Genomic DNA, 109,028 nt, shown 5'->3' on the forward strand with positions numbered 1-109,028 from the left:
TTTTATTCGATAAGTCTCTATATGTGACTTTGTGTAGGTGTGAAGAGGCACGTTTGCCTTCGCCATGTCAATGACAGCAGTCGCCAACCGTTGGGAACGGTTGGCGGCAAAAATAGAAATAATTCTATTTTTTACAACAACAACAAGCGACGGTCGACCGCTGTGCTCTGATTGGCCGAAAAGGAACGGAGCGGTAGCGGTCAACCGCTACAACGGTTAGTCTGATACAGGCTTAAGGTAGGTCGACTTTTAGCCTAGACAACAACCAATCCACGCGAACCGGTTGATCCTTTGCCGTGAGCAAAGAATTCCTCTCAAGACCACTCAAAGCGGTAATCTGATCCAGCCAATTAGAAGGCGACACATGTTGGCGCAGGATATCGCCGAAGAACTCGGCGGTCAATATAGATCAATCAGAGAGACACCAGGTCATTCGCAGATCGACCTCCAAGTTAGACAGACGAAATTTAGTTGGCGTACAAAGTGATTACAAGTAAAGCTAACAAGAGAAGATTATAAGTACAAGGTGCAATTAGTGGAGAAAAGTTTAAGATAATTTAACGATTATAAGTAAGTGGCCTCAGAGGCAAGCGAAAAGTGCCACCATATTGGCGGGTGTAGTGTAATTCACCCAGAGCAATAAGGTAAAAGTGCTATTCACAAAACCGGCATGGCCTAATGCCAATCATTATCGTTCGAAGACCAAAGCCTTCGAACGAAGGTTTTTATTCCGGACAGGTCGTAGCAGCATCTTCAACGTGGCGTGACAACATCAGCGATGCGATAAACTGCCAGTCCGACACACAGATTCATTCTGCGACCTTCTGGGGTTTTCGTAGACCACGTGCATCGGTTCCTGATTACTTTTGGCGCCATCTCGCTAGCTCCCACTGCGATCGGCTCGAACACGCAGTGCGGCGAGCGGTTACTTAGAGCCAAATCCGTCCATAACGCCACGTGGCCAACCGGCTTGTTGGTCCGTCGATAACATCTATTGCTTAGCGGTCCTGACGAAGGACAGGTTTGTCGAACGCGTTTTCAACACCTTTGGCGTTCACGTTGTGTAATCGGCTTAGTTCGATACACGTGCAACCAGCATCGACAGTCGGCCATCCGGACGAATTCGGGCCCGGTAGTGAACTATTGGCCATTGCAGCGTCAGCGTCAACGCACCTTAAACAACATGCGCCAGCGTCTCCTGTCGTCGATTTCGTCGAAACAAGCAACTGATGTTGCGAGTTAAAGTCAGAAAAGAACTATTGGAATTAATTCACACCCTATGTATCCTACACTCTACTAACCTAACTAAACATCAAACAACCGAATAAGAAGATGATCAATACAAGTCGATGTTTCGTTTTTAAATTACACGTGTCGTGTTAGATAATTAGTTAGTAGATTTTGAGTCCTCTTTTGGTAACGTCAGATTTATCGTTCGAGTCTTTTTAGGATTGGTACCGCGTTCGATAGACCCGCCCTGAGTGAGTCAGCCGGGCAGGCCTCATAACACGCGATTCCGCATCACGCTGTAAGGCGTGTTGGCGCTTAAGCGGATTTGTAACCTTTTACTTAGGGTATTGGTCGAGGTTGTTTAGGTCAGAAGGGCGGTCTCTTAGTTCCCGTTGAGTTCCGTTTTGATTTAGTATTTGGGACTGTTTCCCCTTCTGTTACCGATTCACGGTGTACAGGATACTTCCGGCCCAAACATCATAGAAGGCAACGCGGTTTCAGTATCGTATTGTAAGTTTCGCGTTATTCTCGGGCTTGCAGCCGGGATTAATCTGTTACAAAGAGTGCACCGTATCAACGAAATTCTTCGAAGCAAGACGGTAAGAAACCGAAGACATTATGTTGCCAATGCGGTCAAATGCATTTTGTGAAGGATTGCTTTTTCAACAACCACCTTTGCAAAGACTGCAACCGCATTGGCTACAAAGAAGGATACTGTTCCTGTTCGAAGAAAACTAATCAAACGATGCAGATATCCTGAAAGCCTTGCTGCTAAAGATCCACCTGCTGATCATGAAGAAGTTCAAGAACTTCCTTCGCCACCATTATAAGCTCCACCACAACTCATGGCTGAAGAACAACAACCCCTCGATACTGCTGAACAGCTACTAGATAATTAATAAAATGTTCCTGAGCAGTCAAGCGATGAAGAGCCAGAAACCCTGGATCGCATTTCGCTGCCTTTTAGATTCCAAGGGTACTGGCTTTTTAAGGGGGGATATGTTACATCAAGGCAACCAGTGAAAAGTTGTCCTTGACATCAGAGTAAAAAATTTGATTATTCTTTGCCCAATCTCAAATAGAAATAGACGTACTTCAGTAAAAACTCTTAAGTTCATTTAAACCTTTGGACATATCAGTGATCAACACTAAATTTCATTTTTTTAACAACACTTAACTAAATTAAACTGTAATTTAATTTACACTAAACCTACCGTAGAAAGATAACAATAACAATGTAGTTAATTAAAAACCATCTTCCTTTTATCCTCCGCAAATCGCTCCAGCGCTAATCCAGTGGATTTTTCACGATTGTTGTTAACCGTCCGCCGATGAACACTTAGCAAGCCGAGAGCACTCAACCACTCACTGTTCAACCATTGTTGACCTCAGCCAGGTTTTCACCAGACGTATTGTGCTGAACGAGCATTCAATCGTGCATGTTGCACATGGTAGAGCAATTATGATTGCTTTCTCAGTCGGAGGGAAAAAAGAACGGGCTTCAGCTAGCAGATCTATTAGAACCAGCTCTTCCAAGGTTTTACTGCTCTCATGCTGCTACAATGTTGATACCAGACTTCCACCCCCACAACAAAATTGTCAACTTCATGAAAAATGACGAAAGCTTCGGTTTTGCGCTTAAACTCTTCCAACGACATGCGTATTACGTTAGCGGGATGCAGCAAGGATAACGCGTAGCCAGGTACACTGTCTTCACCGAACCGTGTTTCTGGTGAGGTTACAAGAGAATCAAGGTGAGGAATTGTCACAGCTCGGTTCCAATACTCCAAGCTAGTTGATGCAGGCGGATGTGTCCGGCACTTTTGCCGCTGCAATGTCCTTGGTGGATCAATTGTAAAACCTGTGCAATTCCACGCAACATAGGGTAAGCATTTCAAACAATTATTTCAAATCTGGCTGATAATTTACACAGATGTTTCTATGGGCTAAAGAGGTCGTTTTGTGCTATAACTAAAGCAGGAGAAAATATCATTATAATATCACAACCAGATATTGGAAATACACCTCATTTTGATTTTGATGGGATTTACATAGTAGGTAAATAACAAAAACTAATACCAAAATATTGTTCCTCCAAGAGTATACGAATAACAAAGCTTGATTTTTCAATAATAAACCAATAACTTGCATTAAAAATTACGAAAATGACCGATTCAGATATTTTCAATTTATTGAACACTGAATGCATAACTGAATATATTATAAATAATCAATAACAAACAATTTTCACTCAAAAACTTACTTTTGATGAGATACTTCAATATTAACTCAAATATCTTATTGAAGGCATAGCGAGATATGATACCAAATTTTATGATATTTTCATATGCATGTTTGAAACGTGAAAATCTTTCGAATAACACGAGAGTCCTCATAGCTATGTATGTTATTGATGACTTATGATTTTGTTATGCTCTCCTGCCCGGGAAGGGAGAGAAAACAAAATTCTGCACCAATGTCAAAAACCGGGGGGGAAACACCCTCCCCTGCCCTCCCCGGGTACGCCTACGCAGTAAGTATATATGGGTTGGGAAAAACCACCTTGAAGACACTGGAAGGCGATTATCAACATATACGAGATATTACAAAAGTCCGATACAGATAACATAAAAAAGTCAAAACAAATAATACACTGTAACTAACTATACCAGACATTAACATTATCGTTGAGTTGATTATAAATAAGGGCCATCAGACAAACATGTTCGTGCTGGTTATAGTTCACGCGGTGTCAAGATAGCAGGTCAGTCATAGCAGCCAGTGAGGATTTTGTGAACTGTCCCTGCGACGCACAGTGCAACGTTCCATATACAAAAATTTAAAAAGTGGATTTCTTGTAAAAATTAAAACGTGTTTCTTGTGATACCAAATCTATAGGCTGATATATTTTATACATGTTAGAAACACACTGTATTGATAATACTAACCTCGTAAGTTCACCTATACGATTATGAAACGAATCTACTGTAAGGTGGTTTGAACTATTCAAGTGAAACGTAATTTTGAAAAAAATTTCTTAGTTTTCAAATTATTTTTTTAATATACTCTATATCTTTTCAAGTTAAAACCAAAATAGCTACGGTAGAGGTATGTAACTACTACATTGCAAATAATACTATTGAGACATATGCATGTGGAAGGTAAAGGCTTCTTTATGCTTGGAGAAAAAAGATATTTTTGATTTAAAATCGATTGTCAAAACAAGTACCCAAAAGTACCTCTTAGAATTTCACTTTTTCCTCTTATTTGGAATATCCTTCAAACTTTGGAAGCGATTGCCATTGCTCAAGTTTGCTCTTTTAACCGGGATTCGTGTTTTCTAAAGATACCTCTGGAACCAAGAGTGAGCAATTTATCGTACATCTGAACCTTATTTTTATGTTTAACACGTAATTTATGTGTAAAACACATAAAAGATGCCTGGAATTCTGATTTTTTTTATTATTATTTTAAAGAGATTTTAAAGGAATTATGATGCCTAAATATTTTGCAACAGTAAACCGTATATAAACATAATTGAAAGGGAATTAAATAAAAATAATAATAAAAACTAATTGTTATGGCGTTAAGGTCAGTTTTTCATCGCCTAGAAATTATTTGAATATGCTTTTCAAGCCTTTTATCTCTAAATGGATAATATTTGTGGAAAATTATCATTTGATGCCTCTATACAAAAAATGGCGTTTGAGACATATTTGCAATTACATATTTGACATTCGTCAATTATGCAAACAGTAGCTGAGTCGTAGCTACTCCGTTTTGCGTGGTGGGTCACAGAAATTTCACTGACGTTTTCTTGTTAAAGAAGTATTACTTCTAAATTAAATTTAAAAGTACATTTAGCTTAAATATACAACAGCTAATCTAGAATATGTGAATAGTTAGAGTATTTGCTTTATTTAAATGAATAAGAAAAAATTCGCTAGGGGCAATAAAAACGCGTGGGGGAGCAAGACCCCCCCCCTGGCCCATTAGGTAGCTACGGGCCTGGTGGCGAGACGTGCTATGGGGTATGAAATCTGCATAAGTAAAAATTTGTAATGACTTAACTGGACTGGGGGCTAGCTGGCTCCCAGGATCCCTCGGAGGTTGAGCAACTAGTTCAGAAGAATCAGATGAGAACTTGTTACAGGCTGCGAAACTACGGTTCAGGGAAATTTCGTTGCTTTTGGTTTCCAAAAATTCGATGACGAATTGTGTTTCTCGAACTGCCGAAAATAGATCCCTTTCGGCCAGTTATTAGCATCAAAGGCAGCATCTTTCAACTGTAAGTCAATGCCGACTTTATAGGAAACAAAAGCGAGGGATTTAACAACAGCATCTTTCCTAACAAGCTTTTAAACGACAGGTTACGCATGTAGCCTATTAAGGACCATGATAACTTTATTTTGCGGTTATTGAACTTAAATTTGTCAAAGAAAAATGAGAAAACTAAAAAATATGAATAAAAAAACGTTTGTTCTGGCACATGTGCCAAAATTGTACTGTGCCAAAAACGAAACGTGCCAAAATCGAACGGGGTCTGTAACATATAAAAGCAGAAAATAGTCAAGTATGAGATAAAAGTCAACAGACTGTGTTTTTGGTATAATAAATCAATCAGTGTCATTATTTCTCAGATGCAAAAAAGAATTATTTGAAAAAGTTTATTATATTGTCGATTGCAAGAAAAAATAATATAATTGGAAATAAAACACCACAGTGTTAGATGATATTTTTATTTGATTGGTATTATCTTAAATGCTCTAACAGTTTTATTTTCTAGCAAAAATAAAAGCATATTTCCAAAATAACACTATATTTAGCAATCTAAATAATGTATATAATAGGTATACAGGAGTGAGCATATATTAGACAAATGTGTTTTCAAATTGACTTCCCAGCAACACATTCACAATATCCAGAGGTTTAAACCATTTATTGTGGTTTTTAGAGGTCCAGAAGTCAAGGTACTGTTACTGATAAGCTTTTATGAAATATGGTATATTTTTCCATATCTAAGCGATTGCCAAGAAGTAATAAAATTGACACCTTAGGTGTACTAGGCCTCTTCTTGTGATTTTTTTTTTGTGTTCTTCTGTATGTTTATATTTTTTGTGTTCATCTGTGTGTTTATCTTGATATATTTAGTATGTTTTCAATTACCGTCAATTTTGCACATGGTTAGAGGAATTAACAAATCAGGTAATACCATTTATGTATCCTAGTGTCTCAAATATCGAATATTGTCTTTCTATATGACTAAATCGGGTAGTATATGCATATAATGTCCCGTATGGAGTCTTTATAATCATTATCGATCGGTAATTTTCTACTTAAAAATTAAGTTCAGTTATAATTTTAAAAATCACACACAAGAAACTCATAAACAAAAAAAAAAAAATTTATTGTAATCACGGATGATTACGAATTAAAAAAAGATATTACCAACAATACACGAAACATTCCTTGCGAAATTCTTTTTATGGGCTCATTTCTAAAAAGAAGTTTGCACAACGGTTTCATGACATTTCTTTTGCAAAAACAAAGCATGTAATGAGCTCGGCATGTTTTACTCAGTCGTTACAAATTTTCAAATAAAACTAGAAATAGGACACCCAGAATATATGCTTCTTTAATTATCTACCGAATATGCATATTGGTCTTCCTATTAAGTAAGTTGTCTTTCGTAAATACATATATGTATCATCATAGATTTGCATGAATACAGTTTGAGCTTTTCGGTTGTATCGTCTGGGAACGTTCTTCGAAACATATAAAAACTATTAATCATATACAACGATAATGCTAGTTACTGAACTATAATTTGAGATACTGAAGTTATGGTACAATATTATTATCTTTTTTATTGTGCCGACCAAATTTATGTTTGACTGAATATCCTTGACAACCAGAGAAAGCATTGAAAAAATACTTACAAATTGAACAAATACTTTACTGTTTACAGGAAAATCACTTTGAAAAAGAGTTGAAACTGTATTTCTACGAAATCCTTGTCCATTATCTGTTCTACGCGAAAATCTACAAACAAGTAAGAAAGTTTAGTTTTAGAAAATGTTAGCCTATGTATTCGATCTACATTACTATGCATGCATATGATGCAGATCGACTCTATTTTCCACAGTACTTATTTCACTCAATCAGGGAAGTAAGCACCGTTATTGTCGAACAATTTAACTCATTGTATGTTGTTTCATAAACAAATATTTATGTGGTAATTTTTCATTACGCTACGATGTGATGCATGTTTAAAAATACCTTATGTGATATGGAGGCGCTAGACATTTTTGTCTATTTTCGCAAATGCTTTAAATGCAATAATTGAATATCATCGAACTTTAAACAGCTATCATTGTCACCGTTATCCTTTTGACGATACTAAAAACTATTTACATTTGAAGCAAGGTTGTTAATACGATAAATTATCGTCGATAATCGTCATCGCCGATATCGATAACGTCTGATATCGTTATTGACGATGGCGATAGCGTCTTCAAACATTACGTCATCGGCGATGACGATAGTCACCAAACGTTATCAGCTCGCTAACGTCTTTTGTATGTTTTGTCTGCTGTGGTTGCAATTGGATCAAAAAGTAGGCACTGGGTGAGGAAGCGTTTTGTCCCTTCGAGGGGTGGAGACGAAGCATCACTAGGCAACAGGAAAAAACTTTTCCTCGTTTGTTTATGTTTCGTTTCTCATCATGATAAGGAATGTCTCAGTTTTAATTTTTTCAAATTGTGAGACGCTTTTTGAAGCACGAATATGAATAGCAAGGTATGTGGCATTGTCAGATTTATGATTCAATTCCATCTGAATGATATATCTGATGATGCGAAAATTAGTATGGCAGTGGTTGTTCATAAACAAACGTTATCGATTCGATACCGTCCAGTAGCTATCGTCCTTGGCAATGACGATAATGTCTGAAGACGTTAGCGTCATCGTCGATAACGATAACAGACGGTATCGTCATCGGCGTTTACGATAACTTATCGATTAACAACCTTGATTTGAAGGTTTCATTAGTTTTAATTTGAAATCTGTATTAACTTTCCTATCATCAAAATTCTATAGCGTGAGTTTGACGATTTATTTATTTTTATAGGTAATTATCATTCTCATTATCTTTATTATTGTCTATTATATAATTTAAAAAAAAGGTTATTGTTTTTACTTAAAATTACATCACATGAAAACATAATTGATTGATACATTCATGTCATGTGCAAGTCGCCACGCAAAATTCTAGTGAAGGTTTTTTTGAACTGTTGATTAGCGAGAGCATAGCAAAATGGATTCATTGGACTGTTGGCATAGCATAAAAAGTAAGAAAACATGAACAAGTGTTCGTTGATGCATGGAGGGTCCGAACAAAATCCTACTACTAGCGCTAGCACATGATATGGAGTCCAGCAAGCAACGAATGCTCCTAGAATAAAAGATATTGTTCGAAATGCTTTACGGGCTCGATTTTCTGATTTAGATTTTTGTCGACCCATTCCTAAATGATCGGTTTTTTTGTTTCCTTTCAGTCTTTTACCGATCGAACGAATGAAATCCCGCTTACTGGAAGTGTGTCTTTCTAAACAAGGATTAGGAGCGATCGTTGTACCGCTTGGCGTATTATTAGTGGAGGACGATGCTTGCGTATGTATAGTAACGTTACTGTCAGGTGCATTAGGTTGCTGTAACGATACAGCCATTGCTGAACTAATGTTACTAGTTGTTTCGGTGGTAGGCGCCAGTTTTATTTCTGAGCCAATAACTGGAATGGTGTTCTTTGGTTCGAAAACTACCGCTGGAGCATCAGTGAATTGTGCATTTAACTTTGGACTCGTGGTTTCAGACTTAGCAGTTTGTTGCGAGGCGTGCTCTGCATTAGAATTGTTCATTGTAGGATTACTCAGAATGTTTACTACCCTGTCTGCATTTTGTGAGCCTATAGTGACCGTAGTACAGAAACTGTTCAATGTTTGAGTAGAATGAGTTAATGTTGTTTGTTCTAACTGACTAGTTGGTGAAAGCGGAAATACGTCCACTGATCTCAATAGAACGGTAGGAGAAGGTTGCTGCGATTGAGCAGTTGCTCGAATGAGAGCTTTTTGCAAAAGAGAAGGATTGGCTATGTTTTGTCCTACGCCGTGGGCAGTGGGCCTTGGTTGTAAAGTAAAGGCTGATGGCGGACTCTCATACTGCGGTGAAGCTACAATAACTGAGCTTTCGTCCATAAATCGAAGATCTTCACCGTCCATTCCAACTACTGCATCAAAGGTTGATTCTCCGTGACTTATAATGCTATGTGGCCTATCAGATTTGGACGGTGAGCCTTCAGAGATCTTTGACGTTTCTTGAAACCCATATGGAGGGGTGAGAATAGTATTATAAATCTCAGGCGCCCTCTCTGATTTAGCAATCACTAATGGCTCAATGTCTACAGGAGAAATAGGAGATTGTATTGGCGTAGGCTTCAGAGGAGGAACATGAGGTTTCGCGTATGTATTTTCTGCATCGATCAGGCTCATCTCAATAATTTTTGGCAATCCTTCAATTTTCGTTTGACTAATTGGCGATCTTTTAGATTTAGTAGCGTCGGACACAAGCTTTTCCGAAATGGCCTCATTGTATCTGTTAGACAAAACCGTTGCAGATGCTCCGACCAGCAAACCAGCCAAAGAGGTTCTTTTTTTGGTGATTATCGCGTCATCTTGATGTTGTTTAGCATGTGCCGAGCTTTCGTCATCTGAATCGAATGCTGGACTACTTGAACGCTCACTTTTATCTCCTTCTTTTTCGTCTTTCTTATTTTCATCACACTGTTCTTTAGTTGATTTAGGATCTGAACATTTATTACTGCACAATATGTCTTCTTTCTGGAGTTGTTTTGCAGCTAATGAAAGTACTGGAGGAATAATTTCGCTTGATGTGGATGTAACTGGTAGTGGTTTATCTTGGCTCAATAAAGTACTCTGAGTTTTGGAGATTCCAATCCCTCCCGTTTGACCTGCTAAACCAGTCATCGCGTTTCCCAACGCCACCATAGATTGCATTTTGCGCTGTTTAGCTTCACTCTTTTTCTGCATATCGTATGCTGTTTTGTAAATTCCTCCGTATAAAACAAACAGTATTACCAACGTAGTCCAATAGTAACCGATAATTAAGGCAGTGTTGAAAACAGGATCCTTCAAAAATTGTACAGCACATTCTCCAGGAAGCAGATCACGGTAACCCACAAAATGTTCCCAACCAAAAATAGAAATAAAAAATAATAAAGCTGGTATAATCCAAGTAATTGTCACCATCCAAATTACTTTATTTTTTGTGCGCCAGCTCCGATATTTGGCAGCAATTTTCACCGAACAGAAACGATCAATTGTGATAAGTAGAACCGTGTATTGTGACACCAAACATACAGTGTAATCCACGGATAGCCACAAATCGCACAGCAACGGACCTAGGTCCCAATAACCCATTAGAACATACACAGTGTAGAATGGCATTGATACAGTTCCTGTGAATGGAGAAAAATACTACAATATGAATAGTCCTTTCGTAACATAGCTAATGTTTAAAATTTGTGAAAACATTTGAAAAACACTTTTTGGAGTTTTTACTAACCTATCAGCATGTCAGTAGCTGCCAGGGACGCAATAAAGTAATTGCTAGGTTGTCGTATACTTCGATCAACAATAAATGCCAGAAGTACCAAAATGTTGCCACCTACGGTAAGAATTATACAAATCGCCAAGCATATCGCTATAAGTATCGTTTGCCACATCTCGAACGGAGGGAGTACGGGATCGAATCCATTGCCGCTTACATCTAGATATGTTCCATTATGCACGTTTCCAACCACGGTATTGTTATTCAAATATCTATAACTGTCGTTGCGCCACTCAAAAAAACTGTAATTGCTGCTCATAAACCAGTTACCAAAGTCGTGTTCTGTCGAATACTCGCTCGTTGGTCTATGTCTTGCATGTTCGTACAGCCGGTTATAAGAAGGAATACCGAGTATTGTTTGACATTCCGGGAAATTCAGAAGATTGTACCTTTTGTATAATTGTTTACATAACTTTTCTTGTTTTTTTTTTAGTTTCCTGTAATGTAAAAAGAGAGAAAAAAAGTTGATTTCCATCAGAAAAACAGCAAATCAAGAAAAATCTTTCAGTATATACTATATGATTTGCACCTCAATTTAGTGTAACGCAATTTGCGAAATATTTCAAATAAATCAAGGTTCTTTGCCAAAGTTTTTTACCAATGTTTTTTTTTTTAATGTTAATTAAAATATTACTATCAATTATAATAATTTTGGATTAAATCATTTAATTAAAACTTAGAATATTTGAATTTTTGATCATCAGTGGTTTTTATAATATGAGTGGATTTGTTCATTTTGTTCAATTAAAGTTGAGCAAAAGTTTTGTTTCCAAATACAAAGTTTCCGCAGTAACGCACAAATAGCAGTTTAGCACGAATACCGATGCAAAGTATTGAAGCTGATCTCTGGCAGCGCTCTGCAGTAGAGATGGTGTTTAATATTTGTTAAACCCGAACCCGATTTTTATTTCACCAAACTTGAACCCGACCCGTATCTTTACACTATAGCCTCTCAAAGGTTCTGAACGAATAAGAATAATTCGAAGGCGATTCGGAATTCGTTGGTACCTCGGCGAAGAAACTACAAACTTCTGATTTAAACCGTGATCGCGGTGTTGATAGGGATTTCGGCTACTGTTTCATATTTTTTTGTCACTGTATTTGCTGCTCTTTCTGAATTAAGGGTCAATTGCTCCAAAAACGATTTCTAGCGGTAAGACTATAGTTGATATTGCGGCTGATGTAGCCGTTAATACCTTTAACGAAGGCTTGTCGGGTCTGTTTGCTGTTTACGATGCTCTTGGGTTAACTGTTGGACTGAACATGTACGAGTTTTGCGTAGGATCGGACGCCAACCGCGTCAAAGTCGCTGAGCATTGCATGTCCGATATCGCGAAAGAGGATAGGCGCAGCCTTACATCAGAAAAAAAAAGGATGAAGAGGAAAATAAGGCCCTGGAAGGACAGCTTTACGGCACAGGGATAGCTGACTGAGGGTAAAAAAATATTAGGGGCTTTATTATTGCGATTCTTAAGATTTATAGCATTTTGAAACATTAAACACGCTTTTCTTAGAACCATGTCACCATGTCAACCATGTCAACCAGATCAGAGTTCTTTAAAAAATGAAGCAAGGCTGTCTCGCTAGAAGAGTCGTTTTGTAGTTCACTGGAGATGTTGGGATCAATGTTGAACATTTGTCGTTGTATTTGGTATTTGGGACAAAAACATATTACATGCTCAACAGATGCATGTACTCTGCAGACGTCACAATGAACCCGGCATTCCCCAGAGTCCATAGCGTAATCAAAACGGTTTTGTCCAGTTCTCAGTCTGGGCAGGTTTCGCCTTTCAATCCAGCTTTGCCGGTCCTTCCATTTTGTGACATCTCTTTTAAATTTTCCCGCGAACAAGTCTCTTTCTTGGAACCAGGATCTTGCCCATGCCTCTACTGTAATATTGTTTACCCATACCTTTGCGTCTTGTGCTGGAACATCCCTGGTGTACAGTGGTGCTCGTCGACCTAGAGTAGCAAGTTTATCAGCCGTCTCATTTACTTCTACACCGGCATGTCCGGGCACCCACATTTGCGTTACGTTGTATGTTATATAATTCCCAATTGCTTGGATCCATGGATGTTTTGGAGATGGGGATTGCAGAGCACTGATGCAGCTAGCCGAGTCTGTAACCACAACTGTGGGTACAGAGTTGTTGGAGGTTGTAGCGATAAATAGGGCCGCAGTTTCAACTGAGAAGACTAAGCACATTTTTGGTATCTGGTAGAAGTAGTATATGTTATTATCACAAATTCCGATTCCTACCCGGTCGTCCAATTTTGATTCATCCGTATAACGAATCACATGGCTTGGGTATTTAGTCCGAAGGTGTTCCTTGACGACGGAGGGTAACTCTGGGCTGTTTGATCTGGCTCGAAAGGTCTTTTTTTATGGTGCTGTCAACCGAAACGGATTTCATAGTCCAGTCGCAAGCTCCATACCAGTGGAACCTGGGGTGACATTGCGCATTTCGTTTCGAGGAACCGCCTGTGTATTCAGATGAAATACTCGAAATGTGTTGGGTGAAACTCAAACAGTAGTATATCAATCTGTTCTCTATTGTTTTCTCTGTCAGAACTTGTTTTCAGATTGTAAAACTAAGTTAGCAAACTTTAACAATCATCAATCAAAGTTACCAATCGAAGGACACTATTCCAATCACCCCGAACCTATTTTAAGCAGTTTCCATTTGTTTTGCAGGCGTTTTTTTTTCAGCACCCGAAGTGGCTTCTGAATGGCTGCAATATAGGTCGATTTGTTTCAATTGCAATTGTTCACGGATTTCTTTGTGATTAACGGTATTTCTTATATTCGTAAGACAGCTAGACAATCAAAGTTTTCGTTTCGATCATTGAAATTGTCGATATTGATCAAAATGCAGGAGTTTGAGGCCTGTTTTCTTCGACTGATTAAAATAGGCGCCAGTGCTCAAGCCGTTCCCTACCCTACAACATCTTGAAAATATTCTCACAAATTTTTATCAAGATCTGAGCAATAAGGAGAAAGTTATAGCGATTTGCAGCGCGCCTCGCCACGGCCGCATAAGCTAAACTTGAAACTTTATACGCGTTTATCTCGGAATGGTGTTTCGCAAAAAAGACTTTGCTGTGATCCTGATTGCGGGAAAACTACTGAACCGCTTTCCTTCATCTTTTTTTTTTTAATTTTCGTTATAAAATTCGCCGGTCCTTTAACTATCGCTATTTGATAAATACCGCTACATTTTGCCGCAAAAAAAATTAATGCAATTTTAGCGCTCAAAACATGCATTTTTTGGGAAAAACGTTCCCATTTGCACTGAATACAAAATACTCATGAAAGCGATCGTTCAAGGACATGGCACACTTTTAAACTAATGAAATAATATGAGTTTTTTGATTGCAGATGACCCGCTGAGCCTCTATCAGGATCAGCGCAAGCTTCTGCAGAAAAAGCGTTTCCGAGGAAACGGCCATTACTCCAGTAATAATTGGTATATCTCAAAATCAAACGTAACTTTTCGTTGTTAATAAACTGTAAATACCACTTTGATGCAAAAAAATGGTGCTATGCACTTGAAAATAAATTCAAACTTCCCTCATTTTTCTCGACCAAAAAGGTATCTAACCCCTTAATCCAATGATATATTATTTATATACTTTACAGCTCACATGTCCTTTAAAAAATCATAAATAAAGCCTTGTTTTTGAGCATTTGGTGGATATTACCCCTTAAACTAGCAGAGCAGTTCCAAAAAAAAATGTCCCAGTTCTAATATTTTATTTTTGCCATTCTTGATTCGGCTGAAACTTTACATAGACGTTTCTATGGGCGCAAAATGCTATTCTGTGCTATTAATTCTATTTTTTTAAAGTACGACTCACTTTTAAGAAGCTATTTAAAAAAGCTATGTTAAGAAGGTATTCATGATTAAAAATATCTTCAAAGCCAAAACGATTTGTTTGAACGGTGTATCGTGTCATGCAAAGTTGTAGATAATAATTTTGCCTTTCCGAAAAATATACACTTAAAAGAATTTTTTTTCCAAAGAAAAAGTTCAAATAAAGTTAAAAATTTATTATCAAAAAAAAGCTCATTTTTAAAAATCTTTTTATTTAGGAAAACTACAAAAGAAAATAAAAACATTAATGACTGTCCGATCATTTCGAAATAAAAAAAAAAACAAAAAGTTATAATTTTCTGAAAAGGGTGTGTTGCAGGGTATTTGTTTTGGAAAAAGAGTTTATTATTTATTACTTTGGGGTCATTCACAAATTACGTAACGGTTTAGGGGGATAGGGGGGTATCAAAATTTCTTACGAATGCTTACGAATAGGGAGAGGGGGACTCAAGATAATCTTACGTAAAATGGGAAAATTTAGAAAAACAAAAAAATTAACAAAACTAAAAAAAAATAAATTAGGCAAATTATTTCTCGCTATGATTCTAACAGCTGAACCTTGACAAAGCAGTAAATTCACCGTCGCTGAATGATTGACAAAGCAGTAAATTCACCGTCGCTGAACGGTTTTGTACTTTACTTCATTTCTAATTGATTTTTCATTTTATTTACTTAAACATGATATTACCTGAATCAACTTGTTTTGTTTTTATCCTCTACGAATACGCTATATGTAAACCGAATGTTTCATCTTCGAAAATATTTTTTTCCTTGAAGAAAAAATCTTACGTTAGATTCGTGGGGGGTAGGGGGGTAATACAAAATCTTACTAAGCCATATAATGGGGGGAGGGGTGGGGGGGTCGAAAATTTCGAAAAAAGTCCTTACATAATTTATGAATGACGCCTTTGCCGAAGACACTGTGCCAATCAAACAAACCGTCACCAATAGAGATAGAGTTTTATATTAACTTTTTTTTTAAATAAAAAAAATAGAGTGTGTACTTTTTCGGTAAGCCAGAATTATTGTCTACAATTTTGCCAAAGACGTCACACCGATCAAACAAACCTATGCCCATAGAAACATCTATGCAACATTTCCACCAAATAAAAAATGGTCAATTAGATTGGTTGCTTGTTTTTGTGGAATTGCACAGCATCTTACCTCGAGACCAGCTGGGAGGTTCTGTTTCTCTAATTATAGCGTTATTTCAAAAGTTTTCATCAATTTCTTACCACAAATTGAGAGATTATAATACTGCCTAGCTTGCTATGCAGAGAGTATCATGACAAATGTTAAAATAATTTAGTTATTGATCAACGAGAAGAAAAAACAAAGAGAGTCTTTTAATGATAGTTTTGAAAAAAAAAAGTTTCGAAAAGTTACGCGTGAAGTGTGCTTTTGTCACAGTCAGAGTCAGAAGACTTTTTCAAAATTCAAAAACCAAGTATATTTGGTTCCATTTGGGGCTCCAACCTATCCGCAATAGATTCTAAGTCAATTGACTTTGTCTCCACTTGGTGCATTACATTTCAAACATGTATGAGTAGTGCCGGCGACAGGCATATTTTCGTCGGAAGTAACCTGTTGTATCGAGTTTAAATACTCAACTGAATTAAGTAAACAAATACAGAAAAATATTTGAGGCGTAAGTGGGATACGACAACATTTCGCAGAGGTCTTTCCATACAAATTTGGAATGTAATCCGCCAAGCAGAGGTAACATCGAGAAATTCAGAATTTTTGGGGCCCCGTATGGAACAAAAAAAATTGATTTTAGCTTTGTGCTATTTTTTTGTTATAATATAACGACGCCTCACTCTAAAGTATGCGAAAACAAGGACTTGTTGTTTTTTTCGCAATCAAAAGCTATAGCATATACAATAATTTATTCATTGTTATGTGTTTTTAACGAGCACAGTTAATAAAGCCATGATATTTATATTTTGAAAACTTCTACCAACGTTAATTAATTTGTACCTTTCACTTTCATCGAAACAAAATAATGACATGTAAATAACTATAACTGGAAAGGATCTGTTGTTGTTTGACAATCATGATCGGGAATTTAACGTTACGAATGAACTTAGTGGTTCACCAAATCTATACTTCTATGCTGAGCCGAGCGTAACAGTGCACCGTATTACGATGTGCACCAGATTGAAGTGCACCTGTCTGCCTGCATTTAATTAAAATTTAATCAACAAGTTTTCTCACTCTATCACACAACTGCGCTTCACACGGTCTCTTTGGATCGAATGTAATACACGTTTGGCTCAGGGTAGTCACAAAAATGAACAATCTGATATTCAGTCGATCTAATCTGAAAAAGTACAAAACATTACTTAATTATTCCTCAATTTGTTTGTTTTGAACACATAGTCAATAATTCCAAGACGTCCGTGTTTATAAGGACTCGAATAACGATTATGAGCCCTATATGAAACCAAGCAATTACACATCCTCCCTATGTCATCCACATAGCAAGAGTGGGTATACGCGTAAAACGTAAAGTTGTTAAAACAGACCATTTAATTGAATGAAAAGCTTCATCGGGTCGTTTCCAGTATTAGGCTATTTGTACACAGAATACAAAGTATATCGCATTTGAGCAACTACTTCTTTACCATGTACCGATAGATATCACAACGATGAATTTATTTCAAAATTATTGCCCGATAAAACATGACTACACTAACGCAACGCAAGATTATACAATACAAATATTTTTTGAATCCTTGTTCTGACATCATTATCATTAGTTTGTCTAAGAGGCCATCCACATACCACGTGGACAGCTTTGGGGGGGGAGGGGTTGGCTAATGTCCACAGTTCATACATTTTTTTTACAATTTATATGGGCAGTTGTCCACGGAGGGGGAGGGGGGGGGTCAAAATCGTTGAAAATCTGTCCACGTGGTATTTGGATGGCCCCTAACTAAGTTGACCCGAATATACTATACTAGCAGGAAACACAACATCTGCATTTCCTTTCCACCTCTAGAGCGATGGGAAATTTGTTAATAGGATTTTAATTTAATTTTGGCTTCTGGCTTCGACAACCATCGTGATAAAGTCTGGAAATTACATGATTTTGATTATTTTTCGGTTTAACTATTAAACCACAGATGAGCTAAAACATCGCGCTTGTCCACTTAAATTGTGATGGTTACTCAAAGGTGCGCAAAACCTTATTTCCCTTCACCTAGCAGTATATATAAACCTGTCTTATGCTCCTTTAAGACAACTTTCATATACAAACAGACAATTTTCGTAGACAAAACATTGAGAAAAAAGTCAATTTTACCCCGTTCCACGGTACAGGTCGGACTCGATTATCCGGAGACTCGTTTATCCGGATCTCGATTATCCGGAATTCGATTATTTGGAATTTCAGACTCGATTATCCGTTTCAATTTTTATTTCGAAATTTTGTCTGGCATTTTTTTTGTGGACCCCACTGCGACCAGTAGTTGTTCGATCTATTGTGGCATTGTCCGGACGTTTTTGCTGTTTGCACATTTCTGTTTTTTTTTTACCATTTTGCAGTGCTACTTATTGAGAAGTAACCTGCTCCGTGTTATAGTGCTTTTTGTCTTCTCCTTCAGACTTAGTAACCTACTACCTTCCTTATCGACCTTATCATATCGTCCTGCAGGCTATCACTCTAAAAGCATATAACGTGCTATAGTCTATGATATTATCGAAGCTTTAGATCAGTGGTTATTAAGTCTGGAGGGAAGTTATTGTCCTGTTTGTCTTCTCATTCAGATTTAGTAACCTACTTTCTTCCTTATCGATTCTATCATATCCTCCTGCAAGCTTTCACTCTAAGCGTAGACGTGCTATAGTCTATGATATTATCGAAGCTTTAGACGAGAGGTTATTAAATCTGGAGAGAAGATTTTGTGTGGAAGAGCCTGAGAATAAACCCATACTTAAAGTCCTTTTTGCGAACGAATGGTTTGGTTCTACTAAGATTCGAACCTATCACCATTCGCTTGTCAAAGCGGACTCTGTTACCTTGCGGCTACGAAGCTTGTCTGGCATATTTGTTACCATTTAACCCGTGAAGACCCGGGACGGAACTTGTTGTTTGAAAATGCTCGTTCTCATCACTGGAACGGCCGATTTGGGAAAACTTGGTATTTTATTCAAGAAGAACAGTTGTTCTAAGTTTTGGTTAAGATGCCACCCCTCTGGACCTCTCCCCGTTCTCGTGAGACGCAAATATGTCTGTGTTTTTTTTTCTAATTTTTCAAACAGATTGAGTAAACAGTGGGAATTTTCATACGTATCAATTGCTCCATGTATCAAATCATGTCAGGTGGATGAAATATGGTATGTAAGAGTGAATTTCGGAGTTTCCTAATTATTTCAGTACAAAATCACAAAACTACGTATTTTCATAAAAAATCAAATAAGAAAATCGTTCTTCAAATTTCAAGCTCTACATTTTTGCGGTAAGGTCTCCTGAATCACTACGCGATGAAATATTTATTTTGGCATGCAAATATTTTGAGAAAAACGAGTTTAAATTTACCAAAGCACGTATTTTCACGGAAACCTGATTTTCTCAGTCTCTCACAGTAGGTTTCAACTTGATTCTTCAATTTTCAAGCTCTATATTTTTAGAGTAACTTCTTCTGAATTCAACGATGCTGAAAGATTTATTCTACCATGCACAGATTTAGAGATGAACGAGTTTGAATTCACTAAAGTACGAGTTCTAATGAAAACTTGATTTTCTCTAAATCTGTGCATGCTAGAAAAAATCTTTCACCATCTTTGGATTCAGAAGACGTTACTCTAAAAATATAGAGCTTGAAAATTGAAGAGCTCCCAAATCGGCCGTTCAAGTGCTGAAAACAAGCATTTTCAAAAAACAAGTTCCGTCCCAGGTCTTTACGGGTTAAGTCCTTCCGGCATGTTTGGGAAATGTTCGAATTAAGTGAAAATAATCAATGTCCGATTTTTTTTTGCTTTTCAAGATTTTACCCCTTCTTGCCTCAGAAATAACTTCTGGTTACGCTACTGCGTCATACAAGTAAACAAAGAATTGAAATATTTATTTTATGCTCGTTAATCGCAAAATTTCATTATTTTTCGTGTGATTCGATTATCCGGGAAACTCGATTATCCGGAATGAAAAATTTTTCGATAATCCGGATAATCGAGTCCGACCTGTACTTGTTGGTTTTACCCCTTCTTGCCTCAGAAATAACTTCTGGTTACGCTACTGCGTCATACAAGTAAACAAAGAATTGAAATATTTATTTTATGCTCGTTAATCGCAAAATTTCATTATTTTTCGTGTGATTCGATTATCCGGGAAACTCGATTATCCGGAATGAAAATTTTTTCGATAATCCGGATAATCGAGTCCGACCTGTACTTGTTGGTTTCAAAACTTACTAAAAACTTCAATTTTAAGATATTTATGAACGTTACGGTATATCGAGGTTGCCGTATATATATTTATATATTGATAGAATGGTAATGTCATTCGTTGTTTTGCTTTCGTCTCGATTAGACGCAAATTGTTTATCTCCGTTTGAGTTCGCAAAAAAACAATACACGAGTTATCGTACGGGTGTTTTTTTTTTTTTTGTCGATTAGTTCTTGTGCTGCGCGATAACAATAGCCTGTTATATATCGGCAGAAACATCTGCACACTGGTAGGGGCAGGCTACCCCGCCAGTGATTCGATACGCAGCTGATATATCAGCAAGAATAATTCTCCCGCACCGCTGTTACCCCGCTAGCAGCACGGACCACCATACGATCGAGCGAGTGGAAGTCAACTACAAGTGGCATCTACAAGGTCGCGTGTAGGACACGGCCACTGTGTCACAACACGAAGCTGGATCGTCATTGTTTGTTCTGCGGAGACGCTCGATTAATCCTTCTATCAGCCGTGACTTAGACGTTCGGTGAAGTATTACCTTTAGAATTTTTACTATTATTATCAATATTATTACTATGTTATAATATTATTATTAATATTATTATTGATATTATTATTGTTATTATTATTATTATTACTATAATTATTATTACAATTATTATTAATATTGTTATTAGTATTAGTATTACTGTCTTTTTTTATTTGATCCATTGTAGATTGAAAAATTGTTTTTAAACTTTAATATCAACTACTTGATCCCCCCCCATATTCGAATATTTATCGTTTGTGTGCGGTAGAGCGTAACGCTCCCGCAAAATGGACGACATGCAGGTGCAACTTTTCCTGGAAGTGGAAACAAACGGGGAAGAAATTGAAATTTCTCCCATCAGCTCACCCCTACCTTCCCCTGTGCCCTCCCCTTTGCCAAGTCCTGTACCAAGAGTACCGGAAGTACGGGTAAAAGCTTACCCAGATGCCACTGGCGGTCCCTACGTTGTTTATTTCCGGTCCATAAAGAAGCCATTGAATATTATTCAAATTGGCAAGGACCTGGCAAAACATTTTTCGGCCGTAACCGAGATTACGAAGGTGAGGCCGAACAAACTGCGAGTTGTCGTGAGTAGCTTGAAGCAAGCAAACGAAATTGCTGGCTACGAACTCTTCACGAGAGAGTATCGCGTGTACATCCCTGCCAAGGATGTAGAAATCGACGGTGTGGTTACCGAGGGGAATCTCACTGTCGATGACATTTTGCGTCATGGAGTTGGCTGTTTTAAAAACCCCTTGATGCAAAGTGTAAAGATACTGGATTGCAAGCAAATGCATTCAGTATCCATTGAAGAAGGGAAGAAGAAATTCCTCCCTTCGGATTCCTTCCGAGTAACATTCGCCGGATCCGCGCTCCCGAACTACGTCCGCTTGGACAGGGTTCGTCTACCTGTACGCCTGTTCGTACCGCGGGTCATGCATTGCCAAAACTGTAAGCAGTTAGGTCACACAGCCACCTACTGCTGCAACAAGGCACGCTGTAGCAAGTGCGGAGGCAATCATGCTGAGAACGCTTGCAGTGGGGATACTGAAAAGTGTCTTTATTGCGAGGGAACTCGGCATGACCTTCCGGCATGTCCCGCGTACAAACAGCGCGAGGAAAAAATTAAGCGTTCCCTTAAGGAACGATCAAAGCGCTCTTTTGCAGAAATACTTAAGAGGGCTGAGCCACCCTCGACAGGAAACATCTTTTCCTTTTTGCCAACCGATGAGGGTACATCTGACGATCCCGTCGAAGGGTGTTCTTATGCCTTGCCAGAGGGATCTAGGAAGAGGAGAATGCTCAACTCTCCTAATCTTTCTCGTAAAGGTCGTAAGATAACCCCTAGCGGAATGACCAATAAGACAACACAAAAAGGAAGCGGTGAAGAAAAACCGAAGCAAGTACCCCCCGGTTTTAATTTCAAATCAAACCAGGAGTACCCACCGCTCCCTGGGGCACAAAAAACCCCTCGTGCACCCATTTCTCGATCAGAAGACATAAAAGAGACAGGGTTCATGAAATTCTCTGATATCGTGGACTGGATATTTAAAACATTCAACATACCAGATCCCCTTCAAAACATTCTTCTTGCCCTTCTCCCTACAGTGAAAACCTTTTTGAAGCAACTCACAGCAACTTGGCCCCTCATTTCACCTATCGTATCTTTCGATGACTAATACGTCGAAAGAGGTTAGGAATTTTGTCACTGTGTTACAGTGGAACTGCAGAAGTATCATCCCCAAATTTGATTTATTTTCACATTTGATAAACACATACAATTGTGATGCGTTCGCGCTTTGTGAAACTTTTCTCAATTCAAATGACCAACTTAATTTCCACAATTTTAACATCATTCATCGAGATCGAGACTCACACGGTGGAGGGGTACTTTTAGGGATCAAAAAGTGCTATTCTTTTTTCAGAATCGACCTCCCCTCGATCTCGAATATTGAAGTTGTTGCCATTCAAACGAATATGAATGGAAAAGACCTTTGCCTTGTTTCGTTATATATTCCCCCATCCGCGCGGATTGAACAGAAGCAACTCCTTGATATAGCAGAATTGCTTCCCGCACCTTTTTTGATATTGGGAGATTTTAATTCTCACTGTTCGCTATGGGGGTCGCTGTACGACGACAACCGATCTTCTTTAATTTGTAACTTGATCGACGACTTCAATATGACACTTTTGAATACTGGGGAAGCGACACGTGTACCTAATCCTCCAGCACGTGAAAGCGTGCTTGACCTATCCCTCTGCTCGACATCACTAGCGTTAGATTGCCAGTGGAAAGTAATCAACGACCCCCACGGTAGTGATCATCTTCCAATCGTTATATCAATTGCTAATGGTTCAACTCCCCCGAACCCAATCAATATTTCCTACGACCTTACACGTAATATTGATTGGAAGCGTTATGAGTCTATTATAGCGGAGGAAGAATACACGTTCTTAGCTGGCTTGATAATCGACGCCGCGACGCAAGCTCAGACGAAACCGATACCCGGGGTAACGATTAGACAACGCCCTCCCAACAAATGGTGGGACAAAGAGTGCTCTGAGCTGTACGCGCGAAGGTCCGCGGCGTATAAGGACTACCGGGAGTACGGCACTGTCAACCTACTACGAAAGTACGAGGCACTGGGCAGGCAGATGAAGAGCTTAGTAAAGGCGAAAAAACGCGGGTACTGGCGGCGGTTCGTAAACGCGTTGTCGAGGGAAACAGCGATGAGCACTCTTTGGGATACCGCCAGGCGCATGCGGAACCGTTACGTTTCGAATGAGAGTGAGGAGTATTCAGATCGCTGGATACTTGATTTTGCCAAAAAGGTCTGTCCGGACTCTGTACCGGAACAGAAAACCTTTCGCGACGCGTTTATAGTAACTACGGAAGAGCCTCCATTTTCGATGTTGGAATTTTCAATGGCTCTCCTGTCGTGCAACAATAAGGCTCCAGGGTTAGATAGAATAAAATTCAACCTGTTGAAGAATCTACCCGACTCTGCAAAAAGACGCTTGTTGGACTTGTTCAACAAGTTTCTTGAGCTAAATATTGTTCCGCATGACTGGAGGGAGGTAAAAGTCATTGCTATTCGGAAACCCGGGAAACCTGCCTCTGATCACAATTCATATAGGCCGATTGCGATGCTCTCTTGCCTCCGGAAATTAATGGAGAAAATGATCCTCTTACGGTTAGACAAATGGGTCGAAACAAACGGTTTACTTTCAGATACTCAATTTGGCTTTCGCCGGGGCAAAGGGACGAACGATTGCCTAGCGTTGCTTTCTACTGAAATTCAACTCGCATTTGCTCGAAAAGAGCAATCGAATTTGCAACCAAACCCCTGAGGTGACCAACCTCAGGGAGTGTGGGGTTGGTTTGAATCAGTGACCGGACCCACTAAAAACCTTTCCAGTCTCCAGCCCATAGTACTCCCCGGAACCACCGCTAGGTATTGCTTCAGGGAGCGGCTTTTGTGCTATGTGCACCCTCTTGATTCTTTAGGTCTCTCTGCTAACTTAGCTAACTAACCTGGAAACTGGCGGTTAGCTAACACTGGCTTGTCGGTGGTCAACCTGTAGCCTGTTTTGCTGCTTTGAAACAATTTGAGAGGCGGCTGCACAAACAGCCCTCCAAGTCATACCCAAAAAATTTCCAAGTCGATCAGTAAAGAGCACCGGAGATTTCGTTGAAAATTTAAGATCCTTGGGTAACATCCAATCTGAGGAGATAATGGTTTCATTTGATGTTACGGCCTCATTTCCTAGCGTTCCAGTGAAGGAAACCTTAAACCTTTTAGAGGACTGGCTTCTTTCCCAATATTCTGATAATACTTGGAAAAAGAAAGTTGATAGTTTGTTGAAGCTTTCACGTCTTTGCATGAAAGAAAACTACTTCACATTTCGTGGTAAATTTTACAAACAGACTAAAGAGGCACCAATGGGGAATCCTCTTTCTCCCTTTCTATGTGAGCTCTTCATGGCAAATATAGAAAGTACATTAGAGAAGAGGAACATCTTACCGATTCGATGGTGGAGGTATGTGGATGATATTTTTTGTATTTTGAAAAGGGCGGATCTTGAAACTTTTTTCATATCCCTTAATAATACCCATAAAAATATAAGCTTCACAATTGAAAAAGAACTTAACAACAGACTCCCTTTCTTGGACGTCGTTGTAGTCAGAAAGTCTACGGACTTGGAATTTGAAATTTATCGGAAACCCACAAATACAAAACGGGTAATACCTAACACTTCAAACCATCCCTTCCAGCATAAAATGGCATCCTTCCATCATATGATCCACCGCATGGAAACTTTACCTCTAAGTAAAGTAGCCAAGCAAAAGGAACTGGAATATATTTTTGAAATTGCCAAACTTAATGGCTACAATGAAAGTATCATTCAAGCCATTGTTGATGAAAAGAAGCGTGCTAAAATTCGGAAATCTTTTACAACACTCACCCCAATAACAGAAAATCTGAAAAGGGTAGCCGTTGAATATGACGTTAACTTGACACGCCCACTTCGTTCAAAATTTAGGAAATTTGAGATGGATATTGTCTACACTAGTAGAAATACCCAATTTAAAACAAAATTGGGGTCTACCAAAGACCCTATTGATACCCTGAACAAAGCTGGAATTTATAAAATTGCATGCAGTCACTGTGACATGGTTTACATTGGACAAACTAAACGTAACCTAGGGATACGTTTCAAAGAACATTTCGCAGAAGTGACAAAATCAAAGTAAAGTTTCAAAAAATGCCCCACCACACCTTTTCAAATCAAAAGTGGCTGAACATATTTTTAACGAGGAACATCCACTAACTTCGGATAACATTCACCTCCTCCGCCCCGTGAATAATTTATGGAAATTAGACGTAGCTGAAAGTTTAGAAATTTATAAACAACACTCATGCACGCTTCTCAACAAAGACGCAGGTAATAACCCCTCAGTGCTATTCAATCTGCTTTCCAAAAACCCCAGACATGGTACGGTAAACAATCGACCGCATAAATCCCTACCTAACCTCAATTAAGAGTGCTAAATTTTCATTTTTACCAACTACAAATAAAAAACAGGATTTACGCTTTGCTCTTTACCAGTCCACATAAGCACTGAGGAAGACTGTATGTCACAGTCGAAATATATATTTGCGCGGACTGAATTTCAATATTTATTTCCAAAAAAATTTTCTAGTAGAGTATAACGGAAACCGATAACTATTTCTTTGATTTCCGCCCTCCAAATGTTCGGGTCTTTACACATCCTCTGAACTAGGTTGTCCGGAGTGGTATCTGGCCCGCTAATTACCATCATGTCACTCCGCGCCTGCGCAAAACGAGGGCACACAAAGAAGACATGCTCAGCAGTCTCTTCCGCATCCACGCACTCGGGACAGTTGGGGGAACCTGCATACCCGAATCTGTGTAGATACTGCCTGAAGCAACCATGGCCTGACAGGATCTGTGTCAGATGGAAGTGCACTTCTCCATGGCGCCTCCCGACCCATCTGGATACATCCGGAATAAGTCGATGCGTCCATCTACCCTTCGCGGAATTGGACCTCTCCTGCTGCCATCTGATCATCGAGAATGATCTTCTGGTACCTCGTATGCCCCTTGTGTCACGTTGATCAAAGCATTCTACGTCCTCCTTAGTGGCTATGCTAATAGGCATCATGCCAAACAGGACACAGATTGCGTCGTATGACACAGTTCGATACGCGCTCGCAACCCTCAGGCACATGAGCCTGTAGGTACTTTCCAACTTACTCCGATGTTTACTAGTACCTAGTGCTTTGGACCACACTGGCCCACCGAATCTCAGTATGAACGAAGTCACGCTAGCTAGAAGTTCCCGCTTGCTGCCGTACACTGCTGAGCTGTTGGACATCATGCGAGATAATGCTGCAATAGCCATTGAAGCCTTCTTACAGGCATATTCGACATGGCTCCCGTAGGCGAGCTTGTCGTCGATCATCACCCCCAGCAGCTTCAGGGAGCGCTTAGAGGCGATGGTGCAATGCCCGACACTGATCAACGCCTGTTGCTTCGACTTGCGGTTATTAACAACTGAAATCTCCGTCTTATGATGCGCCAGCTCCAGTTTTTTGGAGTGCATCCAGTCCTCGAAGACGCTTATGGAGTGCGAAGCCGTCAACGCAACCTCCTCGATCGACTCGCCGTAGACCTCAAGTGTGATGTCGTCCGCAAATCCAACGATCACAACCCCTTGGGGAAGTTGTAGTTTCAGCACTTCATCGTACATGACATTCCACAGTACCGGGCCCAGGATGGAACCTTGTGGAACCCCTGCGGTAATTGGGACACATTTTTGACCCTCGTCTGTGCTGTAAACTAGCACACGATTCTTGAAAAAAATTCCAGAATCTTGTACAAAGACACCGGAATGTCTAGTTACCGAAGCGAGTAGGCTATGGAATCTCAGCTAACACTATTGAACGCATTTTTCACATCCAACGTGACGATTGCACAATAGCGAATGCCCCATCTTTTACGCTGGAGTGCTACCTCTGCTGTTTTGGTGACGGACAGAATAGCATCCACCGTAGACTTGCCTTTTCGGAAGCCGAACTGGTTACTCGACAGACCGTTTGCACTTTCGGTGTACCTAACCAGTCTATTGAGAATAACCTTCTCGAGCACCTTACCCGCCGTATCGAGCAGACATATCGGTCTGTATGCCGACGGGTCACCAGGTGGTTTCCCTGTCTTCGGCAATAAGACCAGCTTCTGTCGCTTCCATCTCTCTGGGAATGTACAGTCATCCAGGCACTTCTGCATGACTTCCCGAAATAGTCCGGGGGCCTCTTTGATGGGCTTCTTCACAGCCAGAGCCGACCACCTCTGGTCTGAGTTTGAAATACTGGAACGTCGGTGAAGTGACCCGCTAGCCGGAGGTCAAGGATTTGGCTCGTGGCGTGGAAAGAGTCCCTCTATGATCCGTTCAAGCATCGCTGGTGATTTTTCTGCGGGCGCCATCGCACCCTTGGTCTTGGCCATCACCATCCTATAGGCGTTACCCCACGGGTTAGTGTTGGCACTAGCGCACAGTCTTTCGAAGCACGCACGTTTACTAGCTTTTATTGATCTCTTAAGCGCCGTTCTTGTGGAGCTGAATGCCACTCGACGATCTTCCCTTCCTTCGTCGGTTCGCGCACGATAAATCTTTCTTCTGGCTTGAAGACACGCTCTGCGGAGGTCCGCTATCGCGTCGGTCCACCAGTAGACTGGTGGCCTTCCATGCCTAGGCTGGCGGTTCCTAGGCATGGTGGCGTCACACGCCCACGAAAGTATGGCAACAAGTTGATCAGCGCTCGGGTGACGAATTCTGCTCGCCTCGTGTTCTCGTCTAATTGCTTTCGCAAATACCTCTTCATTTAAGTGTGATAAGTTTTTTTTTTAATAGGGGGGAGTTTGTAATGATTTATTTATGTACTAAAATATCTATTCAGAAAATATCTATTCAGAATTAGTATTGTGTGTTCTGCCACAAATGGTGACATTTCAACACTATTATATATATTTGTACGCTTTTTAGTATTATTGAATGTTATTAGCTTTCGCAGTTAAGATAATGTGATTGTAGGAAAATTATTAAACCTACTTGTCAAGAAAAAAAAAGGAATAAAACGAAACTTAAAATAAACTTAAAACTATCTTACTGACTATAAAGTGAGCTAATCGTTGCAATTGAGGATTGCAACGATTTTTGTCGGAATTTGTTGATAATTTGGCTTGACATATTTTCTAATGTTTCTACATTAGTGAGCCTATGTAGCTCGTTCGTGCTAAACCAGGAGGACGCATCAAAATCATTTTCAATAGTTTATTCTGAATCCTTTGAAGTGTCTTCTTCCTGGTTGCACAACAACTTGTCCAGATGGGAACTGCATATAACATTGCTGGTCTAAATATTTGTTTGTAAATTAACAGTTTATTCTTGAGACAAAGTCTAGAATTCCTGTTGATAAGAGGATATGAACATTTGATATACTTATTGCACTTTGACTGGATATTTTCAATGTGCTCCTTGAAAGTAAGATTCTTATCATAAATAAGCCCTAAGTATTTAACTTGATCAGACCAATTTAAGACCACACCGTTCATCTTAATAACGTGGTTATGGGTGGGTTTGAGAAATGAAACTCTTGGCTTATGAGGAAAAATAATTTACTGTGTTTTTGAAGCATTAGGGGAAATCTTCCATTTTTGTAAGTATGAAGAAAATATATCTAAACTTTTTTTCAGCCGACTGCATATAACACGAAGGCTTTTTCCTTTTGCGGAAATACTTGTATCGTCACAAAACAGAGATTTCTCACAACCTGGTGGTAAATCAGGAAGATCAGAAGTAAAAATGTTATATAAGATTGGGCTCAAGATACTCCCCTGGGGCACACCAGCTCTAACAGGCAATCTATTAGATTTACCATTTAGATATTTAACCTGGAGAGTGCGGTCAGTTAAATAACTTTGTATCATTTTTGTGAGGTGAAGCGGAAAACTAAAATTTGACATTTTAGCTATTAAACCTGTATGCCAAACACTGTCGAATGCCTTTTCTATATCTAGAAGAGCAGCTCCAGTCGAATAGCCTTCAGATTTATTAGTTCGAATCATATTTGTTACTCTAAGTAACTGATGAGTAGTGGAATGCCCATGGCGAAAACCAAACTGCTCATTTGCAAAAATTGAGTTCTCATTAATATGTGTTATCATTCTATTAAGAATTATTCTTTCAAAAAGTTTGCCAATAGAGGAAAGTAAACTAATTGGTCGATAACTTGATGCCTCAGCTAAAGAATCCAGCTGAGGCATCAAGTTATCGACCGGGTTTTAAAATTGGAGTGACTTTGGCATTTTTCCATTTCGTAGGAAAATGTGCAAGTTCAAAGCATCTGTTAAAAATTTTTACCAAGAAATTTAAAGAGTTTTCGGGAAGTCTTTTGATGAGGATATAGAAAATCCCATCATCTCCTGGTGCTTTCATGTTTTTGAATTTTTTGAGAATGGTTCGCACCTCATTCAAGTTTGTCTCCAATACCTCTTCGGAAAGAAATTCTTGGGTGGTGATCTGAACATACTTTTGGTTTACTTCATTTTCAATAGGACCTACTACGTACAAATTAGAGTTATGAACACTCTCAAACTGCTGAGCAAGTTTTTGAGATTTTTGTTCATTCGTTAGAAAAATGCAATCACCATCTTTAAGGACTGGAATGGGCTTCGAGTGTTTCTTAAGAACCTTCGAAAGCTTCCAGAAAGGTTTTGAATAAGGTTTTAGTTGTTCAACTTCTCTCATGAAATTCTCATTTCGCAAGAGAGTGAATCTATGTTTGATTTCCTTTTGTAATTCTTGAGAAATAATTTTCAAAGCAGGATCACGATATCTTTGGTATTGACGTCTCCGTATGTTCTTCAAACGTATAAAAAGTTGAAGTTCACTGTCAATAATTGGTGCATTAAATTTCACTCGAGCCTTAGGAACTGATAAATTCCGGGCATTGAGTATTAAACTGCTAAAATTTTCTAATGCTCTGTCAATGTCAGCACTATTTTGTAAAATAATATCATCATTCAAATTTTCCTCGATCGTAGAACGATATCTATCCCAATTAGTCTTGTGATAATTTAACACAGATCTAGTGGGATTTAAAATAGTTTCATGGGAAATAGAAAATGTTATGGGAAGATGATCAGAATCAAAGTCAGCATGAGTTAATAAATCACTGCATGAATGGCTTTGATTTGTTAGTACCAAATCAATTGTAGATGGATTCCTAATAGAAGAATAACATGAAGGACCATTTGGAAATAAAACTGAATAAAATCCAGCCGAGCAATCATTGAACAATATTTTTCCATTGGAATTGCTTTGAGCATTATTCCAAGATCGATGTTTCGCATTAAAATCACCGATGATTAAAAATTTAGATTTATTTCTTGTGAGTTTTTGCAAATCTCCCTTGAAATATTTTTTTCGCTCACCAGTGCATTGAAAAGGCAAATACACTGCGGCTATAAATAAAATGCCAATACTTGTTTCAATTTCAATTCCCAAACTCTCGATAACTTTGGTTTCAAGATGGGGTAAAACACGATGTTTTATTCGACGGTGGATAACTATTGCAACTTCACCACCGGCAACATCAATTCTATCAAACCTATGAACTATAAAATTTGGGTTCTTTTTTAGCTTAATATTTGGCTTTAAAAGCGTTTCAGTCATTACTGCAATATGCACATCGTGGACTGTTAAAAAATTGAAAAATTCATCCTCGTTCGCTTTTAAAGAGCGAGCATTCCAATTTAGAAAATTTACAGCATTATTTAAAATCATTGCTGAATTTCAATTTCATAACAATATTAGTTGTAAATTTTATACCTTCTTGAACAGCCTCGTACATCGAGTTACAGTTCAACAAAACGGACATTAGCTGCAGCATGGATTGTTGTAGGTATTCAATCTTTTCGGGAGTTGGATTACCTAAATCAATACTGGCTGACTTTTCAGCACCAAACACGAATGGTTTGTTACTGTTTGGATTTGAAATATTACCTGAAAGGACACTGGCATATGAACAGCCTGGTGTTGCCTGAACAGGATTATTTTTCTGAAATTTGTTATCTGAATTTAAACTATTACCTACAGACACACCTGCTAATGAAAGTGCTGGTGATGCCTGAACAGTACTGAAAGTCTTTTGATTACCCACATTGACAACAGGTTGTTTAGAATTTCTACGCTTTCTAGAAGCAATAATTTTTGACCTTACAGGACAATTAAAGAAATTAGATTTGTGATTTCCCCCACAATTTACACATTTGAAACTATTAGTGATCTCTTTCACGGGGCAGATAGCTTTCGTGTGACTAGTGTCACCACAAATCATACATTTTGCAGCCATATGGCAGTTTCGAGTTCCATGACCATAGGCTTGACAATTCCGACATTGCGTAAGATTATGGATTCCTCCATGTCTCTTGAAATTTTCCCACTTTATTCGCACGTTGAATAAAACACGTGCTTTTTCTAACCATTTTAAATTATGTACTTTGGTACGATCAAAATGTACTAAGTAATTCCTGGTGTATTCCAGTTTGAAAAATTTTGGCATTTGCCTTTCGTTTCATCAAAATTACTTGGTTGGGGGCAAAACCAAGTGATTTTGACAAACAATCTTTGATTTCATCAATACTTTGATCATTTGAGAGAACTTTCAATACAGCCTTAAACGGTCTCTCGTTTTTGGCATCAAAAGAGTAAAATTTATACATCTTTTCAGTCAAATACTGTAAAAGATGTTTATGGCCATCAAACGATTCGGCCAAAATACGAATTTCGCCTTGGCGACCAATTTGAAAATTAACTTTCACATTCGATAGAAATGATGAAAGTTCTGATCGAAATGCTTTAAAGTTTGCTACAAATACCACAATAGGTGGAACTTTAACCTTCTTCATAACGGCTTTATGCTCAGTATGAGAAGTTTGGAATTCTAGATCCCCAACAGAAGAAAGAATATAAGAATATAATATCATACCTGTTAGTCGAAATTTCAGTGTCACTTGGAGGAGATGCCTCACGTTTCCTTGATGCCGCATCAAAGCGAGCTTTTTTATTTTTTCCAGGCATAACTGGACAACTTCACTTAACTTTCACTTCACTATAGAATTTAAGTAGAAATATCTCAAACCAAATTAATTCACTAAACACTCGTTAACTTCAAAAACAAATTTATTACTTTGCCTTTCAACAGGTAGTCTTTAAAACAGATTGCCTGTTGAAAGCGAAAAACAAAATTTTAATATCTCTCGGTAGTCTAAGACTTAGCCTCGAGCTGTTGGTAAAATGCGACCGTACTGTAGGACAGTTCAAGTCGATCTGAAGTGTGATAAGTTAATTCTACTCGCCGCATGCGGTCTCGTTTTACGGTCTACACTATAACGGACCGCCAGGTGGTATATATATATTAGGGTAAGCTGTCATGATGCGGAAAAGCCAGAACCAAGTGTAAAGAATAATTAAAGAACCCAATTGTTTCCATTTCATATTGTTCCCTTTTCACAAAGATATGTAACTTGATCAAATATAATTAGTAGATAAAAAGCAATCCGAGAGTCCACACGTAGTTTTATTTGCACTTAACCGAATGTTATTCTAGATTATTAGCTCAGTTTACACAAGTTTTTGTTTTGGTCTATTACGGGCCCTCAAACAATCCCAAATTTATCGGAAGTTGAATCGTTTTGTCTGTGCCTGACGCATTGCATTTCAAATTTATGTGAAAATTTTATGGGAAAACCTACATCTTTCATTTTCCATTCTAGAGAGTTTAAAATGGCTTAAGGGGTTATATACCTTTTTGGTTTTCAAAAAACCGAAAAAAAAATTTATTGCATTATCTTCAAAAACAACATCTTGAGGACATTTTCACAAATTTTCATAAAGATCTGAGCAATAGGAAGAAAGTTAGAGCGATTTGCAGCGCGCCTCGCCACGGCCGCATAAGCTAAACTTGAAACTTTACACGCGATTATCTCGGAATAAAACTACTGAACCGATTTCCTTCATCTTTTTTTTTTAACTTTCGTTATTAAATTCGCCGGTCCTTGAACGATCGCTTTTTGAAACATACAGTTACATTTTGCCGCAAAAAAAAATTTTAATGTAATTTTTAGCGCTCAAAAGGTGCATTTTTTGGGAAAAACGTTCCCGTTTGCACTGAAAACAAAATACTCATAAAAGCGATCGTTCAAGGACCCGGCACACTTCTAGACTAATGAAATAATATGAGTTTTTAATTTCGGTTGACCCGCTGAGTCTCTATCAGGATCACCGCAAGCCTCTGCAAAAAAATAGTGTTTCGGGGAAACGGCCATTACTCCAGTAATAATTGGTATATCTCAAAATCAAACGTATTTTTTTGTTGTTGATAAACTGTACTTTCAGAAAAACACCACTTTGATACAATGAAAACGGTGCTATGCACTTAAAAATAAATTCAAACTTCCCTCATTTTTATTGACCAAGAAGGTATATAACCCCTTAAACCATACGCTTATTTACTTTAAAAGGTAGGTTTTTTTATGCTTAACAACTACGTATGTCAAAGACACTAACGAACTAGGAGACGTTCCTGAAAACTGCTACAGCTGTTCAAAATTAAAAAAATACACTTCCTAAATTATTTTGCATCAGAATCGCTTTGTCACTAACTTTATTTTACACTTTATTTTCATATGCTTAGGTTTAAATCTCTTTCGACGAGAACGTTCAACGGAAAGTGCAAGTCGTTGTATGCTAATGACCTGAAGCTATAGGGCATAAAAGACATGTTGGATGGTTCCCCCCTAAAACCATATTGTAAATCTAAAATAACAAAAAAATTCACTGTGTAATGCCTATTGGCTTACCTAGCATATCGTATCTAATATTACGTAACTACCTGTTGTGACTTGGTATTTTATCAGATAGGTAAGTTATCATTTTGTATCAGATTTTGTTGTGTTACTTTCATTATTTTTATGCAATAACCAGAACTTAGTGGGCGGCCTTCCAGAAGATTATACTAAACAACAATACAACAATGTATATTCTCGAATATGGTTAAAAATGTAGAATCGTTATTTGCATATAAAAGTTTTCGCAAGCAGTAAGTTTTTGATATCCGATAAAATGTCTACAGAAATGACCGTAACCATCAATTATCGAAAATGAAGTCAAGAGGTTAAGTTTAATTTGCCGTCTCAATAGACTTTACTTCAAAGCTCGTCGACACCACACAGCTTAAGGAATTCGGGCATGTTGGTTTTTTTTTAAGGGGGGAATGTTTCTAATGATTTATTTATGTACTAATATCTATTCAGAATAAATATTGTGTGTTCTGCCACAAATGGTGACATTTCAACACTATTATATATATTTGTATGCTTTTTTATATTATTGAATGTTATTAGCTTTCGCAGTTAAGTTAATGTAATTGTAGGAAAATTATTAAACCTACTTGTCAAGGAAAAAAAGGAATAGAACAAAACTTAAAATAAACTTTAAACTATCCTACTGACTTTAAAGTAAGCTAATCGTTGCAATTGAGGATTGCAACGATTTTTGTCGGAATTTGTTGATAATTTGGCTTGACATATTTTCTAATGCTTCTACATTAGTGAGCCTATGTAGCTCGTTCGTACTAAACCAGGGAGGACGCTTCAAAATCATTTTCAATAGTTTATTCTGAATCCTTTGAAGTGTCTTCTTCTGGTTGCACAACAACTTGTCCAGATGGAAACTGCATATAACATTGCTGGACCAAAAATTTGTTTGTAAATTAACAGTTTATTCTTGAGACAAAGTCTAGAATTCCTGTTGATAAGAGGATATGAACATTTGATATACTTTTTGCACTTTGACTGGATATTTTCAATGTGCTCCTTGAAAGTAAGATTCTTAACATAAATTAGCCCTAAGTATTTAACTTGATCAGACCAATTTAAGACCACACCGTTCATCTTAATAACGTGGTTATGGGTGGGTTTGAGAAATGAAACTCTTGGCTTATGAGGAATAATTAACTGTGTTTTAGAAGCATTAGGGGAAATCTTTCATTTCTGCAAGTATGAAGAAAATATATCTAAATTTTTTTGTAGCCGACTGCATATAACACGAAGGCCTTTTCCTTTTGCGGAAATGCTTGAATCGTCACAAAACAGAGATTTCTCACAACCTGGTGGTAAATCAGGAAGATCAGAAGTAAAAATGTTATATGAGATTGGGCCCAAGATACTCCCCTGAGGCACACCAGCTCTAACAGGCAATCTATTAGATTTACCATTCAGATAGTTAACCTGAAGAGTGCGGTCAGTTAAATAACTTTGTATCATTTTTGTGAGGTTAAGCGGAAAACTGAAATTTGAAATTTTAGCTATTAAACCTTTATGCCAAACACTGTCGAATGCCTTTTCTATATCTAGAAGAGCAGCTCCAGTCGAATAGCCTTCAGATTTATTAGTTCGAATCATATTTGTTACTCTAAGTAACTGATGAGTAATGGAATGCCCATGGCGAAAACCAAACTGCTCATTTGCAAAAATTGAGTTCTCATTAATATGTGTTATTATTCTATTAATAATTATTCTTTCAAAAAGTTTGCTAATAGAGGAAAGTAAACTAATTGGTCGATAACTTGATACCTCAGCTGGATTCTTTTCGGGTTTTAAAATTGGAGTGACTTTGGCATTTTTCCATTTCGTAGGAAAACGTGCTAGTGCAAAGGATCTGTTAAAAATTTTTACCAAGAAATTCAAAGAGTTTTCGGGAAGTCTTTTGATGAGGATATAGAAAATCCCATCATCTCCTGGCTCATGTTTTTGATTTTTTTGAGAATAGTTCGCAGACGAGCATGTTGGTTAAAAGTAGAAACAGCAGACAATTAGAATAAAGTACTATAAATAAGGTTGTGGTCCCCGTGGTTCTGTGGTTAGCGATGACGGTCGGCTAGCTCTCCCACACGGTTGTGAAATCGGGTTCGATTCCCGATCGAGTCGAGGATCTTTTCGAGCTGGAAATTTTCTCGACTCAGCACTGGGGCACGGTGTATTGTTGTACTTATCCTACACATGCAAAATGTGCCAAAAACAATATCGATAACGAATTCTCTCAACCAATCTAGTTGATCGAGACCGCTATTAGCCCCGAGGCTAAGCGTGCGATATTGTTTTTACTATAAATAAGGTTACTAAGTTTAGTGTAATTTTTGATGCCTTTGTATGAGTACATAGTATTACTGTTGTTTACAGTCGTTTAATTTTTGAAACAAAATAATACCAACTGAAACGTTACCGTTCGCCATCTTCACCGCAAAATGTGATAACAGAGGATCAGCTAATGACAACATCATCTGACAAATTGTTTTGAAATGCTCATTTTCCTCCGACACTGCACTCTGCGAAACGCAAGTCGCAACCACATGAGCTGTGCGTATAGGAGTGTGAGTATTAAGCTTGAAAGTACAGTGGTTATATTGATTTATCGACAGATACCTAGCGTGTGAACATTATTATTCATCACATAGCAAGTGTACGCGATGGTTAAAATATAACAGTGACGCTGTCTGTACATATAACCAGGGGGCTCTTGTGGCTGTCAAACTCCATTCATTTTCCATCTACCACTCATTGATTCTGGTACCAGCGTTTCTGGTACCCACTTTTTGGTTGGTTTGCCCTAAAACAAGTGGAATAGAGTAAACGTCCCATTTTTTCGGTAGACTTATTCTCGAGTAAATGTCGTTTTAGATGAAAAAAAAACAAGAGCTCAACATTTTTTTTCAGTACAATGTGCACTTTCAATGAATAAGATAAGTTTTGTAAGTATTTGAAATGAAATACTACCGCCGTGATGAATTTATGATTGGTAGGCAAAATGTTGACGTTTATAGGCCCCTGCATATAACATGTACAGTATAGAAGAGGCGTGTGCAATATTCAACTACTAGCTGCGGGAAAGGTAAACAAATGTTCACGTATCCCTTTGATATGGTTTCCGGCCGCAACACTGAAAGCGAACTTTTTCTACAGGATAATATAAAAAATGAACATGGGTAATTGTTCTGTTAACCAGCTACTGATAATATTAGTATAATTCTGTTAAGCATGCTTAAAAGACTTTTTATGTATTAAAATTTCAAAATTTTTCAAAAGTTTAAGTACTACAAACAGCAGCATCGTATAAATGAATACATGTTGCCGTTTTCGGACTTTTTGCTTTTGTTGTGACTATGATTAAAATTGATTCGATATTTAAAAAAAGTATGGCACTCTTTGACATAAACCAAAACATTTATATTTGGTGTGACACATTTTGTATGTCAATAGGTCAATTTCTAGCTCAAAAAGCGAGATGAACCGTGTAATAAATAATCAGCGTGCCAATGAAAATCGATTTTTTGAATTTCGTTTAGCGTTACGGCCAGCGCTGCCAGGTCATTTTTTTAAAAATCTGGATAAGGCAAAAAAAAATCTGGAAAAAATCTGGAAGTCATTTCGTGGGGTGAAAGGTAAAGTCTCCGGATAAAAGTCTTGGGGTACGTGAAATTTGAGGTGACAAAATTGCAAAATTTCGCGCCAAATTTGAAGTGATGACCTTTTTGCGGAACAGAGAAATTAAAATCTGGATCATTCATGGAAAATCTGGATAATCGGACATCAAATCTGTCTAACTGGATACATGTTTAAAAATCTGGATAATCGTCTTCTTCGTCTTCTCAAAAAAAGTCCCCATGCAAAATTTCAACTAATTAGACTTTGTAAACACGTGCCTCAAAGCGGTCAAAATTACAACTTTTGATTGATAAAAAAATCCACTGATAGTAGTTCATGAAAACGTCGATATCGATTTTTTTAATGCCAAATGTTTTCGAAATGCATAAAACGTTCAGGTATGGTTTATCCGGGAGATTTTTTTTTGAAAAAAAAAAACGACTTTCTGTAACTTAGAAATTTTCGAGATGAGGCTTATATGGAATAAAATTAACCTTCGAATTTCGTTTAGCGGTAGGGCTCGAAAGTTTCGTCTTCGCGAAAAATGACCTCATGCAAAATTCAGCTTCATCGGACGTAGGGAATTGGTGTGTCAAAGTTTCAACTTTTGACCGATGAAAAAATGTACAGGTGAAATCATCGATTTGGATTTTTTTTTGATGCCGAATGTCATAGAAATGCATAAAGCGTCGAAATATGTTATTACCTCGAAAAAAAGGGCTTTCTAGGACTTAAAAATGTTTGAACTAAGAAACTCGCTCACCCCAATTCATTTTTTTGCATGCATTTTGAGCATTTTTTTAATGCATTCGCATTTTTGCATTTTGATATATAGAAATTGTTGTTTAAGTCGATATCAAATTGGCCAACTAGTCCCTCAAGTGGGATAAGTTGGTCAGGGTGTGGGGTAAATCGAATATTTTTATTTCATAAGGACAATTCAGTTAACCTAAATAACTGCATTTGCAGCAGCCTGTAGTGTTTCAGCGAAAATCGCACTTCTTTCGAATTTTTTGTTTATACGTTCGCTTTCTGAAATCCATCCATCCTAAACCATGTGAAAAGTAATCCATAATTGCATGAAAAAAAAATCGTGTTACTCTTTCATACCTGACGAGAAGCACATGTTGAAATCACTTTTATGGTTTGGTTGGACGCTTAATCAAAGACAAAACACGAATTAAATTGAGAACCGAAACCGAATTCTAGAATCGCACCTGCAACCACAAGCACAAAACTATAGCCACATCTTGTTTTCTTTTGTTGATTAGGGTAGGGAAGATATTCTAAGCAGCTTTAGGAACCGCCTGTGTATTGAGACGAAATACACGAAATGTGTTGGGTGAAATTCAAACATAAGTATATCAATCTGTTCTTCATCTTTTCTCTGTCAGAACTTGTTTTCAGATTGTAAAACTAAGTTAGCAGACTGGTGAAGGTAGTGTTTATCCCCAAAGTTGGAAGAAAGGATAAAACCCTACCTAAGACTTTCAGGCCCATAAGTCTGACTTCATCACTCCTCAAGTTGATGGAGAAAATAATGAATAAATATATCCGTGATGAGTTTCCTAAAGACTCGCCGCTGAATAGGGACCAACATACCTATCAAAGCGGCAAGTCAACAGAAACTGCTCTTCACAGCTTAGGGACGATGATTGAAAAGTCCCTGAGTTATCAGGAGACGGCGCTATGTGCCTTTCTTGATATTGGAGGGGCCTTCGATAACACGTCCTTTGCATCAATTAATACGGCTCTCTCCAATCAGGGAATCGACCACACTTCAAGGAGCTGAATACACGCAACGCTTTCTAGCAAAGTGATCACAGCAACCTTGGGAGATTCGTCTGTAACAATGTCAGTGATCAAGGGATGCCCGCAAGGAGGAGTTCTCTCGCCCTCGTTATGATCACTAGTTGTCGACGCACTTCTCAACAAGCTTTCACAGCTTGGATACGAGGTCATTGGATACGCTGATGACATCGTCCTCATCGTCAGAGGTAAAGATGACGCAACTCTGTCGAGCCGAATGCAAGCGGCTCTGGACGCCACCTGTCTACAGGAGGGTCTAAACATAAACCCCTTCAAAACAGTCCTAATTCCATTCAGTAGACGAAGGAAGATCTCCATCACTCCTCCAACACTGAATAGAGTCAGACTGGGCTTCAGCAATGAAGTATAAATACCTCGGAATTATTCTGGATAAGAAACTGAACTGGTCTGCACAACTGGATCATGCCGCTAAAAAGCGATCTCGGCGATCTGGGCCTGCAGAACTCTGTTCGATAAGACCCGGGGACTGAAACCAGACTTGACACTCTGGTCTTACAAGACTATTGCCCGACCAAGAATCACCTATGCTGCCCTTGTGTGGTGGCCTAAGGGGAACGAAGTGACTGCGCAAGCCAAACTCAAAAAAGTTCAAAGACTTGCATGTCTTTCGGTTACCAGCGCTGTGCGAACAACTCCAACTGCAGCCATGGAAGCAATGCTCTGCCTACTGCCTCTACATCTTCATGTGAAAAAGGAAGCAGAGCTTGGCGCTCTAAGGTTACAAAGGAGGAAAATTATACTCGAAGGTGACCAAATCGGCCACCTTCGCATACTTAGGGAGTACTAAACTAACTCCACTGTTAACTACAGTCTCCGACTGGATGAACGTTAGGACCAACATGGATATTCCGTATAAAGTGATGGAAACAAACCGCTCCATGTGGAACAATCGAGGGCCTAATCTTCCACCTGGCATCGTCAGTTTTTATAAGGATGGCTCGAAAATGGAATCCCTAACGGGGTCCGGTATATACGGACCCGGTATCAGGGAAACATTTTCCCTGGGCAAATGGCCCACCGTTTTTCAAGCAGAGGTATATGCCATGTATATCTGCGCAAAAATATGTCTGAAACGCAACCACAGACATGCGAAAATCGATATATTCTCGGACAGTCAAGCAACACTACTAGCACTTAGGTCCGTCAAACGCGCTTCCAAACTTGTTTGGGAATGCATTGAAACTCTACGGGAACTCTCCCGGCAGAACTCAGTTTTTCTGTTTTGGGTGCCCGGACATTGCGGAGTCGAGGGTAATGAAAAAGCTTACTACCTAGCAAGACTGGGATAAGCTCAGCGGTTTATTGGCCCCGAGCCGTTTCTGGGTACGTCCAATTCCGCTATCAAGAGCGAACTACTAACTTGGGAAAGACTAGAAATAGCATCCCGAAGGCAACAGGTACAGGATTGTAGACAAGCTAAAAAGTTAATCCGAACCCCGGAACCGCCATAAAGTTACTTAGTCTAAATCGTTATGAACTACAGATAATCACGGGACTCCTTACCGGACACTGTCCCGCTTTTTATCATTTAAAGAAAATCGGTGTAGTGTTGAACGAGACCTGACGATTCTGCAAATCTGAACCAGAGAGTTCAGAGCATTTGCTTTGCTCTTGCGGAGCTCTTGCTTCCTCTAGGTACAACTTCTTAGGAAGTTACCTTTTGACTCCATATCAAGTATGGAGCTCTAATCCCAAGCAGGTCATTAGTTTTATCAACTATGTTGTACCTAATTGGGGTGCAGGTTTACAACAAAACAGTTCTACTTCAACAATAAGTACGAGCAATCCGTAACCTGTGCACAGCAATCGGGGCCAGCCACAAAAGACAATCAGCAAGACTGTCGCAGTGGCATTTCAGTACCCAGTGCCCTTCAGGCATACAGTATAGCAAACTTTACCAATAATAAGTCACCAATCGAAGAACACTGTTCCAATCACCCCCTATTTTACCTAACCTTTTTTAAGCAGTTTCCATCTGTTTTGCAGGCGTTTTTTTTTCAGCACCCCGAAATGGCTCCTGAATGGCTGCAATATAGGTCGATTTGTTTCGATTGTGTTTGTTCACAGATTTCTTTGTGATTAACGGTATTTCTTATATTCGTAGACAGCTAGACAATCAAAATTTTCGTTTCCATCACAGCAATTGTCGATATAGATCAAAATTCAGGAATTTGAGGCCTGTTTTCTTCGACTGATTAAAATAGGCGCTCCTGCTTAAGCCGTTCCTTACCCTACTTGTTTCAAATAAATAGTTTTACAAAACTGTTTTAGCTTGGTTTCAGTTTGCATGACGAAATGCACCGTACCTGGAGTTGCATATACTTTGTTACTCGAATTCATTGATGATTTCCATATGACCTAGTAGCCCTTCTAGTATATGATCAACTAGCCCCACATGTATTAAATATGAAAATTACTAAAAATTAGTGGAAACAGGCCCGGATTCAAGGGGGAGCGGCAAATACCCCGGGCCCTCCGACTTGAGGCCCTTCTAGAGAAAGACTTTCATTATGCGTTGAACCAGTATTTTTTCAATTTGGTTAGATTTGTTTAGACAAAAAGTTTCAACTTAAAAACCGAGTAGAATTGATGGCCAATTTGGCACCAACTTGCATCTATTATAAGTAGGTACTAATTAAAACTACACTTCATGTTGTCATTTAGTTTCTCTGTTTATCTGCTACATATAACCCACTTACTTACTTTACTTTGATACGTAAATTAGAAGATATCCTCATTGACCAATTTACCGCGTAACCAACTGGCCCCGCTCTACCCTACTTTTGATTGTATCTTTTGTTGTCGCATTCTAGCTAATCAAAAAAAGATGAATGTTAAAGTCGGAAATATACACGAAATTTAAATTTTGATTCAGATTGAACAATCTAACCTCTGGAGCGACATCTTTCTGTACGTACGACGAAAATAGCACATACATTTTCTCTGAGGCCAGCAGTTTCACACTGTTTCACAAAAGTAGCGACAGAACGCTGTGAGAAACCGAGTAAGAAAGCTTTCTGTTTGAATACCGTGCAAAATTCTGGTTTACTGCCTGATTCTACCCTAAGGCAATATTTTTGTCATTTACAGGGCGACTGCTAGAATGTTCTACAGAATAGTTAAAGATTTGCGGTAAAATATTCTAGCACCCTTCGGGCCGATTACAATCGATAACTGTCTTACGAACAGACAATGCAGGCGAAGTATCATAAAGTGCACGCTGTTGTCCTCTATGGAAATAAAAGAATTGAATTCATTGTTTCGAGTTCATATTCAGTAGCAACACTCATTCGTCAAGAGTAATATGTAAGACATTTTAACGCAAACGATTAAGTGAGGTAATATGCTTTTGAAGCAACCGGGTGTGCAAATTGATGCTATATAATGGAATTGAAATACCAACTATAGAAGAAAAATTATTACATATTCAGCATTCACCGTATTCAAAGAAATAGTTACCGTAAAACGCAAACTTTAATAGCTTTTCAAAGTATTCCTGGAGGATGTGTCTCTTTAATAGGTTTTCGCTGATTTTTATATTTTTGAAACAAGTATAGGCTATATGACATACAACGCATGCACAAACTCTAGCAGTATTGTTTTAGCTTTGCTATTTGTCTTTCTCCAAGAAAGGTATCACAGAAAAAACGACCGGTAAAAAAAATGCTCCAAAGGGCCGAATGTCGTATATTATTCGACTCAGTTCAACGAGCTGAGCATTTTCTGTATGTGTGTGTGTAACGCTCTCCCAATCTCACTCTATTTTCTCAGAGATGACTGGACTGATTTTCATGAAATTAATTGCAAATAAAAGGTCTAGATGCCCCATAAGACCCTATTGAATTTTATTGTAATCGGATTTTTAGTTAAGAGGCTATGTTTCAAGATGTAAAAATCACCAAACATCATTATCTCAGAAACTACTTAACCGATTTGAACAAAATTGATCTCAAAAGTACAGGATACCTGAAAAACTCTTAACTTTCGAATTTTATAAAGATTGCACATATGGTTCAATAGTTATGAACAGAACCGTGCTCTGGAGACTTTTTAATCTCACTCATGTTTCTCGGAGATGGCTGGATTGATTTTCATAAAATCAGTGTCATATGGAAGGTCTAGTTGCCCCATAAGACCATATTGATTTTTTTTAGTAATTGGACTATTACTGTTATGTTTAAAAATGTGAAATCCTGCTATGAAAAAAAAAACATTTCGAGGAATACTTAAACTCACTCACTTTTTTCAGAGATGGCTGAACCGATTTTCAAAAAAATAGTGTCAAAAGAAAGTTCTAGCCGCCCCTAATACCCGTGTTAATTTCATTTTATTCGGACTGCAACTTTGTCTGTAATGTATCAAAATGTGAAAATCACAAAACTTCGTAATCTCAGAAACTACATAACCGATTTGAACAATGTTGATATCAAATGAACGGGCTAGTTAAGGGCTAACGGATGAAATTTATGATGATTGCACACTTGGTTAAAAGGTTGAGAAAAGTAACGTGTTCTGATGACTTTTCAAATTCACTCGTTTCCCCAAAGATGACTGGACTAATTTCAACAATCTTATTGTCAAATGAAAGGTTTGGCTGCCCTGTAGGTGCCATTTCATTTGATTATATAATCGGATTTTTATTTCAACCGCTATGTATTAAATTGAAGAAACAACGAAAGTCTATTATCTCGAAGATTACACGACTTACTTGATCATAACTACTTGCAAGTAACAAATTTTATAATAAAATGATACGTGTTTCAAAAGTTATGAAAAGAAACGAAATTGATCGATCAAAATATGTGGCAAGCAAAATAATTCAAACTTTATATTGCACTATTTGAACGTTTCTTGTAATGCTCGTGATTAAAGTTTTCGAAATTAGGAGTCGTTATTGCCTTTCTCCTAGAAAGGTATAGCAATCACTGGCAAAACCGAAGGAATGAGAGTGCCTCAAAGGGCTGAGTGGCATATATCACTCGACTCGGTTCGACGAGCTGACCATTTTCTGTAGGTGTGTGTGAATGTGTGCGTGTGTATGTGCAACTTTTCAATTATACTCGATTTTCTCGGAGATGGCTGAACCGATTTTCATAAAATTATTCGCAAATGAAAGGTATAATTGCCCCATAAAACCATGATTAATTTTATTTAAATCAGATTTTTAGTTTGTATGTCATCTATCAAAATGTGAAAATCACGAAAGCTCATTATCTTAATTTATAGAAAAACATACAGCTTGATAATTTCTGCTGGATTTATTTTTTACTTTAAATAACGAATTTCTGGTAGCCAAATGCACAACAATACCGAACGTTTTAAACATAACATTTAGACACATATAAACATACATTAACACAAACACATGGAAGTAACAGTAAATAAATATGTTTTAAATATATGATGCGATTTTTTTTGTTCCTAATATAATCGAAACGTCACTGTATATTTAGGTCGGACTCGAATATATATCATTTTAGATTCAACTCTTTATAGTAGGGAATTTTTTCCTGACGCAGTGGCTCTTATTGATATTATTCCCTTCGTTTCTGATGTATCCGTGCACCATTCAATATGGGTTTTTAAAAGCGGAGTGTTAAATTCAGATGGCTACTTCTGGTTGCCTGAATACATCCTAAAATAATCAATTATTGCCTAATCTGGGTATTTCAATGGCGACATTCTGTTTCTAAACAACAGCCTGAAAAGATCAAATATCATTCAATATGAGAATTTGTGGAACAATATGATACCCGGAGGCCAAAAATTAACTTCAGACGCCATTTTAAATTTTTGGATAGTATCATGGAACGGGGTGAAATTGATCAATTTTTATAACAACTTCCAATTAACTTGCTTCATGTACATTTTTCCCGAAATAGTATAAATTTAAAACAAGTACTGGTATGTGCTCCAGTAAATCTTTATGGCTATTGGTGAAATTTCTATCGTCTACTTAATGAAATAAATTCGATAATTCTATAAGGTACTATGAGGTAAATTGGGGTGGAATTGATCACCATTGAAATCCATACATTCTATTGGCAATGTGCTTTTATTCGACATGCTAAAGATAAATGATGATTTCTGTGCTGAAAAATATCATTTACAGCTAGTTTGGAAACGAAAATAACGATATTTCAGGTTAAAATTTGTTTATTTTGGTTCACGAGCTGCTTGTTGCTATATTTGATCTTTTTTGATCGTCTTTAGACCGATTTCAATTCGGTTTGTTGCAAAAGCTCAAAAATTAGCTCTGAAGTTAAAATCTTTGTGGTTTCCTGCGAATTCATCGGTATTTCTCTAATGGTATTTAATGATCATTGTTGAAATTACATTTTTTGAGCTTTTATCAAACTTTACTCACTTCTCCAAATTTAACGTAATTAACCCTTAACTAGGATTACTTTAAATAGATTCAATACTTTTTTATTATTTGGAAACTTTTTTGATCAAATTTGATTGAATTTTGACTGAGTTAGAATTTTTCGAAAATATGAAAAATTGCACCAGGCATGCAAGGGTTAACTTTGACAGCTATGTGAATAATGCAAAAGTGGCGTTGAAGGACACGTTAACATTGCGTAGTGTTGTAAGTGCAATACCTTATGATTAGTATTTTTATCACGAATTTTCAAGTGATCAATTTCACCCCACTGATCAATTTCACCTCATTCCACGGTAGCTTCCAGTTTCAACACCCAATGTGAGTTTTTCAGGAAGCGGGATAATGCTCAGAGGCCGGGAATCAACTCCATACTTCATTTTGAAATCCGATTTTTCGACTTACGATTGCTGGAAAACAACCTTAAATTGCCAAATACAATCCAATAAAGGTTTATTCACTCTTTGGGTTCTAGAATAATACTGCTGTATTTGAAGTATTTTTTTTTCTTTCACAATATTTAAAGTAATTGAAGTATAAAATGTGAAATTTGACGTTATATTTGTGCTAAAGAAACAGCGAAATAAAAAAATGACTCTTAATATCAAACACATTAATCACGAGCAATACCGGGAACGTTCAAACAGTACAATACATTCACATAACTTTTGAACCATGTATCAAATTGTTATGAAATTTGTTACTTGTACGTTTGAGAGACAGCCCGTAGTTATGTTCAAATAAGTCTTGTAATCTTTGAGTTAAAAGACTTTCGTTGTTTTCAGAATTAATTACATAATGGTTGAAATGAAAGTCCGATTATAATTAAATGAAATAGCAACCGAACTTTTCATTTGACACTAAAAATGTTGAAATTGCTCCAGCTATTTTTGGAAAACCGAATAAATTTGAAAAGTCATCGGAACACGTTTCTTTTCACAATTTTGAACCACATGTCTAATCATTATTAAATTCTTTAGTTAACTCTTGACTAGCCCGTTACTTTAATACCAATATTGTTTGAATCGGTTGTGAGGTTTGTGCGATAATGAATTTTCGTGATTTTCACATTTTGATACATTACAAACAAAGTTGCAGTCCGATTACAATGAAATCCAATAGGATGTTATCAGGCAGCTAGACCTTTTATTTGACACTAATTTTGTGAAAGTCGGTTCAGCCATCTCTGAGAAAAGTGAGAGAGTTTAACCCTTTCCGACCGGGCCTATATAATTGCGTAGGTAGAAGGTGACCTAAAAACAACCTTCTCTCTCGCTTTTTGAACGTCCTATTCGTTGTTTTATTTTTCACACCGCTAGTGTCAACATCGCAGCTGCTACGAAAAATAAAAAAAGGAGCAAGCAAGTGTTTTTATATAGGACTTGCTTCATTAGTGTTTTGTTATCAGTCATTTCTTACCTACACAATTGTGTGGGCTCGGTCGGAAAGGGTTAAGTATTCTTCGGCATATGTTCCTTTTGATAGCTAGATTTCACATTTCCAAACATAACAGGCAAAGTAAGAGTCCGATTACAAAACAAATCAATAGGGTCTCATGGGCCAGTTAGACCTTCCATTCGACACTGATTTTATGAAAATCGGTCAAGGCACCTCTGAGAAACATGAGTGAGATTAAACAGCCTCCAGAACACGTTTCTTTCTATAACTTTTAAACCACATGTTCAATCTTTATGAGATTCAAAAGTTGAGGATTTTTTAGGTACCCGTTCATTTAAAACCAATTCTTTTCAAATCGGTTTTGTAGTTTCTGAGATACAACGGATTTGAATAATACCGTTATCAAATGAACGGGCTAGGTGAGAGTTAACTGGTGACTTATTATGACTGAATGAATGAACACGTGGTTCGGAAGTTGTGAAAAGAAAGCCATATTTGAAATAGAAAAAATCCTATATACATATTTAATTCATGTTATTTGCATGTGGTAATGTATGTTCATATGTGTTTGAATGTTATGTTTCAAATGTTCGGTATAGTTACTCTGTTGGCTACCAAAAATTTGTTATTTAGAGTGATGAATAAATCCAGCAAATATTATCAAAGTGTATCCATCAATTATCTCACGACAAAAAAACTGAAAACATAAAGGCTTTTGTGATACAACCACTCATTTCCGGAATCAGGTGTCCTGCTATAACATAACTTCAGAAAATATTGTTTATTATAAAATAGGTTTTGAGTAATATACATGACTTTAGCTTACCAGTGCGTTATGAAGTCTGGGTTGATAGAATAGATGGGCGCAGTCCGGTTGATATAATCAGTCACATTGTAATCCACATTATCGTAACCATCCATGGCTATCAATCGTCTTAGAATACGACTAAAGTGCTTTGTAGTGTGGTCAACGTCCAATAAACTTGATGAACGCAATCGTTAACAAATTACCACCTAATGTCACCTACTAGTTATCATTGTTTATAAGGTTGCAGGTTGTTATTAGTGGATAAAAGTATAGCTGTGAAGAAAATGAATACTAGTTTCAGTGTTAATATTAAAATTGGATGGTGAGATATAATATAACATTATTTATTGACTATGGCAACAATGAGTTGTATGAAACTGGGACTTGGAACATCTGCGTGCCTGAACCCAAAGGGAAAATTTTTGTCTTCTCAAAAGTTTCGTCTTCTCGAAAAGAGTATCCATGCAAAATTTCGAAATTTTGGAACACGTACCTCTCAGCGGTAAACGTTTCACTTTTTCGACTAATGAAAATAACATGAAATCATAGATATCGAAATTTTTTTTCATGAAACGTGGAGATCTGGTGTTATCTAGAAGATACAGAGTGAAAATTATTCGCTTTGAGACACCAGTTCCTCAAGGTCGCAGAAAGTCGATTTTTCCGGAAATTTTTTTCAGTCGAAAAAGTGAAAATTAACTGCAATAAGACACCATTTACCCAAGTCCGATTGAATTGAAATTTAGTATGAAGACATTTTTCGAGAAGACGAAACTTTTGAGCTCTGCTGCTAAATGAAATTTGAAGGTCATTTTTTTTTCATATACATGTTCCGTTGGCACAGTTTAAAAATTTCTAAATCTCCGAAAGTCCAGTTAAAAAAAATTTTGTTTTTTTTTTCAGATAACAGCAGATCTAGACGTTTCATTAATTACTAAAACGTGCCGTAGTTAAATGTACAGCTCTACTTACGGCTGTACATTTACCTACGTCATGGCGAATCGCATCGCGACGCTATTCGCGCTTACTATGTCATCCGCCTAAGACAATTGACATTCAAAAAAATTTCGATATCGACGATTTCATAAACTACAATCTGTGCATTTTTTCATCGGTCAAAAAATTAGTACTGTGACCGCTTTGAGGCACGTGTTCCTGAAGTACGATTGAACAGAAAATTTGCATGGGGACGGAAATTCATATTTAGGTTAGTATTCTTAGGCAATTAAAAAAAGTGTGCAAGTAACACAACTTTCTACCAATGGAAGTAGCATTTACGAAATTGGTACTTCTGACTAGAAAAACACATCACTCTATTTGTATGAAAACTATGGTTGTAGGAAGATATAATTTTATTAATAATAATAATATATAGATTCGGTCCTTTTATTTCTAATTTTCTCTTAAATTTTGGCATTCAAAAAAAAAAAAAGATGATTTCTATCCAATGCAATAAAAACAAAATAAGCCAGCGTTCATTTTTTGTTAGTACGTCTGAAAACAAGAGTATCCTTACAAAATATAACTCATGCTTTTTCTCATATCATCTAGGATTATTAGAACTTTTAATTATGAGAACATTACATTATATACAAAACACTATTATCCTCCCAGTTGGTCTCGGGGTACGATGCTGGCCTAACAAGCCAATTGTCGTAGGTTCGAGTCTCGGCTCGGGTGAAACTGTTAGTGTCAGTAGGATCGTAGCGCTTGCCCCGCGATTGTCCTGTACACTCAACAGTTGGTTGCAAAGTATGTGTATAATAAACAGAAGGTCGAGTTCCGAATCAGAACGTAGTACCAAGGCTTCGCTTTTTTTTACAAACCACTATTCTGCAGATTTTAGTTAAAAAGTTTATTTTTAGAGCAAAAGCTCTGAGTGAGATTAACTAATTTGTACCATAACCAGTTGCATAAATCATGAATTTTCAAATCGAAAATAATTCTGTGGATTTTTTCTACCTTGTCTGAAATTCATCGATCGCATTACCACACTAGGCTTTACTTCACCGCACTAACCTAAATTGCTGATGTCGCCCACGAACCGTTTCCACCTGCTTCCACTCGTCATCCTTTGCTTTGTACAAATCATGAGTTTTCAGTTATATATTTGCCACCCGACAGGTATCAGACGCGTTTTGATGTTATTTTTAGATTACCACCCCCTACCTTATAGATAAAACGATAAAGTAGAGCTAGAGCAAAATAAGAAATACAAAATAAATATTAAAGCAGCTTTCTTTAAGAAGAATTCCAAATAACTCTCAGAGAAGTACCAAAAGATACTACGGTTACAGTATAATGAGAATAAACAAAATAACGTAACCAAAAGTTGACGTTTGACGCGAGTTTATGTTTAGTTCAACAAAAAATGTTTTAGTCTTATCGCAAAATCGAATACAACCAAGAAAACATCTTGATTACTCGCTACCTCCAATTAGCATCTTTTCTGATGTCGTCGTTCATATCGCATCTCAGCTGTTGATGAATCACTTCCTTTTCCTCAAACAGGAAGCATTTTCCACTTTCCCAGCTACTCCGTCATCTTTGAAACGACAGTCATAAAATGTCTGATTGAAAGAAGGAAATGACAACCAAACAGAAAACGACGTGTCGAAGCAGCGATGTTTAGCCCCTTTGATATAAAGATAACGATGATGATCATTGTACTTTATCTGTCTAAAAACTTTATTTAGCAATGTGACATGCCCTTCGCTGTAGTAGATATTTTTTTTTGGGAAATTCATTTGTAACATTACTTCTAAAACTTGACACCTTGTTGTTTTCAACATATTATAGAGAAATTATTTCAAACTTCAAAATATATTTTTTATCAAAATATAGAAAAACAACACTCAGCACACGGTGCTTTGAGTAGTTTGCATCTGTTTTGCAGGAGATTTTCTTCAGCTACCATAAACCGCCTGAATAAATAAATTTTCGTCATTGGAATTGTCGATATTGATAAAAATTCACGAGTTTGCGGCTTATCTCGAGCTCCTAGAAAAAGCACCACTGCTTAGGCCGTCTTTTACTCTTTACGTTTACGTTTGTTCGAGCATAATTTTCATTTCAACAAAATTCATAGATGATTGATTTGAATATCAGATATCACAAATACCAAATAATACCATAAACCGTATCATAATAATTGATTTTAAATCATAAAAATGATAGAACAAGTTACACATATATTGTTTATGGAAATCCATAATACTCCCCTTGTGTCCGGGTACACCAGCCCATTAATGTAAATCGAGCTAAATTCATTGAAGCGCAAATTTTTTTCCAGCTGATTATACGCAGCATTAGCTTACGCGAAAATGACAGACCGACAGCATATAAGCATCCATAGGCAGGCGAGCTTGCCTTTTCGGTTGGTAATATAGACTTGATTATTAGAAGCGTATCCGAAGCGAGGGTTGTATGCGTAAATGCGAAATGTTGAAATATTAGGGATATTCGCGTAGAACATGTACACAAGAACTGTGTATCTTACATTATACATCAATGAGGCTTTTGTGTAATGTCGTTTTCACTGTGATATATGCTGGCCTATCAAAATGCCTGTGTATACATTTTAATCAAATCAATATTAGTGCCTGTTTGCATTTTTAAATGTTTCCATTTTCAACATAGATAAATAAATTTCTTTCTTAACTGGTCAACTCTTTCTAGGAAAATTATTTATTTCATAGTTACCTACCTACATTGCCCAGATGGAAAATCCCTGCTTGAACTTTTTAGTCAGCGATCTCTAGCAATGCTGTGAAATTGTATGAATTATATGATATGTATGAGTTATATTAATTGACTATCCTCTAATGATTATTTCGCATGTGTAGGTCACAATGCGATCATCAGTTGCCAAAATTCTTGTACCACAGGAGTATGGGGAAGAAGGTCACATTACATTATCCCCAAGAAAGTGACGCTCTCGTGGTTCAAGGGATTGGATGTAGGTCGAGATTTCATTTGCATGATATCTCGGCTTATGTTCAATCACTATTGATTTAACGCGCATCTCCGTCCTATTGGGCTCGGCGAAAGCGGTATCTGTGCCTGTGGTGAAGGTTATCACGACATAGAGCATGTTGTTTTGTCATGTCCTGTACACCGTGACACCAGGTCTATTTTTAGCTTCCCTTTAGATCGGAGGTAGGCAGCCAGCTGTTCCTGATCGTGATGTCTTGGCTAGCCTTGACCTTCCCCATGTTCCTTCAATACGTACTACAATTTGTCACTAATAGTAGCTTAGTTTTTCATAATGTAACCAAAAAATTATTTCAAGCAGTCAATGTGGAGTGGACGATTGAAAATGTACTAACTGAGGGGTGGGGGCTATTTTTCAAAAATTTCTAATTAACTATTTCCCCCAGTTAATACATTTTTCAATCGTCAACCCCTGCTTAAAAAAAATAAAAATAGTTTGACTTGCATTGTAGTCAATAAAATTAAGACATTTGAATTTGATTTGAATTGACATTCGGTGAGCTTTTGAAACATTCCAGCGTTACGTGACACCATGAGGAAACGATTTAGCCGGGATATCTAATGTTATCTAATAAACCATTATTAGATGTTATCTAATAAACCATTATTAACAATGCAACTGTTTTTCAATGGCCTGCCAGTTAAATCTACTAAATGTCAATAGGATCGTAGTGCTAGCCTCGCAATTGTCCTGTAAACTTAATAGTTGGCTACAGAGTCTGTGTATAATAAAACAGAAGGTCGAGTACTGATACGGAATGTAGCACTAAGGTTTTCCTTTTTTGCTTTTGTTTCCGTCGGTGGTTTCTTCATTTTTTTTTAGAGTGAAGAACTCACCGAAGGGAAAACTTATTTGTTTTCTGAAGATGGTTGAAAAATGAGTAGACCGAAACGTAACCAATTGTGTGAATCATTAATGAAAGGTCACCGAAAGTCAAAATTTCGGTTATTTTCGAATACAAATTAGATTCAAGTATGGCTTTCGCTCTCGAGTAGTGCTACTTCTCGACGTAAATTACTTCTCAAATACATAGCTTGTACAGTAAACAGTGTCTTCCCTTGTAATTGTAAAAATTAAAAAATAAGTTCTGATAAAAAATAATGTGATAAGCGGACTTATTTCGTTGATAATGCTTTTCAAACCACCTACACTGCCGCTATTCGCATAACAGTCCTATGTAGAAGTCCTATGCTTTCCTGTTTTTTTTTTTTGCGGAGATGGTTCCATTTTGGCATGCTGTACAATAGTAGCCATTAAAATCGAGGTTGTGGAAATCAAACCTTACTTTTTTAATGGCTATTCTTTAAAAACATGCCAAAATGGATCCATTTTCGCAAAATTTACATAGGACTCGCAACTTTTACATAGGACTATCATGCGAATAGCGGCAATACAGTAATGAGGAAACATTATTGCTGGCGTTATATTTTCTTCCAGAATTTAGATAAGATATCGATCATCTTCGATAGTGGTTTCCGCATAAAACTGCTGCAGAAAACCTACCGAAGAAAATCCCTGCCGAAGACGTTTGACGCTTTATTAATCTGTTCAGCTATAGAAATAATAACAATAAATTCGGAAGCAACTCCAACATGTTTACTGGGTGCAACGTAGAGAGTTTAAAAAAAAAAAACAAAATGAGAAATAAACACAAAACACGAAAAAACCAATCAACACAAATAACCGATGAATTGTTCACCACGTCATCATCAAGTATGCTTTAGACTTATACAAACCGTGCCTCCGTGTTATTGAGCACTCCAAATGCAGTCTTGAATCACCAATCGTAGGCAGTGGATGGAAAGTCTCTTCTATCCTGAATACTCGTAGTGTTATCGGTGTTCAATGTTCGGTTATTCACAGGAAGGAAAATCAAATTTTTACGAAATGAATCAGTTGACGTTGCTGCTCGCAATTGCACTATTGGTTGTACAGGTCCATGCTCAAGGCAAAGGCAACTGTGCCGCAAATGGAGAATACGTAATTTCAAACATCGTTCACATTACGTTGATGTTTTTATAAATAAGGCATTGAAAAGTATAACTTGTTTTTTATATTTTCTAACAGTGTTTAACTCACAGTGATTGTTGCTCTGGAAGCTGTCTGAGTTTCTCCTACAAATGTGTTCCAGTACCACCAAGTGCAAATATTGGAACCACATATGTTCCAATCACCGTCGATACAGTTAATCGGTTTGGAGGTCCAAATGATAGTGGAACCAGCATTACACAGAAAACCTGTGCTTATAACGGCGAATATGTAGGTTCTTTGCATTTTTCAATCAAGGTGTTCTGAGACTTATCATGTACTATACGATAACCTTTGGAACTTCAAACAACACCAAGCAAAATCGACTAAATATGATCAATTTGTTTTTATTAATTTTCTATCGTTTAGTGTCAAACTCATGCAGAGTGTTGTTCAGGAAGCTGTTTGAGTTTTTCATATAAATGTGTTCCACTAAACCCACCGGCATCAGGAATAAACACACATTCACAACCACCAACCACAACTTCTGTGTCAATCAATCCTCCCATCAGTACAATTGAAGTGAACAATCGTGTCGGAGAAGTACAAAGCAGTACTGTTGCAGTGAATCTCATAACGCCGTCTTCTAAAAAATGTGCTGCGTTAGGTGAATATGTGAGTTTTCAACCAATGAAATATTTTGCTAGATTATACATTCACACTCAAATTTGAGACACACACTAAACATACTACGAAACATATTCGATTCATATTCGATATACAAACATGATTGCTAAAAACAAACAACAAATACTATAACGTTCGTTTTTCAACAGTGTCTTAACTCTGCAGAATGTTGCTCTGGAGCTTGTTTAAGTTTTTCATATAAGTGTGTTACCAATCCACACTTTAATGTCATAGGACAAACTAAACCAACGACGAGATTTGCATTCTCACAAGGATCCACTGTGTCTGGGATATTGACTAACAGGTTCGATACGAACAGCGACACTTCTTCAAAAGCACCTCAGAAGTGTGCCGCAATTGGCGAATATGTAAGACCATACATTTATACAAATGATTTTTCTAACATGAAATGAGAATATGCATTCAAGAATTTTCTAAAGATTACATGACTTGATAGTTCTTATTTGCTTATAAGTTTTTCATTCTCTCTTCTATTATAAATAAAAACCTAGTGTCTCACCTCATCTGAATGTTGTTCGAAAAGTTGTCTCAGCTTCTCATACAAATGTGTGCATAATTACGACCTAGGCACTCAACTTCTATCGACGGGAATCCCAATACAACAACCTTCAAGCAACAGTGCCATCGACACGACCAATCGTTTTGGCGGCACTAACCAATGCATTGGTATTGGTTTATATGTAAGTAATAATATTGGGTGATTTTTTCAAATGATAGCGACGTTCACAGTGAATTACTCATTGGTAAATATTCGCCTGCCGGCAAAATAGCAATAAAACTTTTAAAACTTTTTTTTTATGAGGCTAAGACCTCATAACAAACATAAAACGAAAGGTTATTATTACAAAATTTTAATTATCTAAATTTAATTATTATATGTCCCAAAACGACATAGTGGTTTAAGCCCCCTCCCCCACAGATGTCTCCTTTACACATAGTCTAAAGACTCATTTGATAATATTTCAGTTTTGTGCAGGTAGGAATTCAACAGAAATTTGAATTTTGCTTGCAGTATAATAGCAATAAAACTTTTAAAACTTTTTTTTATGAGGCTAAGACCTCATAACAAACATAAAACGAAAGGTTATTATTACAAAATTCTAATTATCGATATGCTATGTCCAAAAACGACATAGTGGTTTTAGCCCCCTCCCCCACAGATGTCTCCTTTACACATAGTCTAAAGACTCATTTGATAATATTTCAGTTTTGTGCAGGTAGGAACGCGTGACAACGCCGTTTGAGGCGCTGCTAGGCAATCTCATAAAAACATTTTGGGTTTTATTTTGACGTATGCGCGTACGCTAGCATCGCTACCAGATTAGTCGGCAGCAGATTCTCAAAGTGCTATGTCTATTAGTCTGTGCTTCTATTAATAACTCTAACAACATAGGTTACCTCTATAATCTAGTGAACGGTAAATACTCGCTTTTCTCTTAAAGTAATCGGAAGTCAGTATGAGCTGAACATCAGAATCCTGTTTCAAGTTAACTTGTCTGAAATTCTCTTTATTAAACACATGCACAGTCTCAAACTGAACATTGGATTTTTTTTTTAATTGATTTAAGGAAGGAAACTATGAAAAATAAACAGTCGTACATGTTACTGAATATGTGTCAATAGTTTGCCAATTACAAAACTGCTTAACATTTGTATTTGAACACAAAAATATTTACTATGAAAGTTAAAACATATAATTTCGCAATAGCAAATCAATAATTTACATTTGAGGTGCGAAAGAGATTTTCATTTTTATAATAAAACTGTGTTACAAGCTCTATTTCGTGTAAGGTGAGAAAGAGAAAAGGTCAGAAAAAGTTAATCTATAATCATTGAAAAGGAATGGAGTGTTGATGTGTGACATCCATTGGCTGTACATAGACTTTACGGATTGTATTTAGTGGCTATAATGAATTATCATACAATAAAGCTTCCAATTGATCTCGAAGACTCAGCATCTCATAGTAAACACGAATTTCTGCTAAACTTCTATATTAAAATTCCTTTTCATTCGTTTTTCATACGTCTTTTTAAAACGGGTTGTAAAATTTTCTCGATTTCTTGTATGTATTTCGGGGTTTTGAATCATTAAGGGGTAATATCCACCAACAAAATTTTTTTCTTGTCATTTTTTTTATTGGCTTAAATCATGCTAAAACTATCCTAGAACCAAAATGTACATTGTCCAAGTACTGATATAAACTCAAAATTTGTTTAAATCAATTTTTACCGAACAACTTTCATGCTCCAAAATAACATTTTTCGTTTATTTTGGCGGTGCTCGTTAATTTTTTTAATCGAGGCTTTGTAAACTAGTGGAAGTTGCCTATGATCGATCTCGAGTCTCAAATTTAAAGTATAGAGGTCGCTGCATCTAGTTTTGACCGTTACAGTATCTTTACAGCACGTGTTTACTCACAATTTTCCTTTGTTTAGTCGATCAGCAGTTCTCGTTGTGTACGTTCTCTGTTTGAGTTTTTCTATACTTTTTAACTGTGAGTTTTATTCAAAAGTACTTAAATATGAGTAACAAGTTTGAGTTTTGCGTGGGGTCGGAAGCCAAGTCGCTGAGCATCGCAAGGAAGATGCAAGCAGCAAGCAGGTTTTCGATATGTTTTTCCGAAAATAGAAACACACGATTCAATAGTTAACGAGGTATGAAACACCATGCCTCGGATAGAACGCCATGCATTTTTTGTGTTCCTCATGGGTCCTATAAAACTGTGCAACTTTCCAGATCTATCGGTGGAATTATCTTTTTGCGCCCGATTTTTAAAGTTTTCATACGATTTTATATGGGAAAATCCACTTTTTCAAACTTATTCTCTAGAGATGTCCAGTTGGCTCCTGAAAATATATCGATGTATGATATTTGTAGGAAACTTTCCTGGGAAAAACTCTTCTAAAGACCGTAAGGCGCTACGATGCTTATGGAAAAAGTTGTTCATCCCAAACAGATTGAATGTCTGACGAACGGCTCACCATTGTATTTTTCCAGCAACACTGCAAATTAGCTTAGGGATGAAAAATATTTTCGCGTGGAATTAAACTTGAAAGTGTGATTTAGGCTCATTGTATCTTCTGAGGAGTTTCCAAGATAAATTTTACGCGATATCATTTTCTATCACATTGTTGAATTTGCAACAGCAGCATGCTGCAGCAGTACTGCCGGAAAAATTCAATGGTGAGCCGTTCGTCAGACATCCAATCTGTTTGAGGTGAATAACTTTTTTACAAGCATTGTAGCGCCTTACGGGCTTCAGAAGAATTTTTGCCAGGAAAATTTCTCACAAATATCATGTATTGATATATTTTTAGCAGCCAACTGGACATCACTAGAAAGTAAGTTTTGAAAAAGTGGATTTTCCCATATAAAATCGCATGGAAACTTTAAAAATCGGGCGCAAAAATATAGTTTCACCGATCGATCTGAAAAGTTACATAGTTGTTATAGGACTCATAAAGAACACGAAAAGTGCATGAGAGCGAAAAAATAACGCCATAGATTTTTTCCTAAATAATTGTGTCCCAGTCTAGTAGGCATCTTATCATAAGTTGTGTTACACAACTAGGGCCAATAGTATATACACAGTGCGAAAGTTAATAAAAATTGTTATTATGAACTTGATATCAATCTTGTAGCAACATGTACCATATTCCTACGCCAAGCTTATGGTTTTATGTACAATTAAGCACAAACATTTTATTATTTATGCAATCTATTGCAACACAATATGACTAAATTTCTTTCAATTTCAACATTTTTTTCACAATTGTCATCGATAAATCTTTATCGACGCTGTCAGTGCAAACACAACCTTGAATGCTGCTCAGGGGCATGTTATAAATCATTATGCCAGACGGAAATCAAGTTAGGGGTTCCTGAGTCAGAGCTTACACGACCGTCAATATCCAATGGACCATATGTTGAAGTCAGCAGTTTAGATGAACTCATTACACGTTTTGGTGGTACTGCATCTAATGGATCAACTTCTAAAGGGATAGCACCTCATACCAGTATGATACAAGCTCGAATTGGTACCGCAAAACAGTGTAGAGTTGTTGGTGATGGGGTAAGTGTTGGTTAATTGTTCCTATTTTTTAATGCGCATCTTGTAACTACATTTAAAATGGACACGTATCATTACCAGATAGTAATTGTTATTACATTACTTTTCCAGTGCTCGCGACATCAGGATTGCTGCTCTCAGCGATGCCATTCGTATCGTGGAAAATGCGTTTCATAAACGACAGACACACATTTTCAATACTATTTACGATTAGAATGTATGAAGACTATCAATCATACGAATCTAATTTTTATGAAAAGCGATTGTTTCCAGCAAATTAGTTTAGTTTAAGAATTGTAAGTTAAAATTCAAAAATAAATATCATATATTAAGGAGATGACAAAACCTATCTATTTGAGTTTGGTCGAAAATGGAAGGTTCGATTATAGCAAATAATTCTACCGAAGGTGTAGGTGGTTTTATATTTAAATTGATCTTGGTACAATTAATGACTCAAAATACTTTTCGCAGAAAAAAACTCGCTTGTAAAAAAATCACCTTCTTACTCAACCTTACAGCAAAAATTATTCTGTCTGGTTTGTTGACATTCTTCTCCACAAACAGTAGAGTACTAAAAGCCTGAAAAATTGTATGATCAAGATTAACTTATATCTCATCAGCGATTATTATACTTCCCTTAGTTTTTAAGGAAAATAGTGTCGTGCAACTTGCCGGACCTTGGTTTATCGCTATCAGCCTGCTTTGAATGAGTCAATTTTGGATTCACCGGTCCTATGTGTTTTACATCGGATTCTCGGATCTTTTTCGTGTTTTCAAATTATATTATATTCTCTCCATACTTTTTTATTGATAACCACGAATCAGTGCAAACTCTCTTGGTTTGTACAAACACGCGGAAAGCTTTATTTTATCACACACGCTTAAGCACTTGAAGGCACATTCAACTAAATTAGAGCTGTTACAGATTCAATTTTTAGACATCTGCAGATGTGGATATTGATTCCTGATGCGAATGCGGATATGGAAGCGGATGTAAATTTTCAGGCGAATGTTCCGCATTTACGGGTGCGGATACAGATATCCATAAAACATCTGGTGTTCTATTTCGCTTATTTTGCATGATATTTCGCATTTCAGTGCAAAAGTATTGAAGCGAGCAGCAAGCATTGAAGAAAACTTTGCTACAAAATTTCATGAAGTGACATGACGCGGATGCGGAAGCAAATGTTAATTTTCATGCGGATGTTCCGCATTTACGGATGCGGATATCCATAACATCCTCAAACTGAATATACGACACTACCCGATAGCCTCAGAATGTGCTAGTGGCAGATCAAATAAACAAACAAATTGAATATACGACACGCAAAATCATGCAAATAAGTTAGTTTTAAGTATGCCTTTCCCACAAACAGTTTTGTTGTATGTTACCTAATTAAGGTTTGGTTCGGCCGAAACAGCTTCATGAGCTGTAAATTAAAAATTTGTTGATGTTTTTATTTACGCTCAATCTGAACCCAGCAGGAAATGGGGTTCTTCAAAGCCCAACCATTTCCAAAAAAACACAATTATTGAAGGCAAATACTCAATGTTTGACGTTAAACCTACAGCATTGGTAGAAATTATGAACTCGCAAATTAGGCTAAATTCAGTTGTTTTCATTACTGTCATAAAGCGATGCATATATTCTAAAACACACTAATACGTTTCGATTTGTCCGATCTCCTTGTTCCAAGAGGCAAGTAAACCAGGATTTTCCATTCACAAGTGTGTTCACAAGCTCTTGTATCCTTAATTCATAGTCACTCTTCTTTCTAAGCTGGAGCTTTCAATACATCTATTTTTTATGCCTTCGCTACATCTATTTTATCATGTGTTGAAGCAACAAAAAACAAGGCCTATTTATCCTCTGCTTATGTCAATATTGCTACCATCTTTCACTTATACAGTGGCTTGGCCCGAAACGGGCACGACTAGCTGGTACTAGCTGCATTCGTATGAATTTTTTATATCAAAGTGAATGGAATAAAAAAGTCATCTAAAATCCATTTGAGTTCAAGTATTTTGTGCTCAAAGACACATTTCTGCTACCATTTACGCTTTGTTGGTTATAAATAAATATTCGATTTTACTTATATATATATATATATATATATATATATATATATTTATATATATATATATATATATATATATATATATATATATATATATATATATATATATATATATATATATATATATATATATATATATATATATATATATATATATATATATATATATATATATATATATATATATATATATATATATATATATATATATATATATATATATATATATATATATATATATATATATATATATATATATATATATATATATATATATATATGTGTTTCACTTAATACTTAATTGCCATAACAGTCATCTCGCGTAATTCTCACAATCATTCGGTGCACCTGTAATTACTTACTTTATTTACTAAGTTGTTTCTAGAAATCATTGATTAACTTGTCGCAAATTTGGGTTTCACTAAGTGAGGGATTCGACGACTATCATAGGAAAGAAAAAGACTTAGTACTGGTCTCTTTTGATGAATGTTACTATATTACCCGAAACAAATATTTAAACATTAAGAAGCCTGTTGTGCGATCGAAACCGATATTTGTTTTGGTAAGATTAGGTAAAATAATATCAGGATTTGCCGTGGTAGGCAATGCGATGCGATTGTTTTAGTCTCGCGCGCGTATAAACAATCTCGAACCGTATGATGAATCTGAATCCCTCGCAAGAATGTATGTACAATAGAATGACCGCATTTTATATGATCGTTCATAAACTACCGATCTTAATAAGCGCCAGGCTGAAAAAGTTTCCTCTTGACCTCCACAATAAGGCCCGTCAGTGTGACGTTTGCAGAGAACATGCACCTGTTGAGCTTTTTTTGTCCCAATAACCAAATGCAACGACGAATGTATCAAATCACTGGATGGAGAGGGATATTTTAAATTGGTCTGACAAGCTGAATTACTTGCGACTAATTTACGATGAAAAGGTATTTTCGAAGAGCACGTGGAAGGTATACAACCAGGCAATAAATTTTTAAAATGGTAATCTCTTCTCAGAAATTTTAAACTTTGATTTTTTTTAAGGTATTTTAACCGAGGCGGTCATTCGTTCCTAAAAACTTTGATTAGAGAATGCACTTTTGATTTAAACAAATGTCGTAGTGTTGCAAAAATTATAATTAGTTAAAAAATTAAAGAATTAAAGAACTAAATTAATTAAGAATTACTGAAAAGAGAAGTTACCCGTCACATTCACCAGACATCGCTCAAACTGATTTTCTTTTGTTCTAGTCCTTTTCGACAACTTCGAAAATACCAAAATTCGGATTCATCCATTCATTAATTCTAAAGACAATAAATTCTTTCGACATGATATCCGTTCTTAATCGGATATATGACATCAAATTGTGGGGAACGGGGGACAATACAATCTCATAATAAACCTTTAAACATTGTCGGAGGCCGAAAATTTCCTATAAAAAGAGAAATTAAAAATATCAACGCTGCATAATTTTAAAAAACTTCCTTGGAACTTTGAATACACGATTTTGAAAACACAAATCTTTGGAAACACAGCTCGTAAAAACCAACATTTCTGGAAAATCTGCACATAATTTAAATTTTTTTTGTGAAACAAGCCGCGTTAATTCTAAAACTTACGAAAAAACCATATCATAAAAATCGTGTGTGAAAAGGACCTTAAATGTGCCATTAAAAGCTCCAAAATCAAGTAATTTATTTCAACAAAATTTTAGATTTCTTTTGCTTTTTAGTGCATACGTGAAGGTAAGCTGAATGAACCATTCTTCCGAAAAAAATTTTAAATGTTCTATTAAATTAATCCTTTCTGGCAACCAGAATTGTTCAAAACAACAAATTTTAAAAGAGTGTACGATGGTAACAGTTTCGCTGTGAAATTCAAACCGTCGAAATAACTAAATAAATAATTGAATAATAAATAAAAGGTTGTATTCATTTTCACAAAGCGTATTGAATACCCATTGGAAATATAATTAATTTATCATCATCATCGTTAGTATGCGAGTAAATAACGTCGAATTTGTTTTTGCAGTGTAGCTACCCAAGGACTTACCTTTGCCCTGTAGATGTTTTTTCCCTTTCCGAACTACACCAAAACTACACTTCTTCTATCCCGGACTACACCCGTAAGTAACAGGGTGTAGTTTGAAAGCACCATCAACAAAAACAAATGCTGCAATTGCCATACGAAAAAAAATGACAGCTGAGTGTAGTTTCATTTGGCTCTTCGTTTTCAAGCTGCAAAATGTAATCCGGGACCTTGTAGCATCTTAACGAAAACGAATTCGACATTAGTGTCGGTTTTTATTTGATTGATGATCGTGCTTATTTTGTCAAGAGAGAGAGAGAGTAAATTTCAGTGTATCTCTCCTACTCTCACTCAACTTAACCGCAGCTGAAGTAGTCCCCTCACCACACTTTCCCTCTCACCGCACCACACCTCTGTTGCTACTCATATTTTTTTTTCCTTTATTCCGCTGAGTCTGTGCAAATCTACCCAGTAATAAAGAAACGACATCGCAATTAAGGACGCAAGTAAAAAGAGATGCCAGATAATTGTTTACGAACTAAGCACAAGCGGTGGTGGGCTAAAACTGGCAAATTTTACAGTGCGCTCTGGGCAGCATGCCAGGTGAATATTGAGCCAAAATCAAGCGAATAAAGAAGGGTTTTGGCAGCAGTTAGGATGGATCCAGGTCAAAACTCGGTAAGCTGAAAAAATTCGCTGGCAGTCAGTCAGCATTATATTCTCCTGTTGCTATCCCTTCTTCCCCTAACGATGGGCGTCTGAAAAACAAACCGTCTCGTAGTCTAATCATGTATCTGTTTTCTCCTAGAAACCAATGCACCAAGTTATCATTTCATTAAGGATTGAGAGGATTCCGGTTTATTCGCAATCTGAATAGATAATTAGTTGTGCATATTAGATAAAACGACGATTGAATCATATATATCTCATTTCCATCACTGTTTATAATTGTACTCGAAATTTATTCTCAATTGAACGTTTTTAATTAGTACATTGAAACAACAATTGGTATACCAAAAATAAGCGCAACCATTTATTTGTTGACAGTAGATTGAGTCTTCTAAAATTAATTTTACATACAAATTCGACATCATTCTGATATCATTATTTTTCTAATCAATTGTTGAATCGACGGTTTAGATATATTAGAATAATCTTTTGATTTTCAATTTTCACAGGTATATGTAACGACGATATCCTGATCCAACGACTATAACACATGGCTAACACAAATATATCTGAACTTGATAGAAAAAAACAAAGTCTGTAATATTTATGGTATACCAGTATAATAATTAGCACAGAAATATATCAAATTCTGTTGTCATACACTTAAATGTTTGAAAGGGTTTCTTTAAAAAGCAAAAGCAAAAGTATATGAAATCAAACACGTTATTTCTGCTTTCAACGATATTTTGAATATTGCGCAGTATTTTCCCATCAAGCAGTAAATATTTAGATTCTAGGTAAATATACCTAATTTAATCTAACTGTATTTTCATTTTACATACTGATATAAATTTAGAAATTGCATTGCCAACTCTGTGAATTACTACGCTTACGCATTGTTGTAAACTGTTATTGACCGCATTAAATGAAAACTTTCTTAGTTACCAATCAACCATACATATCAGGATTATATCATATCTTGATATCTTGTTACGAATTAGAAAACTATTTATGGATTTAAGAAAGACTGTTTAGGCATATAGAAAATTTTGAAGCAAAACTTGAAAATAATTTTGAGTATCACGCTTGAAGCAAAATCAGTAATAATAGCTGGGGTGAACCATGCACAGGCTGGAAACCCCATAATAAAAAGCTACCACTACTACTAGCTACTAGTAATCATATTGTAACATATTTATAACAAATTATTTAAGAACCATTCCAACTAATTCTGATCTTTTTCTGCCGAAAAACCTAACGAAACTTGCTGTAATTCGCTTTAATTTTATTACAATAATAACGAGACCAAGTTTAGAACACAAGTTGATACAAAAACAGTTCGTAACAGAATATCAAGATATGTTATAGTTTTGATATATTTGGCTGATCGGGATATCTTGCGATTAGTTTGAGGACACGAAGAAACCCTACTGTTTTGTTAGCTGGATATGAATTATTAATTTATTGATATAGTTTATTGAATTAATACATAAAAATACTGCAGCAAGGTGATCGTCCTGCTAATGATTTATCAACAAAGGTAAATGTACTCCAATATACAGTTGCATTTTTTTATAATTCAGTCATCAGTTCGATTTGTATCCAAATAATGGATAATGGATCTCAATACAAATGTTACATTGGCTGCTCTTGTTGTGTCTCTGTTTAAACTTAATGGTGTGTATCGACCAGTCTACACAGCAGCTACTGAAAATAGAGCAGGTACAGTTGTTTGTCGAATAGGTATTCACAAAAGACCGGAAAACGAAACAGGAAAATGTGAGATAGAAAACTGAATGTAGCAGAAGATAGTTTGTCGGATGTTCTCAGCTCAATGAATGCATGAGCGTAGGTCTATACGGATACGGCACATACGAGTTTTTATTTTATACAAGCGACCCAAACCAATAATAGTTCATACAATTTTTTTTTTTTTTTGAAGCAATCGTTTACCTTTGGCTATCAAGGGAACTTTAGTTTCAAAATACTAGTTGTTATATTACCCACATATTTTATACCCTGTTTTATAATATTTTTGTGGCATGGAATCTCAAACACAAGAACAGTTTATAAATTGGGTTGTTCAGCTATATCAGTTTTTATATCATCTGAAAAAGCTGCATTTTCTAAGTAAAACGTGATTTTCAAAAAAAAATATATCGTTGTCCTTCGGCTTTTAAATCACAAATCAAAACTGCTCGAAATCGCTACAATGACAGTTCATCCATGTACTAACTGTCATTCAAACAACTTAGAGCGATTTTTATTAGTTTTAAATTAGTTTATTTGACACGGCACGATACATTTTCTGTTTTACTGAGCCAAGTACAATTCGTTTTAATTCTACGTTAGCAGGGAAAAGAGGGAGGCCTTTTCTTTATTCTCGCGGCCGACTACGAGCTAGTGGGGATTTAAGGTGAGAGGAGGGGAGATACAATTTTGACTTAAAACTATTTTGGAACTTTGTTTTTCAACTGGTAGAGCAATTGTATTCTTGTTTGTTGTGGGTTCAAAATATTTGTGTAAGCATAGTTGCGGGCTCTTCGTTTCCGTGTCTTCAGCATAGCATATTTGTATCCTTAATCTGACAAATAGACAAAGAAAATTTTAAATTTTAATGTCAGCGTTTTTCAGAAAGCAGTATAACTGTGTCATGTACTGGAGATCACCGCTTCCCAGAATGTCTCTAACGGGTACGTTCGGTTGTTTTCCTCGGGCCCGAAGGGAATCTATAAGCTCGGACCTAACACCACAGTATTCGGTACACGACCAAACAACATGCTCGATGTCATGGTAGCCATCGCCACAAACGCAGTGATTACTGTCTACAAGCCCTATACGAAAGAGATGCGTGTTTAACGTGTAGTGATTGGACATAAGTCTAGACATCACGCGAATGAAGTCCCGACCTACATCCAACCCCTTGAACCATGCTTTCGTCGATACCTTAGGAAAAATGGAATGTAGCCACCGTCCCAGTTCATCTGAGTTCCATGATGATTGCCAACTGTTGAGTGTTCTCTGACGCAAAATGCTATAAAATTCATCATAAGCAATTGGTCTTTCATAAATATCGCCATCAATAGCACCCACCTTAGCTAAAGAGTCAGCCTTTTCGTTACCCGGAATCGAGCAATGAGAAGGGACCCACGCTAAGGTAACCCGGTAATTTTTATCTGTTAAAGCACTTAAAAACCACCGTATTTTCCCCAGGAAATACGGGGTGTGCTTCACAGGCTTCATCGATCGCAGAGCCTCAATGGCACTGAGACTGTCTGTGAAGATGAAGTAGTGGTCTGTGGGTAGGGTTTCGATGATTCCAAGAGAGTACTGAATAGCAGCAAGTTCTGCGACGTACACGGAAGCAGGAGCATCGAGTTTGTAGGAGGCGGTAAAATTTTCGTGGAAAACACCGAAGCCAGTGGACTCATCTAGATTAGATCCGTCAGTGTAAAACCTTTTATCATAACTAACATGTTTGAACTTATTCGAAAAAATCTTAGGGATCTCTTGGGGTCGCAATTGATCCGGGATACCAGAAATGTCTTGTTTCATGGTGGTGTCGAAAAATATAGCATTATTAGAAGTATCTAAAAGTGCGACATTGGAGGAATCGTATGAAGAAGGATTAATATCTTGAGCCATATAGTCAAAATATAAAGTCATAAATCTGGATTGAAATTGAAGGTCGACCAACCTCTCGAAATTTTCAATTACTAATGGGTTCCTAACTGTGCATCGAATTAGCAACCGGTAAGAGAGATTCCAAAAACGATGTTTCAACGGAAGAATACCCGCTAACACTTCAAGACTCATCGTATGGGTCGACTGCATGCAACCCAAGGCAATACGCAAACAACGATATTGTATTCTCTCTAATTTTATAATGTGCGTGTTCGCGGCGGAGCGGAAGCAGAAACAGCCGTACTCAAGAACTGACAATATCGTTGTTTGGTAAAGCCTTAGAAGGTCTCCTGGGTGGGCTCCCCACCAGGTTCCGGTAATCGTACGAAGAAAATTAATCCTCTGTTGGCATTTTCGTGTCAGATACCCAGTGGTGGGCACCATTCCGCTAATTCGCTAATTCGCTAATTAGCGACGCTAAAATTCAGTTAGCGATTTAGCGATTTCGCTAATTTTTGAGCTGGTTAGCGAAACTGTTAGCGTCGCTAAAATTTTGGCCTTCGAAACGCTAATCGCTAATTCGCTAAATTTTGTAGAGAAGCGACAATAGAAATATTTAGAAAAACTGTGAATTGCTGATGGTGTACGTAAATTGCTTCGAAAGATGAACAAACGAAAGTTATTTTTGTCAGTTTTTTTTACCTTAGAATGGAGTTCCAGTTATCGTACAAGTCACAGGAGCATTTTGAAGAACAAGCACAAGGTCTAGATTGAATTTTCGGCACACCAAGAACTTTGGTAAGTTGCAAAGCGCTTGAAATTATGACAACTTTGGTTCTTTTTCGATTCAGATAATAATTGAATTTTTATGAAAACATTCCTAAGAGTATCTATTTTCAATGCAAGCTAAATAACTTTTGTTATTCTTGTTTTTACAAAATCAAATATGGATACCGTTTCGTGAACCTCTTACTGTAAATAGCTTTAAAAAGTAATTGTTTTCGTTTGTTTAACCAAAACAGATTAAAGTAGTCCAAATCTTACAAAACACGAGCAATGAATATAGCGATATGACAATTTACATATTAAAAAGTTAGCGATTAGCGATTAGCGAAAGTTCCGCTAATGTGGGTTTAACGTTTAGCGTTCAGCGATTATCGAGCTAAATTTTCCGGTTAGCGACTTAGCGATTAGCGTCGCTAAATTTTCGGTTAGCGGTGCCCACCACTGCAGATACCTAATATGACAAGCCCAGGTGCATTTAGAGTCGAACCAGACCCCGAGATATTTAGCGACTAAAACCTGAGAGATCGTTTTACCCGTTAGTAGGAGCTGCAGCTGAGCTGGGTTATGCTTCCTAGAAAAAACGACCAACTCAGTTTTCTCCGGAGAGAATTCGATACCCAGCTTAAGAGCCCATTCAGACAAATTGTCTAAGGTATCTTGCAATGGTCCTTGCAGATCGCTAGCCTCGCTACCAGTAATGGATACAACGCTATCGTCTGCAAGTTGCCTTAGCGTGCATGAATTTGCAAGACATTCATCGATGTCATTGACGTAAAAATTATATAAGAGAGGACTTAAACATGAGCCCTGGGGAAGGCCCATGTAACTAATTCGGGAAGTTGTCGAATCGCCATGTGAGAAATACATATGCTTTTCTGACAACAGATTGAGCAAAAAGTTATTCAAATTTAGTGAAAGTCCCTGCGAATGAAGTTTCGCGCTTAAAACTTCTACAGAGACAGAGTCAAAAGCCCCCTTAATATCCAAGAACGCAGAAGCCATTTGCTCTTTTCGAGCAAATGCGAGTTGAATTTCAGTAGAAAGCAACGCTAGGCAATCGTTCGTCCCTTTGCCCCGGCGAAAGCCAAATTGAGTATCTGAAAGTAAACCGTTTGTTTCGACCCATTTGTCTAACCGTAAGAGGATCATTTTCTCCATTAATTTCCGGAGGCAAGAGAGCATTGCAATCGGCCTATATGAATTGTGATCAGAGGCAGGTTTCCCGGGTTTCCGAATAGCAATGACTTTTACCTCCCTCCAGTCATGCGGAACAATATTTAGCTCAAGAAACTTGTTGAACAAGTCCAACAAGCGTCTTTTTGCAGAGTCGGGTAGATTCTTCAACAGGTTGAATTTTATTCTATCTAACCCTGGAGCCTTATTGTTGCACGACAGGAGAGCCATTGAAAATTCCAACATCGAAAATGGAGGCTCTTCCGTAGTTACTATAAACGCGTCGCGAAAGGTTTTCTGTTCCGGTACAGAGTCCGGACAGACCTTTTTGGCAAAATCGAGTATCCAGCGATCTGAATACTCCTCACTCTCATTCGAAACGTCACGGTTCCGCATGCGCCTGGCGGTATCCCAAAGAGTGCTCATCGCTGTTTCCCTCGACAACGCGTTTACGAACCGCCGCCAGTACCCGCGTTTTTTCGCCTTTACTAAGCTCTTCATCTGCATGCCCAGTGCCTCGTACTTTCGTAGTAGGTTGACAGTGCCGTACTCCCGGTAGTCCTTATACGCCGCGGACCTTCGCGCGTACAGCTCAGAGCACTCTTTGTCCCACCATTTGTTGGGAGGGCGTTGTCTAATCGTTACCCCGGGTATCGGTTTCGTCTGAGCTTGCGTCGCGGCGTCGATTATCAAGCCAGCTAAGAACGCGTATTCTTCCTCCGGAGGAAGTTCCTCGTGAGTCTCGATAGATTCCGCTATAATAGACTCATAACGCTTCCAATCAATATTACGTGTAAGGTCGTAGGAAATATTGATTGGGTTCGGGGGAGTTGAACCATTAGCAATTGATATAACGATTGGAAGATGATCACTACCGTGGGGATCGTTGATTACTTTCCACTGGCAATCTAACGCTAGTGATGTCGAGCAGAGGGATAGGTCAAGCACGCTTTCACGTGCCGGAGGATTAGGTACGCGTGTCGCTTCCCCAGTATTCAAAACTGTCATATTGAAGTCGTCGATCAAGTTACAGATTAAAGAAGATCGGTTGTCGTCGTACAGCGACCCCCATAGCGAACAGTGAGAGTTAAAATCTCCCAAAATCAAAAAAGGTGCGGGAAGCAATTCTGCTATATCAAGGAGTTGCTTCTGTTCAATCCGCGCGGATGGGGGAATATATAACGAAACAAGGCAAAGGTCTTTTCCATTCATATTCGTTTGAATGGCAACAACTTCAATATTCGAGATCGAGGGGAGGTCAATTCTGAAAAAAGAATAGCACTTTTTGATCCCTAAAAGTACCCCTCCACCGTGTGAGTCTCGATCTCGACGAATGATGTTAAAATCGTGGAAATTAAGTTGGTCATTTGAATTGAGAAAAGTTTCACAAAGCGCGAACGCATCACAATTGTATGTGTTTATCAAATGTGAAAATAAATCAAATTTGGGGATGATACTTCTGCAGTTCCACTGTAACACAGTGACAAAATTCCTAACCTCTTTCAACGAATTAGTCATCGAAAGATACGATAGCTGAAATGAGGGGCCAAGTTGCTGTGAGTTGCTTCAAAAAGGTTTTCACTGTTGGGAGAAGGGCAAGAAGAATGTTTTGAAGGGGATCTGGTATGTTGAATGTTTTAAATATCCAGTCCACAATATCAGAGAATTTTATGAACCCTGTTTCTTTTATGTCTTCTGATCGAGAAATGGGTGCCCGAGGGGTTTTTGGTGCCCCAGGAAGCGGTGGGTACTCCTGGTTTGATTTGAAATTAAAACCGGGGGGTACTTGCTTCGGTTTTTCTTCACCGCTTCCTTTTTGTGTTGTCTTATTGGTCATTCCGCTAGGGGTTATCTTACGACCTTTACGAGAAAGATTAGGAGAGTTGAGCATTCTCCTCTTCCTAGATCCCTCTGGCAAGGCATAGGAACACCCTTCGACGGGATCGTCAGATGTACCCTCATCGGTTGGCAAAAAGGAAAAGATGTTTCCTGTCGAGGGTGGCTCAGCCCTCTTAAGCATTTCTGCAAAAGAGCGCTTTGATCGTTCCTTAAGGGAACGCTTAATTTTTTCCTCGCGCTGTTTGTACGCGGGACATGCCGGAAGGTCATGCCGAGTTCCCTCGCAATAAAGACACTTTTCAGTATCCCCACTGCAAGCGTTCTCAGCATGATTGCCTCCGCACTTGCTACAGCGTGCCTTGTTGCAGCAGTAGGTGGCTGTGTGACCTAACTGCTTACAGTTTTGGCAATGCATGACCCGCGGTACGAACAGGCGTACAGGTAGACGAACCCTGTCCAAGCGGACGTAGTTCGGCAGCGCGGATCCGGCGAATGTTACTCGGAAGGAATCCGAAGGGAGGAATTTCTTCTTCCCTTCTTCGATGGATACTGAATGCAATTGCTTGCAATCCAGTATCTTTACACTTTGCATCAAGGGGTTTTTAAAGCAGCCAACTCCATGACGCAAAATGTCATCGACAGTGAGATTCCCCTCGGTAACCACACCGTCGATTTCTACATCCTTGGCAGGGATGTACACGCGATACTCTCTCGTGAAGAGCTCGTAGCCAGCAATTTCGTTTGCTTGCTTCAAGCTACTCACGACAACTCGCAGTTTGTTCGGCCTCACCTTCGTAATCTCGGTTACGGCCGAAAAATGTTTTGCCAGGTCTTTGCCAATTTGGATAATATTCAATGGCTTCTTTATGGGCCGGAAAAAAACAACGTAGGGACCGCCAGCGGCATCTGGGTAAGCTTTTACCCGTACTTCCGGTACTCTTGGTACAGGACTTGGCAAAGGGGAGGGCACAGGGGAAGGTAGGGGTGTGCTGATGGGAGAAATTTCAATTTCTTCCCCGTTTGTTTCCACCTCCAGGAAAAGTTGCACCTGCATGTCGTCCATTTTGCGGGAGCGTTACGCTCTACCGCACACAAACGATAAATATTCGAATATGGGGGGGGGGTTCAAGTAGTTGATGTTTAATTTTAAAAACAATTTTTCAATCTACAATGGATCAAATAAAAAAAAAGACAGTAATACTAATACTAATAACAATAGTAATAATAATAATAATAATAATAATAATTATAGTAATAGTATTAATAATAACAATAATAATATCAATAATAATATTAATAATAATATTATAACATAGTAATAATATTGATAATAATAGTAAAAATTCTAAAGGTAATACTTCACCGAACGTCTAAGTCACGACCTCACGGCTGATAGTAGGATTAATCGAGCGTCTCCGCAGAACAAACAATGACGATCCAGCTTCGTGTTGAGACACAGTGGCCGTGTCCTACACGCGACCTTGTAGATGCCACTTGTAGTTGACTTCCACTCGCTCGATCGTATGATGGTCCGTGCTGCTAGCGGGGTAACAGCGGTGCGGGAGAATTATTCTTGCTGATATATCAGCTGCGTATCGAATCACTGGCGGGGTAGCCTGCCCCTACCAGTGTGCAGATGTTTCTGCCGATATATAACAGTCTATTGTTATTGCGCAGCACGAGAACTAATCGACAAAAAAACACCCGTACGATAACTCGTGTATTGTTATTTTGCGAACTCAAACGGAGATAAACAATTTGCGTCTAATCGAGACGAAAGCAAAACAACGGAGAGCGATTTTTATTCTTCATTTAAAAATCGAAGGACAATGATATCAAACTTTGAAAAACCACGTTTTGCTCAGAAAATTACACTCTTTCAGCTGGTACACACAAATCAGTTTATACAGTTTATAAAACAACAATAAATTACTACGACAATAAACAGGAAATTGTCTTCTCGAATTTTCAGAGGCAGAGCATTCCCAATCCAGTAAAATTATATGAGTATTTTTTTTTAATTACCTAATGACTAGTTAGTTTGAAAAAAAAAAACCCTAATTTTCAGTGGAATAATTATCAATTAATGATTACTGTAAAACTGTAAATAATACTGAGAACAGGAAAATATAAATGACTTGTTTACTCAAAACAAGCTATGATTATGGAGCGGACCAGTCACAGGCTGAAAACGCCATAATAAAAAGCTACTACTACTACTACCACAAACTATGATTCACGATTTTTGAACTGTCTCTGATGTTTTTAAACCTTAAGCGCAGTATGCCGTTCAAAAAGGAATTCATTTTCCTAGCTAAATCCCATGTAAAATTCAGGCACTGAATCAGGCAATGAAATTTCTTCTGGTAGCTAGTACGCAGCTAAAAAGAAATCATAGACCGAAAGGGAAAACAAAGTTCACTTGCTGTGAACACTGCTGTGAAGCAAAATGTTACTTGTTCTTGCACGGAATAATGGGAATAATGAGCACTGACATTATTCAGGTACTGAAAGAGTCAGGCAGTTGGTTGGTCGTCTCACACCCAGCGATGCCAGATTGGAAGACATTTAGGCTACATCCAAAATATTTTTCATGTTATAGTTACCGGAACAGTTACGTGAATATTTTCCACTATCGTTTTCTAGTAGATTCTACGTGATTGTCATTTGAGTTCATCATGACCTGGTGAGATGAATTATTCTATGAAACTTATTCAGTAGATGCATGCATTTCATGTGAGCATCACGTAGAATTCATCTACTGGTAAACGACGAATTTGCATACCTTAGTGATTTCAATAATTTCTAAAACCCGTTTCCTAGCTCATAAAAATTAGAGAAATAAATGAAAATTGTACATTTCGTAAAACGTGATTGCTATCAGATATCACTCAAGTATGCAAATTCGTCAATTCGTAAATGAATAAAACAACATAAAAACTGATAAATATTATGACATTCCCGGGGATTGTTATTGTCCGCTGTAGCTGTTTTCCAGGTAACTCTTCCACCTTTGAACTGAAGCTGAGAGAAACTTTGTTAAAATACAATTATAAACTGTTCAAACGATTTCTTTTTTTCATGAAAGATAGATTATCAATTTTAACATTCACTGGTGTTAAAAATTCAATTTTTTTAAAAATGGCGCTTGGTTCAATCTGATCGCACGCCGACCATATGGAGCTCAAATTTCTTTCCTAATTCATATTACTTTCAGAGAGCGAGTAATGGCGCTATAACCATAAGCTAAAATGCATTTCGTAAAACGTGATTGCTATCAGATATTACTCAAGTATGCAAATTCGTCAATTCGTAAATGAATAAAACAACATAAAAACTGATAAATATTATGACCGCTGCAGCTGTTTTCCAGGTAACTCTTCCACCTTTGAACTGAAGCTGAGAGAAACTTTGTTATAATACAATTATAAACTGTTCAAATGATTTCGTTTTTCATGAAAGATAGATTATCAATTTTAACATTCACTGGTGTTAAAAATTCAATTTTTTTAAAAATGGCGCTTGGTTCGATCTGGTCGCACGCCGACCATATGGAGCTCAAATTTCTTTTCTAATACATATTACTTTCAGAGAGCGAGTAATGGCGCTATAACCATAAGCTAAAATGCTAAGACTAGAGTTAGTACTCAAGTTCCAACCGTAACAGTTGAAGCGAGTAAAGGCGCTATATCCTTGGTTTCAAAACCCGAGCATGAGGGGAAATACCTATATTCCATCCCAGGAAATTGATTAACAAAGGAGTGTACTTTCTTAGCTTTGCCACTCCCAACGAATTATATTACTTAGGCGGCATCCATAAATTACGTAACGCTCATAGGGGGAGAGGGTTTATTCTTGAGCGTTACGATTTGTTACATAGTGGAAGGGGAAAATAAGATCAGCGTTACGTAACTAAAAATTTCTGAGGAGACTCCAAAAACTAGCTTTTTATTATGGCGTTGGCGCTAGGCAAATTCTTCTACAGCGTTACGTAATTTTATTGGGGGTAGGCGTTGGCGTTACGTTTCGTTTCATATGGGGGGTGGGGATCCAAAAGTTGGATTTTTTGCGTTACGTAATTTATGGATGTTGCCTTATTACATACGGATCGGCTGGTACCGATTGTCCCCGTTCTTAGATTACATTGTATCATATTGCGCTACACAATAGGCCTGGCCGTTGACGAGGAAAAATGTATGGAAATCTTTTTTTTTTTTTTTAATAGTGGATATCATTTTCCAGGATTCTTCCAAGTACTGGCTTTGTTAGTGTAGACTCGACTAGACTAGACTATCGGTAAAACAAAGCCTTGATAGGGCGTCGAACGTCTACGGCAGTGGTTTTTTTCGGCCGGTTTCCTGCAGCAATCTTATGCAAAAACCTGCCGAAGACGTTTGATGCCCTCTACATTCCGCTAGCGGAACATGAACGTCTGTTTATTATACACAGACTTCACGGCTAACTATTAAGGATAGAGTAGAGATCAGAGGGGATTCACTGCTGTCAAATTTCATACATGTGTGCGTTATCGCAGATCAACTCTGGTCCATGACGTTTGTTGGTCCATGACGTTTGTAACTATGAACAAAAATGGGAGAAAAATATGACTACACAACACATTCATGAAAGTTTTCCGCGGTTTCTCGCGTTTTGATAAAAAACGTTCCAATTCTATAATATATCACGCCGATCAATTTCATGACTAAAAAGAACAAAAACCAAAACAAACGCCATGTTGCTGAATATGTTGGTTACACGATGTTTGACAAATAGATCCCCCCTGGTAGAGATACTCAGAGAGACATAAGCGAAGAAAAAACCGCCAATTTGGCAACTAGGTTTCACATGTCAGAGGCGCCAGATCTCTTCTCAAAGCGCAAAGTTAATTAACTTTTTTATTCAACTCGTATAACCCGTGGTGACGATGGAAGACCTGGGCAATAATAAAGTATATCAGAAAAACCGTTAAAGTGTTAAGTTTTATGTTAATGTTTAATTTTATATACTCTTACCATAATTGATAATTATCTTGTTGACCATATAAAAAATTTGTGAACCATCAGTTAAAAATCACTGTGATAAAGCCATTTTGAAGCATTCTCAATTCATTCTTTTGCAATAGAACATGAAAGCGTGTGAAACTATATATATCCTTCAAAGTACCTGGTTGCAATTCCTCTCAATGTATTGTTACCTTTCTTGTTCGCTTGGCTCAGATTCTCCGCAGAGGAAGAGATCCCTCTGAGTATTGCTAAATAAGCGTACAGAAAATATCGGTAATGGCTGTTAGGAAAGGCCTATCGTTTATATGTACCGGCTTACGAGAATGAACCACGGTTTTTTGAGCTCTCCAAAGCTGATCGTTTGCCCGAACCCGAAGTTTACCGAGGAACATCAAGATTGTCACTACCCTCCAAGTAGGGTAGCTTCCCGACAAACTTCAGCAGCACGAGACCTGGACTTAGTCACAAGGATGGCGCGCTACTTGGCAAACTGGAGGGATTTCGCGATACTGAATTTCACTGAAACGCTCAACTTCTTTAAAAAGTGTTTTATTGAACGGTGTGGTGTGTGCTTCGACGGGTGTCACGACAGGTACGTACCGCTACTTCTCTCGACTCTCCTGGCTCGATGTGCGGCGTCCCGCGTCGAACGATGATTTTCCGCCGGTCAGCGACAGGGCGGCTGCAACTACGTGGGTTGTGTGTAGGCGACCTGGAAAGGCGTTCCAGGCAAGGGTCTTCTCAGGCGCTTCCTTCGTTGGCGTGGATCGGTTGGCGACGGACGATACCGACTTCTGCCGAACCGAGAAGGGAATCCTCTCCTTTACGGTTAGGGCCGTTGCCCGAGAGCTCGTTGGTCTTTTACGGTTAGACGTAGGCAACTTAATGCTGCCTAGGCCGAAGCGGGTGCCGAGTGCTATCGCGATCGCCAATCGCAAATTAATTAAATGCAACAAAAAAGGTCCTGAATAATTCTTATGATTGTCCTCTTTTACTCCTCGGTTTCTCCGGTTCAACAATCTTTTACCACCAATTACCTCTTTTAAAAATAACTCGCACCTCTTTATCACTCGCTCGCCTGAATTCAAATGCGCTGTTGGCGCGTACTCGATAGCCGCCAATGCTCGTAGTTCAACTTTGGTATGGCGGCTAGTCGACTCATTTCGCCCCGTATGCGACAGCCCATCGATTTTGTGTAAGAGTTGAACTGTGGAAGCTTAGTACGTTACATGAAAAATAGGTGAGCGTTTACTAGGTACATTTCATACAATTAAAAAAACATTCAATTTTACTGTAACGATCGGTTACACTATCCCCCACTCCGGTTAAATAATTGAACTATACAGTTCAATTATTTAGAACGAAAAGCTTCGGAAGCTGTCAAGTGGGTACTGAACATAATACAAACAAATACATCGCAACACGTAGTAGTTAAAAATCATGGAACAGTGGAACATCACGACATGTAGCAACTAAGAGAACATTTTTCGTTTGAAAATCTGCCATAATTGTACATATGTAATATTTTTGTTCAGTGTAGCTGAGTGTTCATTGACATCAGTGGTGAGTATTGTTCCTACTATTGTTTCGTTAAGTTCATCTCAGTTTCATCTTGCTTACGCAAGAAAAGGAGATGACTTATCAGTATCTATTCGTCCGGGATAGCGTACGAACGCTGCGGTGCTATTAGTGTAAAAGTAGTTGAAGTGACCTCATAACAAAGATGGAGCAATTTACTAAGGGACTATACTTGCACGTGACATATCTACCTAATTAAAATATGAGGATTGACAGACGCAACAAACAAAAATACCAAACTAAACGATAAGTATTAAAATTATGTATCGCTTTAATGTTAGGCTAAAAGAAAAGTTTATTTCCAGGTTCATTCGGCTGGTTGGCCTTCCAGCGAATTTCAGGTGTCCAAGGATGGGGTTCTTTTCGATTAAATGATGGTGCTTTCACGCGTAAAAGCTAATTTGTCACGTTATTCCACCCGAAGAATGAACCTGATAACCAACGCATTTCATTCGCCGTTTGCGATACTTTATGCTTCCAGAATGAGTGATGAGTAGTTTCGGTATGTGGTTCCTATTTTTTTTTGCTTATTCCTATCCCTAACCTAACTGCCTATGTTACTACTTAATAATTATTTCTAACAGTTTATCTACTAATTTTAATCCTATTTCTATCTTCATGCAATAAATTTATTTTAGTGATTCTCTTCCAGATCTCTTCTCAGCGAGGAGCTTTTCTCTCTTGCTGCACGAGGCTTTCATCGCCGCGGTCCGGGTTCATTTAACGCACGACGATCGATGAACATTATGACAGATTCATCAAGCACTCAATGAACTTGAAACACGTCAATAAGTGCATCTCGCTGTTAGCCTGCCATAATCTGAAGCATGCTTCTAGATACTCGGATTTTTCAGTGCTTAAATTTCCGATGTCAATTATCTGGCCGAAGATCGGCTGCAGAAAATACTCCCAGATTTCTACCGTTTTCATCTGCCAATTCATAACAGCTTGTACCTCTTCTCGCAACGACTACGCATGGGAGATAGAGAGGTCCATATTTGGCATTGTAATGATCAGCCGCTGAGGACAATCGAAAGTTCTTCTTCAATACGGTCTGACCCACTTGGTAAGTGGCTGCAAATTTTTTATGTCTCAGGTTATGAGTTTTTACATTTTTGTCGTGACCCTTTTTCAAATTTTGCTCGACCAGCTTGAAAACTCTTTCGTTCATTTGTTTCCGGTTTTCATCCCGCTGTACAATCGAGCATTCCTGACGATCGACCTCGCGTTTATGTTCATTTCCTCGCGTAAGTTTTTCATGGCCATACAAGATGCGGTATGGTGTTAAACCAGTGGAAGAATGAACAGTGGAGTTGATCATTTCCTCAATTTCCGCGATCCTGGTATCCCATATCCGTTTATCATCTCGCATGTGTGTGCGTAAGCATGCGTTGATCGTCCTGTTGGTTCTTTCAACGGGATTTGCCTGGCTGTGATGCCGCGCATTTGGCCAGTGTTGAATTCCTCTTCGTTGCAGCAGTGCTTGGAATTCTTTTCCGACAAATGTTGTCGCGTTATCGGTAATGATTACCTCCGGAGTTCCCAATCTCCTCATCCAACAATCCTCCACAATACGGCACACTTCCTTAGCTTCTATTTTCCTAACTGGAACTAACTGCACCCATTTGGAAAATAAATCCATTAACACCAACAAATGGCATTTTCCTGACTTGCTTCTAGGAAGATTCTGAATGAAATCTAGTGCCAATATTTGAAACGGTTTATTGGTGAGTTTCTGGTTACCCATTGCCGGCGCAGTTGCAACTGTAGAAGGCTTACATTGTTTACAGACGGAACAGCATTGGATGTAACGTTTCAGATCAATTGCCATTCTCGGCCAATAATATTTTTGTTTGAGCCGATGAATGGTCTTCTCAAACCCAGGGTGCATCACAGCGTCATGCTCTCCCTGCAACACTTCCTGCCTTAGCTCTTCTGGCACACAAAGTTTCCACTCAAACTTGTAGTCCAACAGTTCGGTACGAGTCGCTACAAATTTGTAGAGTTTCGATTCTTCGATTTTAAAATCGGCATAGTTCTGCGGGAACTCTTCTACCTTACGATACAGGTTGGTGTACCAGCTATCACCGCTTTTAATTTCCAGTGTTTCTAAGGACCGTGACAGTGCATCAGGTACTACATTCAAGGATCCCTTTCTGTGACGAACAACCATGTCATATTGCTGTAGCTGCATACTCCATCGACTGAGCTTTGATGACGATTTCCACTTGGTATTCATAATGAATTACAAAGCGGATGAATCGGTTACCAACGTGAATCGGTTACCTTCAATGTACGGTCTGAATTTTTCGATGGCTTCGAGTGCTGCTAGACCTTCTTTTTCCGCTGCTTTCCATGACATCTGCGGTGTGGTCAGCTTGCGGGAGAAGTAAGCAACGACATGTTCCACCCCCTGTTGTTCCTGAGTTAGAACGCCTGCAATAGCACTATCGCTGGCATCCGTTTGCACAGTGAACGGTAACGTAAAATCGGGATTTTTCAGAATAGGTGCTGATATCAATTTTTGTTTCAGCTCTAAAAACGCTTTTTCGGCATCATCATTCCATTTTATGATTTTCGGTTTTCCTTTCAATAAATTTGTTAGCGGAGCTGTAATTTCGCTAAACCCCGTAATGAAACGCCGGTAATAGTTTACCATTCCGAGAAACCTACGAAGAGATCGGACTGACGTTGGCCGTTCAAAATTGTTGATCGCCTCTACCTTATCAGGGTTAGGCCTCAATCCTGCCTTAGACAGTATGAAACCAAGGTACGGTAACTCTGGCACACAGAACTTCGACTTTTCAATGTTAATTGAAAGATTGGCCTCTCTCAATCTGCGTGCCACTTCCTTGAGGCTTTCTATGTGCTCGTCGAAAGTGTCGCTGGCAATCACGATGTCGTCTAAATAGACAAACACTCGTGGCTCTAATTCACCGTATCCTAAAACTTGGTCCATAAGTCTGGACAGTGTTGCAGGACTGTTAACAAGGCCAAATGGCAGTCTCGTAAATTGAAACAGACCTCTTCCAAAAACACGGAATGCGGTGTATTTACGAGAAGCAGGGTCTAACGGTATCTGCCAGAAAGCTTTCGACAGATCAATTGTCGACAAGAACCGTGACGAGCCTAGCCTTCCCAGAATTCGGTCCTGGTGAGGCAGTGGGTAGGCGTCTCTACGCGTCCTATCGTTCAATTTTCTGGCGTCTAAGCACATCCTGAGCTTTATTTGTTTCCCGCCATCTTCGTCTTCTGTGCTCTTAAGAACTGGCACTATTAGAAGCGCCCAGTCGCTAGTAGACTTCTCTACCACTCCAGATCGAATCCACTTATCCAGTTCCGATCAGCTTTATACCCATTACCTCTATCCCAACAAATGGACGGTTATCTCCTTCAATCGCGACGGTCAACTCTTCGACATCTTTATAGTCTGGGACAAATATTCTTGGAGGCTTTTGAGATCGCCTTCGACGACCTCCTACGTCGATTTGGGCGCGTTTTTTGCACAGTATGGACAATTTTCACGAGTGAAATCGTAAAATCCGCATCTCGTACAAAAACGTTCTTTTTCTTTGAGACAACTTTCGTAGTAGTGATTTTCACCACGGCAGTTGAAACAGGTGTATTTGTTGGGTATCCGGTATTCTGCTACTCGCTTGTCCAATAAGCTTTTGCTGTTTCCTTCCAGTGGTGATAGTGGGGATGGGAGGTGCCTTTCTCGTTGCTCGGCAGGTTTGTTACGCTCGCCTCTGTCTCTGCTGCTCTTCCATTTTTCTGGTTCATTGCTACCTTTTTGCTTCCAGTCCTTGTTTTGATTTCGATTCCATTCATTTCTACCATCTTTTTGCCAATTCTTGTTTCTGCCATTATTCCACTCCTTATCACTATTTTTTCCATCTCTATTGTCGTAGGGTACTCGATGGTACGGTTTTTGGACTACCTCGTGAACATAAGATTGTCTGTGAGTTGTCTCATTTTCTTTTTGCCGGTAGCGATACCAGTTGGCCGAGTCTAGCTTTCTCCCCCAGAGCTGTAAGGAGCGTAAAGTGCTGATATTCTTGACTACCAACGCATTTTTATAATCCGATCGCAGATTACGAAATATAATTTCAAATTTCCGCTGTTCGGTTGGTGGAATGGACATATAGTCGAAAATCTCTGTTACTGCCTTGATATAATCAGTAAACTTTTCTGATTTTCGCTGTATTCGGTTTGCTGCTTGCTGCTCGTAATGGAAATCTAAATCTGGTGGCTGGTATTCTTGCTTCAGCTCAATGACCAACTCGTTCCAGTTACGAAAAATTGCATTCCGCTTTCCCTCCATATACCAAGTCCGTACATCACCCGCAAAAAGGTGAATGGCTTCATTAAAAAGCGTACGCTTGCTGATATTCTCAGCTTCAGCCAAAAACTCTACCTCAGCAATGAACTTGTTCAGTTTCCTCCCTTCATCTCTTCCGTCATACCTTAACTTCCAATCCGCCACCGGACGTGGCTGACGAGACGATTTCTGTCTTCGAGGCCCTTCATCCGAACTAGAATAGCTATTGGAACTACTATCACTAGCCGTATTCTCATCTGTCTCTTCATCGCTATCTTGCCTATCCTGACAACGTGTCCTTCTACTCAGCTCTTTTTTCTTTTTATAAGAATCGTGATTCGCTTTATTCTGCTTTCTGTTCTTACGTTCATTTGCATCATTCCTGTTCTTAGTTCTTATATCCTTTGCTTCTTTATCAGTTTTCTCCGAACTAACGCTCGAACGATTTTCTGCGAGGTTCAACTGACTAAGCTTTTGTTCTAAGTATTTGTCCACTTGCAACATTATTCGTGCTATCAGTTTATCGGAGCTAGTGGGTTTACTTTTTCTATGTTTTCCTGCCGTTTTAGGCGTACTTGCTATTCTATTAACTTTCAACGTACCTTTCTTTTGCTTTTTCCTGTTCACTTTGTCTTCTTCAATTGCTGTATCCCATTCTACTTCATCACTTCTTCTGATTCAGTGACATCAGATTCACTCAAATCTTTCGTGTTTTTCCTTTTATCCTTCGCGGTAAAATTATCATTGAGCAACTGGATTGCCAATGCTTCTAATCCGCGCGTATCAAAGTTCAACAAATCTCTCAGTCTCATTACCCTGAATAGTAAATGTATTAACCTAGTTTTAAATGGTAGTAAATCTGTTTTTTTCTTCACCTTTCTCTCTAGCACATATTGAATCTTCGCAAGTTTTTCCTCGATCTGACGGAATTCTAGTTCCTGTGCTTCCTTAGAAACCAGCGGAACATCCTCAACTTCTGGCTGGAGCTTAAGCGAACTACGCAGTTTGCGCTTTTTTGCATCTCGCGAATCACCACTAGAAAATTTTTGCCGGCGTATTAGCAACTCGTGTTCGATTTCATCGTCCAACAAGTGCTCAGGATTCAACGACCGGTATTGTAATTTAAATTTAGACGTCATTGTCTTCTTAGAATAAGTTCCAAAAGTTAAATTAATTTTAATAAAAAAAATATATATTTACAAGCAAATCTAAACTATAATGTTATTAGAAAATTCAAACTTAAATAATTTATTTAGGAAAGAGTAGCACAATAGTAAAAATAATAAATAATTGATGTCAATGTGTTATAGTGTATAATGTTAGGTTTAAGTATATTGAATGTATAATGTGTATAAGTTTTAATGTATTCAGGACCTTTTGATTAACGATTTGACTCTTAATCACCTACGTGATACCTGGGATTTTTTTTTTTGAAATTTAACTACTTTTCGGTGCACGTACTTTCTACCGTGACCACTTTTTTCGACATCCGTGAAAACTAACCACTTCGCAACTTTAAACTATTGTTCTGATTAGAAGAAGTGGTAGTGTAACAGACTACACAACAGTGCAACACTGATTGTGTACTCTCCCCTCGTTTCAGTGAAAAACTAAATAGTTTTTTATGCTACTCGATCCTCCGTTTGCCTTTTCGCGATTTTAGTTGGGCGCCAATTGTCACTACCCTCCAAGTAGGGTAGCTTCCCGACAAACTTCAGCAGCACGAGACCTGGACTTAGTCACAAGGCCGGCGCGCTACTTGGCAAACTGGAGGGATTTCGCGATACTAAATTTCACTGAAACGCTCAACTTCTTTAAAAAGTGTTTTATTGAACGGTGTGGTGTGTGCTTCGACGGGTGTCACGACAGGTACGTACCGCTACTTCTCTCGACTCTCCTGGCTCGATGTGCGGCGTCCCGCGTCGAACGATAATTTTCCGCCGGTCAGCGACAGGGCGGCTGCAACTACGTGGGTTGTGTGTAGGCGACCTGGAAAGGCGTTCCAGGCAAGGGTCTTCTCAGGCGCTTCCTTCGTTGGCGTGGATCGGTTGGCGACGGACGATACCGACTTCTGCCGAACCGAGAAGGGAATCCTCTCCTTTACGGTTAGGGCCGTTGCCCGAGAGCTCGTTGGTCTTTTACGGTTAGACGTAGGCAACTTAATGCTGCCTAGGCCGAAGCGGGTGCCGAGTGCTATCGCGATCGCCAATCGCAAATTAATTAAATGCAACAAAAAAGGTCCTGAATAATTCTTATGATTGTCCTCTTTTACTCCTCGGTTTCTCCGGTTCAACAATCTTTTACCACCAATTACCTCTTTTAAAAATAACTCGCACCTCTTTATCACTCGCTCGCCTGAATTCAAATGCGCTGTTGGCGCGTACTCGATAGCCGCCAATGCTCGTAGTTCAAATTTGGTATGGCGGCTAGTCGACTCATTTCGCCCCGTATGCGACAGCCCATCGATTTTGTGTAAGAGTTGAACTGTGGAAGCTTAGTACGTTACATGAAAAATAGGTGAGCGTTTACTAGGTACATTTCATACAATTAAAAAAACATTCAATTTTACTGTAACGATCGGTTACAAGATTTTTGCGTGTATGATCCATATTCTGATTTTGATCTCTGTCAATGTATTCATTGTACAACTGTTGCGTTATGCATTTCACACATTCTTTGAGTAAAGTCAGAGCAATCATTGTCCGTTTTGAAAAGACACATTTCTTGATTAAGGTGGTAGTGTGTAGAAGCCACCACGTGGTCACCACGTGGTCGACTAAGAATTTTCAGCGTAACTAGACTCGTGAATAGTTAATGCGTTATCTATGAAAACACTATTATATGTTTTTATCAGCATAACAAACATGATGATATGTTTTCACAAGCGATGCATTAACTATGACCGAGTAGTAAGCATTTGAAAATTCGAAGTTGACCACGTGGTAGCTTGAAGTCGGCTATTATGGCTTCGACGCATTTCCACCTTAAAGCTTGTACTTTTGTGTGGACTTGACACAGAACAAAACAAAACAAACACAAAAAGAATATTTCAAATCTGTTGTTTTACCTCGGGTGTGTTTAACCGGAATGTGATTTTACGGAAAAGATTTTTATTTGATAAGAAAAACATGCGTAAGAATTTATTACAGTTGTAATTAAGTTCCTATTTACATAACATGAAGCATTTGTGCAAAAACTATTGGCTTTTGGATTATTTTGACGCAAAGATCAAAAACGTTTTCTAACTTTTAAGCATGTATAATAAGACTTACTTTAGGGTCTGCAAATATTTTGGGGAATAAGTATGTTCGTGTCAGAAAGGCCCGATCTAGGCGGTTTAATTTGGGTTTTTGTTTATCTTGGGGTTAGTTCTAGATTTAGAAACGAAAAACTTTCATATGTTGATACTCACATTTATTCTCCCGTAATTATAATATCTAGGTATTATCTTGTAATTTTAACACTCTTTGGATAATGAAAAAACGTCCATGTATTGCCTTGCGTGCTTTTTGAAATTAGGGGTTTTTATATTATTAAATGAGATAGTGGAACGAGGTAGCAAAAATAGACTAGCATTATCTTGTTGTATTCTGATATTTTAACCGGTTTAGGGCTATGTCATAGCCCCGTTTACCAACATAGTGTTCTATCATAACTGTTTACTTTTTTTCTAGACTCAAGGCCGGATTTTGAACGAAACCGGAATCGAGTGGTATCGGACCAAACCGAAAACCTACTTTGGTAGCAGTCAAGATATTCGAACAGAACGAACTGTACCGCTTTAAACGGCGTCAAGTAGAATTCAACTGGAACAGTTTGTGTAATTCTTGAAAATATAGTGAAATTTTTACACCAATTCGAACGATACCTTATAATAAATTTCAAGTATTCAAGCTGTTTTAAATAATCTTTATTTAATAAATACGCAATTTTACCTTGATTTGATTATATATATATATATATATATATATATATATATATATATATATATATATATATATATATATATATATATATATATATATATATATATATATATATATATATATATATATATATATATATATACACATTAATGGTAAACCCCCTAATAAGTCACATTCTAGACTTCGACTAATAGCTAATATCCTTTGCTAGCTGTTTTAAGCACTTTTCACATAAAAAATACTCGCTAAACCGGCGATCCCACAGCATGGTTGAGCCTTTACTGCTTACACACCTTTATACATGTATGCTTACGTACATACAGAAATTGGTTTTTCAACATAATTGTTTATATAGAGATATAGGCTTCACGTGACTCAAAAAGTAGCAATCTGCTGTTACATTCAATGTTCGGGAAATTTGCAAAAAAGTTGAAAATCCATTTAGATAAAAATTGTAAAGCGAAACAACGTGAATCCTAAATCAACTTCACAGCGCGATGCCACTGGAAAATATGCTCTTGAACGCGCATTACATTATTGGCATATCGTTCACTAGATAATCTGCCTTACCACAAGCATATATTTTTCAACGAAAAAAGTTGGAACCATCCTTCTAACATTTATCAAAACAAATGATGCATAGCTCAATGTGTCGGTTTGGCTTATGGTTATTAAGCCGAGAATGAAAATCATGATGTTCCAACTTTTTTCGTGTACAGACATCTGTACTTGTGGTAGCGCTGTTGGGTACATTTGCTTCCAAATACTGGCGAAGATGGAGAAATACAATCAAGATGAGAAATAAATTCGATTTTGATGAGTGGATTTAGAACGAACGCATCTAAAATAACACCAGCTTGATAGCAGTCGAATTGGAATTTAGTATCATCTTCAACAACATTAGGGAACCTATTTTGGCCTTGAGTAGAGATTACGGTTGACAAAAATGAAATGGAAAGCACAGTGAATGTTCCACAAATGTTTCGAACAATTCCACCTTTCCAACGCACCTTTTTGCATGAATATTATGGCGTTGGTAATATGAAATATTATAGATTTTGCGACCACCTCCCAATTACGTTAGAAAGGCAGCATCTAATACAACTATAAGCCAAAAATATTGTTCTGACACTCTTTCTTTTTATTGTAACATGCTACATAATAAAACCGATTCAATTTATTGTGCAAAGTGGAACAATGTTTCAAGAAACCCTCACTATAATACTTGTCGAGACTGTAATATGCATGAAGTGAGCATGGAGGCAACATTCCAAAAAAGAAAATAAAAATATGTTTGAAAAGAAAGCAATTGCGAATAAAATAAATTGAATAAATTTTTCCATCCTGATAAATATTTCGTAATGCTGTAGAATCAACATCCAAAGGCAACAACGGTTCGAAATCTATGAACACATCTACAATTTAGTAGGGACTAGATGGGTCATACTAGAACGTTTGCTTCCTAAGTAGATTTCGAAAGAGTATAAATTGATGTAATATCGTTAGCGTCAGGCGGAAATTGAAATAAAAATTCCCGCCGGGATAGAAGCATCTTCACTAACCGACAATAAGCTTCGATTTGTCCCGCTCAATCATCCATCATTTGGTTTTCAGCGTCATGCTTTGACTTGAATCTGTCATCTAAAATACTTGATTCGACAAACAGCCAAGGGATATTTCAAGATATTTTCCTAGACAGATTATTTGACCGCAATCATCTTGACACAAAAACCTACTTTTCAAGACTGTGACCAACCATGTGAAGCCGTTATACCACAAAGACCGAGGATGGCTGTAATATTAATTTTAAAGCAACTGTTCATTTAATGTGCGTAAAGTCATTTTATATACATACCGAAATCAAGTCAGATTCGGAAATTTTCAAGAGGTGAACCAGCCTGAAGGTTAAAAACCTCTCAAATAAAGATGATAAAAATGAACTATGAACATAATAAACGGATACCGCATAGTGGCCTATTTAAATTATTATTAAATATATCATCTAAAACATTTACATGCTGGATTTGTTGACTACGCAATGATATACCTAGTTAGATTATCAAATGTATATCGTATTGACCTTATGCTCAAAGATTTTACATGAGTACATGAGTAAACAAAAGAGGAAATAGATTTTATATTTATAGATTTACTACAAAGTTTGAAATTTATTCTTCGCACGCAAAATTGATAAATTTTCCACCTGGCCTAAGCAGCCAGTCGGCGTGTGTTCGAATCCTAACTTGGGAGAGACTGTTCGTATTAGTAGCGTTGGCCCCGAAATTGACCAGCTTTGAATCCGGATAAGAAGATGAAGAAGATTGAGAGATATCTAATCGTATCGCCTACCAGAACTACCCTTCATGTGACTTTCATGGAGATGAAGACGTAAACTCAGTCTCATACCAACGTGTGTCGAACTAACAATCCATTTCGTTACCTTCCTTGATGACCGTAAGGACGTGGTCGGCGCCGTCATTGATCTTTATAGAGTGAGGGTTACTAAACTGGTGCACACAAAAGAACATATAACATCCCAAAAACTATCTATGTGGTTCTTTGTGCAGCTTCACTAGTTCAGGTCAATCAAGGAGGTGCAACAACGATGTGTGCCGTCGTCAACACTCTCATGCTCACGCTCTGTTCTTGTCTCCTAATACATCACAGAATAATATACCGTAGGTCTCAGAACACAGAATACAAAGTCAGCATCTTGGAAATATGGGATAAATCAACAACACTTAATAAGCAACAAATGCGGTGAAGCATAACAAATAACCCTAAATATGGGCTAGTTTTTTAATATATATTTTCAGCTGATTAAACGGTAATGTTAGGAAGAGGTATTTAATCAATCGGATAAGCATTAGTTATCAAATGATGCAATAAATTCAAATAGTAATTTAACAATTATCATGGTAATAATTATCATGGCAATAAGAAAAGCATAAAACAAGAATGACTAAATCGTTGATTTATAATAAGTCTATTCTAGATAACAAAAAAAATTTTTTTTTGTTGAACGCTAAGGGTTTTTTTTCTGACATGTCGAATAGGCAGTATGATTTATTAATTTTATTCTCGATTATATTGTACATATTATCATCGCAGCAATCCATCACGTCTAATAATTAATCTGTAAATAAGAGCTCTAACTGGAAGACTCATTTGGTTCCCTACAACAACATTTACTTACTTTTTTTTCTAACAATATGACTCATTTGCTTACACATGACAATGAAATGAGCTGAAACTGGTATGAGAATTGAAACCGGTTTTCATAACAGTTTTGTAAAATTAGTACTTGTAATCGCTTGGCGCATCTTGCCAAAAATGGTTTTAAGTTCTAGAGTTTATACGTCAGTTTCTTTTGAAAGAATATAAACAAACAACAGTAAAAAAAACTCAATAAATTAGAAACGTTTCTCGGTGAACAAAATATTTGTTTATTCGAATCCCTAAATCCATATTCAAATTAAATCTTAAAAATGAATAAAGCTGGATGACTACGGTAAAAGAAGTCATGAAATGAAGTTTAAATTTCTTGAAATAAAAGTTATCTCAGCATGCTATTAAACCGAACGAAACCACAAAGCATTATGTCTCCAGCAAAAAAGTTTCGAGCGAATTTAGTTTAATATCAAAGGGAATACAAGCTCGCAGCATTGCAAACCTTTCCGAGAAATAAAACCGCAAACGCACAGACTTACTTGGAGACAACTATTCCTTTTATTCCGATGTCCTATGTACTTTTATCAATGGCAGAAATGTCCAGAATTGATTCCGTTGTATGAAAAGCTGAGTTCCGGATTATTATTATTAACACTTAAAGCATGAACCAGATTAAACGAATTATTGTTTCGATAGGCTACATAATATGGAGAACACTTCAGTATTTGTTTTTGATGCTCACGATTTCTTGATCGAACGAGAGACGCGATGTTTTATTTTAGGATAACGTTTTTCAACTCAAAACCAATCAGATAATTTCAAGTGGTGTCTAAGTTGCAGGCGCCAACCTGCAATCAATCACTATCGATCCGAACGAAAATTCACAAAACTTATATGTACTTGATGAATGTCATTCCTAGGCAAGATTGCGGGCAGTGTGTAGTATAGGATGAATAAACATGACTATATATCCCCAAATATTTTCCACAGCGGCATTTCTATTGAAATTTAACTGACAAATCAATTGGATTTTTAGTGCGTGGCAGTAAATAACGCATAATATGATTTCTTAAGAAAAACACACAGCTCGCAAACTATCGAACACAAGGACACTATACCACACGCGTCACACCAGCGTCAGAGTTGGAGCAACAGTGATTCTATGATATCCTTGCTGTTGCTTTTCAGCTGGTTGTGATCGGCTGATGTTGACTAACAATGAGTTCGTTTCGGTAATTGGCGGCATTCGACGAGTTTGCGCACTTCACAACTAGGGAAATTTCTAGTCCTTTTGGTTCGAATGTCATTTCTTTAGAAATTTCTAACAACAGTTGGTCTCGAAAATAGAGGACTAGATAGTTTAACGAATATGAGTACTAGATTTTTATTCCTGAATAATTGAATTGAGATTTTAAACCTATTTATCATTGAATAATGAGCAAATATTTGCGTCATTTGAAAGGAATGTTGTTTCCTAATAATCAATACCTAGACATCATGCGCAGTTTTACAAAATAAAATCCAAAATATCTAAATGGGTTAAGTATTATGTAACCAAATGACAAAATACCGTCATCACATAGTATTAAACTTAGCTAATACGACAGAAAAAGACACTCGCTGCGAAAATTATATTGATTTCTGGGCTGTGGTAAAATTTCATATATCAGTGCGAGAAAGACGAGCTACACCAGCTAGGCTATATTCACACATAGATGAGCATGGCCTATAAGCTTAATTTTACCAGCATATACACGGAACAATGTAACCAAACAGAGAGGCTGAAAACCTGTTAGCTGAAGATAATAACAAAAAATGGACAAACATAAAATCAATACATTTTATGTTCATAGCACAATATTTTCATAAACGCTGCTGTCTTACACTTTGCAATCATAATATGAAAATTATATGTATTTGGTAAGCTTATACTATTTGCAACATTACTAACTCAGCTGACAGTTCTAAGTACCAGAAAAAATCTCAGAACATGTCTGCATCCCAAATCCAATAAATTAACAACAATTAGCAATTCACATGTGTGAATTTAAGGACACCTAGAATATAGTCAGCATTCCAAATCCAATTAGCTGCACTTAGCAAGCGACAAATGCAGTAAAGCGTTAATAAGTAATACTACATATTAGCTAGTTTTTAATATATTTCCAACTGATCAAGCAGCAATGTTTGAAAGAGGTAAATAATTGATACATTGCCAAGCAACTGAGGAATAAATTAGAATAGTAAATTAATAACTATCACAGTATCAACAATAGTAAAAGAGTCAAAAAATCGTTGATTAATATAAGTTTATAAATTATCTATAGATTTATAGTTTAATCTGTCTATAACAAACAGAAGGTCAAGTTCCAAATCGGAATGTATCACCAAAGTTTTGCTTTGCTTATAAATTAGTGGAAAATGATAGACAAGAAATACAAAGTTTTTCATTCCCACTAGCGGCAATGACGGCCAATACCAGTAACTGCTCACCACTTCGGCAAGAGTTTACAGCGGTTTAGTAGTAGTTTCCGACAACAGTGCCTTAAATATTTTAAATTACCAATGTAAATCACTTTTCTTTTTGTGTATTTTCGAAAATACGGAACAGTAACAGCCTCTCGTGCTGTAATAGGAAACTCATTATTGTAAACAATATTTAAGCCTGTGATCGGCTTGTTCACAAAAAAACTGATACTGCACAACTTTAGACTCAGTTGACATTTACGTAAAACGTGAATATTATTCATTGTACAACTTGCACTCGTACATAATTGTAACAGTACCACGTTGGGGCTTTTGTTTTAAATTTAATACCTAATAATATTAAATGATGAAGCTCATTGACGATGCGAAAAAAATTCGAATAATCCGGTCACGAAGCGCACAGCGACCTTATGTTAAAAATATACGTAATACGTTATTTGATAATCCCCTATCTTAAGTTGAAATTTGGTTCATGTCATTTGATTATCCTATATCTTGAGGTAAATTTTAGTTCACACTTCTCTACAGTTTGAAAGCACTGCAAGCATCAACAACATAAAACAAAACTGTCACGTTACAGTAATCGTATATTTAAATTTTTTACTGTTTACAAGTCCTTCGAAGGTTGATGGTTTTCACCTCAAAGCAAAAATATATAGGTACTTGTCTAAAAGTGTCTTCACACATAAGAAATCTGTAAACACGTCGCCATTGAAATTTTCACAGTTAAGTAAACACCAGGGATACCAGATGTGCGGATTTGTCTGCGAAACTCTGATTTTCAGAGTTCTTGTGCAAATTTTTATTGATTCGTAGATATTTGCAGAATGTCGATAGTTTCTGCATATTTTTGTTAGAGTCTCCTTATATTTGCACAGATATTCTTAAAATGTGCAAAATTTTTTCTATTGCGGAAATAGAAGTAGATGAAGCTGGTTTTAATACTAGTAAGTATTTCAACCTTTTTCTTCACTTTTCCCCAGTGTTTATGCATCGCGAGAACCATTTTGAGCACTATTAACTATATATATGATTTGGCAGAGACTTATTCTGGCACAGGATCGCAACGATCTGTCGCCATAGAAGTAAAAGTAAAGTATCCTTACAGAAATTAAACAGAAGTAAACATTGCTAGAACTATTTCTAGAATTATTAAATATATACAGGGGATCAGGCAGATATTGAACAGAAATAATTAAACAATTCATTCGATAGAACCATTTCTCTAGCAGCATACAAATATATAGATGGGATTATGTATGCGGAAATTATACAGCAAATAAACATCGGTAGAACCCCATATCTAGGGTTATTGAATATATAAAAAATTAAAAAAGCGGACAGAAAGCGGTCGAAAAGAGACAAAAAGCGACAAAAGAGCGCCGCTTGAAGAGCGTAATAATAAGGAGTGTGCGGAAATGGAGCAGCTGTATCGTTCACAAGAAACACGTAGATTCTACAAGAAACTAAAACACATCCCGCGCAGGCTTTGTGCCGCGAACGTGTGAGGTGATATCGACAGGTGGAAGCAGCACTAACTACATTGAACACACTACTTCAATGGCCCAGAGGCAGAGGACCAAGCCCAAGGCAAAGACGGTAGGAGGAATGACTTCGTCAGCACAGCGGATGAGGGAGACATACCGCGCTTACTTACATACCACGATAAGTGATGCTGTGTGGATGCTCAAGAACAACAAATCAGCTTGAAAGGAAGGATGGCCATAGCAGCGGAGCTTATCAAGCTGGGCCCGGATAGTTTGGCTTCCTGTCTGCTGGCTCTGGCTCAGCTACCGCGTCAGGATCTGGGATACAGAACAGGAAGGAGGGAGTAATATGCACAATAATACTACAAGTAGGGCGACAAGTTGGAATGTGACAACTACCACCACTACCGAGCGGGAGCGAGAGCGATCACGATTCCCAACGCAGCCTACACAAAGTGCTCTCCCAAATCATCATCATCCCAGCCGTCTCTCGCCGCTAGCACGAAAGGTTTGTGGAAAGTTATCTATCAAGCCGGTTTTGTGGATGGCCATCAATCCCAATTGACAACGGACCAAATCAAATCGCAAACGCTGCGGCAGATCCTGCTGCAAGTGTCGCGAATACCAACCACCTATTACGATACGACTATCGACCGTGTAGAGAACTATGGAGAAAGTTAATGGACTTCCCTGCGAAACTAACAAGACTGATAAGGAGGATATACAGTAGTGCTGTACGAAGATATCACCGCAACCGGTAACAAGCGCGTTTGAAACACGCAAGGGGCCGAAGACAAGGCCTCCTGTTCCTGTGTGTGTTCCTGCCTCTTGACGTGCGCGTGCGGCCTTTAACATGCGGGGCACAATAAATGAATCAATAAATCCAGCCAGTACATCTCAAAGGACCAGGTGTCCAGGCCGGTTGCTCAACAGTAAACCCAACTGAAAAGCATGTATGTGTTGGATCGAAGGTGAGAATACGTCGAAGACCAACCAAGTATCTGCTAGCAGGAGGAACCGAGCGCATGAGCATGAGTAGAGATGAATTTGAGGAGGTTGACGAGTTTCGGATGTTTGTTCGGATCGGATCTGACTAACAGTGTCAGACAACAACTGCAGCAGAAACGCAGCAGCAGACTGGAAGTCGTGCCTCCTACTACGGACTCCACAAGGCACAAACAAGTTCAGGTCTAGCAAACAAGCAAGTGCTCATAATACCGGTAGTCCTTTACGGGGCACGAGACATGGACAATGCTCGAGTAGTGTCCTCCTGCAAGCACTAGCCGTTTTCGAACGACGTGTGCTTAGGACTATGAATGAACCACGAGCTGGCGCAACGCTACTCTAAGCCCAGTAGGAAGGGGCGGAATGGGCGGTAAGAATGCCGTGGTGTTGTTCGTCTCGAATCCGACTAGGAGAGAGCTAGGTGGTTGGACCAAGCGGAGCAAGATCTCGGAAATGTTGCGCGCTCTCGAGAGACAAGCTGCCATGGACCGCGAGTGCGTTGGCGTAACATTGTGACTGAGTAAGTACAGTGACTAACGCCACTAATTACTAATTACTTAAAGCAAAATAGCAACCAAAATATAAACAAAGATGAAAACATTGATGTAAAATCACTATATGTTAACGCAACCAAACAAACTCATACAAATACATACTCTCTCACCTGGTAGGTTCACCATTGCTATTAAATCATATCATATTGAGCTGCTGTGCTAGTCTTCCCTCATCTTGTTCTTCCTCCACCACTTCCACCTCCTGCTTATGTAACAGAACGTTTCAAACCTATGATTTCCAACGAGTCAACTGTGTGTTTCTATAGTCCAACAAAAGAACATTGCTTTATTCAATTTTCAAGTTAAATTTCATGTTGTTTGCGTTGAAACCTTCGGCGTTGAAGGCTTAAGATGATATCCTATATAGAAATAAGTTGCTACGGCGAAACAGATACAATAGCGTTTACCAGTAGTAGCAATATCTTTATCTTTTTTTATTTTCAAAAAGTTTGACGTAGTTTGAGGAGTGATTTCAATCAAAATCAAAGGGCCTTCCCTTACAAGCTTGAACAGTGCAATATCAATCCTTTAATGTTAATTCAAAATTCATCACACAATGATACCCACTGATGTATCTCACTTAGTATTGAATACTTTGTACGGTATTCTTGATTAAAATTCAATTCATCTTCGTATTCAATAATAAGGATGTACATTACAAATTTTCGGTTTCTCCATTCACACGCTTTCAGAAATGTTTACGAACGAGTGAACTTTAACGAAATGGTTTGAGAGTCTTCGTCGCAGCATTAAACATACAACAGTGATTCAACTAACAACGAATTACAGTATTTAGTTCATTTTCACTTTAGTGAGTTGAGTTACTAAACCTTTTCAATAGCACTGTCGCTGTTTTATTTGCTTTAAAACAATATATTTGTCTCGAACACACATTTGGGGTTTCATTCACTACACTTTCATTTACGTGAAAAATTTCCGAAAGGTACACAATAGCAGAAATCTTTTCTAAAATATAACAAATGGTTTCGGCCGAACGGTTCGACCGATTCAGCACAAGCCCTTTGAAACCCAAGCTTTTGAAATATCAGGTTTTTGCTGCTGAATAAGATGATTTTAAATAACGATTTTGCGAGAAAGAAAATATTCGATTGTGTTATTATATTTCCTTACAACCTTTACAAAATATTTGAACCTACTACTGACACTACACTTTTCAAGCAACCAGCTGTTGCAAACCAAAAAGCATTTCTGTGCAATCAATCTGTTAAATATACGTCGATGATTTTCTATAAATCCGGCGTTTTGGCACTTCCAAGTTATAGCTGCGTATATTAATCAAATATTTAAAGTTGGTTTTTTAAGCCATTAGTTTTTTATAATAATTCTCATTGGTCTTACACGAACCAAAGTTTTGTTACGATTGTTCGGTCGCTTAAAAAATATTGTAAGCTGAACCAAGTCTTCATATAGGTACGCAATATCTGTGCATTCTAAATAATTGTTTTACCTTCGGCCCGAAGCCTCATTGTACAGAATGAATGATTGGAAAGCTAAACCGTCGCTAAAAAAAAAAAAATACAAAAACTGAATTGGAATCTGACTATCTTGGAAGAGTTTTTTCACAAAAAAGTAATAAAGTTTGAAATCAAATGCGTTATTCATACATCAAAGATACCGAACTGATTTAAGCTATATCCGTCGATATCTCTTCAGATAAAAAAAATCAAATCGAAATCGAATTAATTAATATTTTAGATTCTAGGTAAATATAATGTAATCTAGTCGTATTTTTATTTTACATGCTGATATCAATCTAGTAGCGGCATTGCTAACTGTGTGGATTACTACGCCTACACATTGTCGTAAACTGTTATTCAGTGACATTTACAGCGTTTATATTTGTCAAACAAATCAATCTTGAAGGTGACCAAATTGGTTGCATGTTGCGACGTTGCATGTTTGCGTTGTATCTTCCGTCGCTTGTTTTATTGTGATAATTGTTTCTGTTATTAAAAAAAAAATATCTCGATGTTGGAAAGTGTTTCTATTGGGCATGTGAGTATGTTGTTTTGGATGAAAATGGTTCCATCTTGTTGACATTTGTGCATTTTCGAATGACATGCTCACACGCATCTCGTTTTCATAAATCTTTTGAGAAGGTTCCAGGAAGTTCTTGGTAAACTGATGCATGGGTTTCAGTGTTCTTATTTCTCTTTAGTTGGTCTGTAATACCTCTAACTCTACTAGTTGGTCTGTTAATAACCTGCATAGACAGTTCTTTCCTTTGCGATATCCGCACCTGATTCGAAATTCGAAGATCGCATTGCTAGCTCAACTTAGACTATACCGAAAGTATTCTTAATTGATCAAATGATGGGGCTCACAAATGATATTTTTGTTGCATTACATTTGATTATTTGTTGCATAAGCTGATAAGATTTGTATTTAATAAACGAGTCGAAAAGAGATGCCACATTGGTGTGACAATTTTGCGTCGATATCAGTATACTTGCCTGATTATTAGCGCATCGATCAGCGCCTTTGGTTTAACTGGCTCGACGAGGTAGAGACGATCGGTGCCTATGTGGTGCATAATTGCTTTTTGTGCGCTTTCAGTGTTTTTGCTGGATTTGGCATGGAAGAACCTTACAGTGAGGTACGTGATCTTGGTTGCAGTTCTATTGATTTATGAACGTTATATTCAATGCATATGACAAAGATACCTCGCCGTGTCACTGTTAACAATACTGCGGTTTACGAGTTACACGAATTCTCGGTCTTTTATACTGAAAAGGACTTATCCCACCGATTTCTCTTCTATTAATAGCTCGCAATTTTGAAAAATCTATAAGCACAATTGATTCATCTTTTCATCTAGATTCAACTTTTCTCAACAAGTGGAAAAATTTGAACATAGAAAATATTACGACCTAATGTTGTTTATGTAACGTGATTAACTTACTTTGTTGTTTGTGTTGTTGCTGATCGAAGCTTCGGAATTACGGCTTTTAAATTTTATGAAAATAGTTTCCAAAGCACATATTTCGATCATTTAAGTTTATTTTAGGGTTATTGTTTTATACGTTAACACTTGATCGGTATATCTTTTTCTTGCAACTTCAGAAGAAAATAATGTTCCAGGAAAAATATTATTTTGAAAATATTGTGTGTGCGTCTTAGTAGAATGATATCGAATATCGAAAGAATTTTTTTGAGCTACTACATCAGTGCATACTAGGTAAAGCGCATAACGGGAAATGAAGGTTTTTGTTTTTAAATTGATAATGTGTGATCATGGTTTGCCCCGTTGAACAAACAACTTTATTGAAAAATATAAGGCTGAAATGAAGCCGCATGGTGATTTGTGAAAATCGGTATGCCCTACAGAAATAGTAAGTAGTTTCATTCAACTAGAGTTGAGTTAAATTCTGGAGGAGCATTATCGGCTTATGTTCAGATGTGGGAACAAGATGAAAGATCACATTCCATTCAAACAACTGATCTGCTGGATTTCCTAGGTCTTTTCCAAACATAGGGGTGATTACCTGGTTTACGTTCGAACGAGCGGTAGCGAGTAAGGACAGCATTCGCCCCGGACAATCGAGTTGGCCGAAGCCCACGAGTGTGCTGTGTATTGTTGAATCACATAAAATAACCTTACATTACATTGCATCGATCGATTGCATTCTATGATGCAATGATTGATAGTTTATTTTACAGCATTGTAGTGTACATTACATCTGTAGATCTTTCCCGCTATCTGCAGTAGTGCCTAGTTCGCTAGCTAAGCTAAAATAAACTCAAGAATGGTAACGAAAAAAAGAAGAAAAAATTCAATAACTCTTTTAACTGCTAGTCCTTTTCCGCAACAACAACAACAAATCACGGCTCAACCCGGACCGGATACTGTGCTTACTCTTGTGCTTCAACGAAAATCTTGTGGCTGTAACACCACCTATGCTAAGGGGAGACAATTGGGTATAGATTTGTATCCACTTTGGGAACCACTCACTGATTGGTTGAAATCAAAAACCCCGAGTGCGTTAAAATTTGTCATCAGGCTTGGCTGAACAACATGTTTTGTTGTTTTGATTTAAATTTTTTATGATGTCACCTGTTATATTCTAAAATAATTTCAAGTGAACATTCAAAACAAAGTACAGAGCGTACAAATACGGGTGTAGTAAGAGATCCGACTTTGATCATCACTTATATCAATTACCAAAAGATTCAAAAGTGCGCAAGGAGTTATTACGGTTTTGCGTGAAGCATAAGAACAGCATACCGTTACTCAATGTCGTGTGTAGTGGGAGCTTATTTCTACTTTTGAATCCGTTCTGGATTAAGTTTGAAATATACCTGTTGAAGCATATTGCTTGTGCGGAGAGTACAATGCAGTTGGGTCAATGAATGATTCATAATCATTGATGGATGACACTTTCGATTTTAAGTATATTAAAGATGCAGATTCTCCGGTAACCCTTAGACGGTAAACCTGTCGCCTGCAGGAGGAATTGTGCATGATGGTGATAAAAAGCATTAAAAACATTCAAGTATTTTCCGAGTGAATGGCATCACTTACGAAAAATACAACAGGGATCATCGAGGTGGATGAGGAAGAAGAGTAAGAAGCCAGATGTCGCCCCTTAGCACCTATGTAATAATCGTCAATCGTAAAATGATTGGTTTTCAATATTATTTTTCTTTTTGGTAATAGAAAGCAGGTTTTTGCTGCCTAGACTGCTTACCGAATGAGTAACCGAGAGCTGCTAATAAGATCTAAGATCTTCTGCTTAGAGGTGCCTGCATCTTCATTTTGCTTGTGCTGTACTGTGCTGTGCCACCCCCTGACATACTTTATTTTATTTTTCACCCACAAGATTAGTGACTGACTGAGACCTCTAGTGCTTCTGATTGCCAATGCTCGTTATTATTATTATTATTATTATTATTATATTAGATTTATTCGAAAGGGGTTTTAGCTCGAGAGTCATTAACGACTCTAGTTGAAAAAGTTACAAAAAGTATGTACAATAACATCATATGTTCTAAATTTTATCTACTAACATTGGTTTATTACTATTCCAGAGTAATTGCTGTCTATGATGAGGCGATCTGTAACGAATGAAAAGAAAAGAGGCTCGAATACACTGTTGGGCTTAGTGATTAGGATCAATTTTTGTCTAGTAGTTCGGATTTTTCTAAGAAAGGTCAGCAGATTTTCTTCCTTAGTTTTGTCATTGGACAAAATTTCCCGTCATGTACCTTGCAGGTGGCATTTTCGTATTTGCACCAGTTCGATAGAAGATGTTCTACCGTCAATGCTTCAAGGCAAGCATCGCATGTTGGTTCATCTTCCCCTTCGAAAAGCGGATCATGTGTGATAACTGTGTGCCCAGCTCGGAGGCGCGATAAAACAATCTGCTCTCTCCTATTTGATCTGTCCTCCCACCGATGATTATCGTCTGTCACTTTTCTGAGAAATAGATTTCGCTGATTTCTCCATTCAGTATTTACCTGGTTGAGAAAGTTATTTCTGACAATTCTGATAATATCCGGGCCGGGTACTTTTCATGTTAGGAGATCCACCGTCAAGCGATGCTAATCTGTCCGCCTTTTCGTTGCCGGAGATTCCTACATGGCCGGGAACCCAGCCAAGGAGTTGCTAGTGCCTGAACCCACGGGTGTTTTGACTTGCCGCTCTCTGTTGCAGCACTTAGGAACTCTCAAGTATTTATATTGTGCTTTGGGTGTAACAAACGACGTATATTTAATATTCACGAGCTATTCTAGTTCGATGAAACTCCGATTGAAGATCTAATATTGAAAATACTTTTCAATTACCGGTATTATGTTTCTTTGTGTATCAGTACAATACGACTTGCAAATGGAGAATTACTTTCTCTGATAATCCCTTATTTCAAAGGCTCATCATTGTTTTCATCAACTTGTTTCTTTTGCTCGTATGAAAGTCGTCTAGGCTTGCAATGAAAATTGTCACCTCTTTTAAAAGTAATATTTCCATCGCATAATCAGTTACTGGGTTGGAAGGTTCGTTGTAATATGAATAATCAATTTAAAAAAAAGTTTATTAAATTTGCAAAAGATATTTAAACTTTTTTCCCACATTTTTTATTACTACTCGAAAGTTCTCGTCACTAGTATTGAATACGTGTTTGTTTACCACATGATCATCAATATTTCCAGGCTTCAAATGGTTTAAAGAACAAGGGTATATTTTTATATTTTCTCAATTACTGTACCATAGGCAACAATGTGGACTGTATATTTCAATTGATGTTGAGATATAAGCGTCTTTGTACAAGCTGATAAAGTTGTATATAACTTTCCGTATGAGCTTATAAGCACCAAAGGGGAGGCGATAAACGTGCCAATATGGTTCAGCCAGTTGAAAATATATTGCTTTTTATTTGAATTTTTCCAATTATGTAACAATTTCCTATTGCATAGAATCTGAGGTATGAACAACTCTGTTTGCTATCTAGTACAATTTCCTATTGGCATAATTTAAGCATAAATACAATTTCGGTCCGCCCGTATTATGATTCTACTACGATGTTGTACGAACCAAAACGCAGTAGTGTTAGTAAAAAACATCAAATTGAGTACCGTAAACCGGGGGAAACTTTGATCATCGGGGTGACTTTGATCACCCTGCCTGCTTGGGATTTGTCGTAATCTTTACTGATCGTGTTGCGATATGTCTGCATTGATACTATTCATGCATTTCCTGATGTTTAATGAGTGTTTGGCATGCTAAAATATGAATTGAAAATAGACTAGATTTTGAGCGATTTTTATTGCATACAAACAATCGGCTCAAGCGAATACAAAACAACAAACTGCAATACGTAAAGCTTTTTTTTTTATTTCGTTTTCATATCAGTTAAAAAACAAAAGTGTTATGACAACGAATTTCATTATTATATTTGCATTTTTTTCCTCAAAGGCAAAGTTGAGTCCTAATAATCTCAACAGCGTACTACATGTTTTCGTTTTAACGACTACCCAAGACGTCCCGTAACATGCAACTTTGGACTGGATTTTAGACCTTTTTCTCTCTTCGTGAACAATCGTACTTATATATTCTAAAAGTGTTGTATGCATCTTGGACATTTGCCAGCATGAACTGTTTACGTGTGATTTGAACGGCCCCCAAATTGCTTCTCATATTCACAAACTGATTTAAATCGTTTTGAAAAGTTCAAAATGGGTTCAAGTAGTGAAATTTCACCCCAAATTCATCAAAATAATGAAATGATCAAAGTCACTCCGGAATAATGATTTCATCTAGTACTGTTAAAAGCTTGAAATCATATGAACCTATAAATCGTATATAATGTTACCTATTGTTCTCCGATGTTGACCCAAATCTTTATGTACGCAATAATGTCAACATGCAACTCGAAATTACCTCATATACGAAGGAATGCGATCTACATTGATCTTCTTTTCATCTGTTAAGTGATTCAATCAACAAACTTTAAAATATCTTTTAAGGCGTTTCCCGTGTTTTTGTAAAAGCCGATTGTATGTACCACTTAAGTCCAAACTGCGTTCATTTTTAACACACAATTGTTTTAATACTTCAGCAACTATATTTTAAAAACTGGAGTTGCCGAATGGAAAAAATTGCGATCAAATTTTACATGAATGGTAACATTCTTTACCATCCATCGATTTCATGTATCATTATAGATTATTTTGACTTTCATGAAAAAGTAAATTGTATAAAATTCATTATGCAACCCTCTTACAACTGTTATAGAAATTTTCAAGGAATATCAATCTTATCGTAGATCACACAAAACAGAAATCCTACAATTTTGCACTGCAATTAATTTTGAAACATTTTGTTTTCCAATTAATCCCTATTGTACCATCCGAACTTGTAGTTGTGCTCCCTCTTGTGGGGTCTTACTACTTATTCTTCGCCGTCGGTGATGGTTAGGATAGATTCGCTGATCATTCGAAAATCCAATACTTTGACAAGCTTCTGTAATACGGCCTTTAAGTCTTATAAAAACAATATTGAAAACACATATTTCGAGCATTTAACATTATTTTCATTTTATTGTTTTACACGTCGACACTTGATCGGTATATCTTTTTCTTGCACCTTCGGAAGAAAGTAATGTTCCAAAAAGAATAATATGTTTTCCTCAACATAACTTGGAAGAAACTTTTCGTCTTGAACAACTTGATGAAGAATATAATTGCTATTTTGATGTACGTAAGAGCTAATCTTGCATTGAATTGATGCATGACTTTCAAATAATTGAAAATGCAAGTTTTTGTTTTTAAATTAATAATGTACGATCATTTCACCCAACGCTAGTTTGATTATGTATTTTTCGAATCTTTCACGAAGTTATATTACGTTAACGTTACGATTCACTGCAGAAACTTTTCATTTTTCAATTGCGTTAGATGACGACACCGGAAGAGTTTTTTTTACACTTCAAATGCAGATGGCGACTCTGAAATAGTTGTTCATGTCGACATACAGGGGGCGCACTGTGGAAGCTTATCATTTTTTAAACTAGATGGCGGCACCGAAAGAGCTTCTGCACTTTAAATGTAGGTGGCGCCACTTAAATAGCTGTTCATGTCGACATATAGGTGGCGCACTGTGGAAGCTTTTCATTTTCAAAACTAGATGGCGACACCGAAACAGCTTCTGCACTTCAAATGTAGGTGGCGCCACTTGAATAGTTTTCATGTCGACATATAGGTGGCGCACTGTGAAAGCTTCCCATTCTTAAAACTAGATAGCGACACCGGAGCAGCTTTCGCGCTTCTAGTGTAGGTGGCGCCACTTAAAAAGTTGCTCATATCGGTTGATAGGTGGCGACACCCAAATAGTTGTTCATATCGGTTGATAGGTGGCGACACCAAAATAGTTGTTCCTATCGGTTAATAGATGGCGCCACGTCTAGTTAATTTAGTGGATGCAATCACCCGAATCTTTGACGACGGTAGGTGGCGTAGTTGTTGTTCATATCGGTTAATAGGTGGCGCCATGTCTAGTTAATTTAGTGGATACAAACACCCGAATCTTTGGCGACGGTAGGTGGCGCTAACGACGATAGGTGGCAACACTGTGAAAACTTTTTTCTATTGCCTATGTGCTTATCTAGATGGCGCACCGAAGACGCTTTTTAAACTTTTAAATGAACTTGTGAATGCAACGACGATTCTAGGTGGCAGTATTCGGGCTTTTTCGTAATATTAATTGCTATATTGCGAATTAAGATGGAGTTAGCTTCGAATATTAGTAAGTGTTTGAACCTTTTTTATTCACTTTTCCCCAGTGTTTATGCATCGCGAGAACCATTTTGAGCACTATTAACTATATATATGATTTGGCAGAGTCTTATTCTGGCACAGGATCGCAACGATCTGTCGCCATAGAAGTAAAAGTAAAGTATCCTTACAGAAATTAAACAGAAGTAAACATTGCTAGAACTATTTCTAGAATTATTAAATATATACAGGGGATCAGGCAGATATTGAACAGAAATAATTAAACAATTCATTCGATAGAACCATTTCTCTAGCAGCATACAAATATATAGATGGGATTATGTATGCGGAAATTATACAGCAAATAAACATCGGTAGAACCCCATATCTAGGGTTATTGAATATATAAAAAATTAAAAAAGCGGACAGAAAGCGGTCGAAAAGAGACAAAAAGCGACAAAAGAGCGCCGCTTGAAGAGCGTAATAATAAGGAGTGTGCGGAAATGGAGCAGCTGTATCGTTCACAAGAAACACGTAGATTCTACAAGAAACTAAAACACATCCCGCGCAGGCTTTGTGCCGCGAGCTGAAATGAATCAGATGATGGAGCTGTGAAATGAAATGAAAGATGGAAGAATCTTGACGGATGAACGTGTGAGGTGATATCGACAGGTGGAAGCAGCACTAACTACATTGAACACACTACTTCAATGGCCCAGAGGCAGAGGACCAAGCCCAAGGCAAAGACGGTAGGAGGAATGACTTCGTCAGCACAGCGGATGAGGGAGACATACCGCGCTTACTTACATACCACGATAAGTGATGCTGTGTGGATGCTCAAGAACAACAAATCAGCTTGAAAGGAAGGATGGCCATAGCAGCGGAGCTTATCAAGCTGGGCCCGGATAGTTTGGCTTCCTGTCTGCTGGCTCTGGCTCAGCTACCGCGTCAGGATCTGGGATACAGAACAGGAAGGAGGGAGTAATATGCACAATAATACTACAAGTAGGGCGACAAGTTGGAATGTGACAACTACCACCACTACCGAGCGGGAGCGAGAGCGATCACGATTCCCAACGCAGCCTACACAAAGTGCTCTCCCAAATCATCATCATCCCAGCCGTCTCTCGCCGCTAGCACGAAAGGTTTGTGGAAAGTTATCTATCAAGCCGGTTTTGTGGATGGCCATCAATCCCAATTGACAACGGACCAAATCAAATCGCAAACGCTGCGGCAGATCCTGCTGCAAGTGTCGCGAATACCAACCACCTATTACGATACGACTATCGACCGTGTAGAGAACTATGGAGAAAGTTAATGGACTTCCCTGCGAAACTAACAAGACTGATAAGGAGGATATACAGTAGTGCTGTACGAAGATATCACCGCAACCGGTAACAAGCGCGTTTGAAACACGCAAGGGGCCGAAGACAAGGCCTCCTGTTCCTGTGTGTGTTCCTGCCTCTTGACGTGCGCGTGCGGCCTTTAACATGCGGGGCACAATAAATGAATCAATAAATCCAGCCAGTACATCTCAAAGGACCAGGTGTCCAGGCCGGTTGCTCAACAGTAAACCCAACTGAAAAGCATGTATGTGTTGGATCGAAGGTGAGAATACGTCGAAGACCAACCAAGTATCTGCTAGCAGGAGGAACCGAGCGCATGAGCATGAGTAGAGATGAATTTGAGGAGGTTGACGAGTTTCGGATGTTTGTTCGGATCGGATCTGACTAACAGTGTCAGACAACAACTGCAGCAGAAACGCAGCAGCAGACTGGAAGTCGTGCCTCCTACTACGGACTCCACAAGGCACAAACAAGTTCAGGTCTAGCAAACAAGCAAGTGCTCATAATACCGGTAGTCCTTTACGGGGCACGAGACATGGACAATGCTCGAGTAGTGTCCTCCTGCAAGCACTAGCCGTTTTCGAACGACGTGTGCTTAGGACTATGAATGAACCACGAGCTGGCGCAACGCTACTCTAAGCCCAGTAGGAAGGGGCGGAATGGGCGGTAAGAATGCCGTGGTGTTGTTCGTCTCGAATCCGACTAGGAGAGAGCTAGGTGGTTGGACCAAGCGGAGCAAGATCTCGGAAATGTTGCGCGCTCTCGAGAGACAAGCTGCCATGGACCGCGAGTGCGTTGGCGTAACATTGTGACTGAGTAAGTACAGTGACTAACGCCACTAATTACTAATTACTTAAAGCAAAATAGCAACCAAAATATAAACAAAGATGAAAACATTGATGTAAAATCACTATATGTTAACGCAACCAAACAAACTCATACAAATACATACTCTCTCACCTAGTAGGTTCACCATTGCTATTAAATCATATCATATTGAGCTGCTGTGCTAGTCTTCCCTCATCTTGTTCTTCCTCCACCACTTCCACCTCCTGCTTATGTAACAGAACGTTTCAAACCTATGATTTCCAACGAGTCAACTGTGTGTTTCTATAGTCCAACAAAAGAACATTGCTTTATTCAATTTTCAAGTTAAATTTCATGTTGTTTGCGTTGAAACCTTCGGCGTTGAAGGCTTAAGATGATATCCTATATAGAAATAAGTTGCTACGGCGAAACAGATACAATAGCGTTTACCAGTAGTAGCAATATCTTTATCTTTTTTTATTTTCAAAAAGTTTGACGTAGTTTGAGGAGTGATTTCAATCAAAATCAAAGGGCCTTCCCTTACAAGCTTGAACAGTGCAATATCAATCCTTTAATGTTAATTCAAAATTCATCACACAATGATACCCACTGATGTATCTCACTTAGTATTGAATACTTTGTACGGTATTCTTGATTAAAATTCAATTCATCTTCGTATTCAATAATAAGGATGTACATTACAAATTTTCGGTTTCTCCATTCACACGCTTTCAGAAATGTTTACGAACGAGTGAACTTTAACGAAATGGTTTGAGAGTCTTCGTCGCAGCATTAAACATACAACAGTGATTCAACTAACAACGAATTACAGTATTTAGTTCATTTTCACTTTAGTGAGTTGAGTTACTAAACCTTTTCAATAGAACTGTCGCTGTTTTATTTGCTTTAAAACAATATATTTGTCTCGAACACACATTTGGGGTTTCATTCACTACACTTTCATTTACGTGAAAAATTTCCGAAAGGTACACAATAGCAGAAATCTTTTCTAAAATATAACAAATGGTTTCGGCCGAACGGTTCGACCGATTCAGCACAAGCCCTTTGAAACCCAAGCTTTTGAAATATCAGGTTTTTGCTGCTGAATAAGATGATTTTAAATAACGATTTTGCGAGAAAGAAAATATTCGATTGTGTTATTATATTTCCTTACAACCTTTACAAAATATTTGAACCTACTACTGACACTACACTTTTCAAGCAACCAGCTGTTGCAAACCAAGAAGCATTTCTGTGCAATCAATCTGTTAAATATACGTCGATGATTTTCTATAAATCCGGCGTTTTGGCACTTCCAAGTTATAGCTGCGTATATTAATCAAATATTTAAAGTTGGTTTTTTAAGCCATTAGTTTTTTATAATAATTCTCATTGGTCTTACACGAACCAAAGTTTTGTTACGATTGTTCGGTCGCTTAAAAAATATTGTAAGCTGAACCAAGTCTTCATATAGGAACGCAATATCTGTGCATTCTAAATAATTGTTTTACCTTCGGCCCGAAGCCTCATTGTACAGAATGAATGATTGGAAAGCTAAACCGTCGCTAAAAAAAAACAAAATACAAAAACTGAATTGGAATCTGACTATCTTGGAAGAGTTTTTTCACAAAAAAGTAATAAAGTTTGAAATCAAATGCGTTATTTCATACATCAAAGATACCGAACTGATTTAAGCTATATCCGTCGATATCTCTTCAGATAAAAAAAATCAAATCGAAATCGAATTAATTAATATTTTAGATTCTAGGTGAATATAATGTAATCTAGTCGTATTTTTATTTTACATGCTGATATCAATCTAGTAGCGGCATTGCTAACTGTGTGGATTACTACGCCTACACATTGTCGTAAACTGTTATTCAGTGACATTTACAGCGTTTATATTTGTCAAACAAATCAATCTTGAAGGTGACCAAATTGGTTGCATGTTGCGACGTTGCATGTTTGCGTTGTATCTTCCGTCGCTTGTTTTATTGTGATAATTGTTTCTGTTATTAAAAAAAAAATATCTCGATGTTGGAAAGTGTTTCTATTGGGCATGTGAGTATGTTGTTTTGGATGAAAATGGTTCCATCTTGTTGACATTTGTGCATTTTCGAATGACATGCTCACACGCATCTCGTTTTCATAAATCTTTTGAGAAGGTTCCAGGAAGTTCTTGGTAAACTGATGCATGGGTTTCAGTGTTCTTATTTCTCTTTAGTTGGTCTGTAATACCTCTAACTCTACTAGTTGGTCTGTTTATAACCTGCATAGACAGTTCTTTCCTTTGCGATATCCGCACCTGATTCGAAATTCGAAGATCGCATTGCTAGCTCAACTTAGACTATACCGAAAGTATTCTTAATTGATCAAATGATGGGGCTCACAAATGATATTTTTGTTGCATTACATTTGATTATTTGTTGCATAAGCTGATAAGATTTGTATTTAATAAACGAGTCGAAAAGAGATGCCACATTGGTGTGACAATTTTGCGTCGATATCAGTATACTTGCCTGATTATTAGCGCATCGATCAGCGCCTTTGGTTTAACTGGCTCGACGAGGTAGAGACGATCGGTGCCTATGTGGTGCATAATTGCTTTTTGTGCGCTTTCAGTGTTTTTGCTGGATTTGGCATGGAAGAACCTTACAGTGAGGTACGTGATCTTGGTTGCAGTTCTATTGATTTATGAACGTTATATTCAATGCATATGACAAAGATACCTCGCCGTGTCACCGTTAACAATACTGCGGTTTACGAGTTACACGAATTCTCGGTCTTTTATACTGAAAAGGACTTATCCCACCGATTTCTCTTCTATTAATAGCTCGCAATTTTGAAAAATCTATAAGCACAATTGATTCATCTTTTCATCTAGATTCAACTTTTCTCAACAAGTGGAAAAATTTGAACATAGCAAATATTACGACCTAATGTTGTTTTTGTAACGTGATTAAC

At 37.7% G+C, this 109,028-nt stretch overlaps 2 protein-coding genes across 4 annotated transcripts; one reads left to right on the forward strand and one right to left on the reverse strand.

Moving 5' to 3' along the window:
• Positions 1 to 5,953: 5,953 nt before the first annotated feature.
• LOC129718250 (uncharacterized) lies at positions 5,954 to 90,325 on the reverse strand. Of its 2 annotated transcripts, XM_055668836.1 has the most exons (5): positions 90,269 to 90,325; positions 89,690 to 90,011; positions 48,235 to 48,489; positions 10,870 to 11,351; positions 5,954 to 10,762 (listed from the first exon to the last, which is right to left on the reverse strand). In XM_055668836.1, the coding sequence occupies exons 3-5, from the start codon at positions 48,327 to 48,329 to the stop codon at positions 8,469 to 8,471; spliced, it is 2,871 nt and encodes a 956-aa protein (XP_055524811.1). In that variant the 5' UTR covers positions 48,330 to 48,489; positions 89,690 to 90,011; positions 90,269 to 90,325; the 3' UTR covers positions 5,954 to 8,468. The 2 variants fall into 2 exon arrangements, with proteins under 2 accessions (XP_055524811.1, XP_055524821.1); XM_055668846.1 differs by lacking the exons at positions 89,690 to 90,011; positions 90,269 to 90,325 and adding an exon at positions 53,947 to 54,548.
• On the forward strand, positions 53,963 to 59,301 carry LOC129718260 (protein psiQ). Of its 2 annotated transcripts, XM_055668857.1 has the most exons (7): positions 53,963 to 54,190; positions 54,278 to 54,469; positions 54,608 to 54,853; positions 55,015 to 55,233; positions 55,378 to 55,566; positions 58,693 to 58,959; positions 59,068 to 59,301. In XM_055668857.1, the coding sequence occupies exons 1-7, from the start codon at positions 54,056 to 54,058 to the stop codon at positions 59,131 to 59,133; spliced, it is 1,314 nt and encodes a 437-aa protein (XP_055524832.1). In that variant the 5' UTR covers positions 53,963 to 54,055; the 3' UTR covers positions 59,134 to 59,301. The 2 variants fall into 2 exon arrangements, with proteins under 2 accessions (XP_055524832.1, XP_055524843.1); XM_055668868.1 differs by lacking the exon at positions 55,015 to 55,233.
• Positions 90,326 to 109,028: the final 18,703 nt, after the last annotated feature.

The sequence above is a fragment of the Wyeomyia smithii genome, chromosome 1 (assembly GCF_029784165.1).
Source record: "Wyeomyia smithii strain HCP4-BCI-WySm-NY-G18 chromosome 1, ASM2978416v1, whole genome shotgun sequence".
In the NCBI taxonomy this organism is placed as follows: Eukaryota; Metazoa; Arthropoda; class Insecta; order Diptera; family Culicidae; genus Wyeomyia; species Wyeomyia smithii.

Coding starts and splice junctions, on each gene's coding strand:
- LOC129718250 (XM_055668836.1), bottom strand. CDS start 48,329: ATGGATGGTTACGATAATGTGGATTACAATGTGACTGATTATATCAAC. Junction 11,352..48,234: donor CCAGACTTCATAACGCACTG/GTAAGCTAAAGT, acceptor TTTACATTACAG/GAAACTAAAAAAAAAACAAG. Junction 10,763..10,869: donor AGCTACTGACATGCTGATAG/GTTAGTAAAAAC, acceptor CTCCATTCACAG/GAACTGTATCAATGCCATTC.
- LOC129718260 (XM_055668857.1), top strand. CDS start 54,056: ATGTTCGGTTATTCACAGGAAGGAAAATCAAATTTTTACGAAATGAAT. Junction 54,191..54,277: donor GTGCCGCAAATGGAGAATAC/GTAATTTCAAAC, acceptor ATTTTCTAACAG/TGTTTAACTCACAGTGATTG. Junction 55,234..55,377: donor GTGCCGCAATTGGCGAATAT/GTAAGACCATAC, acceptor ATAAAAACCTAG/TGTCTCACCTCATCTGAATG.